A 121896-nucleotide genomic window follows, 5' to 3' on the forward strand; every position below is an offset into this window, starting at 1 on the left:
TGGTCTCTCTGTTTTTGCTTCTGTTCAACTCTATGGGAGTTTGACCACTAACTTCAGTGAGAGCATGGCCTCCCTCCTTTGTTCTGGCTACCTTGTGGCATGACGGGACCACACAGGGCTTAAAGACACAGACCCACCCCCCACACTCCAGCCAACTTAGGGTGATTTCTTCTGCTCCACGTGGCCAGATGGGTCGTTCTTGGGTGTTCAGCTGATGTACAGAGTGTTCTCTCTGGTCCCACAACATGTTGTGGAAAGTGTTCTCCCACTTCCTGTTATGAGCGCTGCCGGTCACCATGGTAACGAGGTTCAGCATCTTCTTGGAAGAACAGACACTGTGGGAACACGAAGGGGTTCCCAGGCAAGACGAAAGCCCAGGAGAAATCAGTTCTATTCCCCATGCAGCTGCTGCATCCTGGTCTCCCCCTCGGTCTGCCAAAACTCGGAGGTAGGCCGAGGAACTAGTAGGACCATAGTCTGAAACAAGACACCACCAACCTCAGGAGCCTTGACTGGGGGATCGCTCGTTCCATCTGTTGGTCCAGCTGCACTATTTAAACTAGAAGGCGGCACAGGAAGTTTGTCTGAACAACCTGTGGAACTCCTTGCCAGAGGACGTTGTGTAGTCCAAGACTTTAACAGGGTTCAAAAAGAGCTAGAGAAATTCATGGAGGACAGGTCCATCAATGGCTATTAGCCAAAATGGGCAGGAATGGTGTCCCTAGTCTCTTTGCCAGAAGCTGGGAATGGATCAGCTGATGATTCCCTATTCTGTTCACTCCTTCAGGGGTACTTGGCATTGGCTACTGTTGGGCTAGATGGACCTTTGAGCTGACCCAGTATGGCCATTCTTATAGGGATTTCCCACTGACTGTATTAGACTCTACTCATGTCGACCTCCTACACACACTCCTGCTCTATGCCTCTCCTCCAGTTCCTGGCCTTACATCTCACCTCCAGTCATAGCTCGGACTCCAGCCTCCACTTGGATTCCTGCTTCTGACTCCAGTTCGACCCTTGGCTGGGTAACTGGCTGCTGTCTTTGCTGCTGATCCTTTGTTTCAAACCCCCAACCTTCATTCTCTGGCTCTAACCACTAGCTATGACTCCTGCTTTGACCACTAGGCCATGCTGCCTAGACCCTGGCCTATCACATGCCTTGCCTATTTCGTTTGTAAGCTCCCTGGGGCAGGAACGATTTTTCCACGGGCTCATTTATCACCTCACAAAATGGGGTCCCAATCTTAACTGGTGCTCGGAGGTGCCATTACATTACCAACAATAATAAATAGTGCGGACGATAAATAGCACAAAGGCACCATTGCTCTTGTTCGATATGTTTGGAGAGAATTTATTTCTTAACTATTCTGTAGCACCACCTGGATAGTAGCACAGACCTCCAGCAGGAGCATAACGAGAGCAACACATTGATCATCTACCCTAACTGTGGCTCACTCTGCTATGGATGTTTTATAATTAAGGAACCTCAGCCTTCGACACGTCAGTATTTCACTCAGAAAGAGAACGGCCTTCGCAGGCCTGGACTCTTCCCCATGGGGCCACTGGCTTATTCTTTCATGAAATTCACTCACTGGCAGCCAATTATTAGTGCCCCGTGAACTGTTCCTGTTCTGGGGGTTGAGGCCTGCAGAGATTGATTTCCTGTCCACACGCCTGCTCCTTGGGCTGGCAGATTTACAGGTTGTGGATGGGCAGTTAGAATCCTTCCTCGATGAGTCTGAAATGTATCTGTGCCGTGTAAGAAGGTGGAATAAGGCCACCACTCCAGGGCTTGCTGTCCCGTTAAGAACAGGTCTTCTGTCCAGAAAGGGCTGGAGGAAGACACCCAATAATTCCCAGGGCTCATGAGCGTTCTGGGTCTTGCAGCTGGGAATTTCTTGTTTCCCTGGTCTCTTTCCCAGCATACGCTGCTGGGGGGCCAAAGCGTTCCCTTAGCCTTGCAAACTACAGCTCCCAGAATTCCTCAGTCCAAGGGTGAAACCATGAAGGGCCAGCAAGAGGAGTGCAAGGTGTGGGATTCTGGTCACCCACTCATACACATCCCTAAGAGAAGCCATAGGGCAGCCCGACACGGCCAGCCCATTTTCACGAACGCCGTGTCCTTTGGCAGGTGCTGTTGGCACTGGCACGGCTTTGCACCAAGCAGGACAACCCAAGGGGCAGCTTGTGATATCGCTCTTCCCAGGCACACGTGCCTAATAATTAGAGCCCTGTGGAATCAGAGCCCAGGGCTGTGTCTCTCCCGTCGTCAATGCGCAGCAGTTGCAGAACACCGGATGCTCTTTGACTCCCTACATTAAGGAGTTATTTCGAAATAACCCCCCCTTATTTTGAATTAATAAGCGGCGCATCCACACTACCAAGCCCGTTATTTCGAAATAATGGGCTGGTTAGTTCGAAATCTGTACTCCTGCTGTCCTCGGGCAATAACGCTAATTTCAAAATAGTGGTCGTGTGGACGCTCCGCTGTTGCCATTTCGAAATAACGACTCCCCAGAGTCATTCAAAGTAATTACTCCCCAGGGCTCCCTGGGGTTCTAAGATGAGGTAGCGTGTCCACATTAAAGCAGCCTGCCTCAGACTAATTTGAGGCTTCCCCGTAATGAGGCCAGGCTATTTCAATGTTGTTATTTTGGGAGTTATTAAATCGACTTTTGTTATTTCAAAATAACGTCCTAGTGTAGACAGCTATTTTGATGTTACTTCGGGAGTTATTAAATCGACTTTTATTATTTGAAAATAATGTCCTAGTGTAGACAGCTATTTTGATGTTACTTCGGGAGTTATTAAATCGACTTTTATTATTTGAAAATAATGTCCTAGTGTAGACAGCTATTTTGATGTTGTTATTTCGGGAGTTATTAAATCGACTTTTATTATTTGAAAATAATGTCCTAGTGTAGACAGCTATTTTGATGTTGTTATTTCGGGAGTTATTCAATCGACTTTTGTTATTTTGAAATAACATCCTAGTATAGACAGCTGTTTTGATGTTACTTTTGGAGTTATTAAATTGACTTTTGTTATTTCAGAATCATGTCCTAGTGTAGACATGCTCTAAGGGAGAAGCAAACCCTCTGACAATAGATTCCTCTTTGCTCACCTGGGTAGTTGTGCTTTTTGCATCTTGCCTTCAGGACTGAACAAATCCTTCCGTTTGGATTCTATTTGGGGAAACTGAGACAAAAAAGACTTTCCCCTAGTCATCAGGGTGAGAACCCAGGTTACTGGAGTCTAGCCCAATGCTCTACCCCTCAGGTCACAGCAGTGTGAAGGGGCCTTGATAGAAATGAGAATCAACCCCTCTAACTCCACTAATAGCTACACACTATAAAGAGCTGTTCAGAGAGAAAAGGACTTTAAAAGGGGGAAGATGGATTTCCTTGTGCACTCCCGCCTATGCAAACTCTGTTTTGGGGTGTTTTGTGTTGAATCCTGTATTATCAGGGCACCTTCCCCATCAATCAGGATTACTATAGCGAGATCCTTAGGCCACGTCCTCACTGGGAAGCTATCCCAGCATAAAAATCACACGTGCTAGTCCACATAACCCTGCAAGCCAAACCTGCCAAGTAGAGGCTGTTATGGCAAGAGAAGAGTGCTTCTGGCTGAGCTAATGTGTTTGGGGAGGGGGTATTATTATGCCAGCGGAAGATCTGTCGGCCTATTCCGCTTCTTACACGACCAGGGAGCTATGCAAGCACCGGCTCGGTGGTGCAGATGTGGTCTTAATGGAAATCCTAGAGCAGTGTTTCTTAAACTGTGTTCCGCGGCACACTAGTGTGCTGTGAAGCAGTTGGAGGTGGGCTGTGGAGAACAACAGAATTCAAAATGGCCACCTTTAAAGGGGCAGGTTATTTTTTTTTTTTTTGCTCAATAACTTTCCTCCCGACCCCTTTTTTTTTCTCTCAACAAAAAATCCTTGGTGTTCCTCATAAAAAAAATATTGTTTGGTGTTCCTCCATCTTAAAAAGTTTAAGAAACACTGTCTTCGTCTTCATTTCTTTTCTCCCCCATGCTCAGTTCAGCAACAGACCCTGGAGATTAAGGCTTTCTGCCCCAGACACAGCGAAGATAAGTCCCTAACTGGTCCTCATCACACGCCCTGTTCTTACAAAAATACGGGGCTGGACGGAGGAGGTGAAAGCGAACTGTACTGTTAGCAGTCATGCAATGCGAACGTGCCAGGAATATCAGGATTTGAACCATATGCAAAGGCTTCCTGCCATCGAGAACACATTCCACCGCCATCCCTTCATTGCTGGCAAGAGCCCAGGCTCTATCTCAGGGGAAGAAAACAACAATTCTGGACCCGTTCCATCAACTTTAACTCATCGATTTACTCCCATTTCATCCGAATCAGAATTCCGCTCCTTGCCGACACCTCCCCAGCACCTGATGTGTGAAAGGTGACTGGGATTTCACGCACAAGATTTAGATTGTTTTTTAAAAATGGGGGGTTTGGGTTTTTTTCAAACCCTAGGGTTGCCAGATGGTTTCAACAAAAATACCAGACACACTTGACATTACATCACAATCTACATTACATCTTATTTAGAAAATACCGGACATTTCTATTTTCTCATTTCTATTTTCTCAATTTGTTTCCTGAACAGAAAGCTCAAATACTGGACAGTCCAGATCAAAACTGAACACCTGGCAACCCTAAACCCTAAGGGTGCGTCTACATGGCACCGTTATTTCGAGAGCATAAGAACATAAGAACGGCCGTACTGGGTCAGACCAAAGGTCCTTCTAGCCCAGTATCCTGTCTGCCGACAGTGGCCAGCACCAGGTGCCCCAGAGAGGGTGGACCGAAGACAATGATCAAGCGATTTGTCTCCTGCCATCCCTCTCCAGCCTCTGACAAACAGAGGCCAAGGACACCATTTTATCCCCTGGCTAATAGCCTTTTATGGACCTAACCTCCATGAAATTATCTAGCTTCTCTTTAAACTCTATTATAGTCCTAACCTTCACAGCCTCCTTTGGCAAGGAGTTCCACAGGTTGACTACACGCTTTGAAATAACAATGCGAGTGTCGACACAGCCATTCCGTTATTTCAAAATCATTTCGAAATAACAGACAGCTTATTCCAACATTTGTAAACCTCATTCTACAAGGAAGAACGCCTCTTCCAAAAGAGCTATTTCAAAATAAAGCCTATGTAAATGGTCCACTGCTGCTTTTTCGAAATGGCCCCTCCTCAGGACCATTCTAAGTTATTCCTCCTGGGACTCTAAATCGAGTGTGTCTACATTAGGGAAGCCAGCCTCAGACTAATTTCGAGGCTTCCCAGTAGTGTGGATGTGCTATTTCAAAATAAGCTGTTTTGGAACCACTCTTCCAGAATAGCTTATTTCGAAATAAGCATGCAGTGTAGACGCACCCCAACAGTGCGCCCAGCTCCAGTGACATGCAGAACTCCCCCCACCAAACACACACACACACACACACACTCACGCTCCTGCTCGCTTCAAGGGAGGCATCTCCCAACACACACCACAGGTAGAACCTGTCATGTGGAGAGAGATTAAAAAGACGGGGACTTTTCAGCCTAGAAAAGAGGCAACTCAGGGGGAACATGACAGAGGTCTATAAAATCATGACTGGTGTGGAGAAAGTGAATAAAGAAAAGTTATTTACATGTTCCCATCACACAAGAACTAGGGGCCACTAAATGAAATTAACACGTAGCCAGTTCAAAACAAACCAAAGAAAGCATTTCTTCACACAGTGCATAGTCAACCTGTGGAACTCCTTGCCAGAGGATGTTGTGAAGGCCAGGATGTTAACAGGGTTGAAAAAAGAACTAGATAAATTCATGGCGGATAGGTCCATCAGTGGCTATTAGCCAGGCTGGGTAGGAATGGTGTCCCTAGCCTCTGTTTGCCAGAAACTGGGAATGGGTGACAGGGGACAGATCACTTGATGATTCCCTGATCTGTTCCCTCCCTCTGGGACAACTCCTTGGCAGAAGACAGGATACTGGCATAGATTAATTTTTGGCTTGACCCAGTATTAGAACCTATATACTCCTTAATTTGGCTAAGTGTTATACTAGGAAGACACACCCTCCCTACCTTCAGATGATGTCAGATCCTGAGGAAGCTGCTGGTGGTTGCCTGGCAGGGCTGGCCTTGACATGAGGCAAAATGAGGCAGCCGCCTCTGACGCCAAACTGGGGAGGGGGGCACTAGGACCCAGAGTGTAGAAAATTGTGTCTGCTTCTGGTGCATATGTAGGTAGCAGAGCAGTCCCAAGAGAGGCGTAGAACAGGAAGGAGGCAGCATTGAAACTTTCCAAACTTTTGGTCCAAGTAAGGGGGCATCATTTGAGCTCCCTGCCTCAGGTGCCAAAATGTTGTCGGCCGACCCTGTTGCCTGGTTCCTAGAAAAGTAACATACGATCCTACCATAGCACCTAAACAATTGGGTTTTCAATCACAGAGGCCCCAAATGCAGGACTATGTAGCACTGTAAAGACTAACAAGATGGTTTATTAGGTGATGAGCTTTCGTGGGCCAGACTCACTTCCTCGGATCAAATAGTGGAAGAAAATAGTCACAACCATATATACCAAAGGATACAATTAAAAAAAATGAACACATATGAAAAGGACAAATCACATTTCAGAACAGAAGGAGGATGCGGGGGGGGGTGGGAGGAAGGAAGGTAAATGTCTGTGAGCTAATGGTATTAGAGGTGATAATTGGGGAAGCTATCTTTGTAATGGGTAAGGTAGTTGGTGTCTTTGTTCAACCCCCTGCGGAGAGTGTCGAATTTTAGCATGAATGACAGTTCAGAGGATTCCCTTTCAAGTGCAGATGTAAAAGGTCTTTGTAGCAGAATGCAGGTAGTTAAGTCGTTGAGACAGTGTCCTTTCTGGTTGAAATGGAAAGAAACTGTTTTTTCTTTGTGATCCTGTCTAATGTCTGTTTTGTGGGCATTGATCCTTTGGCGAAGTGTCTGAGATGTTTGTCCAATGTACGTAGCAGACGGACACTTTCGGCACATGATAGCGTAGATTTTATTTCTGGATGCGCAGGAATATGTGTTCTTGATCTTATAACTCACTTGGTTAGGTCCAATAATGGTATAGGCCCCAAAGGAGCTGCAGGACCACATGCAGTTCAATTCCTCAAGGGATGTAGATCAGGCCTTGGTGCAACCCCTGAAGCAAGCCGCCTACCTCAGCAGCAGGGTGGGAGCTGGCATCAGCTGAAGTTTTGCCCGAGCACAATCCTTCAAAAAATATTATTAGCTGCTGATGCAGGTCTGAAAAGAAACTCAGCAGTCACTTCATTAACTCCATCCTTCTTCGCGGCTTGCCACTTATTTTCCTTAAAATATAGAGGGTAATAAAATATTAAACCCTGATTGAGAGAGCGACTACAAGCAAGATGGACCGTGTTGCTGAGTCTTAATTCTTTAGCTTCCAGACCTGGGATGTGAGGAAACATTTTTTTTCACACCTCCTCTAGCACAGGAGTTTAATTTTCTTCTTTTCCATTTGCAGCCAAAATTTATGTAGCAATTTAGGCTCTGCGGAGACACCAATTTGGGAAGGGAAAAAGTGGCGGTGAAGATGGAGAGCGGAGTCATAAAAGAACACTGCTTAAGGCCTATGAACGGCACATTCGTAAAGTGAATTTAGTGCCGAGGAAAACATGGCGGGTTTGAGAAGCGCTGCAGAATGAAGTCCTCTGTTTAGCCACAGAACCGGTACCAGAGGTGCAAACTTCCTATTACTGCCTCATTCACTTGCCCATGTCACGATACAACAGCGCCTTTGTCTCTCCTCAACAAGGGTATCCATTCTCAAGTCTTCCAGGACCTTAACAATTGCGTTTCTTGGGTGTAGACCAACATCTCTCCTCCTCCTGACCAGGACATTTCCAGGTCAGACTGTTCTCTGCCTCTACTGTTATTCTCAGCAAATGACAGTCTGCCTAAACAGGCCTGCTTCCTTTCTCTTCAGGAGGAACAACCATGTTATAACCGGACAACACTTCAGGTAAACAAAGGGTAGAGACATTCTCTAAAGGGGTGGACATAACCTCGGTCTTCTCCCCCTAACCTACCAGAATCACAATGAGTCAGAAAAAGTACCCAATAGTTAACTACTTCAAGGGCACGTCTACACCAGGGCTGCCAAAATTTATTTTGTAATAGTACCAAACTTTTCACGAAAAGGTACCAAAACACGTACCAAATTTTAAACATCAAGATATAAACCCTATAAAACATCTTAAACGGGAAAAAATACATTTAACTTATATTACATCTTACTAAAACATCGAAATGGAGGAAATACATCAACTTACCTTATATTTTGTTGAAAGAGAACTTTTTCGTCAACTGCTTCATTACTATACGATCTTTTTTGTTGCATTCTATCACAAAGCTCTTTTGGTGGATTCCACGTCTAGCAGTTAATGTCTTGAAGTAAAGATTTAGATCTTATTAACGCATTTAAGGTGGACATTTTCAGAGATGCGCAATTTTTAACTTTAATGTTGTTGAGTAAGGAGAAAACTCTTTCAGCAGCTGCTGAAGAGTGAGACAATGAAAGAAGATTGATCATAAATTTTGACAGAGAGAAGCGATATTCGTCACCGCATTTTTCTTGAGATATGTTAAACCAAAAATTTTCAGGCATTTTTTCAGCATTAGGAGGTTGATCTTGCATTGTCAGCTACCTCCATTCTTTATTTATTTGTTCATAATGTTCTTCATCGACTAGGTTAGAAAATTTCATAACTAGTGGGATAATTGATTTAGGCCTTTCCTCAATAACATTAGCTGGGTCCAACGCCTCAAGCAACTCTAATTTTGAAAACAATTCACAAGATAAAAAGCGCTGAAACATCTGCTTTGTAAGGCAAACATAGAAATTTAAAATTTTTATTCGAAATTCTTGCAATTCTTTCCGGGAAATTTTTGTTGAATTATCCAGGTAAATGCTTTCTACAGTGGCACCACAATAAATATCATCTATCCTGAGATATGTTGAAGGATCATTAATATTGATTTTACTTATATCATTAGGTTTCAAAATTTCTCGCTTGATGAAATTACTGAGAATCCCTTTAACACTAGTATTAATAGAATTCCTTAACTTATGAATTCTAAATGTTTCTGCTTGATACTCCAAATTGAGCTTATTGATGTCAGGCAAAACGTAAGCTAAGAATGCATAATACATTTTTGTAATGGGATTTTGTAATCCCTCTAGAATTCTTGAAGCCATAGGAATGCCCTCTTCTAATGCAGCAGATGTAAAGAACAATAAAAATGCAGGCCATTGTTCTAAAATTCTTTTCACCACTGTCTCAAGGGAAAGCCATCTTGTGCAACTAATGTGGAGAATTTTTTGAGGATTGGTATTTGTAAATGTTTGAAATTCTTTATATTCATTTAGGCGCTTAGGACTATTGCTCAAATATGAAAAAATATTTCTGGCAAACTCCTCTAAATAATGTGGCAGTGCAATGCAGGCTTTAGAAGCACACAAGTGCCATGAATGGCAAACACAAGGTTGTATGAAGATATGAGGATTTTTCTGTTTTAAGAGATGCTGGACTCCTCCTTTGCTTCCCATCATAACACTAGCATTATCGCTGGCAAATCCTATTAGGTTTTTAAAGGAGATTTCATTACTGTTAAAAAACGCCTCCATGCAATTATAAATTCAAAGAGCAGTTGTGTGCGATATTCGTCACCGCTTTTTTCTTGAGATATGTTAAACCAAAAATTTTCAGGCATTTTTTCAGCATTAGGAGGTTGATCTTGCATTGTCAGCTCCCTCCATTCTTTATTTATTAGTCTTTAATTTCTAAAAAGTGTTAGAAATTTGTCCACTGTTTTTTGAACTTCAGTATCATAGGCTGTGTCTAGACTACATGGCTCCATCGACGGGGCCATGTAGATTTGTTTTTTTGGCAAAGGCAAATGAAGCCACGATTTAAATGATCGCGGCTTCATTTAAATTTACATGGCTGCCGCGCTGAGCCGACAAACAGCTGATCAGCTGTTTTTCGGCTCAGCGCGCTAGTCTGGATGCTCCCCCGCCGACATCAAAGCCCTTTGTCGGCAGCACCGTTATTCCTCGTGGGATGAGGTTTACCGGGGCTGCCGACAAAGGGCTTTGATGTCGGCAGGGGAGAGTCCAGACTAGCGCGCTGAGCGGACAAACAGCTGATCAGCTGTTTGTCGGCTCAGCGCGGCAGCCATGTAAATGTAAATGAAGCCGCAATTATTTAAATCGCGGCTTCATTTACCTTTGCCAAAAAAACAAATCTACATGGCTCCGTCGACGGAGCCATGTAGTTTAGACGTACCCCTAGTGAAATAGTTTTTCCTAATATCCAACCTGGACCTCTCGCACCACAACTAGGGACCATTGCTCCTTGTTCTGCCATCTGTCACTACTAAGAACAGCCTCTCTCCATCCTCTTTGGAACCTCCCTTCAGGAAGTTGAAGGCTGCTCTCAAATCCCTCCTCACTCTTCGCTTCTGCAGACTAAACAGACCCAAATCCCTCAGCCTCTCCTCATAGGTCATGTGCTCCAGCCCCCTCATCATTTTGGTCGCCCTCCGCTGGACCCTCTCCAATGCGTCCGCATCCTTTCTGTAGTGGGGGGCCCTGAACTGGACACAATACTCCAGATGTGGCCTCACCAGAGCTGAATAAAGGGGAATAATGACATCTCTGGACCATTGGTCTGACCCTGCATGGCCATTCTTGTTGCTTATCTCTAGACTTTCTCCAATTTGTCCTCATCTTTGGGGAAGTGCAGTGCCCAGAGGTGGATGCAACTTTTCATCAGGGTCCCCCTCCCCCAGGGCTGAGTAGAATTGGCTCCCCTCTTAGGTCTTGCATCCAACACTCCTGGGAATACAACCGGCTTTTTGGCAGCTGCCCCACATCGTCGGCTCCTATTCAATCTAGGACCCGCAGTAACCCCCAGCTCCTTTCCTGCGTGGCTCCCAGCTTGGGCAACACAGGGGGGCACCTGGTACATTCTCTCCCTCGTTCTGCTCTGTTTGGACAAAGAGCAAAGCCGCCCTGGGCTGTGTCCTATCCCAGCGGGGCACATCGTTTTCGGGAGGCAAAACCCACGATTCCCAGCTCGAGTGCTTCCGGTGAGGCACCTTCCTCCACATTTAGACACCTGAAATGGCCTCAGTTTAGAAGGACAGGACAGCAGAAGGTCACGTGCCAGGGAGCAGTCACAGGTCCCAAGACTTCAACCAGCAACATGGCCCCTCCTTGTCCCTCTGCCCCTGCCTGACCCTATGGTGGTGGGGAGAGGGCCGATAAAGAAAAGTTATTTATTAGTTCCCTAAATAGAAGAACTAGAGGACACCAAATGAAATTAATGGGTAGCAGGTTTAAAACTAATAAAAGAAAGTTCTTCTTCACACAGCGTGTAGTCAACCTGTGGAACTCCTTGCCAGAGGAGGCTATGAAGGCTAGGACTATAACAGAGTTTAAAGAGAAGCTAGATAATTTCATGGAGGTTAGGTCCATAAAAGGCTATTAGCCAGGGGATAAAATGGTGTCCTTGGCCTCTGTTTGTCAGAGGCTGGAGAGGGATGGCAGGAGACAAATCACTTGATCATTGTCTTCGGTCCACCCCCTCTGGGGCACCTGGTGCTGGCCACTGTCGGCAGACAGGATACTGGGCTAGATGGACCTTTGGTCTGACCCAGTACGGCCGTTCTTATGTTCTTATGGGCTGTGTTCAGCGGTGGATTCCACAACAAAAGCCAGGGGAGTCGCCTTCAGTCTGGACCAGCGAGCAGCTGTCTAAGAGCTCAGAGTTCTATAATAGAGAGTTCTAGCATCGAGGTCTATAAAATCATGAGTGGTGTGGAGAGGGTGAATAAAGAAAAGTTATTTATTAGTTCCCATAATAGAAGAACTAGAGGACACCAAATGAAATTAATGGGTAGCAGGTTTAAAACTAATAAAAGGAAGTTCTTCTTCACACAGCGTGTAGTCAACCTGTGGAACTCCTTGCCAGAGGAGGCTGTGAAGGCTAGAACTCTAACAGAGTTTAAAGAGAAGCTAGATAATTTCATAGAGGTTAGGTCCATAAAAGGCTATTAGCCAGGGGATAGGAATGGTGTCTCTGGCCTCTGTTTGTCAGAGGCTGGAGAGGGATGGCAGGAGACAAATCGCTTGATCATTGTCTTCGGTCCACCCCCTCTGTGGCACCTGGTGCTGGCCACTGTTGGCAGACAGGCTACTGGGCTGGATGGACCTTTGGTCTGACCCAGTACGGCCGTTCTTATGTTCTTAGAGGAGTAAGGGACAACCGAGGTGGGACTGGCGCTCCTTCATCTGCATGGGCCGCAAGATTGTTGTAACCAAGACGGTCTCCCGGGACAGGGCAGTTTTGCTCATGCGCTGGCATCCCTAGAATGTGCAGGGGGTGCCGATGGAACCGTAGCAGCACTGGGATTGGGTGCCGAGGGAGCGCCCGGCTCCCACACGGTTGTGAGCAGTCCGCACCCACCTCACCACACGTGCCCTGGCTTTTCGTGCGTGTCACTTTAGTAATCCTGGCAGGATTGTGAAGAGTTCTCTGAAAACATCCACTCCGTGGGCAGCGGCCGTCACAAAAGCAAACAGAAGGCGAGGAGTCATTAAAAAAGGAATAAAGAATAAGACAGAAAATACCTCGCTGCCTCTGTATAAATCCAGAGTACGCCCACATCTTAAATACTGCGTACTGATGTGGGTGTCTCATCGCAAAAAAGATATCTTGGCATTGGGAAAGGATCAGAAAAGGGCAACCAACATTATTAGGGTTGGGAACGGGTCCCATATGAAGGGAGATTAAAAAGACTTGGACTTTTCAGCTTAGAAAAGAGGAGACAAAGGGGGGATAGGATAGTCTATAAAATCATGAGTGGTGTGGAAAAAGTGAATAAGGAAAAGTTATTTACTTGTTCCCACAATATAGGAACTAGGGGTCACCAAACAAAATGAATAGGAAGCAGGTTGAAAACAAACAAAAGGACGTTTTTCTTCACTCGGTGCACAGTCAACCTGTGGAACTCCTTGCCAGAGGATGCGGTGAAGGCTAGGACTATAACAATGTTCTAAAAAGAGCTAGATAGATTCATGGAGGTTAGGTCCATCGGTGGCTATTAGCCAGGATGGGTAGGAATGGTGTCCCCAGCCTATGTTTTTCCGTGGTTTTTCAGGGGAGGGATCACGTGTGGATTACCTGTTGTGATCCTCCCTCTGGGGCATCTGGTGCTGGCCACTGTTGTCAGACAGGACATTGGGCTAGATGGACCTTTGGTCTGACCCTGTATTGCCATTCTAATGAGCAGAATCTGGCCACACTGCACATGGGCAGAAGTCAACAAAATGTCCCCTGGGCCTCACACAGAACCCTGATGGGCCGCAGGTCACTCACGCTGGTCTGGCCACTTGAAACTGCTATTTGCTTCCAACGTTAGATCTTCGAGGTCTCAAGGGGCACATTCAGCATGGATCCTACATCAGCAGCCCCGGAGTCTGTGGCTAACGACCTCTTTATTATTATTTGCATTACCATAGCGCCAGGCATCTCCTGCCAAGATCAGGTGCTGGGCATGCAGCAAGTGATGGTCCCTGCCCCAAACAGCTTCCCTTCTTTGCACAAGTGGTCTTACCCCCATTTTACAGATGGAGAACTGAGACACGGAGGCAGGGACGCTGGAGCAATTTTTGCACTGGGGGTGCTGCGAGCCATTGAACCAAACTGTAAAACCCTGGATATAATGGAAACCACTTCAAGCCATGGGGTACAGCAGTCCCTCCCCCCCCCCCCCCCACACACACCTCACAGACTGCTAGTTCCAGCCTCTAGTCAATGAGAGGTTAAGTAACTTGCCCAGGGTCACATAAAAGGCCTATGTCGAAACTGGGAGTCCTGAGTTCTATTTCCAAGTCCCAGGGCCAGTGGTTCCCTAGAGGACCTGTCCGGTGACTGCCAGCAGGAAACAAAATTCAGGCTCTCACCAGTGCGCCAGAGAGGCAGCTCGCAAGGAGACGCAAGCCACGTTGCAGGGCGGGTCAATCACCCTGCTCGACACGGAGGACCCTTCAGCAAAGCCATCGGACAAGGCCTGAATTTACAGCCTAGTCGTGCACAGAACCCCTCGTAAAACACAGTGTCAAATTAAACTCCTCGACGCGGCAGGTCATCTGCAGAAAGCGCACGCCGCTTCCAGAGCACTTGCTGCGTGGGCTGGTTTGGCTCGGAAGAGATGCTGGGTTTTTGCCCCTGACGGTACCAGCTGGAGCTATTAAATGTGGCGCAGACAGGCGACTGGCAGGGAGGCGCTCCCACCCAGATGGGAATGAAATGCAACCGAGCGTGGCCCTCTTTCTTTGAGCCCATAAACGTTGTTTGCACGGTGCTGGGCCTCATTATGGCCAGATGCTCCGGAGTTGGCTCTCGCAGGATGTTTACAAACATTTCATCTTTTGGCCCGGACCTGCCAGACGCCTCCCTCCACACTCATCCCATCCAAGTCCTCCCAGGCATCTTTCACAGCTGCTCAGATCCTGGCACCGAGCTCTGCCGTCCGCCACTTTCAAAGAGGCTATGCGTGGAGAGACAGACACCAGAGGCGTAGCTTATAAGGCCAAAAGTTCCCAAAAGGCCAAAAACCAGTGGTAGGCGCCCCCTTAGGGGTACTCAAGGAAAGTCTGGGGTGTACATCAACATGACTGAAAGTTGGAGAAAATGGAATTTTTGTTCTAAGTTTTACAGCGCTTGATTATTTTTGTACTTCTTGCACCCAAAAATTTCATCGCCCGCCCAGCTACGGTTAAGTTGTTTAAACACGTGTTGCAATGGTAGAAAAAAAATGGTGTGTCTGAAAACTGTAGGTACTAGGGGTACTTATAATTTTTTTAAAGGGGTACTTATAAGAAAAGGTTGAGAAACATTGGTCTACTCCAATCACCCACCTGGCTCAATTCCGGTGGCAGCCAGACGATAGCTTTTGGGGCAGGCTTTCGAAGGCACAAGCTCCAGGTAGGTGCTTAACGCCAGGCGACAGTCAACGGGCGCTGGGGGCTGCCTTCTCCTTTGGGGCTTGAAGATCTCCCCTGCAGACCCCATCTACACTAGTTATATCCTGACCCAGTGTGGCTGGGCAAAGGTGTCTTTCCATTCCTTTGTGCCAAATTCCTATCCTGGTTGCCTTGGGATGGACAAGTCCTGGGGAGGCATCTCCAGCCAGCTAGAGGGCAGGGACAGAATCAAATTCTTATTAAAGACTCACATAAGGAGTCTCTTTTTCACGCACACACCCAGCAACGCACACAAACAACACACAAACCCACACACAACACGACAAACACAAAACACACACAACACAACAGAACACACAAAACACACACAACAAGCACAATACACACACAAAACACAAACATACACAAAACACAACAGAACACACACAAAACACAACAGAACACACAGAAAACACACACAAACACAACAAACACAATACACACACAACACAACAGAACACACAAAACACACACAACAAGCACAATACACACACAAAACACAAACATACACAAAACACAACAGAACACACACAAAACACACACAACAAGCACAATACACACACAAAACACAAACATACACAAAACACAACAGAACACACACAAAACACACACAAACACAACAAACACAACAAACACAAAACACACACAAGCACAACACAAACATACATGCACAAAATACAACAGAACATGCACAGCACAACAAACATACACAACACACACATGCACACCCTGGTTGACCCTTGCAGTATTACTGCAGCGAGCACAGCAATGCAGTCCCCAGGCCTCGCTGGCATAAAAACTCTGAACTAACCCGTCCAAAGTCCCCTGCCAAGTCTGGCGTTGGGGGGGGCGCGGAGGGCGCGGGGGAGATTTAAAGACACAGTGTCCTTTTTTTTTTTTCTCAACAAGTTTGGTCCCTGCCATGTTCAGGATTTTTTGTGAAAGTATCTGGCAACCCTATTCACAGCCCATCTGTGGGGTCAGTGGACCATTCAGGGATTCCTCTCAGCAGGGGCTGTAGCGGATGTGGCACCGGCCAAAGCCATGCTCACTCACCTCCCTGGCCTGCTACCCAGCTCCATGCTACCATTGCTATGATATCATTGGTATTACAGAAACCTGGTGGGATGGGACGCATGATTGGAATATTGGTATGGAAGGGTACGGCTTGCTCAGGAAGGACAGACAGGGAAAAAGGGAGGAGGGGTTGCCTTGTATATTAAAAATGTACACACTTGGACTGAAGTGGAGATGAACGTAGGAGATAGCTGTGTAGAGAGTCTCTGGGTTAAGCTAAAAGGGGTAAAAAACGAAGGTGATATCATGCTAGGAGTCTACTACAGGCCACCTAGCCAGGTGGAAGAGGTGGATGAGGCCTTTTTTAAACAATTAACAAAACTATCCAAAGCCCAAGATTTGGTGGTGATGGGAGACTTCAACTATCCAGACATATATTGGGAAACTAACACAGCGGGGCACAGGCTATCCAATAAGTTTCTGGACTGCATTGGAGACAACTTTCTGTTTCAGAAGGTTGAAAAAGCTACCAGAGGAGAAGCTGTTCTGGATTTGGTTTTAACAAATAGGGAGGAACTAGTTGAGAACTTGAAAGTGGAAGACAGTATAGGGGACAGTGATCACGAAATAATAGAGTTCATGATCTTAAGGAAAGGTAGAAGGGAGACCAGCACAATTGAGGTAATGGATTTCAGGAAGGCAGATTTTGATAAGCTCAGAGAACTTGTAGGTAAGGTCCCATGGGAAGCAAGACTGAAGGGAAAAACAACTGAGGAGAGTTGGAAGTATTTCAAAGGGACGTTGTTAAGGGCCCAAAAGCAAACAATTCCGCTGTGTAGGAAAGATAGAAAATATGGCAAAAGACCAGCTTGGCTTAACAAGGAGATCTTGCATGATCTCAAAATAAAAAAGGAGTCGTATAAAAAATGGAAACTAGGACAACTAACAAAGGATGAATATAGGCAAGCAACACGGGAATGCAGGGGCAAGATTAGAAAGGCAAAGGCACAAAATGAGATCAAACTAGCTACAGGCATAAAGGGAAACAAGAAGACCTTTTATAAATACATTAAAAGCAAGAGGAAGACCAAGGACAGGGTAGGCCCACTGCTTAGTGAGGAGGGAGAAGCAGTAACAGGGAACTTGGAAATGGCGGAGATGCTCAATGACTTCTTTGTTTCGGTCTTCACCGAGAAGTCTGGAGGTGTGCCTAACGCAGTGAATACAAGCAGAGAGAGGGTAAGTTTAGAAGATAGGATACACAAAGAACAAGTTAAAAATCACTTAGGAAAGTTAGATGTCAGCAAGTCACCAGGTCCTGATGAAATGCAACCCAGGATACTCAAGGAGCTGATAGAGGAGGTATCTGAGCCTTTAGCTATGATCTTTGAAAAATCATGGCAGACAGGGGAGATTCCAGAAGACTGGAAAAGGGCAAATATTGTGCCCATCTATAAAAAGGGGAATAAGAACAACCCAGGAAATTATAGACCGGTCAGTTTAACGTCTGTCCCAGGGAAGATAATGGAGCAGGTAATTAAGGAAATCGTATGCAAACACTTGGAAAGTAATAAAGTGATAGGGAATAGCCAGCATGGGTTTGTGAAGAACAAGTCATGCCAAACTAATCTGATAGCTTTCTTTGATAAGATAACGAGCCTTGTGGATAAGGGAGAAACGGTGGATGTCATATACCTAGACTTTAGTAAGGCATTTGATACGGTCTCGCATGATATTCTTATTGATAAACTAGGCAAATATAACTTAGATAGGGCCACGATAAGGTGGGTGCATAATTGGCTGGATAACCGTAGTCAGAGAGTGGTTGTTAACGGTTCTAAATCCTGCTGGAAAGGGATAACAAGTGGAGTTCCTCAAGGGTCTGTTTTGGGACCCGTACTATTCAATATCTTCATCAATGATGTAGATATTGGGATAGAGAGTACTCTTATTAAGTTTGCAGATGATACCAAACTGGGTGGGGTTGCGACTTCTTTGGAGGATAGGGACATAATTCAAAATGACCTTAGCAAGTTAGAGAAATGGTCAGAGGTAAACAGGATGAGGTTTAATAAAGAGAAATGCAAAGTGCTCCACTTAGGAAGGAACAATCAGTTCCATACATACAAGATGGGAAGCGACTGTCTAGGAAGGAGCATGGCGGAAAGGGATCTAGGGGTCATAGTGGACCACAAGTTGAATATGAGTCAACAGTGTGATGCTGTTGCAAAAAAAGCATATATGATTCTAGGTTGTATCAACAGGTGTGTTGTAAGCAAAACTCGTGAAGTCATTCTGCCGCTCTACTCTGCACTAGTTAGGCCTCAGCTGGAGTACTGTGTCCAGTTCTGGGCGCCACATTTCAAGAAAGATGTGGAGAAATTGGAAAGGGTACAGAGAAGAGCGACAAGAATGATTAAAGGTTTAGAGAACATGACCTATGAAGCCAGGCTTCATGAACTGGGCTTGTTTAGTTTGGAAAAAAGAAGATTAAGGGGGGACATGATAGCGGTTTTCAAATATCTAAAAGGGTGTCACAAGGAGGAAGGCGAAAATTTGTTCCTCTTGGTTTCTGAGGACAGGACAAGGAGTAATGGGCTTAAAGTGCAGCAAGGGAGGTTTAGATTGGACATTAGGAAAAAATTCCTAACTGTCAGGGTGGTCAAATATTGGAATAAATTGCCAAGGGAGGTGGTGGAATCTCCCTCTCTGGAGATATTTAAGAACAGGTTAGATAGACATCTGTCAGGGATGGTGTAGATGGAGCTTGGTCCTGCCTTGAGGGCGGGGGGCTGGACTCGATGACCTCTCGAGGTCCCTTCCAGTCCTATTATTCTATGATTCTATGATTCTACCCCTAGACCTGTCTGCCGACTCCAGGCCTGTCCTGGCCGGGTTCCTTGGAGGCTGGGCCGTAGTAAGGCTTCGTCTGCACCCAGAACAGTGGAGCGCTGTAACGTGGCAGTGTGGCAGCAGCACCGGGAGAGAGATCTCCCAGTGCTCCGTGTAAACTACCCCTGTGAGCAGGGTGCCAGGTGTCCGGTGTTCACCCAGACAGTCCGGTATTTTCAGCTCCTGTCTGGTAAAAAAATTAAGAGAATACCAGACACCTAAAATGTCAGGTATTTTTTGAATTTTTCCCCAGCCAGGAGGCAAAAATGCCAGGCACCTGGCAACCCTATAAACACTCAGCGCCTGGCCTCCCCACACCCCCAGCCCCCATGCTTACCTGGCTCCCCAAGGCTGCTGGCCAAAAGACCAAGGGGAAGCAATGCTTTCCCCTGGGTCTTAGTGTTCAACCACTCCCTTGTTTCTATCCCTGCACTCACTCTTAAAGGGGAAATGCCATTTTAATGTTTTAATGCTGTTTTATTTTAATTTTTTTGGAGTCCTTTCTTTTTTTTTGCTCAGCGACTTTGGTCTCTCCCCCCCCCCCCTTTTTTTCCCCTTCAACAGAAATTTTTCCAGGTTTTTTTGGGGGGGGCAGAGGGGTGTTCGGTATTTTTGTTTCGACCATCTGGCAACCCTACCTGTGAGGGAAGTCACTAACGGTGCTGGAGCCCAGTTCACACGGGCACTGTGAACTTGCTCTGCTCGAGGGGAGGGGAGTGAGTGTTTTTTCACACCCCTGTGCCAGAAGGTTGCAGCCCAGTAAGGTGTCAGGGTAGACTTAGGCTCAAGTACTTCCCCCCTGTTCTGTCCCAGGGCTGTGGCTGAATCTTAGCCAACCAGCCCTGCTCACCGGGCCTCTCTCTCGTGTCCAGCCTGGGCCTACCTGTGGTCATCTGACTGCTTTCTTTCCCACTCTCCCAGCCCTGGGATCGGGCTGTGGTGGTCATAGGCTGAGCCCCATTTTAAGGTTCTGTTCTCCTCGCCGAGTTCGGAAGGAGCGGGACGCTTCTATTCCTCTCACACTTCCCAGCAATCAGCCACACCGCCGAGGGAAGGTGGCACCGGGAGCCGGGCACACAATGTTTTGTTCTTTATGGCTCAGCCTGACATGGGTGGCCTGCCAGCCTTTACCAGCATGAATCAGTCGAATTGTGGCTTTCCTGGCGGTTGGACCACGGGGAGTCCGTGGCGGGGCTGAAATACGCTCAGAGCGGCTTTTCTTCCACGGGGGAACAGAAGCGGCAGGCGAAGCCAAGAGCGTGTGTTATTTTAGCCCTGCAGAAATGCATCCCTAGAGCATTGAACAGAAAAATAAAAGCCACACAAATCAAACCCAAATGCAAGCGAGTAACCCTGAGCGTGGCTGATCTCAGCACGAAGGGAAGCCAAAGAAGCTGCAAAGGAGGCTACGGCCTGTACCTCCCAGCCGTTACACAGAGACGCACTCGGTTGCAAATTGGTCTTGCGGTTTGGCTCTGTCGAATGCACAGGGCCAGCTGTCAAAAAGCATGCTGGGAAATCAGGATCTGCACTAGAAAAGGTGGCTTCCTCCTCCCTCATCATGAAGGACCGTGACCAGTCTTCCCCCTAATTTTTTTCCATCCATGTGCAGAATAAATTTTGTTACATGCACCAAGGCAAGTGCAGATGTGCACCACCATTAGAACCACACGTTGCCTGCTCTGGGCGGCTGTGGCTGCTCTGATTCTCTCCTGGGCAGCTGCCCAAATGGCTCAGCTGACAAGAAACTCTAGCCACGATCCAAGAGCCTCAAAGGAACGTATGTGCCCGACTCCCTTTGGAACCAGTGAGAGTTTGGTGCCTAAATACCTGAGCTGTGCACTTTTCTCCCTACCACGTGTGTTTCTACATAAAAGTATCGCGGCGCGATCCTTAATCAATGACAGCATAAAAGTATGTAAATGGCATTGTTCATAAAGTGGATCTGCCAGGCACCCAGGAGTTCTGCCTACCTCTGTTTTGCCACATTGCATCAGAGGGATGCAAAATTCTTTTGATTTTTTTAATTATTATTATTACTGCCTTTATTATTTCCACAGCACCTCGGAGCCATGTTGTGCCAGGTGCTGTACATGTAGGCTTCTTTGGCAAAGCCAAATTTTGAGGAGGGATTGGAAGGAGGCCCACGCGGTGACGTTGTGGGTGTGGAAGGGGAGCTCCACATAAGAACATAAGAACATAAGAACGGCCGTACTGGGTCAGACCAAAGGTCCATCTAGCCCAGTATCCTGTCTGCCAACAGTGGCCGGCACCAGGTGCCCCAGAGAGGGTGGACCGAAGACAATGATCAAGCGATTTGTCTCCTGCCATCCCTCTCCAGCCTCTGACAAACAGAGGCCAAGAACACCATTTTATCCCCTGGCTAATAGCCTTTTATGGACCTAACCTCCATGAAATTATTTAGCTTCTCTTTAAACTCTATTATAGTCCTAGCCTTCACAGCCTCCTCTGGCAAGGAGTTCCACAGGTTGACTACACGCTGTGTGAAGAAGAACTTTCTTTTATTAGTTTTAAACCTGCTATCCATTAATTTCATTTGGTGTCCTCTAGTTCTTCTATTATGGGAACTAATACATAACTTTTCTTTATCAGCTGGTGCTAACCAGCTGAACTCAAGCTCCCGCTGTGGCCAAATGGGCTAATGTGATCCTGGGATACATAAACAGATGTGTCACTGAGCCCCCCCTCCCGAGGCGATATGCAAATTGGGCTTATGAATATGCATAAGTCGAAGACACTTTCGGCACTCCAGACACTGTGACAGGCCTGGAGATGGAGCGAGAGAAAATCATACTGGAAATAAGGTGTCAAAGTAATTAACCCTTGGAACAACGTTCCATGGGTTGCGGGGGAGTTTCTATCACTGACTATTTTTCAATCACATTTGGCTGTTTTTCTAAAAGATCGGCCCTGGGAATTACTGTGAAGATAGTCTCTAGTCTGTGTTATGCTAGAGACTGATATAAACTGGGTGAACATTCTTGTCCTGCTATTAAACGGCCCTTTACCGTTTCAGCTTATGTCACTATGAAACTAAGCCAGAAAAGACCATGCTTATCCCAGAATGAGAGAATCCACATGGGGAGTTATACCGGTATCACTAAGGTGGTTTTACTGTACTGGTATAGTTATACAGATAACCTTCCCCTACAGCCAAGCCCTTAAAGCAGGACTGAGCAAAATATGGCCCGCAGGCCGAATCCAGCTCACCAAGCCACCGAATCTGACCCGTGGATGCTCTCCATTTGCCGCACTCCATCCGCACACTGCTCAGAAACACAGCTGTGGAGCGGTTTTGTTTTAAAAATTGTGAGTTTGGAAGAGGGGGGGAAGCTTTAAGAGCTGTTCCTGCCCCCAGCACAATCCCATTGGCTAGTTTCTGGCCAGTAACTGGCCAATGGGAACTGCCTGTTTCAATAACAGGCAGCCATGAAACACAAGGGGTTCCAGAGCGCATGGCTGCAGCCTGTGTCAGGGCGGGGCAGGCAGAGAGGCTGATTCAGGAATGGCTGCTGGCTGGTAAGTCTCCTGGAAGAGCCTGTCTCTGGCACCCCAGTCCCTCACTTCCCAACCCTCTGCCCCCCACTCCTGCCCCCTATTCCACACACCCAAATCCTCTGCCCCCCTCTTGTACCTATGTCCCCTCCCAGATCTGGCACCCCAATCCCTTGCCCCAGATCACAGTCCCCTCCTGCCCTAGCTTACAACCCAATCCCCTGTACCCCTTCTGTACCCCCATTCCCTGCCCTAGGTCACAATCCAACCCCCTGGCCCTTCCAAAGTTCTGTTATTATTGATAACAAGCTGGGCTATTCTTCATGTCTATGTATGTCCCACCCCTTGTAGCATCTTCCTACATGCTTCTCTCAGTGACATCATGTGGCCATGAGTTCCACAGTCTAACCACGTGCTTCTTCTGCCACTTAGTCTCCCTGCCCTTGGGGAGGGAGACCAGAGGTTCCTGAGTCTCTATCTCTTGCCCTTTATTTTATAGACTCTTATCACATCCCCTCTTAGGCATTTCTCTTCCGAAGTAGCAATCCCCGATCTCTTCCGATGAGACCTTTTTGCCCCGAACTGACAAGCTCTAGAGTCTAGACCATGCCCCCCCCCCCCCCCAAAAAAAAGCTAAAAAAGCTATTTTTGGCTTTCGGTTCCTTCCTTTTTTCTTTTTTTTTTAACTCAACAAGTTTTGCTGCTATTGGGGGGGCTGAGGGTTTCTCAAAAATAAAAAAGGGGGCATAGTCTAATAAAAATGTAGACCCTACATTTGCCATCCCCGAGTGACTCAGCATCTGCTCCAGCAATAAAGATTACTCAGGGCAGATTAAACCCACAGTGACAACTGGGCAAACCAATCAGAGAGAATGAATTTGCAGCCGAGACAGGCCCTGACTCCATAACTCAAGTAACACGTCTGCTGATCCTCACACAGAAGAGAATCTATCTCCCTTGCTCAGAGCTCTGTAAGGTGGATCGGAGTATGACTTTGTTTAAAAAAAAACAAAAACAAAAACACTTTATTTTTGTCCCTACAGTAATGTATGTGTGACTGTAAATACATGCGAGGAACAGATGTGCAGAATACGAAGCTTTTTAGATACTTTTAAGAGCCAATGGGAATTGCAGTGTATTAATCTAACCTTTTGTAAATCAAGGGCTATATTTTTCTCTCATCTACACAACAGCAAACACTTTGCCCTCCATGGTCAAAGATAACCAGCGAGTATGTGGTGGGTTTAGCCTTCTGCACGCATGTGCTTGTTGAATTTGCATTTTCAAAGGTGGTTTTTTATTATATTTGTATGAGTGTCTTTAAAAGCCTGTGGCTATCAGCTCACGAAGTGGCAGGTTTTCGCTGGACAGAAAAGGAGGGTGCTTCCGCTGTAATCATCGAGTGAAAAAATTGGTTTATCGGAGCATAGAAATGTTCATCATGATCTGACAGCCAGGGGAAAGATTCCAAATTCCCCCTAGCTGCTGCTTTTCAGAACTCAGTCTTCCACGCACAGGACTGGCGACATCTCTGGGATGGTCTACGTCAGCGCAGGAGAGGTATACAATGAATACATGTAAGAGCCCAGATCCTTTTCTTAGTGTCTGAAGATGGTAGTTTACAGACGGGTGCCCATACTAGGGCTGCATCTACACCGCGCCCTTAGCGCGAAATAAGATACGCGCTATGCAAATTTGTGAGATCCTTTTGAAGCTCTTCACAGTCTTTGGTCTTAGCTATCTTGAGCCATTTAAGTATCATCTGCAAATTTGCCACCTCGCTGTTTACCCCTTTCTCTAGCTTATGAATATGTTGTATAGGACTGGTCCCAGCAGGCCGGCTTTAGGACGATTCCCCCGAATCGGGCCCCGCGCCTAAGAGGGCCCCGCTCCCGGGCACGTGGCGCATGAGCAGCCCCACCCCTGCGAATCGGGCCCCGCACTTCCTAAAGCCGGCCCTGTCCCAGTATCCCTGGGTGACGCCACATTTGACCTCTTTACATTCTGAAAACTGACTGTTTATTCCTACCCTCTGATTCCTGTTTTTCAGCTACTTAGGCTATGTCTACACTCGTGACTTCTTGCGCAAGTAATATGCAAATGAGGCTAAGCGTGGAATATCGCCGAGCCTCATTTGCATACCTAATGAGCCACCATTTTTTTCAGAAGAGGCTCTTGCGCTAGAAGGAGCTGTCTACACTGCCCTTTCTTGCGCAAGAAAAACCCTCTTGCTCAACGCCGTTCTTCCTGAAAAGTAATAGGTGTAACGGCATTGCGCAAGAGGGTTTTTCTTGCGCAAGAAGGGGCAGTGTAGACAGCTTCTTCTAGCACAAGAGCCTCTTCTGCAACAATGGTGGCTCATTAGGTATGCAGACGAGGCTCGGCGATATTCCACACTTAGCCTCATTTGCATATTACTCGCGCAAGAAGCCATGAGTGTAGACGTAGCCTTAGGATGCATCTGGATACCTCCAGTCTCCCGAAATAGCCATTCCGCGTCTTGACAGTGCATCCATTATTTTGAAATATCTTTCGAAATAATGGGCACGCTATTCCGATGTCCCTGCAAACCTCATTCCATACGGATTAAGGGATGTTTCGGAATAGCGCTTTATTTTGAAATTAACTCAAAATAAGGTCTGCAATTTGCGTACCGTATATTCCGGCGTACAAGATGACCTCTGATGTTAAAAAACATCCCCCAAAAATCGGGGGTCGTCTTGTACGCCGGGTATACATCCCAGGCGTGCCTGGGATGCCCCGCCGCCGGAGCCCCAGCAGACCAGGGACACCGGGAGCAAAGGAGGCGGAGGGGTGCTGGGGTATAAGATGAAACCCTATCTTTTAATTAAAAAGATAGGGGGTCGTCTTATACGCCCAGTCGCCCTATACGCCGGAAAATACGGTAGCTCAAATTGCAGAGCTTATTCCGAGCTAAAGGTGCAGTGAAGACATACCCTAATTACTGATCCACCAGAAGACTTTTCCTCTTATTCCACAACGTCTTAGAGTGCATCTACACTGCACCGTTATGTCGAGATAACGAGCGTTATTTCGATATAACAATACGAGCGTCGACACTGCCATTCTGGCTTATTCCGACTTCTGTAAACCTCATTCTACGAGGAATAACACTTCTTCTGAAATAGCTATTTTGAAATAAGAAGTGTGTACATGCTCCATTGCTGCTATTTCAAAATGGTCCCTCCCCACGGCCATTCTAAATTATTCCTCCCCAGTGCTTCCTGGGGCTCTAAATCGAGATAGCACGTCTACGTTAGGAAAGCCGGCCTTGGACTCATTTTGAGGCTTCCCTGCAGTATAGACGTGCTATTTCGGAATAACTATTCTGGAATCGCTTATTTCGAAATAAGTGTGCAGTGTAGACTAGAGTTACCATATCTGAAGTTTCAAAAAAGAGGATTCTTCTGAGAGGGAGTGTATCTGTATCGGTATCTACCAACTCACATTGTACAAAAGCTCGTGATACAATCTACATCAGTGTCTCTTAAACTGTGTTCCACGGCACACTGGTGTGCCACGATGGAAGCAGTAGGAGGTGTGTCGTGGAGAACAACAGAATTCAAAATGGGGCAGGCGACTTTTTTTTTCTCAATAACTTTCCCCCAACCCTTTTTTCCTCAATTACTTTTTTCTCGATAACTCCCCCCGACCCGTTTTCCCAGACTTTTTTTTTTTTTTTCTCAACCAAAAATCCTTGGTGTTCCACATAAAAAAAAATTATTGCTCGGTCTTTAAAAGTTCAAGAAACACTGATCTACATGTTCTGTTAGTCTTTAAGGTGCTGCTAGACTATTCGTTGTTTTTGAAGTTTTCCCTGTTACAGACTAACTCGGCTCCCCCTCTGAAGCTATAAGACAGCATGTTAGTGACACCTAGTGGTTACGTCTGGATTTTTTAAAAATTAGAGCTTTTGTACACACCAGAGTTGTTCTGCTTTACCTCCTCTGGGGCACTTTGAGCCAGACATGCCTCCTACCACCGGCGGTGAGGTCTAAGGGCCCGCGTTGCCCGGCAACAGGAATATCCCTGGCCAAGGGTGCAGGCTCTAGCAAAGTCCAGGGCTGGGGCTCTCTCCCGACCTGGCCTGCCACCCTTGTGCTTTTCCCCCACCTGGTGCATCCCCAGCCCTGCCTGCTGCCCCAGGCGACTTAAAGGCCTAGGAGCCCCCGACACCACCACCAGCAGCGCCGTGGGAATAGAGCCACGTCTTGCCACTTGCTGGCACGTGCGTCCCTGGGCTATCACCACCCGCCCGGCCAGGCTGAAGAGCGCAGCGACGAGGCCGCAACACACCTTTTAGCCCTGGCGAGCGGCGTGAGGACATAGCCAGGGTCGCAGGCAGGTTTGTACAGCCCTCCCGTGCCAGTGTCTTCCCGGCTACTTTCAGCCCTGCCAGCTAGAGAAAGGCCAGCAAAGGCCCTGCACGCCCGCGCTGCACTCTGGACGTCCTCGCGTGGCAAGCGCTTTGGGGCAGGCGCTGTCCCTCGTGACGTGCATGCACTAGCTCGGCAGCAAAGCTTCGCTTCATGCAGCTGAGACGCCGCAAAGGCCCCCCAGGAGCAGGGCCACCACCCCCTGCCGGCTCCATCCCCATGAAGGAAGCTTCCCTGCCCGCCCGGCTCCCGAGGACGGTTAACCGAGACTCGATTCACTGGTTCACCTCCGACATCCCTCGTATGCCCCCAGCCCCCAAACCTGCCAGGCCCCTTTCCTGCCCAACACTTCTAGGCCCAGCTGCACTATGCCCCACCGAGCGTTCCTCTCCGTGCTAATGCCAGGGGACAAACGCACCAGGCACAGGCAGCTTTCGACTGGTTTTATTCTATTACGGGGGGGGGAATGGTTCTCTCGTGTGCCAGGCAGCCGGCATCCGACAGCAGGCATCCTCTTTGCCACGTAGCCGGCATCAGGCGGTCACTTGAGCCGTGACACCTTCCACTTCCACCTGGGGCAGCTGTGAGTAGCAGGGGCTCTGCCCCCCGTCACCGGCCGGAGCTTGCCAGACCACACCGGAGTGGCTAGAAGATGCTCTGCTTGGCCAGCATGCGGTCTCATGCTCTCCGGCTTTTGGGTATGGCTGCTCCGAGGATGGTAAAAGAACCCACGTTCCACCTGCCCTTCTTCTTCTCCGCCCCGGAGCGCCGCGCTCTGCCTCCCTGAAACAGAGAAGCAGGAGCCATGGAGAGGTGGAGAAAAGGGGGGAATCTGGATCAGCGCATGCAGGGGTCTGACTTGGCCTTTGCACCGGGCTTTTTTTATTGCTGTAAAATAAAACGCGCTGAGGAGTGCCTGGCTGTGGGCTGAGTGTGGTATAAAACCTAGCGGCTCTCCCACCTAAACAGAGGCAGATCAAGGACTCCTGGGCCGCAGCAAGGGAGCAGGTCCCAGAATTGCTGGCTGTAGGCGCTGGAAGGACACCCCCAGCTGAACAGAACCCAGAGCAGCCCAGTTGGAATTGGTCCTGCCTAGGGCAGGGGGCTGGACTTGACGGCTTTCTGAGGTCTCCTCCAGCTCTAGGATTCTATGAGCTTGGAACGCAGGCGCCCTGGCTGCTAGGCCATAGCGCAGCCCGCTTGCCCATTCTCACCCCTCCTCTTTCACATTTCAAATGTGCAGGTCGTGGATCCAGGCCAACGCTGGAGCCTGTTCGAAGCCTGGGGCACTGCTTTCCTCAGGCACCACGGGCAAGTCACGTCGTTCCTGCTTGCCTCAGTTTCTCTACCGGTAAAAGAGCGGCATGGACCTATTTCACAGGCTTCGTTAATAGCCGTGAATCTCAGCATATGATAAATGACTTTACATTAGCAACGAGGAGCCCAAGGCTACGTCTACACTGGCATGATTTTCCAGAAATGCTATTAATGGAAAAGTTTTCCGTTAAAAGCATTTTCGGAAAAGCGTGTCTAGATTGGCAGGACGCTTTTCTGCAAAAACACTTTTTGTGGAAAAGCATCCGTGGCCAATCTAGACGTGCTTTTCCATAAAAAAGCCCCGATCACCATTTTCGCCATCGGGGCTTTTTTGCGGAAAACAAATCTCTGCTGTCTACACTGGCCCTTTTGCGCAAAAGTTTTTCGGAAAAAGACTTTTGCCCAAACGGGAGCAGCATAGTATTTATGCAAAAAGCACTGATTTCTTACATGAGATCGTCAGTGCTTTTGCGGAAATTCAAGCGGCCAGTGTAGACAGCTGGCAAGTTTTTCCGGAAAAGCAGTTGCTTTTCCGGAAAAAGTGGCCAGTCTAGACAGAGTCTAGACTGCAGGCTTCTTTGGGAAGAAGCTTTTCCGGAAGAGAGCGTCCACACTGCCAAAGCGCATCGAAAAGGCGATCTTCTTCAAAAGAGAGCATCCACACTGAATGGACGCTTTCTCGCATTTCAGCTGGGATTGCTATGGATGAAATGGCCACCGGGGCACCTGTGCTTTTTCTGTTTTCCTCTGCTTCTGAAAGAACTCCCTCTTCCCCATCCACACATGCCTTTTTGCGAAAGAGCTCTTCAGGAAAAGGCTTCTTCCTCTTAAAAAGAGGATTACGAATGTTGGAAAAATCCCTCCGTTGTTTTGATTTTCTTTCGAACGAACGCGATTGCAGTGTGGACGTAATTGAAGTTTTTTCAGAAAAACGGCCGTTTTTCCAAAAAAACCCTCTCTAGTGTAGACATACCCGGGGGCTGTGTCTACACTGGCGCCCTTTTCCGGAAAAGGGATGCTAATGAGACACTTCGGAATTGCAAATGCCGCGGGGGATTTAAATTTTCCCTGCGGCATTTGCATGAACATGGCTGCTGCTTTTTTCTGGCTCGGGGCTTTGCCAGAGAAAAGCGCCAGTCTAGACAGGGATCTTGCGGAAAATAACCCCCCGGGGCATTTGCAATTCCCAAGTGTCTCATTAGCATCCCTTTTCTGGAAAAGGGCGCCAATGTAGACACAGCCTTGGAGACCAACAGATATATTTGGGGTAAACTTTCGTGGGTAAACTTTTGTCAGGGGTGGGTGTTGAGCCATGAAAGCTTACCCCCACATAAATCGGTTAGTCTCTACCTTGCCAGGACCCCTGGTTGCTTTTGCAGATCCGGACTAACAGGATCTTTACATTGAAATATACCTTAGAAGCTGCTTGACCCTTAATGGCTTAATTAGCAACCCACTCAGCATGAAATGTTTGCACAGGAGATAAGACCGGAGCCAAGGGACTGCCTATTGATGGCTGAGATGTCTCCTGGTTTGCATCACCAGCTTTATCTGCCTCCTTCTTGCCTCCTGGTGGCTGGGCTGAACCAGAAGAGCCCTAGCAAAGACGAAACCGAGGTGAGGCCTGTGTTCGTATAGGGCTTTCCGTGGGTCTGGAGCGGCTGCACCAACAGCTCTATGCAATCCCCTGCCCCGACATTCTAGGGCGCCGGGTAGCCAGGGATCTCAAAGCTCTTTACAAACACACTCATCGGACTGGAAGGAACCTCAAGAGGTCAGCTAGTCAAAGCATTATTCAGCCCAACCCACAAGAATTCAGCTTCAACCCCCCCCCTGCGGTAGACAATTGATACAGGCGGCCCCTCCCTGGTCCGGCCCCATGGGTTCCTGAGTGGTCCCAAACCAGAGAGATTGCTGGATCAGGGGGGCCATTAGCCCCACTGTGAGCTCTGCCCCTGTCCAGCAGGGCTCACAGCCACTGCCTCCTCCGCACCTCCACAGCACCTTCCCACCGGCTGGGGCTCCCGGCTGCAGCTTCCCGGCCACCGCCCCCTATTCCCCATCTAGGGTTGCCAGGCGTCCTGTATTCACCTGGACAGTCTGGTATTTTTGGCTCCTGTCTGGTTAAAAAATTCAGAGACTCCTGGACACCTGAAATGTCCAGTATCCTCTGAATTTTTCCCCAGCCAGGAGGTGAAAATGCCGGGCACCTAGCAACCCTACAAACACTCAGTGCCTGGCCTCCCTCCCCTCAAGCCCCCCCTGGCTCCCAACACCCCCAGCCCCCCGACTCTACCCCCCATGCTTACCTGGTTCCCCAAGGCTGGATTTGGGGGCAGGGTAGAATTTTTTGAGTCCTTTTTTTTTTTGCTCAGCAAAACTTTGGTTTCCCCCCCTTCAACAGAATTTTTTCCCGTTTTTTGGGGGGGAACGGGGGGGATTCTGTATTTTTGTTTCAACCATCTGGCAACCCTACCCCCATCCTGACCAGGGCTCCCCTGCAGCTGATCGGGGCAGGAGCTTCCACTGCCCCCTTTGCAGCTGGTCTGGGGGCTTCCCGGCTGCTACCAGCCTCCTGGCACAGGCCTCGCTGCAGTCCAGCCGCCAGCTCTCCTGCAGCTGGGCTCCCAGCAGGCCCCGTTCCCAGCTGCCGGGACTCTCTGGCCAGCCACATCCATGGTCCTCGCTGGACCAGAGTCCCAGGTTTTGGAGGGGCCACCTGCATTGCCCCCTCCACCCGGCCGTAAACTGAGGCCCAGAGCGGTGACGCGGACCACGGTACCGCAGCCAGGCCGAGGTGGGAACAGAACCCACGCAGCCAGACTCCTTCTCCCCTTGTCTTTAGCACCGGGCAGTGCCTAGCAAGAGGAGCGCGCTGGGCTCGGTGCAGCGCGGGTGCAGGCCTGGCGCTGCCCCCAGGGGAGAAGCAGCCTGTGGGGGCCACCTCTGGGGCAGGCGGGCCAGCCGGGCGGCAGCAGCCCCCGTGCTCCAGAGCTCGGTCTGGGAAGAAGGGAGCACGTCTGACAACAGATCCCGACTTCCGCCCAGCGAGAGCCCCCCCGCCTCTGTGCGAGGAGCCCGGTGCTCGTTCCCTGTGGGCGCAGGCGCAGAGGGCCACGCTGCTGTCACCCACACCCCTGCTGGGGGGGGGCCTGCCCCATGGAGCGGCACCCACACCACTTAGAGAAAGAATGAGTTTGCTCTGCAGCCTTAGCTGAGAGCCAGCTGCCTTTGAGATTCTCCTGCACTAAGCCAGTGCTTTTCCAACCACGGCTCGCAGCCCAGCACTGGAGTGGGGGGGATGGCAGGCCCTGGGGCTCGTGGCTGCAGGGGGAGCAGGTGAGCAGCAGGGGGGCTAAGGCAGCTCCCTGCCTGTCCTGGCATCACAGACTGTGCTGCGCCCCAGAAGCAGCTGGCAGCAGGCCTGGCTCCGGGGGAAGAGGAGGGAGCAGCGCACAGGGCTCCGCGTACTGTCCTGCCCCAAACACTAGCTCTGTCTTCCCACCGTCTGGGAACCTGCCGTCGGCTGCTTCCGGGGCACAGCCTGGTCTGTGGGGCCAGGAGAGGCAGGAAGCTGCCTTAGCCCCCCGCTACACCACTACCTGGGAGGCTCAAGGTATGTCCGCCCTGCCCCCCCTAAAGCCGGAGCCCCCTCCTGCACCCCAAAGCTCCCCTCCTCAGCCCCCAGCCTGCACTCCAGTCAAATGCTGTTGGGTTGCGGCACCCACGATTTTCTTCAACTGGGTCAGGAGGAAACGAGTTTGAGAACCGCTGCCCTGCGCTCCGGAGGTCCCAGGTTCGATTGTGCCCATCGGCGTTCCGCTGTGCAACCCAGGCCTCCTCCCCGAGGTGGGGGGGAAAGGTTCACGAGCGTTTCACAATAGCCCTTCGCAGACAGGAGCCATGTAGCCGCCTGACCGCCCCGAGGCAAGCCCCAGTCGTTCTCCCTGTTGTATAGAGGGGGAAACTGAGGCACCGAGCGGCACAGTGACTGACCCACGGTCACAGAGCAAGACAGTGCAGAGCCAGGAACTCAGCCCCCCCCCCATCCCCAGCAAGGACAGGAGCAGGGAATGAACCCAGGCACCTTTCTCCAAGCTCACTTGTTCGTCAGCGAGGATCTGAGCCTGGGTGGCCCCGTCCTGCACCTCCAAAGGAAGGAGAGACCCGATGCAAACAGCGAGCCCTCCTGCAGAACATACCCTCGGCTGGGGCTGGAATTCATTCTCCTGGAGCATCGCCTTGGCCCGTGGTCCGGCTGCGCCCAGATCCAGCAACTCCTGCGGGCCAGGCCCGGCCCAGGTGGCTGCCACCAGCACCGCAAAAGCCAACAGAACCAGCAGGCTTCTCTGCATGTTGTAGGTCTCCCCGTGGGGAAGGCACAGGCTCTCGGCTTGCGATCTCAGCTGGTCTGGGAGACAACAGGCGGCTCTTCTGCTGGCTGTAACCGGGTGGGGGGTTGTTTGCACAGAGGGGTCTAGCTGAAAGGATTTCTTCACACGCAATCTCTCACGAACGCCTCCCCGCCAGGCTCCGTCTGACCCATCCGCCTGCACGAGGTGCATTGGGCAATGTGAAACACAAAGCAAGACCAAGACCTTCACCCCTGAGGTCTGGCAGATTATCTTCCGGGGGTGGGTAATGCTTAGCAGGCACAGGAGGCTGGAGAGAGGACACAGATTTGCAGAGGCACCTGGCGGGTGGCGTTGTGATGAGGGGCATGTGAAATCATCCGTCGTGCTGACGCACCCACTGCCCCTCTAGCACCCGTTGGGCTAAAACAACCCGGCGGAATCAGAGCTCCTGGCGTCGCGGGTTCTCTTGCCTTGGCGCGGCGGGACAGGGTGGGACACACACGAGGAAGCGAAGGCGGCAACCGCCGGCCAGAGGAGAAGGCCTCGCAGGCCTCCCCCGTGCAGCGCACAGACTGGACTCTGCTTAGCACGCTCAGTACCGAGTCTCCGGGGCTTCTGGCCCCAATTACGCCAGAGTCTGTACAGAGAAGCGGGAGGGAAGGAGGAAGCCTTTTGCTGGCTTCAGAACCAGGCCCTGATGTGCAGGTGTCCCAGGACATGGTGTCAGAGGCTGGAGAGGGATGGCAGGAGACAAATCGCTTGATCGTTGTCTTCGGTCCACCCTCTCTGGGGCACCTGGTGCTGGCCACTGTCGGCAGACAGGATACTGGGCTGGATGGACCTTTGGTCTGACCCAGTACGGCCGTTCTTATGACTTGAACAAAGGTCAAAAAGGAGCGAGATCAATGCCTGGAAGATAGGGCGCTCGGTGGTGTCCCTGCCTCTGTTTGTCGACAGGGGAGGGATCACGGGATGATTCCCTGTCCGGTTCACTCCCTGTGGAGCACCCGGTATTAGCCACCATCGGCAGACAGGACTCGAGGCTAGACGGAGATTTGGTCTGGCCCAAAACGGCCGTTCTTCGGGTCTCTACCAGTCCCCTTCTCCCAAGCGTGCAGGCCCCCAACTGATTTTTCTGTGGGTCAGCAGCCCCCCACCCACAAAAGGTTCCCCACCCCCGAGTTAAACCCCGAGCGTGTGGGCGAGCCCCACCAGCCGGACCCCTGGGAGAGAAGGCTCCGTGGCCCCTCAGAGCCCTCTCCATCTCGCACGGCTGCCGACCTTCCTTTTTCTGACTGGGTGCTGCACACCCCACCTGCGCCAGGCCTGAGGCCCTGCCTCTTCCCCCGAAGCCCCCCCTCGCTCCGCCTGCCCCCCTCCCCTCAGCACCCCCTGCTGTCCCACAGCTGCTTGGGGGGTTTTGCTGAAGGGCTGCGCCCACGTCTCCAGCCCACGGCAGGCAGTCCCGCCGTCCCTGCGCCTCCATCGCTCCAGCCTTGCCGCCGGTCCCGCTGCACCCCGGGGAAGGCTCCACTTCACCCCTCCCAGGGTGAGACACCTTCCCCTCATGTCCAGCCTAAGCGGATGGCCAGTTCGCAGCCGTTGGCTCTTGCGCCCACGCCTCAGGGGGGCCGTTTGGGGGTGACCCTGCCCCCAAAATAGAGTCAAGGGGGGGCACATGGGTATGAGCTCATATACCGCTGCCCCCGCCCTGCGGCAGCCGCCTTGCGGGTCCCGGGGTTGGTCGTGCTCCCTTTGTGTGTTGTGGGCCAGGGGCGGGCAGGGGCAGGCTAGGGCAGGGGGAGGAGGCAGGGGGCAAGGAAGGGGTGGGCTGGGGAGGAGATGGAGCCGCAGGGAAGGGGCATGGGATGGGGATAGGGTCAGCAAGAGCCCAGGGTGGGGTGTCCCTGGGCAGCAGCTGGGCCTCCTGTTACATGGATCGATCGAACCCCCAGCCTGGGAAGCCTCCCCTCCCCTCGCCACCCCAATGAGCCCCAACCACCTGGGACCCCGCCCAAGGAACCCCACTGCCCCTGCACCCCCCCCCGAGCATCCCCCCACCTTCCCTTGGTCCCCCCTGCAGAGTCCTGCACCTGGGGCCCCGCCACCGATCTCCTGTGCCTCCAGGTCCCCCTCTGAGCCAGACTGCCCCATGGAGCCCTCTTCCTCGCCCCCCACCCTGCACTTGCCTCCGGCTGCAGGCTGCCCTGGAGGGGGGAGGAGGGGCAGGGAAGAGCCACAGGGACACAGTTTAAAATGGGCCCCTACAGCACTCAGCTGCCTGGCCCCTGGGGCTGAGGACTTCACCCCCCCCCCCTTTGAACCGCACCCCTGGCTACGGTGCAGCAGGCTCAGACATCTCCTGGCAGCCCTGCCCAATGCAGCCGCCCCCTCCGCCTTCAGCCTGCTGCCCGCTGGGGACGGGGCCGCCTGCTCTCGCCAGGGCCTGGCCCCAATGTGTGTGGGGGCCCCACTGGGGTCAGAGGACGGGCGTGGGGGGGCGGTTCCAAGAGCGAGGGGCTGAGGGGGAAGGAGGCGCAGTGGGGCAGGAGGGGCCCCGTGCAGCCCAGCGCCAGGCAGTGTTTAGAGTGGGGGGGGCCCTGGAGATGGGGGGACGGAGTGAGAGCAGAGCCCCCCCGGCTTCTAGGGAGTGACCAGAGCTCCTGCCTGGGGGCACGGCCGCCGCCTGGAGCGTCCCAGACCCCATGGGAGCGTCTCCTCCCAGGGTTTAGACCCCTCTGCCTGGGAGCCAGCGAGAGCCGGGGGCGCCGCTCAGGGCCTGCGAGAGCAGAAATCGCAGATGAACAGGGCCAGCGGCAGGGAAGCTGAGGCCGGGGATGGATGGGGCCCCCGGCTTGCCTGGATCTGGCCCCCGCGGTTCAGGGGTCTCCCCCAACATTGAGGAGCCTGCGCTGGTGCTCCACATACCCCCCACTGCCCCGGGAGCTCACAAAATCTACTAGGGGGAGGCCCCCCAGGCTGTGATGTGGGGAACGGGAGGAGGGTCTTTCCGCGGCTCAGTCGGGCCCACCTCCGTGAGGGGAGGGCTGTTTTGCTTCTCACGCGTGTGAGATTTTTCTGGGGGTCAGCGGCCCCCGGACCTAAAAGCGGGTCCGTCCCCCCTGCGCCAGGCACAGCGCTGCTGTCGAGATACACCCCGGCCAGGTGCCCGGCTCAGAGCTCACTGCTTTTATTGGTGCAAACACACGGGACGGTCCAGCGGCATCGCCCGGCGGAGGGAAGGTGCCGTCCTCACATCGCCCGGCTCAGTCCTGTGCTCTGCCGGCGCCGCTCCGGTGAGGCCGGGGGCACCTGCTCCTGCAGCCCGCAGCAGGCTCGCTCCTGCCGAAAGCCCAGCAGCGCCCGGGGACCAGCCAGGGCCAAGGGAGGGGCGGTGGGGTCCCTGCCCCGGCAGAGACGTGGGTTCAGCCTCGGCGGGGGAAAGGCAGGGCGACGCCGACGACCGAGGTCCAGCCTGCCCACCACGGCTTGTGCTTCCGTCTGCGCTTGGGCCGCAGGGTCCGTCTCACTCGCGCTCCCTGAAACACAGGCACAGAGCTGGGGCCGGAGCAGCGGGACGGCACCAGCCCTCTCCCTGGCTGCCCGCTCCAGGCGGAGACCCCGGGGAGGGTCCCCACCCAGCCAGGCTCCTGCCCCTCCCCACGAGAGGGGTCGGCCCTGTCTGGGTGGCAGTGGGGGGCAACGTGGGGCTGGCCCCTTGCTGCAGGAAGAGGCGCGGGGCCAGTTCCTCGCTACGGCAACGGCTCACTGGCTGAGCAGGTGGGGAGGCGCCGCAGGGACTGAGAGTGGGGTGACACCTGCCGCACGCCCAGCAGGGGGCGCTCTGCAGCCGGGACGTTTCTCGCTCCCCTAGGCAGGGGCTGGGCAGGTTCCCCCTCCTTGCTCTCCCCTTGCCTCCTGCCCCTCCCGCTCAGCCCCGACTCCCAGCCCCTTTGCCCAGAGCTAGTGAGCAACTGGTGGCTAATTCACCAGCTTCCCCCGCCCCGGCTACAGCTGCCCCCTCAAGGGGGGGGAGAAGGCTGCGGGCAGGGGCTGCCCCCCATACAGCAGGTCTGGGCAGGGTCATTCCCGGGGAGGCCGGGGGGCCCCGGCGGTGTCATTCCCCAGAGAGGAACAGGGGAGGGAGGGTCCCTAGCCTGGATCCTGCCAGAGCACCCGTGTATCTGATCCCACCCCGCCTGGATCCCCATGACGGGGCACCAGGACAGAGCCCCCCTGCTGAGCCGGGCTCAGGGGCAGGACTCACCATCGGCTGCAGTCGGGCACCATCCGCCTGGGCCGATGCCACTGCACCAGGATCCTTCACGTCCAGCGGCTGCTGCAGGACGGGCCCAGCCAGGGCAGCCCCGGCCAGCGCCAGAACCAGCAGCAGCGCCAGCCCCCGACGCCTCATCGTCCTCCCAGGCCGCCTCTCCTCGGGGGACTCTCCCACCTGCGCCCCTGGCAGAGGGATCTCGGCCGCCAGTGGGGCTGGGGATTGTGCGAGCGGGATTTTGACCAGCCCTTCTCTGCTCAGTCTCCTCCCTCGCCCAGGAAACAGGAAGGGCCGTGGTGCAAGATGCTGAAATCTCCTCGGTTTCCTCATCACGCAGAACCCTGCCCGGAGCAATAGTTACCGGCACTGAGCCAGACCCCAGCCAGGAACCGTCCTCTGGGGCGTTTGTGCATCGCACAGGAGGGACACAAAGGGGCCACAGTCAGACCCTCGTGGCACTTGGGGCCCTGCCTTTCCAACTGGCCTGTGTCCAGAGATGTACAACAATTGTTTAAGAATGCAGAGCCTGCAGCACAGCCAGGTGACCAGGAGCGGGGCTGGCAGCCAGGAGCCAGTGCACATCGGGAGCCGGCTTATATGCTGGCTCCCAGCAGGCACCGGCTTCCAGCCCTGCTCTTGGGGAGCCGGCTTCACTGAGGGCTCTGCAGTACTCCAGAGCCCACAGCATGGGGTGACAGCCAGCTCCCCAGGAGCACAGCCGGCAGCGCCTGTAGCCCCACTCCTGGGGAGCCAGCATGTAACCATCACCGAAACCAATAAGCTTAGGCTTACTGGCTAACCATTTCAACAGTTGAGCTTTTACACCCTAGGAAAAAAAAATGGGGACAACCTTTAAGATGCAGCTTGAGACTGGGACACGGGCCTTTTATACCCACACCACCCGCCCAAGCATGGCTAAACTCAAGTGACTAGAAGTTACCAGCAGGTGGATGGATGACTGTGAGACCGTCTAAGGCTGTGGTTCTCAACTGGTGGTCCATGGTGACTTTTTCGGGGGTCCACGGGAACATCGTCCAAAGTCACACGGCGTGAGCAGGCACTGCCATGAGGCTGTTTTACGCCGTGTTCACAAGCACGCGGTGCGTCATCCTAGGACACAACCATGTTGTGTTGCTGCTAACTTCCGTCTGAGGCTCTGAGCGTCAGCATAGCTGCCGCCAGCGTGCTGAGCAGTTGCTGTGTCGTTCGTCCTGTGCTACATGTGCTGGAGGTGGTCCACGAACATTTTTTGATTGGCCTGGTGGTCCATGGACTAAAACGAGTTGAGAACCACTGATCTAAGGGAACCAAGTTGAGGAAGGAAGGGCACAGTCCAGTTTCCCTAAGAACAAACGGCCTTATCCCAATGACACTCTGGTTAATTCTGTTGGCCAGGTGTCACCGGGTAGCGCTATCACACAGTCTGTGCAAGCAAGTTTTCAGCCTTAGGAAGACAGCTGTGTGTGGGTTTAATGCCATGCTAGGCTTTGGTATTAAAGGAGCAGCAGGAGAGTTTGCTCTCTGGATGCTGATTAGCGTCAACTCTGAGGCTATGTCTACACTCGTGGCTTCTTGCACAAGTAATATGCAAATGAGGCTAAGCGTGGAATATCGCTGAGCCTCATTTGCATACCTAATGAGCCACCATTTTTTTCAGAAGAGGCTCTTGCGCAAGGAACGTCTACACTGCCCCTTCTTGCGCAAGAAAAACCCTCTTGCACAATGCCGTTCTTCCTGAAAAGTAATAGGTGTAACAGCATTGCGCAAGAGGGTTTTTCTTGCGCAAGAAGGGGTAGTGTAGACAGCTCCTTCTTGCGCAAGAGCCTCTTCTGAAAAAAATGGTGGCTCATTAGGTATGCAAATGAGGCTCGGTGATATTCCACGCTTAGCCTCATTTGCATATTACTTGCGCAAGAAGCCGCGAGTGTAGACATAGCCTCAGAGTAGAGTTGCTCCCCAAGCACCAGGCTGAAATTCTGGGAGAAGGGATTGCTCTACAGGCTCTTTGGCCAGTTCCTTTCTCATTCCATGACTGGTGCATGTGTGTCACACTTAGAATATATCCAAATTGTTACTGTTTTTTTCAGTGGGAAGCCAACCTGCAAGGCCCCAGACAGGTGCTACCGCTCCACCCTGATGTCAGCAGGGGCAAAAGTCCTTTGAGATCCCTGTATTAAAGGCCCCAAGAAATGCCTCAGTGTTTTACAAATTCAACCCTCAAAACAACAGCAAGGCGGGTGACATCTCCCAGTATGGAACCGGCCCCTGTGCTGAGCATCAGGGGGCTGGTTCCAGCCAGGATGCAAAGAGGAAGTTACTCACATTGTGCAGTAACGATGGTCGTTCGAGATGTGTCTCCCTATAGGTGTGCTACTGTAGTGACTCCCATGCAATATTCTCCACTGGAGGCTGGGACTTCGGAGTGGAGTCTGTCACTACATGGAGACCTATCAAGTTGAAGTTGGCATTGGGGGCCAAATCTTTGGTGATCGTATATCATTATTTGACGTCATTATTCCCCTTTATTCGGCTTTGGTGAGGCCACATCTGGAGTATTGTGTCCAGTTCTGGGCCCCCCACTACAGAAAGGATGTGGACACATTGGAGAGGGTCCAGCGGAGGGTGATGAAAATGATTCGGGGGTGGAGCACATGACCTATGAGGAGAGGCTGAGGGAGTTGGGTCTGTTTAGTCTGCAGAAGCAAAGAGCGAGGGGGGATTTGAGAGCAGCCTTCAACTTCCTGAAGGGAGGTTCCAAAGAGGATGGACAGAGGCTGTTTTCAGTAGTGACAGATGGCAGAACAAGGAGCAATGGTCTCAAGTTGTGGTGGGAGAGGTCCAGGTTGGATATTAGGAAAAACTATTTCCCTAGGTGGGTGGTGAAGCACTGGAATGGGTTCCCTAGGGAAGTAGTGGAGTCTCCATCCCTAGAGGTGTTTAAGTCTCGGCTTGACAAAGCCCTGGCCGGGTTGATTTAGTTGGGATTGGTCCTGCCTAGGGCAGGGGGCTGGATTTGATGACCTTCTGAGGTCTCTTCCAGCTCTATGGTTCTATGATAATATTCTGAGTGCGCACGGGTAGAGGCCCAAGTCGCTGCTCTACAAATTACTGAATCTCAGAGGGGTCACCGTGTTAGTCCTTAACTTTAAAAACAAGCGGTCCTGTGGCACTTTAGAGACTAACCAAAATGTATGGAATCATGCGGGTTCACAGGCAAAACCCACTTCCTCAGATGAATTGGAGTGGAAATAACAGAAACCAAGAGAGAGAGAGAGAGAGAGAACAGCAGAAATGCCTGTCAATTGTAGGACCCATGTTAATGAGGCTAATTAAGTGGGCTGGATGTGTCCCATACATAGCTTCTGATGTGGAAATGCAGATATTAAAGGTGGTAGAAATTGGCTTTGTAATGTGCCAACCAGTTAATGTCTTTCTTCAAGCCCAGGATAATGGTGTCAAATCTGTGGATGAATTCCAGTAATGCAGAATCTTGCTAATTAGTTAGTGAAATTCCTTTGTAGTAGAATGGCTACTTTTAAATCCACGATTGAGTGAACAAGCATGTTAGTATCAGAGGGGTAGCCGTGTTAGTCTGAATCTGCAAATGCGGCGAGGAGTCCTGTGGCACCTTATAGACTAACTGAAGTGTAGGAGTATAAGCTTTCGTGGGCAAAGACCCACTTCGTCAGATGCATGTAGTGGAAATTTCCAGAGGCAGGAATAAATATGCAGGCCAGGATCAGGCTAGAGATGGATTAAATCAGGGAGGATGAAGCCCACTTCTAGCAGCTGATCTGGAGGTATTAAAGGCGTCAAGAAGCTACTAGAAGTGGGCCTCATCCTCCCTGATTGGATCCACCTCGTCATCTCTAGCCTGATTCTGGCCTGCATATTTATACCTGCCTCTGGAAATTTCCACTACATGCATCTGACGAAGTGGGTCTTTGCCCACGAAAGCTTATGCTCCAACACTTCAGTTAGTCTATAAGGTGCCACAGGACTCCTCGCCCCTCAAGCATGTTAGGAATATCTGTAAGGAATGTGACCAAAGTGGAAATTGACCTCATGAAGTTCATATGCACTCTGGACAGCAGCGCATTGTGCCCTTGATAATGATTAATGCAACCAGAAACCCATCAGGATAGTCTTCGAAGCAGTATCACAGAGCTTTGGGATCTTTCTGCGAATAAGAGGAAGAGTTTAGGGGGATCTCCTAACATCCTTAGTCCTCTCCAAGTAGCAAGCTAATGTTCTTCTAACACGTAGCATATGCAGAACCATTCTCCTGTTGTCACAAAGTGTGTTCGGGAGAAAACAGGCAGCTAGATCTGTTGATTCATATGGAAAATGCAGAGGCAGTAGGGAGAAACTTGAGCTATGACCCTACAGATACTTAAAAAGGGGACTTGAGCATTACTCGTACATGTATCTTCAAGGATGCATGTACGAGAAAACAAGTTGCCATGGACTCAAAGGGAGGCCTAGTCAAAGTCCTGACATCCCAGACAGTAGCGGCTGGTGTCACAGGTGGGAAGATTCCCAGCACCCTTAAGGAATCTATGCATCAGCAGATGAGCAAACCGAGTATTTGTTTACCTCAGTATTTCTCAAACTATGGGTCACGACGCCCACATGGGTTGTGAGCAACTTAGAAGGGGGGTCGCAGCTGGATTTGGTTTTTCACTTGCAACCCCTCTCCCCCGGGCTGCGAAGAGCGGCAGGGCGGTGGAAGGCAGCCGCTGGCAAGCCACGCAGCGTGGTCGGAGCCACGGGACTCCAGGAGTGGGGCTCAGCTGCAGCAGGAGGCGGGAGAGTGAGGCCGGTGCAGGAGCGGATGCATGAGGGGCCGGCCGGGACACGGTTGCCGGGCGATCGAATGCTGGGAGAGGGCGGGGTCCCTCAGGCAGCGGGCTGGGGGATTGGGTCGGGGCAGAGGACCCGGAGGTAAATAAGGGCACGTGGGGTTCAGAGGAGACATGGGAGAGGAGTGGAGGACGGAGGAGAGGAGAGAGAGAAGGAACCAAAGGGACGCGGAGTGGAAAAGAGGCACAGAGGAGAAAGAGAAGGGGGAAGGAGCCTGCAGGGGGGAAGGGCATTGAGGACCGCAAACGCCTTGAAGGAACCCCAGGAGGGCAAGGAGTCTGGTGAGAAGGGGGGAGGAAGAGACCCAGGGCAGTGGGGGGAGGGGTGACACAAATTCATTTAACATGGACTCGTGAAGTCATTCTGCCGCTCTACTCTGCACTAGTTAGGCCTCAGCTGGAGTACTGTGTCCAGTTCTGGGCGCCACATTTCAAGAAAGATGTGGAGAAATTGGAAAGGGTACAGAGAAGAGCGACAAGAATGATTAAAGGTTTAGAGAACATGGCCTATGAAGCCAGGCTTCATGAACTGGGCTTGTTTAGTTTGGAAAAAAGAAGATTAAGGGGGGACATGATAGCGGTTTTCAAATATCTAAAAGGGTGTCACAAGGAGGAAGAAGAAAATTTGTTCCTCTTGGTTTCTGAGGACAGGACAAGGAGTAATGGGCTTAAACTGCAGCAAGGGAGGTTTAGATTGGACATTAGGAAAAAATTCCTAACTGTCAGGGTGGTCAAATATTGGAATAAATTGCCAAGGGAGGTGGTGGAATCTCCCTCTCTGGAGATATTTAAGAACAGGTTAGATAGACATCTGTCAGGGATGGAGTAGACGGAGCTTGGTCCTGCCTTGAGGGCGGGGGGCTGGACTCGATGACCTCTCGAGGTCCCTTCCAGTCCTATGATTCTATGATTCTATGAGTAAATGTTCCAGAAATGCTCTCAATTTCCCATCCATCATACAATCATATTTGGCCGGAATAGTTTGTTCATCTGCAGTTCTAAACAGTTACATCAGCAAGAACGAGTCCATCTTGCTAAACCTTATTGCATGGGGCTGAGTGGGCATTAGGTTGTTTGCTTCATGCATTAACCAACCATGGAGTTGGGTTGCAGGTGTTGAAACAGGAAGTCTGACGCTTTGGTATCATACCGGTGGGGGGGAAAAATCTGTGCAGATGGAAACCAGTAGAATCTGACGAGGGATGTAAACCCCTAGTCGACTAGTTCCCGGACTAGTCGCTTCCCCCCACCTAGGTTATGGGAATGTTGCTACCACCGCTGTGATTCAACCAGGAGCTGGCTAGCCTGGCCCAGATCAAAGTGCAAATGGGACCCCACGAATAGGACCAAGGAACAGACCCTGATGTTCTCAAAGTTCTGATTCTATGGGGTTGAGGGGGCCACTGAAAAGAATTCATGAATCAGAAAGAACCAAATGCCCAAGCTCTTTCAGAGCTGCGAATATTGACAGGGGTTTTAGAAAGCCACAATAAGCATCTGATGTTGAACAAGGCGTGTTCACCGCTGCTGCTGTTTCCCTACGTGCTCCTGAGCTCATGCCGCCCAAGCACCATTGCCTCCCCACTCCTCGAATGCCCCCCTGAAATGGATGCAGCTGGCCCACAGACTAAACCAGATGTGAAATTAACTACCTCTTCAGGACCCGTTCTCATGGACTTTCCCTGAAGTGATGTGTCCCCAGAAGGGGACATTTTGCACCACAAAAATCACAGAACACTAGGACTGGAAGGGACCTCGAGAGGTCATCAAGTCCAGTCCCCTGCTCTCACGGCAGGACCAAGCGCTGGCTAGATCATCCCTGACTGATGTCTGTCTAACCTGCTCTTAAATATCTCCAGTGATGGTTCCACACGCCCCTAGGCAATGTATTCCAGTGTTTCACCACCCTGACAGGTAGGAAGTTTTTGTAAATGTCCAACTTAAACCTCCTTTGCTGCAGTTTAAGCCCATTGCTTCTTGTCCTATCCTCAGAGGCCAAGGAAAACTATTTCCCCCACTCCTCCCTGTGACACTGAAAACCACTCTCATGTCCCCTCTCAGTCTTCTCCTTTCCAAACTAAACCACCCCATTTGTTTCCAATCTTCCCTCATAGCTCATGTTCTCTAGACCTTTAATCATTTTCGTTGCTCTTCTCTGGACCTTCTCCAATTTCTCCACATCTTTCTTGAAATGTGGTACCCAGAACTGAACACAAGACTCCTACTGAGGCCTAATCAGAGCAGAGTGGAAGAAAGACTTCTCCTGTCTTGCTCACAGCACACCTGTTAATGCATCCCAGAATCATGTTTGCTTTTTTTGCAAGTGTCACAGTGTTGACTCATATTTAGCTTGTGGTCCACTCTGACCCCTAGATCCCTTCCTGCAGTGCTCCTTTCTAGGCAGTCGCTTCCCATTCTGTGTGTGTGAAACCAATTGCTGGATCATTTGAGTAGGGACAGGAATACTTGTTGCCCACTGATACAGCACAAAACCCACTGATACAGTACATGCTCCGCACCCTCCCACATGAGGAGGAGATCAGACAGCAACAGGGAACAACACGACTCTGGCATGAATCTCTGCTAGAACGCAGGCAAGGCCACTTTTAGTGATGCTAGACCAGTGGTTCTCAAAGGGTGGTTTATGGGCCACTAGTGGTTCGTGATCATTTTGCAGGTGGGCTGGGTTCGCTCCCTCCCTCGGCGCACGGAGGCTGCACTCGTGCCCCACCCCTGCGAGGTTGGAACACCAATACTAGCTTCCCATGGTAGGAGAGATGGGGGGAACCTCATGAGCTGGATCCGGCTTGCAGGGGAAGGAATTGGCTCTGTGCGCTCTCGTTTCCCTTTCCCCCAGCTGAGGCAATTGCAGTACAGGAAACCGCTCGCCCAAAAGCTTGCCCCGCTGCTCCCACTGGCCAGAATCATGGCCAATGGGAGCAGCAGGGGGAGATGTCTGGGAGAAGTGGAAGGCACGGAGACAGGCAAGTGCCCCATCACCTTCATGCCCTGCCCCTGTGCCTTCAACCCCCTCAAGGAGACACCCTCCCACCCACACCCCCACCTGGCTTCTGCACCCTCCCTCCCAGACTTCCCACCCCTGAACCCTACCTTCCAGCCAGACCCCACACCCCCATTCCCTCCTGCACCCATGTTGTCATCATGGGTGCTTGGCTGGTGATCTCCCGAAAGCTCTGTGTTCAGCGGGGTGGTCCGTGGAACAAAAAGCTTAAGAACCGCTGCCCTAGAGAAAACTCTCGAGCTGCAACGCCATTCCGGGATTCTCGCTGGCCTCCAGCAAAGTCTCCACACCACGACAGGTGCCGCCCCTCATCTGTTTAAGGGTCAAAAGCTCACCAGCCCCTCCCATGTGCACCCGCTCTTGCATATTAGTTACGCCCTGTGCTCCGTTGTACCAAGACACAAGAGGGGTCAGCAAAGGAGTTGGGCCTCTACGCTCCTCCCCACTCTGCAGGGAAACACGCTGGCCCAGGCGTGGTACCACTCTGAAGCCACAAGATGCCCCATCCTGGCCAGTGTGGGGAGTGGCTGCAATTCCCAGGGAAGGCTTTGCTTCAGGCTCCGTGGGGTTCTGCGTGTTGCTCAAAGCCACGTGCTCCTTTAACCTGCTCCGGTGCTTTATCCAAAGGCTTTTTATTTGATCAAAAAGCTTCACCGAACGCCCCCCCACCCGCAATCCCAACCCACATACTGCTGGGCATGCTCTGCAGGGGACGAGAAGGCAGGACACAGCATGCGCCTGGAACAGACGTCCCCCGTGGGAAATGCTCCCAAAGGGCAAGCCACATGCATGTGGTTCTAGAAGGGTCTATGGGGCTGCCCCACATCTGCCCTCGTGGGAGTTGCTGTGCTGTGGCGGAAATGTTCAGGGCTCCGAGAGAGATTCCCTTCTCCCGAAGTCGGAGGGAGGGACGGATTCTGCGAGCAGAGGGACAAGACGGTAGCGAGTCTCTGTGCCAGGGCAGCCCGCCAGACCTCCTTAGTCAGAATCACTTCCTTCCTGCTTTGCCGATCCAACAGCTGATGCCAGCTCTTCCTCTTGGCCTCTCAGCCGCTCCCCTGCGCGGGAAGAGAAAAGCCATCACTGTGTAACTGGAGTTCAGAACGGCACGGGAAGAGGGCGTGATCTGAACCAGGCTACCCAAACAGCCAGCACGTCCACCTGCTCCACTGACCCTGGATTGGCTCCACCGTTATTTCTAGAGTGGCTGTCACCCAAATGGCTAGGCCAATCTGGCTTCTACTGTACAACATGTCGCGGCAGGACCCGGTACCATCCCTGAGAGATTTACCCCAGATCCCTAAATGGCCCCCTCAAAGGCTGAACTCACAACCCTGGGTTGAGCAGGCCAATGCTCAAACCACCGAGCTATCCCTCTCCTCCAGGGTTTAGCTCTACCCTGTAAGGTCTTGGCTGGAAGGAAGAGCTCTACTTAGACCAGGCTCTGGGGATCAGTGGCTGGCTGCCAGAAGGGGGCAGCATCACTCATCAGAGCAGCCAGACCGGGTCAGACCAAAGGTCCATCTTGCCCGGTGTCCCGTCTGCCGACTGTGGCCAATGCCAGATGCCCCAGGGGGGGTGAACACAACAGGGAATCATCACGTGATCCCTCCCGTCGCCCATTCCCAGCCCCAGACGAACAGAGGCCAGGGACACCGTTCCCACCCATCCTGGCTATTAGCCATTGATGGACTTAACCTCCATGAACAGATCTTGTTCCTTTTTGAGCCCTGTTGTAGTCTTGGCCTTCACTCCAGAAGGCGCCCCTAGAGAGGGGGCAGCTGGGACAGCTGATTCCTGACACTCTGCCAAGGCTTTCCCGTGTACAAAGTGCTACCGAGCGCCCCCGAGCTCGCACTGGGATCCCTGAGCTGTCCGATGGCGGGAGAAGTCCAGCTCCATCATGGAACAGGACACCGTTACAGCCTCTGCCCGGGGTGTCTGTGTGGCAGCCCGAAGCACGTCGCTGCTCATCAACACGGCCATGACTTTCAAAGATAAATATGCAGCCTAACTACATTGTCTGCTTCTCAAAGGGCTGAGCTCCCCACAGATCCTTCCGGCACAGCTGCTGGGAGCCCCGAGGCAGGAGCATAGCTATCAGGTTAGAGCCTAACTTTTGTCTCCTGCCTTTGGAAAATCTTGGCCTCACTCCTTCCAAGTCGGTAATATTCTCCTGCCGGGCAGGCCAACGGTGGCCGGGCACTTACTTATCAATTCAGCAATTGCCCTTTGCGTTCTCTTCTCCAGCTTTTCCAGCTTCTTGGCCACGTCTCGCTTTAAATCCCTGGGGGAGAGGATGGTAATTAGCGGGAAAGCCCAACACACCAGCACACAGACCCGCACGGGCAGCCAAGGAGCTCAGATGAAAGGGGCCAGGGGTCTATTCAGAGCCAGCCTGGGGCCTCAGAGGAAGTCCAGCCACAGACGCACGGCCTCTGCCTTGTAAGCTCCTTGGGGCAGAGACTGGCACCGTCATCCTCACCATCCTCAGAGCCAGGGCAAGAGACCTTGCAGGCCAGTCTTATGGGGATATCCCTGCCACTTGCATTCCCTAGACACAGGGCTATCCCTAGACAGGGTGCAGGGTGTGGGACAGCTTCTCCTCCCCCCCCAGGCTCTGCCCCACCCCACCTCTTTCTGGCCCTGCTCTGCATCCATTACAACCCTTCCTTAAAGCCCCCAGCTCCTCCTCTCCCAAACGATGGTGGGGTGAAGAGGGGCCAGTCATGCTGATGCCAGCCCCTGCATCAACCAGGTCCCCATGTCCCACTGACATACGGGGCTCGGGGGAACCACCACAAACCGTCCCTTGAACCCACACACCACCCCCGGAGTGGGGGCGGAGCAGCATTCCCTTCAAACTGGAATTGGATGGGGAGGGTACAGGAAGTGCCAGCTTCATGGGGGAGGGTGCGTGTCACTTCCTTGGGGGAGGAAGGGGAATGAAGAAACCCTCCGCCTCTGCCCCTCCCCACCCAGCAATCCTTGCCCTCCCTGTACTTTGAGAACAGCAGCACCCTCAGTGACACCAAGGGCTCCATGATACTCCTTCTGATCTGCCTCCTGACACGTGAACCCCACAACTCCCACTAGTCCCTCCCCCACACCCGCACCCAGGGACCCGTGTGGCACGGCGATAGTCAAACTCACAGAGAAGCCAACTCCCCAAGCAAGCACAAAACACCCAACCCACCGGGAGCCTGGGGCAGTAAAGGTCTACTGCTCCACCTGCAGGCCTGTGCGATTTGTGATGTATCTATCGAGGTTCAGAACAGGAGGCGGAGGAGCACTTCCGTGCCCCTCATTTCCATCAGAAACGTCTCTCTCCTTAGCTTCGGAGGCCCGGCAGTAACACGTTCTTTTGCTTATTATCCTGCGCACGCCGTTCCCTGCTGGGGGTGTGTAGCACGGATGCCCACACCTGCCCACGTCCTGAACTGAAGATGCTGTGGGACCATTGCTCATCATGCGTTTGTACAGTGCCTAGCACACTAGGGCCTCGACCCCAGTACAAGCATCACCAGAGCCCTTTGTCACTGGGCAAATGATAAGCAAGCCAAAGTGTGCCCCGTCCTAGAAATTCTCAAAATGTGGAGTTTAGCACCACCGCCCACGTAGCCAATCCCGAGAGCCAAAGCCTGTTCATACTCTTCTACAGGACGTTTATGGAGATTTGCTGCAGTCTAGCGTTCGTGGTGCTGTGGGGATTTTAGTTCTCCCCCTTGGAGATTGTTCTACACTCAGCTCTCACTGCTGGGAAGTTTCCCTCCACATTCAACATGCGTTTCCCAACTTCTTGTCCTATCCCAGCTAGTGTAACCGTACCAGGGTTAAAGTTATGGAAATTGCTAGAGAGTGACCCGGCTACCATGGAAACACACGAAAGCGGTGTGTTATCCTAAGATCACACTTACCAATCTGGTTTCCTGGGGGCGAGGTTTGCCAAATCCTAGAGGAAAGGAACAAAGGGATTCTCATTAAAAGGAGCTAAAGTACTACAAATGGGAAACAGGGCATTTACCAGCGAGCACAATTCTATTTCAAACCGGGTATTGCAAAGCAGACACGTACCACTTCTTCAATGATAGGCTCTGGTTTCGCTGCTTGTAGTTGGTCTTTTACTTTATCTTCCACTAGAGGGAGCAACAGAACAAATGTTAGCGAAAAAACGAGCGGTCCTGTGGCGCCGTAGAGACTAACCAAAATATACAGAATCGTGCGCTTTCGTGGGCAAAATCCACTTCCTCAGCTGAACTAGAGCGGAAATAACAGAAACCAAGAGAGAGCTATAACAGTAGAAGTAGTACCTGTCAATTGCAGGCTCGTGTTAATGAGGCTAATTAAGTGGGCTGATTGTGTCCCATGCATAGCTTTTGATGTGGAAATGCAGCTAATAAAGGCGGTAGAAATTGGCTTTGTAATGTACCAACCCTGTTAATGTCTTTATTCAAGCCCAGGGTAATGGTGTCAAATCTACAGATGAATTCCAGTTCTGTACTCTCTCTCTAATTGGCTTGTGAAATTCCTTTGTAGAAGAATGGCTACTTTTAAATCCATGTTTGAGTGACCAGGCAGGTTAAAATGCTCCCCTCCGGGTTTCCGTGTGATACCATTTCTGATGTCTGATTTGCATCCATTTACCCCTTTGTTGTCGAGACTGTCCAGTTTGGCCATTCTCCAAGGCCAAGGGGCATTGCCGGCACACATCACATTACAGGACGTGCAGTGGTATGAGTCCCTGATGTTGTGGCGTATGTGGTCAGTCTTGTGATGGCGCCACTTGTGTGGATGTGTGGACCGAGTGGCTCTTACAAGAAAGCCAGCGTGAGGACAGAGCTGACGGGTGCTTCACTTTGAAGGGGTACTGGCAACTGGTCCTTCTGGAGCGTGTACAAATGCTAACCCTAACAGACATGCTTTAGCAACTACTTCAGTACAGAACCATTCCCATGCTCAAACATGGCACTCCAGGGCTATGTCTACACTCGCGGCTCCTTGCGCGAGTATGGCGGTTCTTGCGCAAGAATCCGCAGAGCATCCACACTGCCCGCCTGCTCTTGCGCAAGGAAATTTACAGTACAGGCAGTCCCCGGATTACATGGATCCGACTTACATTGGATCCCTACTTACAAACGGGGTGAGGCAACCCCGCACTAGCTGCTTCCCCCCAGCAGACCAGGGAGACGCGACGCTAGCACCCCGCCCCCTCCCCCAGCAGACCAGGGAGACATGGAGCGGCTTTTCTCAGCAGACACCTCAGCTTGAGAATAAAGGACTGAGGGAAGTGAGGTGTGGGAGAATAAAACTGAGCTCTGGAGAAATGTTTGGCTAGAGTTTCCCCTACAATATGTACCAGTTCCGACTTACATACAGATTCAACTTAAGAACAAACCTACAGTCTCTATCTTGTACGTAACCCGGGTACTGCCTGTAGTGCGTGGTAAGAGAGGGCTTCTTGCGCAAGAGCTACGCTCTTTTTTAACTGGTGTAAGCTCTCTTGCACAGGAGCTCTTGCACAAAAGAGGGCAGTGTGGACACTTGGCAGGGATTTCTTGTGCAAGAAAGCCCTATGGCTAAAATGGCCATCAGAGCTTTCTTGCACGAGAGAGTGTCCACACGGCCATGGATGCTCTTGCGCAAAAGCACAGCTCGCACACGGCAGTGTGGACGTTTTCTTGTGCAAGATGTTCTTGTGCAAGAAGCTGCCAGTGTAGACATAGCCCAGAAGTGGAACGGACATCCATTGTCTGAACGGAGAGAAATGCAAGAAGGGAGCAGCGGCAGAACTGAAGTCAGCTGGACTCTACATGTTAACCTCTGCTGCTGTACCACTGGAAAGGAACTTGGATTTGCTTATAGTACATGACTTAAGTTGGCAATGTTAATTCAAAGCAAGCAACGATGCAGAGGACTGAGTTTTCCTGAAGGAGCAGTATTTCCTACAACAGTGGTTCTTGATCATTTCGATATCCGGCACGGGCTTGCTGCCTTCCAAACCTCCATCAGGAAGATCTCAGGGACAGGCACCAGTCCACAGACTGGTCCCAAAGAAACACTGTCTGAGAGCTAGGACAAAGTCCCACAAGCAGAAGCACTGAAAGGATGATTGGTAAACATGGTTCCCTGTGATTGCTGTATTCATGGGAGACTTCCCACTCTGCAGTTCTGTGGCAAATTACTTTTAATGTTCTAATCTCTCCTTACATTAGCCACCCCAGAATTCAGACTTCCACACAGCATATGCTAGCTCCTTCCTTCCTGTGATGGTCACTCTGACTGGAAGATCTCTGCATTCAGAGAAGTACCTGAACGCTATTAAAATCCCTACATGAAAACTAATGTAAAGCCCCAAATGGAACAAGAGACAGTGGCGGAGTTCCCTCTTACTGTCTGCCCAGACATTGCAACGAGGGGAGGCTGAGCAAAGCAGTACTGACCAGCGGACCCGATTCTGCGCTTGAGTGCACTATTTCTATCACACACAGCCCCCTCCCCCGGGTGTTAGAAATGCCCTACTGCAGATAACCGCTGCAGAGTGGGAAACACATTACCCTTTTGGTTTAATTCGGGTCTGTTTTGTGCTTCCCTGGGGGAGGAAATGGCTTTGAATGATGGAAATAAAAACTCAGAGACAAGGAAAAGATGCACTGTGGTTAGGAGAACGGAGCTGAGTGGTGGAACCACGAGCAGGACACAGCCTGGTCCACTCCCATGGAAACTCAGTCCAGGCTAGGATAATACGGTTAGTCCCAAATTCTGCTTAGAGTGTGGTTCAGTTGTAGATACAGAAGGGAGGTTGCTCTCTCTCTCGCAAGATCAAAGGGGCAAGATCTGCATTTTGTTACCTGGCCTCTACATCAAACTATTTTACTTCCTATGAGGCTGTGAGTAAATACACCCCGGTTTGATACATGAGGCTTCCTGATTTCTCTCTCCTCTTCCCCCCACCCCCCGTCGCTGATTTTAAACAAGCCTACACCCAACACTGCCAGGATTCAGCTACAGAGCAACTCCTCTCCCAAGGCAGAGAGTAGCACACAACACAGCCAGAGGCCAGGCTCCTCATGGCAGCAGCGTTGGGCTAGGATAAGCCACTGGCGTTCTCTTTAAAGGAGATGATAGAGCTACAAAGAAAACCAGTTCTTGGACATCACTGGACGTTATCATAGAATCATAAGACTGTAAAGGACCACAAGAAGTCATCAAGTCCAGTCCCTGCCCTTATGGCAGGACCAAGCACCATGTAGATTAGTGTTTCTCAACCTTTTTTTTTTTTTTTAAATCAAGGACCCCTTTTTCAAAAAAAAAAAAAAAAATAATTATAAGTACCCCCAGTACCTACAGTTTTCAGACACAATTTTTTTTCTACCATTGCAACACATGTGTTTAAACAACTTAATCAGGCAAGCGATGAAATTTTTGGGTGTATTTTTGGTATTATAAAAATAATCAAGCGCTGTAAAACTTAAAACAAAAATTCCATTTTCTCCAAATTTCAGTTGTGTTGACGTATCCCCCCAAACTTCTCTCTGGTTGAGAAACACTGATTTAGATCGCCCCCTAATAGATGTCTGTCTAACCTGCTCTTAAATATCTCCAGGGATGGAGATTCCACAACCTCTCTAGGCAATTTATCCCAGTGTTTAACCACCCTGACAGGTAGGAATTTTTCCCTAATGTCCAACCTAAACCTCCCTTGCTGCAAGTTAAACCCATTGCTTCTTGTGCTATCAGCAGAGGCCAAGGAGAACAATTTTTCTCTCTCAGCCTTAAAGCACCCTTTTAGTTTCTTGAAAGCTGCTATCGTGTCTCCTCTCAGTCTTCTCTTTTCCACAATAAACAAGCCTGATTCCTTCATCCTTCCCTCATAGTTCATGTTTTCTAGACCTTTTATCACTTAGGTTGCTCGTCTCTGGACTTTCTCCACATCTTTCCTGAAATGTGGTGCCCAGAACTGGACACAATATTCTAGTTGATGCCTATACGTCAGCACCGAGTTCAGCAGAATAATTACTTCTTGTGTACTGCTGATGACACTTCTGCAAAAACATCACAGAACGTTCTCTTTTTTTTGCAAGAGCATTACACCATTCACTCGTATTTCGCTTGTGGTCCACAGTCACTCCCAGTTCTCCTTCCTAGGCAGCCGTTTCCCATTCTGTGTGTGCACAACAGATTGATTCTTCCTAAGTGGAGTACTTTGCATTTCTCCTTATTGAATTTCATCCTGTTTACCTCAGACTATTTCTCCAGTTTGTCCAGAATATTTTGAATGGTGACCCTCTCCTCCAAAGAACTTGCCACCTCTCCCAGCTTGCCATCATCCACTAACTTTATGAGGTACTCATCATGCCACTATCTAGATCAGTGTTTGCCAATTTTATTTGACCATGGAACCTCGTGGGGTTGACCGTAGGGTTGCCTTGTGATTTGTCGGGAAAAAAAAGCCCCCCCCCCCCCCCCCAAAACCCTCTGTCTCTTTAAGAGGAGGGTGGGGGAATTCCACGGAGCACCAATTGGTCTAAATCATTGACCAATCACTCGAGGCAGCTGTGTCCGCTTCCCATCATTGCAACGGAGGGAAAACGCCATTCACGCTTCACAGGAGGGCAAACCACGAGATTCTACACACAGATGAGATCCACGGAGCCCCCGCAACTTTCTAATCAAAGCCACCGTTCCTGTACTACAGGGTATTTTTTCTGCAAACTTTCAAAACTAATTTCTGCCACTCCTGATCCTTAGCACACATTTAAAGATTTTTGCTTTACATTATTTAAGTATAAGTGAATTTTCCAGCCGCAGAATGGTGCCTGATAAAAAGCCCTGAATTTGTGGGTAACATGTTCTAACGTGGCTGCTTAAAGTTAATAAAAAGTAAAAGTGGCTTGGTTTTCAGAGGTGCTAAGTGCCTACGGTTTCCACTGACGTCCAAGAGATGAACACAGGGGCCTGAATATGGCTTTCCAGGCCAAACTAGAGGCCCCCCAAGTGTGGGTCAACATGTATGGGGACAAGAGGAATCCAGTGGATCTGTTGTACTTCGATTTCCAGAAAGTCTTTGACAAGGTCTTTCACCGGAGGCTCAGAAGCAAAGTACCCTGGGGATAAGGGGGAAGATCCTCTCGTGGTGTGGCAGGTGGTTAAAAGATAGAAAACAAAGGATAGGTCTAACTAGTTTCTAGAATGGTGGGAGGGGTTTGTTCTGGGACATCTCCTAGTCAACCTGTGATCTGGAAAACGAGGTAGACAGTAAGATGCAGAGGGCAGACTGATTGCCAGGTGGGGGGGAGCTCCGCAGTCCCGGAAGGGGCAGGGCTAGCCTCCCCCCACCAGCCCTTCAGCACCGCCCAGGTTCCGGAGCACGCCGCATGGGGCTCCCGCTGTTATTTAAAGGACCCCTGGCTCCAGCAACTATAGCAGCATCTGGTGGCAGCCGGGAACCCCAGGCCCTTTGGGATCACTGGATCTGGGGCAGCGCTCCCGCCCTCCGTTCCCGTCAGCAGGCCTGGTGAGGTGGCCACATTTGAAGATGACACAAAACTACGGGTTGGACCTCTCTGGTCCGGCACCCAGGAGATCTGAGCTGTCCCAAAGCAGGGAGTTTGCCAGACCAAGAGAGGTCCATGCCCCGCTCCTTGGCTCCCACCCCTCTGCCACCACAGTTCCCTGGGGTTCCCCTACCAAGCTGCCCAGCCGCCACCAGCCTGGCCTGCTGCCGCTGGGGGTTCCCCGGGGCTTTCCAGTTGCTGCCTGGCCCAGCTGCCTCCAGGGGGTTCCCAAGCCAGGGCCACCCGGCCCCGCATAGCCACTCTGCCATTGGGGATTCCCCAGCCCTGCCTGGCCTCGCTGACGCAGACAGGCGGTTCCTTGGCTGGGGCACCCACCCATTCGAAAGTGATCCATCCCCTACTGCCCCTTCCCAGCTTCTGACAAACACAGGCTAGGGACACCATCCCTGCCCATCCTGGCTAATAGCCGCTGATGGACCTACCCTCCGTGAATGTATCTAGCTCTTTTTTGAACCCTGTTAAAACCCTGGCCTTCACAACATCCTCTGGCAAGGAGTTCCACAGGTTGACTGCGCTGCATGAAGAAAAATTTCCTTTGGTTTGTTTTGAACCCACGACCTATTCATTTCATTTGTTGACCCCTAGTCCTAGTGTTATGGGAGCAAGTAAAAAACTTTTCCCTTAGTCACTTTCTCCACACCAGTCGTGATTTAATAGACCATGGTTAAGATGTTCCTGTTACAGCCCTAGCTGAAGCCATCTCTCCAAACAGGGCAACATGGAGGCAACGGGGCCTGCTGCTGACCCTGTACTAGAGGCAGAGGACTTCACTCTCCAGGATGTTCAGTCTAGCTACTTTCATGCTGTCTTCCTCCTTGTTCTTTTTTGTTTTTAAAGGGGGTGGGAATGATTTTGACCTTCCCTGCTTCTCAAAAGCTCTCTCTCTAGCACGGAGGTGGGGAACCTCAGGCCCAGGGGCCCAGTTTGCCTGGATCCGGCCCCCCAGGCTTAGGGCTCCCCTCCAGCATTGGGGGCGCTCCAGCCTCCCCTCCACCCTAGTGCGGGGTTGGATCACACAAACTCTACTAGCCTGAGCCTCCCTAGGCTCTGAGGAGCGGGGGGAACATGGGGAGTCTCTTTCCCCTCCTCAGTCAGAGACCATATCAGGGTTTTGTTGTTGCCGTGGTTTTGCTTTTCAAAGCCACTGGGACATTTCAGTTTAGAAAAGAGGAGACTGAGGGGGGATAGGATAGAGGTCTATACAATCATGACTGGTGTGGAGAGGGCGCATAAAGAAAAGTTATTCATTAGTTCCCATAATATAAGGACTAGAGGACACCAAATGAAACTACTGGGTAGCAGGTTTCAAACTAATAAGCAAAAGTTCTTCTTCACACAGCGTGTAGTCAACCTGTGGAACTCCCTGCCAGAGGAGGCTGTGAAAGCTAGAACTATAACAGAGTTTAAAGAGAAGTTAGATAAATTCATGGAGGTTAGGTCCATAAAAGGTTATTAGCCAGGAGGTAGGAATGGTTTCCCTGGCCTCTGTTTGTCAGAGGCTGGGGACGGATGGCAGGAGACAAATTGCTTGACCATTGTCTTTGGTCCACCCCCTCCGAGGCATCTGATGCTGGCCACCGTCGGCAGACAGGCTACTGGGCTAGATGGACCTTTGGTCTGACCCAGTACGGCCGTTCTTATGTATTTGTGTTCGGCCCCCGACTGATTTTTCTGGGAGTCAGCAGCACCCGACCCACAAAAGCTTCCCCTCCCCTGCTCTAGCACCTACCTGAGGCTGGCTTGGCCTGAGGCACCTTCCTTTTCTTGAGCTCTTCATCCTCAGGAACATAGTTTCGCAACTTGAGCTCCCTAGAAAGCAAGGGGAGAAGGCGAGACGAGTGTAAGCACGTGCCCGTTCCTCTCGCCAGGCCGCCAGCGCCGTACCGGACATGCGCAGGAACGGGACAGAGAGGCAGCCGCCCCAGTTCCCACCTCCTCCCCTCAATACATTAGGGGGAGATTCTGAACTAAGCAGGCACAACCCAGGCTGCTTGCTCCTCCACGTGAAGCATTTGCTTATTGAATAGTTGACTACTGACTTGACAAGTTGCTCCTCCCCCACCTTGCTGCCTTTATCAGAGAGAGGCGGGGGGGGACGACAGGAGCTGGTTCTCCCCCAGCATTATCTCTGCGGGGAGCCAAGAGGCGTAGCAGGGGACCAGGCTTGAGCCGGGCATCAGCTGATTCCCGGCTCGCGCCCAGTCCCCCTGCTGCGGCTTGTGCTTTTTAAACATATCAGGAGCCGCCAGGCTCTTACTACATTTAAAAGGCAGAGCCGCAGCGGGGTTAGCTCCCGGGGCCAGGAGCTCCCCCCGCTATAGCTCCGCGTTCCCCCTCTTATCGACGAAGCAACTAGTCGATGGAAATTCCATCGCCTCATTGATCAGCTGCTTAAACGCCATTCAACGTCCCTAATGCAGGGTCCCATTCACTCGAGTGCTGATGGGACTGAAGCCAACGAAGGGCCCCCCAGAGCGGAAACTCTGGCATCCGGTCAAGGTGCAGACGGGAAGGGTGTTTTTCAAGTCGAGAGAAGTGAAAGGTGAATTAGAGCCGAACAGCCCTTGTCGGCCTCATAGCCAAGGGGTTCAGACCCAGCGGCTTACGGAAGGCAAACGGCAAAGCAAGGAGAACGCAGTGTGGGTTTCTGGGCAGAGCTCATCCACTCAACAAGCTGCAGGGGAGGAGAGAGACCACCTTCAGCATAGGCCAAGCATTCCTGAACCCCTTCCCAGTTCTTTCCAGGCCAGGGCGTGATGAATTCCAGAGATGCTGATGAACCCCTCTCCTGTTGGGGCCTTTTTTTGTTCTTTGTATAAGCCTCCCCTCCCCCCAAGTTTAAGTCTCTTATAAGCCTGACTCTGCACATACGTAACTTGACTTGTAACTTTATTACTTCAGCGGGCTCACTGTACATCACCTCACACAGCAGGGATCCAGGACTAGGGCTCCCTGGTGCCAGAGTCAGGCAAATAATAATCAAAAAGAAGCATCTGCAAATGCTTTTGCGAGATCGAGGCCTTGGATGGCAAGATCTCAGAGCAGGGAGCTTGTCTCCTGTGCCTGTAAACAATGCTAAGTAACAGCTGGTGCAATCTAATAGTATTGTAGCCCATAAGGCAAATTAAAGAAGATTAAACCAATCTAACACTTTAGATTGGTTTATGCGCTCAAGATGCTCCAAAGCTTTCAATTGGTTAAGCTGTTAATGCATCTGTAAGGCTCTCAGTTTAATGCAAAATACATTACAAATGAGAGGGGGAGGGCAGAGACGGACACGAGGGGTGAAGACAAAGCCAAGGGGGAACCAATCACATTGTTCTAAAACCCATTTCTTAAATGATGCACCGGAGGGTCATTCAAACCTAGACATTCGCACTTCCCCTGCGATGCCAAAAGGGCTGCAGGCGCTTCTGCTTGTAATGGACCTTGAAATTAACTCCCGTTTTGGTTTTGCACTTGCATCAACTGTCAGAACTGCCCTGAAACAGCGTTGGACTGCTGCTGTGCAGCACATCGGACGACAAAACATTTTCATCGAGATCCTACGTAAACACTGAAAACTGGGGTTTTCCCTTTAAAAAAAATCCGTGACAGAATACAGGTTGGAGCTCTGGACTCGGCCCAAATGAGGGATTTTGCTGGACCATGTCTGGCCCCCCTGCTGCCGGCCTCCCCACCAAGCTTCCTGGCTCCCCTGGGTGGCCCAGTTCAGCTACTACCCCCACCTGCCCAGCTGGGCTGCACACTGGGCTCCTGCCCCCCTCCCCTTCCCGGGGCAGTTCAGCTGCATTGTGCCAGGCTCTCACCCTTCTGCAGCACGGGGGGTTCCCACCTCTGCAGCGAGCCCGGACCCCGGATTGTCCATGGCCCTCCTGGACCACGGATGTTACCGGACCAAAGAACTTAAGAACGGCCAGACTGGGTCAGACCAAAGGTCCATCCAGCCCAGTACCCTGTCTGCCGACAGTGGCCAATGCCAGGTGCCCCAGAGGGAGTGAATCGAACAGGTAATCATCAAGCGATCTCTCTCCTGCCATCCATCTCCACCCTCTGACGAACAGAGGCTAGGGACACCATTCATTACCCATCCTGGCTAATAGCCATTGATGGACTTAACCTCCATGAATTTATCTAGTTCTCTTTTAAACCCTGTTCTAGTCCTAACCTTCACAACCTCCTCAGGCAAGGAGTTCCACAGATTGACTATGCGCTGTGTGAAGAACTTCCTTTTATTTGGAAGAGAGTCCCAGTTTATAGAGAGACAACCTGTAATTTGACGTTTCCATTTTTAACGGCCCCTGGACAAAGGGTAAGTGGTGTGTGAAGTATGACACCGCTGTCCGTCTGAATCCGAAGTCATCCCGGTCACAAAAACGAGGGGCAGCATTTCACTTGATACTGTACCAATTCCTCCACCCCGCCAGCAGTCAACAGCACTGGGCTGTCAGTCCTGACACTGGTTTTCCTGTGTGTTTAGTAGAAACAAATCAAGTCCCACTAAATTAGTGGCACTGCCCAGATTCAAAGCATTAGCTCTTTGCAATCTCACTTCTACTTTTGTTCATATTTTGGTAGCACCGGGAGCCCTCTATCGAGATCAAGGCCTGGCAGCATTGGGGACAGTACATATCGTGAAAGCCAGTCTCTGCCCCCAAAGAGTTTACAGTCCATGTAAAGACAGCAGGAAGAAGGCAAGAGAAAGGGGTGCAGTGTTACCCACCCCGCTACAGGAAAGATGGCCCAGGATTTAGGGTGCGAGCCTGAGACGTAGGAGACTGCAGCTCAATCCCTTGCTCTGTCACAGACATCATGGGTGTTGCTAGGTTTTCGTGCCTCTGTTTCCCCTGTACTTGCAAGGAGATTGGGGGGCTAAATTAAAGCTTGTGGTGCTCAGATATTATGACCATGGGGCCACAGAAACAGCTAATATAACAGAAGCGGAAGAGTGGGAACCCAGTCCCAGAGTGACTTAGGGTACATCTAGACTACACCTCTCTGTCGACAGAGAGATGTAGATTAGACATGTCGAAATTGCTAATGAAGCAGGGATTTAAATATCCTGCGCCTCATTAGGATTAATATGGCTGCCACTTTTTTCGACATGGAGCTTTTTCGAAAAAACTCCAGTAGTCTAGATGGGAATCTGTTGAAAAATAAACCCTTTTTCAACAGATCCTGTATTCCTCAAAAAATGAGGATCTGTCGAAAAAGGGTTTACTTTTCGACAGATCCCTGTCTAGACTGCTGCTTTTTTCTTCCGAAAAAACTCCATGTCGAAAAAAGCGGCGGCCATGTTTATGCTAATGAAGCGTGGGATATTTAAATTCCTGCTTCATTAGCAATTTCGACGTGTCTAATCTACATCTCTCTGTCGACAGAAAGGTGTAGTCTAGACACAGCTGTGGTGACTTGCCCGAGAACTTTGTGTCAGAGCTTGGGACAGATCCCAGGTGGTGTCCCTCCCCACCCAAACATAACACCAAGGAACAGGCCACGTTTCCCACCAGTGGGCAGAAGCGGTTGGATCGAGGCTGATTAAAAGAAACAGATTCCGGTGGAGCTTAGCTTGGGACTGAAATACAAGCGGAGGTCAAACATTTCTCCTTGTGTCCAGGACAGGTCGGAGGTTATGGAATTCGCCTTTCAGCATGACTGCTGTGCTCCTTGCACAGCCTGCTCTTGGCGCTGGAGAGAAATCTTTCACTCAGCTGAGGGGGGATCGGAAGCAACTGATTGTCTGCGGACAGGAACTGCCCCTCCGGGAATGCTTTCTGAGCCAAAGGGTGTTGTCCCAGGGCCGTGAGTGGACTTGCCAAGATTTCTAGGGTTAAAAGGAAAGCCGTGTGGCTGACCGCTCTGGGACAGAAGGCTCAGACCACTCAGTACCGAATGAAATCAGCGAGTCGCCAAGCGTGCCAAGTCTCACAAGAGCCAGCCGTTCATTCTGCAGAGTTCCCACCACAGTACAGCAACACTGGTCGCCTCCCAGAGGCCTTTCCAGCCTTCTGCTGCCCCCGCGACAGCAGGTTTCTATTTCTCCAAACAGCACCGGGAGCTTGGATCCTGTTCGGATACTCGAGGAGGGACCCTCTCACCCACGTCCTCTCCCTTGCGGCTGAGCAGGATGCAGACGCAGTGGTAGCCATTCCACAGAGCCGTGTGGAGCGGCAGAGCCGACTCCTGTGGCAATTCAAAGAGGCCTGGGGCTCCACAGGAGCTACAAGCCCCTTTGAAACACTGGGCTCTGGAGCACCTGTCCTGCCCCCACCAGCAGGGCTAAGCATGGACTCGGTGCTGCATCAGCTAAGGCCAGCGCTAGGGTGAAGTAACTCCCTGGCAGAAGTGCGGGGAGGAGGCGAGGGGGCAGCCAGCTGGGATGTGCTTCCACAAACAGCAGAGGGCTCCCTGGGGGTTCCATGCCCGTCGCTGGGCGGGGGGCACACAGGAAGAGGTTTGGGGGGGGTGCAGAGATTCGAACAATGCCTAGGTTCAGATGGAGTGTGTCTAGGCGGGGAAACCGAGGCAGAGGTGAAACCAAGGTCACAGAGGTGGCGTCAGACATCGGAACAGGAACCAACAGCACCTCGCTTCTAATCTTATTCGCAGCCCACGGAGCCCCATCACCCTCTACGGAAAAGTGGGAGGAAGAATTTAATCAAGGGAGGTTAATTTACTACCACTGAATGCTACCAAGAGAGCCAACTGCTAGCTGGCACGCTCCTTTCATTCCTTCGGATCCCAAATGACTGATCCACCATTGGGTTTTACAGAACCGGGCCCCACACAAACCTGACAGGGGTCTCTATGTTTTTATTAACAGTCCCCACAAAGCAGAGTTTGGTTGCCAGCCTGGAGAAAAGAGAAGGTAACAAACAGCCTGTCAGGCAGTGCTGCTAGATACTTGGCCGGCAGGCCGGATCTGGCCTGCTGAAGGGGTTTATCGGACTCACACAGTGCAGTCGGACTCTGCGGGATGGAAGCTTTCCTTTCAATGTTTCTAGGGGCTGGAGGTCATGTCAAGGAGGTTTTCCTGTTAATGACTGTAACCTAGCACAGACTTCCGGAGCGCAGCCGCTCCGAAACAATAGCGCCGAGCAAACAAGCCAAGCGGGTGTTACCGTGAAGCTTAACTGTGAAACTTGACAAGCCAGATAACCATTATGTGCCTCCTTGCGTATGTGGGTGCTCTGGCTTGGACAAACAGCCAGAGGGCAGAGAGCAGCAGCCATCCCACAAGCACACAGCATATTAGTCCCAGTGCGTCATGTCCAAAGGCTCTGATTCTGCAAGCTTCTCCGGGCAAACGCAGGGGTCAGCACAAGGAGCAACTTACAAAAGCTGCACAAAGGCCACGTTCTACGATCTTTGTGCAATCCTCCTATTCACCCCTACATTTCAAGGGGCCTACATGACCCTGATTTCATACCCCTCATGCACACAGTCCACTTAAGGCTGTTAAAACCCTAACTTGGCCCTCTCCAACACAGGAGTTTGATACCTGAGGTAAGAGGGGAAATCCTGGAGGAAACAGGTATTTTGGCCGGCTAGTGGTTCACAATTATGCCCAGAAACATCTCAGCTTGGCCTATAGTTACCCCATGACTTGTATGCACAGAGTGAGGGCCAAGATGGTCACCCAGTAGGGTTTTACTGCTAGGGAAGTTTACACTGGCCACTTCGGGGATGACACCGTTAGCATCCCTGGGCCGTGGGGTTGATCTGCAGACAAGCAGAGCCACTCGGGCCGCTGGCACGTTGTTCCTGCAGCCTTTGGCACTGTAAGGCTTTGTCACCCTTAAAGCCACTCTCCATTTGGGGATACGCAGCATGTGGACCAGGCAGGGATGAGGCTGTAGCACAATGGAGAGTCAGGTTCAAATCCAATTCCCCAACAGGCAGGGATGCAGTGTAGTCTCTGTCTGTCATAAGAACATAAGAATGGCCATACTGGGTCAGAACAAGGCCAATCCAGCCCAGTACCCTGTCTACTGACAGCGGCCAATGCCAGGTGTCCCAGAGGGAGTGAACAGAACAGGCAATGATCAAGCGACCTCTCTCCTGCCATCCATCTGCATCCTCTGACAAACAGAGGCTAGGGACACCATTCCTTACCCAGCCTGGCTAATAGCCAGGGCTCAACAAATAATGTAATCTACTTGCCCATGGCAAGTAGATTATAAACCAGCACAGCGCGATCTGTGCATGCGCAGCTCGCAGAACCATGCGGCTGGCAAGCGGGGCTTGCTGCCGCTTGGCAAACCCTGCTAATAGCCATTGAGGGACTTAACCTCCATGAATTTATCTAGTTCTCTTTTGAACCCTGTTAAAAGTTCTAGCCTTCACAACCTCCTCAGGCAAGGAGTTCCACAGGTTGCCTGTGTGTAGTGTGAAGAAGAACTTCCTTTTATTTGTTTTAAACCTGCTACCCATTAGTTTCATTTGGTGGCCCCTAGTTCTTATATTATGGGAACAAGTAAATAACTTTTCCCTATTCACTTTCTCCACCCATTCATGATTTCATGGACCTCTATCATATCCCCCTTAGTCTCCTCTTTTCCAAGCTGAAAAGTCCCAGTCTCTTTAATCTCTCCTCACTGGGACCTGTTCCAAACCCCTGATCATTTTAGTTGCCCTTTTCTGAACCTTTTCTAATGTCAGTATATCTTTTTTGAGGAGCAGGAGACCACATCTGTATGCAGTATTCCAGATGTGGGCATACCATGGATTTATATAAGGGCAATAAGATATTCTCCATCTTATTCTCTATAAATCAGTCTGTCTCTCCCTCTCTCTATACATATATATATATATATATTTGAGCAGTGGTCTCCAACCTTTTTACAAGATCACTTTTTAAATGTCAGAACAAGCCAAGATCTATCGCCCCATCCTTCCCCCAAATCCCCACCCCATCCTTGAAGACTGGGATAGTCACTGGAGGTAGGTAGTGGGGCTTCTTGGGGGCTTGGGGGCCCTGAACGCCCCTCCCCATCGACCAGTCGATCACGATCGACGGGTTGGTGACCACGGTATTAGAGCATGTCTAATTTCTGTTCTCCTCCTCTCCATCACTTGCTGTCCCCACCAACACCCTGTCCCCACGGGCACCCTGTCCCCTGACACAGAACCCCGTCCCCTATCCCCTGTTCCCACCCCAGCACCCTGCCCCCACTGGCACTCTGTCCCCTGCCCCAGCACCCTCCATTGACCATTGACATGTGACAAAAGTCATTCAGTCAGTCACAAAAAAACAACAAAAAACCCTGTCAACGCAACATTACGGCTGCCGCCATAAGGAATCCAAGTCCAAGAATAAGAACGTGCAGACTGCCTGCACCACCTTACCTTTCCCCGTTTCCCCATATGTCGGACACTGCGATGCCTTTAATAAACGTGATCACGCATGTGATGGATAGGAAGAGTGCTGGCCTCCTAAAGGGTTAAACTCAGGTAGCTAAGGGCATTGCTGGCAGGGAGCCAAACGAACCAATGGGAGACAACGCTGAAATGTAAATATATGCCTTCAGCCGGTTTTCTCTTGGGCTGGAGAGAGCAGATGCAGGGGCCAGAATTACCATGCCTAGAAGATACATCGGGCATGGGAATTAACTGGACCTGGAAGTACAAATCCGCCTGTAGTCTGAGTGGAGGGGAAAGTCACAATCAGGGCACTTTTCTTTTCTTTTGGGTTGTTCGGTTTAAATGTTTCTGTGTGACTCTATGCCTTCCCTCCTCCACTCATCTTTGAAGTTACTGCCCAAAGGACTATGGTTGTTTGGGGTTTGATTTGTTCTTTCCTAGTCGCTCTGGAACACCTAGTGTGACGTAGTGGGGGGTACCTTGCTGGTTGCTGTGTTGGGCAGTGGGTTGTGAGTGACCTCTGCTGACTGTAGCACTGGGCTGGGGGTGAGTCATTATGCAAAAAGGGTCTCTCAACCTGTCCGACCAGCTACCCCCCAGGGAGAGAAACAAAGGAAGGTGGAATGCCGCCTCTGGCTGGGAGGGAAGGGCTGGAAGAGAGTTGGTTAGTTTCTGTCTGGGATCATGGAGGAGACAGCCTAGGGAGAGGGGCTGGGATTGTAGGGCCCAGCCACCCCCCCATCTCAAGGGGGGGCACTGAGGCCTCCTAGCCCCAGTTCCTGTAACCAGATGACATCTGTGCTGTGCTGTGTCCTGGAGAAGCAATAAACTCCCTCTATTCTACTGGCTGGTGGAGTCTGTCCGTGTCATTACGGGGGTGCAGGAGACGGGAAAACCCCAACGCGCCGTCACACCTAGCAACCACGTATGTTTTATCAAGTATCTATTTGGTTAATAAAAAACACTTTTGGAAGGTGATGATTTGATGCTTCTGTCTTGGAAAGTACAGGAGATCGATCGACTCTCTCTCTCTCTCTCTCTCTCTCTCTCTCAGATCAGCTACCAGAGACTGCTGTTTACTTTCTCTTTGTTTTTTCAAACTCCCTTGGGGTAAAGGAGCTTGGGGTTACCCCTCTGGAGGGAGTCCACGTGCTTCTCCCTGGGTTCAAGGAGAAAGGGTTTGTTTTTCCTGTTGTTTCACTTGGTGGTGGCAGCTACTCCTCTAAAGTCAGTGAATCGGTGACTCTGGGCAGTTTTGAGTTTGTCAGTTGTGCCTATTAAAGCAAGGTAGTTAAGGTCTTTGCGGGTACCCACCTTCTGCACTTGGAGTGCCAGAGTGGGGAACTGCCCTGACAGCACATTTCTCAGAGACAGCATGAGACAACAGCCCCGGAGTGGAGGCGTATCGGCCAGGACTGGCCCCCGTCCTCCATCACTCACCCCAGAGAAGGTGCAATGGGGCGACACTGTGGTAAGGCTGAACTTGTGGCATCTAGGGTCCCGTGGAGCCCACAAGTGGAGGACTGTCCATGTTTTTCAGTTTACGGCACACTCGGGCACCCCCCACGTGCAAGCTGGTACCTGGATCGGCTGCATGGCCCAACGTGCAGCTAGCATTTACAACCCCCACCGAGTTCGAAGAGTCCTTCCCACAAGATGGTGTGATGTAGTGGGGGTGTGGTCTACTTTTATAATCCTGTGTTCGCTCTTTGCTGTATGGTGGGGTGTGTAATTCCTAGTGACTCACTGCAGATGTGTGTTGGGCCCAGACACAGGAGATCACAACTCTTGGCCAGGAAGGGAGACAGGATAGGCGGGGCTGCACCAGACTGGGGGGGCAGGGCTGGTGAGAAGTGTCAGTCTGGGCTAGGAGGAGTGAGGAGGCTGGGAGCAGGAAAGGGGGTGAGGGGCCCAGAAGCCTCTTCCCCCCCCAAGAGGAATAATGCTGCCTGCTCTCGGGGTCTGGGAGAACACGTAACCTATGCTACCCTGTGACCTTGGGAACCAATAAAACCGTCGGTTCTACCTGCTGACTGAATCATCTGGCTGTGGATGGGGGTGTAGGCTCAGGGACCGCCCCCCAACGCACCGCGACAGAGGTGAAGAACTATCTTGCTGCAAAACAGGATACTTAAGGCGCTTTAAACTTTCTTCCGCGCATTTGCTTTTCATACTAAGGGTGTGTCTAGACTACAGGGTTTTGTCGACAAAAGTGGACTTTTGTCGACAAAACTATACCTGCGTCCACACTGCCTTTGAGTTATGTTGACATAACGTCGACAAAACTCAGCAGATTTGTCGACGTATGTAAACCTCATTCTACGAGGAATAACGCCTTTTGTTGACAGAGTTCTGTCGATAGAAGGCATTATTGCATCTACACTGTCCTTTGCATCCACACTGTTATGTCGACAAAGCGGCTTGCTTTGTCGACAGAACTAGCTGTAGTCTAGACGCTCTTTGTCGACAGAAGCTTTGTCGACAGTATCTGTCGACAAAACTTCTGTCGACAAAACCCTGTAGTCTAGACGTACCCTAAGAGAGTGGAGTGTGTCACGACGTGAACGTTGTGTCCCCCCCCCATATTAATAAATGGGCCGTCCAAGTCTTTTGCACACGGTCTCCTCGTGTCTGCCTGAAGTACAATTCACGGTGCCAGGAACTCTCGGGAGAGCAACTTCTCCAGACGCAGCGACCACGGCTCCAGTTGCTATTACAGAGCAGCCACTTGAACGCGCATGAACTAGAATGCTTAAAAAGGCAAGACATTCCGGTCTTGGGGATGAGAAGCTTAGTACCAAGGAACAACCGTCCAGAACTTGCAAGAGCATTCTCCTAGGTGAGGAGCAATTCTTCATAGGCATGTGGTGCTGAAGCGCATTTTACTGGAGGGACGGCCAGCGGAAAGCTTGCAGTAGGAGGTAGCAATTGTATGGACTTTCCAAACCTTACAAGGGCTCCAATCTTGCAGAATTCAGAAGTCCTCCCCAACAGGCTCGTCTCCCTGCCAGGTCACCCATCCTCCTCCAAATCGGAAGGATCCCAAGCGTTAGACAGTTCTACATACTATCCACACAGTCACTCCCTCAAGTCTTCCTGCGCTAGATGCCAGCGGAAGATGCCGAATGAGATGGTACACTGTCTGTCCCAAGCCCCAGCCAAAGCTCAGTGGTTCATGATGCTCACGATTCCAACTGGCTCCTATTTGGAAGCACAGGGGCTATGTTAGTGGATTCTGTTCTTGGGAAACAACTGCCATGCTTAAACAAGTCCTCCATGCCCTCTTAAGTATCTCAGCTGTTCCAGGCCATTTCCCTCAGAGAAATACCACCTGGTTTTGATTATTCACTGCACTTTCACTCCTCAAGCTACTCCACAGCTTCATCACCTTCAAATTCTATTAGAAAGACTCCAGTGGGCTTTTGAAAAAATGCCCTTGAAATGGAAACGCCTCATTGTCCTCTAACGAGAAAGCGATAGAAATATTCCTCTGCCACTTCCATGTCCACCAATCTCTGTCTCAGAGGGGTAGCTGCATTAGTCGGTCACTTAAAAAACCAGTAGTCCTGTGGCACCTTACAGACGAACAAAATATATATAGAACCGTGAGCTTTTGTGAGCAAAAGCCACTTCATTGGAGGAGTTGGAGTGGAAATAACAGAAATCAAGAGAGAGAACAGCAGAAGCAGTACCTGTCAAGTGTAGGACCCTGTTAATGAGGCTAATTAAGTGGGCTGGATGCATCCCATTCGTAGTCCACTAAGGGTTCGGCTACACGGTGGGGGAGTTTCGGAAAAGGTATGCAAATAGCGCTGGCGTTTGCATACCTTCCGGGGGAAAAAATGGAAGACGACGCTTTTCTGCCATTTTGTCCTGTGTAAACGGGGCCAAATGTCGAGGGAAAAGCCCCCTCTTTCGAAAGCCCCTGTAAACCTCATTTTACAAGGAAGAAGGAGGCTTTTGAAAGAGGGTGTTTTCTGACATTGGGCCCCGTGTAGATGGGGCCAAATGATAGAAAAGCTTCTTCTGGGAAAAAAACGGAAAAAAGTATGCAAATGCGAGCGCTATTGCATATCTCTTCCAGAAAAAAACAAACCCACAGTGTAGCCGTACCCTAAGTTGCTGAATAATCTTGGGCAAATCAATTTCCCTCTCTCTGGTTCAGCTTACCCACATATCAAATCGGAATGTTATGTTCCTATCTCTTGGGACTCTGTTAAAATTATTTGTACAGATTTGTAGGTCCTCATAGGGAAGTTGCTAAGATTTTCCACTCTACCTGCCGTTGAACTTTCGTATTCAGCCTGATTTAATAACTCATTTCCCACATCATTTTCAAGATTATGCTTTCATATCTACCACCATCTACTTCCTGCAGCATTTCTGGGTCGAGCAGCCATCCATCTCTCCTTGACCCTCGTTCTCAGTGAATTGACTTGGAATGAAGGGTTCTTAACATTTTCAAGCTACTTTATTTATTCATCCTTCATATCTTCATGCAGGGAATTTGCTGTATTTGCTCTGTGGTTGACATAGCAACCGAGAATTGTTTTCTAAGAGGGTATCACACCGCTGTTAAAAATAAAATAAAAAAATCTCTCAGCTGGTATTTCAGCTGAGATCACCTCTCTGTCTAGTCACCGAAAGAAGAGCTATACCACAGTACTCCATCCTGGGGCAGGCGGCAGATGCACCTCTGAAGGCCTTACCAACCCAAAAGTCCAGAAACTATGTCTGCTTAAAATGATCCAGTTCTTTTCCAACATGCCTGGATGTCTTGCCCCAGGAGGGGAAGCAAAGGAAAGAGAAACACAGAGAAGGAGGAGTAGCTCTCTACTGCCTTCTTCGCAAAGGTTAGCTTCAGAATTGTCATGTTGCCACTAGGGATGTAATAGGATAAGGCTATGTCTACACTGGCGGGTTGTTGCACCAGAAGTATGCAAATGAGGCTAGGCGTGGAATATTGCCGAGCCTCATTTGCATACCTAATGAGTTGCCATTTTTGCAGAAGAGGCTCTTGCGCCAGAGGGAGCTGTCTACACTGCCCCTTCTTGCGCAAGAAAAACCCTCTTGCGCAATGCCGCTACGCTGATTATTTTCAGGAAGAATGGCACTGCATAAGAGGGTTTTTCTTGCGCAAGGGGCAGTGTAGACAGCTCCTTCTAGCGCAAGAGCCTCTTCTGCAAAATGGCGGCTCATTAGGTATGCAAATGAGGCTCGTCGATATTCCATGCTTAGCCTCATTTGCATACTTCTGGCACAACAACCTGCCAGTGCAGACATAGCCTAACTGTTTACACAGTTAACGATTATTACCGCGCACAATTACATGCAGGCTCCCTGGGAGTGGGGCCGGCAGGCAGAAGCCAGTGCATGCTGCTGCCTCTGCATCAGAGGCAGCAGCGCAGGACAGCAGCCAATTCACCAGGAGTGGCGTGACATGCAGAAGCCGGCCGGTATCAGAGGCAGCAGCGCAGGGTGGCCGCCAGCTCCCTGGTAGCAGGGCTGGCAGATCCAACTTGAACCAGGAGCCAGCTTAAAAGCTGGCGCCTGGTGCACACCGGCTCCTAGGGAGCTGGCTGACACCCCATAGAATCATAGAATCATAGAATAATAGAATAATAGGACTGGAAGGGACCTCAAGAGGTCATCGAGTCCAGCCCCCCGCCCTCAAGGCAGGACCAAGCTCCACCTACACCATCCCTGACAGATGTCTATCTAACCTGTTCTTAAATATCTCCAGAGAGGGAGATTCCACCACCTCCCTTGGCAATTTATTCCAATATTTGACCACCCTGACAGTTAGGAATTTTTTCCTAATGTCCAATCTAAACCTCCCCTGCTGCACTTTAAGCCCATTACTCCTTGTCCTGTCCTCAGAAACCAAGAGGAACAAATCTTCTCCTTCCTCCTTGTGACACCCTTTTAGATATTTGAAAACCGCTATCATGTCCCCCCTTAATCTTCTTTTTTCCAAACTAAACAAGCCCAGTTCATGAAGCCTGGCTTCATAGGTCATGTTCTCTAGACCTTTAATCATTCTTGTCGCTCTTCTCTGTACCCTTTCCAATTTCTCCACATCTTTCTTGAAATGTGGCGCCCAGAACTGGACACAGTACTCCAGCTGAGGCCTAACTAGTGCAGAGTAGAGCGGCAGAATGACTTCACGAGTTTTGCTTACAACACACCTGTTGATACAACCTAGAATCATATTTGCTTTTGCATCACACTGTTGACTCATATTCAACTTGTGGTCCACTATAACCCCTAGATCCCTTTCCGCCATGCTCCTTCCTAGACAGTCGCTTCCCATCTTGTATGTATGGAACTGATTGTTCCTTCCTAAGTGGAGCACTTTGCATTTCTCTTTATTAAACCTCATCCTGTTTACCTCTGACCATTTCTCTAACTTGCTAAGGTCATTTTGAATTATGTCCCTATCCTCCAAAGAAGTCGCAACCCCACCCAGTTTGGTATCATCTGCAAACTTAATAAGCGTACTCTCTATCCCAATATCTACATCATTGATGAAGATATTAAACAGTACGGGTCCCAAAACAGACCCTTGAGGAACTCCACTTGTTATCCCTTTCCAGCAGGATTTAGAACCGTTAACAACAACTCTCTGACTACGGTTATCCAGCCAATTATGCACCCACCTTATCGTGGCCCTATCTAAGTTATATTTGCCTAGTTTATCAATAAGAATATCATGCGAGACCGTATCAAATGCCTTACTAAAGTCTAGGTATATGACATCCACCGCTTCTCCCTTATCCACAAGGCTCGTTATCTTATCAAAGAAAGCTATCAGACTGCTCAGCTGCTGTTAGGGCCCTGGGCTGGGATGTGGTGGTGTAAGGAGGGCCCATGGCCCCTCTGCCACTCCTTGATTGGGTGGCCGTCTCCCCTCCTGCGGTTTGCAGCCACAGGCAAAGTGCCTGAATCCCTCCTGAACAAGGAGACAGACTGCACCGGGGCTTACTGGTTGTGCATGGGAGGATCTTGCCCTGCCCTAGGGCTGGGCCTCTAGCTGTTTAATTACTGACTGTTTAAATGTGCTAGCCTCCCCTGCAATTGGGGCCTGGCTCCCTAACTGTTTAATGACTGCAGCCCTTGCTCTGTGTTAGGGCCGGGCTCCTAACTGCTCAGGTGACCGCAGCCTGTTGTGGGTTGGAGTGGCCACCTACAGACCCTGAGGGGGACACCCCTCATTCCCCGCGGTGCACCCCAACGGGCTCCAGGGTGGCATAATCATCCAACCAGCTACAAATAAGCTAAGCACCAAATGCAAAGCAGATGCAGAACTACCCAAAAAATCACAGGACGGGACCCGCCCGGCAGTGTAAGCTTAAGGAGCTGCCCTGATAGACATGATCCAAAACCAGATCCTAGATAAAGCACACCTCCGCACTGGCCATATTGCCCAGTTATGAACTGCCACCATTCTCCCCTGAAAGGACCACATATTTTCCATCCCTTCCGATGGCTTCCTTGCTTGGCTGTCTCAGCCACACGCTACCAGATATTCTGCAGGGAGGGAGGGAAATGTTGAGCAAAGCGACTGCCCGAGGAGGGCTTGAGTAGCACCCGAGCTGTGCAAGATGGGCAGCTCAGGAACTGTGCCGCTGGGGAACTCCACAGCCCAGAGTCAGGAATTTGCAGCCTTGGCTGCCCTGGTTTCACGCCCGGGCCTTTCAGGTGCATCGGCCCCGTGGCCGGCAGACGCCGTGGTAGATAGTGGCGAGAGGGCTCTAAGGCAGACTGTCTTGGCACAACGAGGGCAGGTTTGGAATTGCACGGGGAGCTAATGTGATGTGCGCTCCGGCACTGTTCAGCAGGAGAACCACGGGGTGTTGTACGGGCTAATACACCCATGAGGCCTTCCCCACAAAAGCCAGGCAGAGCCTGTTGCTATAGTATCCTGGACACAGGTCTGCACTGCTATGACCCGGTGCTCAAGCTGAAGTAAGGGGACACACCATCCCAGCTAGTCTGGGAAGTGCAGCAGCACTACTGCTTACTGCTACTGGAGCAAAAAGGAGTAGCGCTGACTCCGGCAGGACATGAAGGGGGATGGGTGTCCTTAGTGGGAACGATCAAAGCTCCTGAACATAAGAACATAAGAACGGCCGTACTGGGTCAGACCAAAGGTCCATCTAACCCAGTATCCTGTCTGCCGACAATGGCCAGCACCAGGTGCCCCAGAGAGGGTGGACCGAAGACAATGATCAAGCGATTTGTCTCCTGCCATCCCTCTCCAGCCTCTGACAAACAGAGGCCAAGGACACCATTTTATCCCCTGGCTAATAGTCTTTTATGGACCTAACCTCCATGAAATTATCCAGCTTCTCTTTAAACTCTATTATAGTCCTAGCCTTCACAGCCTCCTCTGGCAAGGAGTTCCACAGGTTGACTACACGCTGTGTGAAGAACTTTCTTTTTTTAGTTTTAAACCTGCTACCCATTCATTTCATTTGGTGTCCTCTAGTTCTTCTATTATGGGAACTAATAAATAACTTTTCTTTATTCACCCTCACACCACTCATGATTTTATAGACCTCTATCATATCCCCCCAGTCTCCTCTTTTCTAAACTGAAAAGTCCCAGTCGCTTTAACCTCTCCTCATACGGGACCCGTTCCAAACCCCTCATCATTTTAGTTGCCCTTTTCTGAACCCTTTCCAAGGCCAAAATATCTTTTTTGAGGTGAGGAGACCACATCTGTACACAGTATTCCAGATGTGGGCGTACCATAGTTTTATACAGGGGCAGTAAGATATTCTGGGTCTTATTTTCTATCCCTTTCCTAATAATTCCTGCCAGGTCCTAGAAATGCTTCTCCTTTCTACCAGCGTCACTTCGGTTTTACCCAGATTGACCAGAGCCAGCTACTTTTCATCCCCCTGTCTAGCCCCACAGGTGTTAGGGCAACTGCATCAATGAGATTTAGACTCGCTTCCAGGAAGAGAAGGGGGCGTGGCGGCAACCACGGAAGAGGCACATGCTCAGAGCCTGGCAACAAAATGATGAAGAAAGTGGATCCAGGACCCTACACCAGGATATCAAGAGGCCCGACTCTCATGTCCAAGACAATGGGCCGCTACCAACGTGTCCCCCCACGCACATCACTATGGGTCAGATGTTTAGTACAGTGGCCTCTGTAGAAAAGGTGCTCCCAAGAGACAAGAAACTGGTCCCACCTTGCAAAGCAACCGTCTCTGCACAGATGATGTTCTGGGCACTGCCGTCACTGTTTCACCTTCTCAATCTCTTGTCAGGCGGGTTTGCCATCTTATTTTGTGCCTACAGGATCTGAAGACGGGTTGTTTCAACCTGATCCGTGACACATCCTGCCATAAACCAGGGGAGAGGGCATGTCACAGCCCCCGCTTCCAGCAGCTCCTCCCAGGAAACAATTCGCTCAAGCGGCTCTGTGGGGTGTTGTAATTCTTCGGGATGACTAAATGCTGAAATGCCAGCAGCGGATTAATTGCAGCCTTGTGAAGTGTAATTGCTAGCATGGCTGGTTAAGTCACAGGTCACTCCTTTCTCCCGCCCTCACCCCTGCCATGCAGTTTTTGACATTCCCTGCAAACCGAAAGCCCAGGCTGCAGTCCTACAATGTAGAGCATTTCCTTCATGGGGTGGAGGCTTAAATCATCGGTGCGGGGTGGTTTTATGGGAATCCGAGGCATCAGATCAATAGCCGCAGGAACAGACCTAACACATAAGTAACCTACTTTGTCCAAATCGCAGAAACGAACAGATAGGCAAGACCAAAGTCCGCCCACACCCATCCTTTGCAACGCTAGGATATCGATCATGCGAGTGACAGCACATAACTGAGCCAAACAGCTGCTTCCTGATCAATAGCCTGGGGAAAGTGGTAAATAAACATACACACAAGCTCCTTGCAGCTATGGCCACAGTGAAAATTCCTCCCAGAAGCCAGGTTCGGTGGGAGCAAGACGCGCCGGGGTTAACACCTTTGTAGAGAGGCCTACTCAGCACTCACTTGTGTGTCGGCAGCACAAACGCTCGAGGAAAGGGGACGAAGAGAAGGTTTCTTAAGCGAGAGGTGGTCAGCAAAATGGGAAAACACCCAATGGATATGGCCAGGGACAACTAGCTACCATCAGAACAGTGCGTCTTGAATGCTTTCCTGGCTACAGACACTAATATTTCTGAAGCTTAGGGTTGCTACAAACTCAATTCACCTTAGGGCCAGTGCCAGTCCTAAAATCCTCCTAGTGGACCAGCAGGCACCCCTCCCTGGCAGGACTCCGGGGAGGATGGGGAGGGAAGAGGGTCTCCATGTGATCCCACTCCCATGCATCTGCTGGCCCATGTGCTCCTCCTTTTGTATCCCCCAGCCCTGCCTGCCACCTCCAGGCGATTTAACCCCCTTGCTGCCATTACACTGTGGGAGACCCCGCAGTGGCCACCCCTACTGCCCTATGGATGGGATAGTCCCCCAAACTCAGGCTAGTCTGTGGGGCCCTGAGTGGGCTGGGGCTGGCTGCAGGGATCATCCACGTCCCTCCCCCACACACTCACCGCAGCAGTGGGAGCCATGGGGAAGGAAAGCTACGCAGCAGCCTGTTCCATCCTGCTGCCATCTCCCAAGCCAGCCCGCGTTGGGTCTAGGGCGCTCTGATTCCTGCCGCTGCAGTGAAGTGCCGTGACTGGGCAGCTCAGGGAGAGAGCAGCGGCAGAGCAGGGTCCGTGGCTTCTGCCACCGCTAGGTGGATCCAACCCACACCAACTGCCCCTCTCCCTGGTAATCCTTGAGGCCACATCTCTTGAGGACTTGAAGGAAGGAGTGTGATGTGTGTATCAGGAGGAGGGGGGGAGATGGAACAAGGGGAAGGGGGTGGAGGAGCAGCTGGACTTAGGTGAAGGGTACGGGCCGTCCCCCCAGGACTCAGGTGCCATCAAGGCATGTGCGGGCCGGTTTGTGAAACTGGCCGCAGATGGCCCTGTGGCCAAGAGTCTGAGACCCCTGCTTTAAAGCACAGCTGTTTAAACAGATGTTCGATAACAGAGAAAGAACTGCGCCAATTCGCAGGCTGGCTCAGAAGTTGCAGCCACTGGCATAACTTCTTGGAAAGCAGCCCCCCAACTAACAAAGAAAACCCAGCAAAAATTCACCAAGGTTTCAAGTGCTACTATGTGCAGCTTTTTTAGATTAGATTAGATTAGATTAGATATAAAAAAGTCTTGCATACTGTTTAAACCCTGGTGACAAATCCAGGAGGGTCTGCGTCGTGGGAGTCGTAGACTGACAGAAGTATGTCTTTCCCTTAGGTATTTATCTGACCCCCAGGCCCTCTGAGCACATCAGTATCTTCAGTGTCTTTATCCGCACAGTACCCATCAGGTAGAGCGTGGCTGCCACCTCCAAGTTTATAGACAGGGAACTGAGACCCAAAAACTAAGTGACTTGCTCAAGGTCACAAGGAAGGAAGTCTGTGGCAAAGTGGGGACTTGAACTCGGATCACCCAAATCCTAGGCTCCTTGTGGCCCAAGAACTGTCTGCTCATTTCCAATGACTCTCTAAGGTTTGGAGCATATTCAGGCAGACAGGGAGAATTTCTGTGCACCAGTTATCTGATGGGATAGAAAAATTCTCTTTAAGGCAACTTATCTCACGATCCCCTGGATCTTAACCTGAGTTATTCAACAAAAAGTGATTATCACATTAGGTGTGGTACTTAAGAACAATCATGCTGGTCAGATCAATGGTCCATGCGGCCCAGCGTTCCAGCTTCAAACAGTGACCAATGCCACAAGCTTTAAAGGAGGAAGGAGAAAATTTGTTCCTCTTGGTTTCTGAGGACAGGACAAGGAGTAATGGGCTTAAAGTGCAGCAGGGGAGGTTTAGATTGGACATTAGGAAAAAATTCCTAACTGTCAGGGTGGTCAAATATTGGAATAAATTGCCAAGGGAGGTGGTGAAATCTCCCTCTCTGGAGATATTTAAGAACAGGTGTGTCAAAGCAAAGTGTCAGTGTCCTGTAGGTGTAAGTCGCTCCCTTTTAAAAAGAATAATCTGTCTCGTAAGCGAGGGGGCTGCTAAGCAAAACTCCTGAGTAAATGAAAGATGTTTAAGTGCAATGTGAATATCTCTAACAGCTGAACAGTTAAAGGGGAATGTGCAATTCAAACATCCCCTACAGAGGAGAGGCTAGTCTGATTTGCCTTGCAAAGTTACCCTGACAACACAGAGAGTAGCTGGACAGATGCACTCAGGGGTCTTGCAAGCTGCTGGGAAGTAATTGCTACTGAAAGCAAACTTTACTCTTTTTACAAGGAACCCAGAAGCATGCAGCTCCCACAGGCCTCTCTAGACGGCCTAAGCCTGCATCTGTGGGCAGAGTTAGCCCCACGGATACAAACCTGAATTCTGACAGGGAGCAGCTGGCGCCATGCTTAAAGCTTTCTGCTCTCATACAGCTGCTGTGATGTTTCAAGGAGACGGCACACAAGTGGAAAACCCTTTGGCCTTTCTGGCAGCTGCCAGAGGCCAGGAGATGATGAGTTTCCAACAGTCCCGGAGAAGGGGGTGATTGGCCGACTCCAGAGCGTACAGGCTGAAGACATGGTATGAAACAATGTGACTTCTGGCACGGTTCAAGCCAGAAGGAACCATGAGGCTGAAAGTCAAGAGAGGGGTTTTCACATCACCATCAGGCCTCTCCAAAGAGAACGCGGCCAGCGCCATTGTTATAAACCACGGTGTGGAGTAGGGATGTTAAATATTGGTCAATTGAATAGTCGAGTAACCACATGAATTCTTGTTGGTTACTCGACTATTCGATAGTCACCGGAGCTCCGAGGAGCCCCCTGCCATCCTGCACTGCTGCCTCTGTATCCTGGGCAGCAGCATGGGGCGCCAGGTGGGAGCTGGTCCGCAAGGGGAGCCAGTTTAAAAACCAGCTCCCCTTGCGGACCGGCTGCCTGTCATCCTGCACTGCTGCCTCTGATAGACAGCGCAGCGTGGGGTGGCAGCAGCCCCTGCCCAGGGGTGTCTGAGCTTCCAGGCCCAGCATGGACCAGGACTGAGCCGGGCTGCCTGCTTGCCTAGTTCCTAATACACTTTAAATGCAGAGCAGCAGCGGGGGTAGGTCCTGGACCCAGCATGAGCCAGGACTGAGCTGGGCTGCCTTCTTGCCTAGTTCCTAATACACTTTAAATGCAGAGCAGCAGCGGGGGTAGGTCCTGGACCTGGCATGAGCCAGGACTGAGCTGTGCTGCTGGCCAGCCTGCTAAAAATGTACTGGAGGGGGGAAGGAGGATGTGTGCAGTCTATAGACTTAACCTATAAGCTTTTGCTTATCAGTTAATCGACTCCACCATTACATCTCTAGAGTGGATATGAGAATACATCACTGATGGCACATCAGTGCCACTCATGGTAGGGCAGAGGTGCCACCGGTCTGGCACATCTCGTCCCACAGCGCTACCCTGCACTGCCTCGTGGCTGACTCAGTATATCAAGTGGCAGAGGGCTGGAATGTAATAGCAGCTCATTCCTTATTTATCACGTTGTATACTTGGCATTTCGGCTCACTTCTCTTCCGCGGGGCCTCCCTACCCTTTCAGGCCCAAGAACAGGCAGCGGGAGACACAAGTTGGCCTCTTTACGCTTCATCCCGAGAGCCGCCCTCAGCCCCAGCGCAGAATGCCACATGGGCAGTCCCTGCGCACAGCAGAATTGAAATAGACCAGGGACACAACAGTTTCATTCTGCTCCGATCAGCACCACTGAGCGAGCGCTCGTGCAGAAGCAGCCACTCAAATGCAGCTCTCCGGCAGGGGGATTTCTACGCTGCCAGATGGCGAGGGAGACCGTAAAATTCCTGTGATCGTACACGGAATTCAATGCCCCCAAGTCCTCTGGGAGTATTTAGGACCTGCAAATATTTATTGGCGGCCAAATCAGCTAAAGGGTTGGTTCTGCCAGCAAGAAAAACCCGCCTTTGTCTTTACACCTTGCAGATACAAGGGAAGCCCAGCATCTGGCCACAATTAACCGAAGCCCCGTTAGGTCTTTGAGCCATCGTTCAGAGATGCCCAAAGTAACTCCCTGCTTAAGGAGCATCAGGAGGAGACAAAGCTCTAACAACCACAGCTGCTGGATTTCAATTTGGAAGAAGGCTAAACTCCGTGTAGATTGCGATAATCCAGTGCCTGGAGTGGCCTTCCTCTTGTTTGTCGGTGCTGAAGGGAATGTCCACACACCAGTGATCGCCAACCTTTTTAAGCACGAGGTCACTATTTGAATTGAAGTGCAATCCAAGATCTACCTCCAACCCAAATACTCTTGCCCCGCCTCCTTCTCCGAGGCCCCGCCCCCTTCTCCAAGGCCCCGCCCATGCTCACTACGTCCTCTCTCTCCCCCCTCCCCCCACTTTCATCAGGCAGGGGCAGCGGGCTCTGGTCTTAGTTTAAGGGATTTGGAGTGTGAGAGGGGCTCTGAGCTGAGCCTGGGGCAGGCCGTTGGGGTGCTGGAGGGGGTTCTAGGTGCAGGTTCTGGGAGGTTGTTTGGATACAGGATGGCTCGGGGCTAGGGCAGGGGCTCAGGATGCAGGAGGGGGTTCATGCCTGGTGTAGGGGTTCGGGATGTGGGCACCAGCTGGGCACTGCTGACCTCAGGTGGCTCCTGGGTGGGGGTGCAGTGGGGCTAAGGCAGACACCTCTACCCTGGCCCTGCACCATTCCCAAAAGCAGCCAGCAAACTCCATCCCAAGCCCTGCTGTGCCCCCTCTCTGCTCTGTGGAGATAGGACACAGAGGAGGAGAAGGGGGCACCCTGACATCAGCACCCTCCTCTCCTCCACTGCCCTGCACAGAAAGCAGGAAGCTCCTGAGGGGACAGCTCCAAGGCAGGAGATGCACAGCAGTGGGGGAAGTGCTGGGCTTCATAATGGCCAAACCAGTTAGAATCCCCATCAGAGGCTCCAAGATCTACCCGTCGATCCCGATCGACTGGTTGGTGAGCACTGGACTATCCAGAAACGAGACACCCATGGCTGGCCCAGGTTAGCTGACTCGGACCCATAAGGCTCGGTCTGCGGCATTATTTCACTGCTGGACAGATGTCTGGGCTCAGGTTGGTACTAAGACTCTAAGTCCCTAAAAAGCGGGAAAGTCCCAGAGCTCCAGCTCCATGAAATAAGCAGGAAACACTGGCCAGCAGCAACAGGTTTGCCTTTGCATTGTACACATTCCCAAACAGAAGGGCCGTGTGCCTTTCCTAAAGTGTCTGAAATGGACCATTTCTTAACTGATCATTTCCCTTTTTGCCCACTTAACAGCCTGTGGTTTTTTCACTGTATTCCCTCTAGGGTGGGTCATCTTCACTGAGCTATCCAGGCACTGGAAGCCAAGAGAAGATCCCAATTAGCAAACCCTGGAAAGTAGCACGAAAGCAGCACATGGTCAGTCACATCAGTCTGAAGATCAAACCAATTACTTGTGCTTGACGGCGTCCTCTTCGTCATCTTCTCTCAACTGCTTATTCTCAGGTTCCCCGTTGTCCGCATTCTGCAAATCGAAAAAGTTTGTCAGGTGTCTACTTTCCAGAGTTATACAGAGTAAACGAAGAACGAAGGGGCACCGGGAAACCGGGATTCTGTACAGTTTAAACGCGACTGGCTTTTAGGCAAAAATCGCTGCACTTTTCACGGTTTCTCGCTTGTGCCGATGACAAGGAAAATTACATCTTCTCCTTAAAGGCATCTGACACATCCGGAACTAATATTCTCCTCATTTCTGGATGTCCAAGCCAATTCAGTGAGGGAAGCATGGAAAAAACTAAGCTAAGAGGCCGGGTCTGCAGAATAATTACACCTTGTTTCAAAGGACGGAGGGCTGTGGATAGCAGGGCATTGTAGGGCAGAGCACAGCGCAGTAGATTGGCGACAGCTGTGTACAGCTTCCCTGCGTCACTAAGTTGGGGAAAGAATCCGAGCTTGGACCCTGAGCTTCCCTGGCTAGGAGGGAAGGCAGAATTCTAGTTTGGCCAATAACTGACGTGATAACGACTGGATGGGGTTAATATGGAGAGTCCTAGGACACCCATACCCCTGCGAGTGCAGAACTGTTCCCAAGCTTACAGTCGGTTTGAGTTTACACTGCTTTCTGAAACACAGCTCCTGTTTGCTAGCAATGGGTCAGCTACACCAGCAACAGTGGGAGTGCACGGCTTTTAGCCAAGGTCCCCGGGCAGCTAATGACTTCTTCATCATTTCAAATAACCACATAGGAAGTTTGAACAGGTCTGAAAATCATTGCTACAGAAATCACCAAACAAGGCACTCAGGATTACAACACCGGGCTTATCTTTTCTCCGAGAAACAAACCCAGTAATAGAATAATCTAAGCCTCTATCGAGTAGGGTGTTACCATATTACGGCAAGCCACTTCCCACTCTCCACGCTGGGTCATATCTGGTGATTGTACTGAGCTGAACTCCTGACACTACTGATGTATCGAATCAGGCATGTCCAGCAATCTTTAATATTCAACAGGTTGGCGAGATGGGCTAGGATTGATTTGCAGTGGGGATGTGAAGGACTAGTCGCTTCCCTTCCCCCTTGCTGCCTCTATCAGAAAGCCGCTGGGGTGTCACCAGGCTACACGTGGCGTTTCAGAGGCAGCGTCACGTGGAGTCCAGAATCAGATGGGGATTTTCCCACTGACCCCAGGTGGCGCTGCTGCTTTGAAACGCCATGTGGTGCCTGAGGCCAGGGTCCCTGCGGCGTTTCAAAGTGGCAGCACCACAAGGAGCCCAGGCCAGCGGGAGAGTCCCCAGCTGACCGCAGGCGAGTCCCCAGCTGACCGCAGGCTCCACGCAGCGCTTTTGCCTTCGAAGCGTACAAACAGCCCTAGGGCAGTTGCTACACTTCAAAAGTGGAGGCGCCCTATCGACTCATCGAATATGTAAAATGCATCGACTATTTGATAAGCCAATTACTCACAATTTAACTTCCCTAATTTGCAGGTGAATGTACTTGGAATAATGAATAAATGGTAACCAACATCTAAATATTTATCGGCCCTCTGTTTTGTTGAGCATGTATCTGATGCATTATTCTTTCCGTATCGACACCCCATATTTTTGGAGCCTTTCCGCTAATGTGGGGCTGTTTTCCCCCTCCAATGAGACGCTGTCAGCAACCCAGCATCCATTAGCAAATATTAAATTAATCCTTTGAACCTGGACAATTCTGCCAGGATTATCATCAAAGGATCATTTGGTAATAAATAGCCAACCATATATAATATTTCATTATGAAGCATATTCCAAACTTCTCTAATAACCGGACAGGTATCCATACCTCTTTAACCATAATAACTGGACAGGTGTCCCATACCTCTTTAACCATAACACCACCAACTTTTATCCCCCATTCACTCACTCACTCTTTTTTAAACCTGACTATGGGAGACATCACTGACATAGATATGAAGGAATTTTGTTTTATTTTGCTACAAACAGGCTGCTGACTTTTTCCCCCAGATGAAAGTCAATTCCAATGGGGTAATTTGTCTGCTCAAATCCTTTTTTCTTTATGCATATGTGGATAATTCTTTGCTAGGAAAGTCATCAATGAAGACTGACATATATTAGTAGGTGAACCACTGCTCGCAACCAGGGGTTGTGTTTCAGAAAGTCAGTTACTGTAAAACATAACCCGGTTGTATGAACATAAGAACAGCCAGACTGGGTCAGACTAAAGGTCCATTTAGCCCAGTGTCCTGTCTGCCAACAGGGGCCAATGCCAGATGCCCCAGAGGGAGGGATCACATCCTCGCATGATCCCTCCCATCACCCATCTCCAGACAAACAGAGGCTAGGGACACCATTCCTACCCATCCTGGCTAATAGCCATTGATGGACCTAACCTTTATGAATCTATCTAGCTCTTTGTTGAACCCTGTTAAAATCCTAGCTTCACCACATCCTCTGGCAAGGAGTTCCACAGGTTGACTGTGCGCTGAGTAAAGAAAATATGCCTGGGAATAATCCTGCACTCACAGGGAAATGGATGTCATAAGACTCTCCATGTCAACCAAATCCAGGCATCATCACTTCAGTTGTTGGCCAAACTAGAATTCTGCCTTCTCTCCTAGCCAGGGGAGCTCAGGGTCCATGCTCGGATCCCTTCCCCAGCCTTGCGGTATGGTGAAGCTGTGCAAAACTGCTGCCAATCAACACTGTGGCATTTAATTTCAGAAAGGGGAACTACACCAAAATGAGGAGACTAGTTAAACAGAAATTAAAAGCTATAGTCCCAAAAGTGAATCCCCCGCAAGCTGCATGGAAACTCTTCAAACACACCATATAGTAGAGGCTCAACTTAAATGTATACTCCAAATTAATAAAAAAAACAAAAACACAGTAAGAGAACCAGGGAACCAACTCCAGGACACAGCTCCAAGATCAGAGCTGCCAGACCTCAACCCTGCACCAATGACACCGTGCTGAAACTGGAGCCCCCCAGATGGACCTGCTCCTGACTAGCCAGCAAGAGAAGTTGATCTGTTTCATTGGGAGAGGCGAGCACTATATGCCTGGTGTGTGCACTCTGGTTTTGGTAATTAATCAATAGAGATTAAGTAGTATATTACTATGTAAGGCTCCTTCAGTGGTAAAAGATCATGCGAACCCACAGGAACTTACGCCCTGAACCTGGCCCGCCAAGTCACCGGATCCAGCCCGCGGAGGCAGTGGGGAGCCCCATGCAGAAACACGGCTGCAGAGCTCTGTTTCCGTTTTGAAACTGGGGGGGGGGGACTTTTTAGGAGCCATCCCACCCCCAGCACATTCCCATTGGCCGGTTTCTGGCAGAAACCAGCTAATGGGAGCTGCGTGTTGGAGTAACAGGCAGCCAAGAAGAACCACACCCCCTCTCCTGGGCTCAGTTATTCATGAAGCACATGGCCAGGCAGGCAGGCTGGCTGGGAAACATTTCAAGCTCTGCGGGCGGGCAGGCTAGTTTAGCAGCTGGTAAGTCAGTCTCTTGGCCACAGCCTGCTTCTGGCACCCCAGCCCTTTCCTGCCCCAACTCTCTGCCCCCCCCCCCCCCAACATACCCAAACCCTCTGTCCCCCTCTTACACCCACTCCCGCTCCCAGATCTGGCAACCCAATCTCCTGCATCAGATCACAATCCCCTCCTACCCTAAGTCAGATCCCAAGCACTAGGGCACGACCGCCTGCTTCATCCCAACTCCCTCCCAGACTCCAGTCTCCCTCCTGCACCTCAGACCGTTACCCTAAGCTCCCTTCTGCACCCAACCTCCATCCCAGTCCCTGCATCTCCTCCATTAATATCATGGAAGAGTACGACCCTCGACCACTTTCCAAAATCTTGGAGCGGCCCTCCGTCAAAAATTATTGCCCACCCCTGCCCTAAATCCTAGGCATTGGGTAAGGATGGGTATTTAAATTAGCAGGGTTATATCATGTGCCCTAGGAATTGGGTAAAAGTGTGTGTCCCTGAAGTTTGGGAGTGACAGAAAAATCTTTGCAAGTAACAAAACAAAAAAGTGCCACCGTGGCTTGGCTTAGCCAAGTAAAAGAAGCAGCGAAATAAAAGGGCGTCGTTTAAAAAGTGGACATGAAACCCTAGAGAGGAAAATAGAAAGGAGCATAAACTCTGTCAAATGAAGTGTAAAAATAAGATTAGGAAGGCCAAAAAGGAACCTGAAGAACAGCTAGCCAAAAATTAAAAAATAGCAAAAACGTGTTTAAGTACATCAGAAACAGGAAGCCTGTTAAACAACCAGTGGGGCCAGTGGATGATCGAGATGCTAAAGGAGCACTCAGAGATGATACGGTCATTGCGAAGAAACTAAATTAATTGTTTGCTTCGGTCTTCTTGGCTGAGGATTTTGGGGAGATTCCCACACCTGAGCCATTCTTTAGCGGATGTGCAGTTAAATGAGCCTCAGATGTAGTGGTTGATGTGGTTGGGTCCAGCGATGAAATCACTTGTGTAGGTGTGTAGACAGAGCTGGCACCAGGGCTGATGGCAGGGGTGGGTTCCTGGATGATTATGATGGAGGTGTGCTGCGTGGTTACTGGCAATAATTTGTTTGAGGTCTGTGGGTGAGGATTGGCCTTTCCCCCTGGATCTGAGAGGTCCTTTTCCAAGACAGATTGTGAATTGTTGATAACGTGTTGGAGGGGCTTAAGATCCACTAATGTGATCTATGCCCTCAAATGCCAGCAATGCCGCTCTGCCATGTATATTGGCCAAACTGGACAGTCTCTACGGGAAAGAATTAACGGACACAAATCAGATATCTGAAAAGGCAACACACAGAAACCTGTTGGAGAACATTTTAACTTGCCCAGATACTCATTAATGGATCTCAAGGTCATGGTCTTGTTTCAGGACAATTCCACAAGCCAAATATACAGGGAAGGGTTGGAACTTGACTTCATTTACAGGTTTGGGACCCATCACATAAGTATGAATAAGGACATCACCTGGCTAGCACACTACTTTCCACATCCTAATGACTTAAAAAACTAACCAATGGGTACTTAAGAAGAGTTTGCACTTTCTCTAGCCGCGTCACGTAACATGAACACTCCAATTCGCTATTTTCTCCCCTTCCTTCTCCCCTCTATTCCCTGTTTATTTTGGATCTGGACTTTTAATACTCCAGTTATCTGAGGAAGTGGGTTGTGCCCACAAAAGCTCACGGACTGCAGGTGATGACAAGCAGAATACTGTTGTTTTCTTGTCTTGGCCGGTCTTGAAGTAGTTCATGTCTGGGTACTCTTCTGGCTCTGTCCATCTGTTTTTTCACTTCTCCAGGTGGATATTTCAGTTTTAAGAATGCTCTCTATAGATCCTGTAGGTGTTTGTGTCTGTCGTCATGTTTAACTGCATACAGAACCCTCTTAGCACATCACGGTTCCTCACACGACATCTCTCCTCCCATACAGAAAAATCACGTCACACATGCAGGACAAGCTGGGACCTACCTACACAACAGCTTAGGTCATGATTTACGAGTTGAGGTTGAGAGCACTCTGTGCATTTACTCTGCATGAGAGATGAGGGGGGAGGATATGATAGCAGGCTTCAAAAATCTGTCGGGGGTTCGTAAGAGGACGGAGCCAAGCTATTTTCTTTGGTGGCAGATGACGGAGCAAGGACCAATCATCTCAAAGTGCAGTTAGGGAGGTCTCGGTTGGGTATCAGGGAAAACTAGATCAATAGGAGGATGGTGAAGCACTGGAATGGGTTCCCTAGGAGGTGGCGGAATCTCCATTTTTCAAAGTTTTTAAGGCCAGGCTCAACAAAGCCCTGGCTGGGGTGATTGAGTTGGGGCTGGTCCTTCTTTTGAGTGGGTGGGCTGGACTATATGCCTCCCGAGGTCTCTTCCAAGCCTTATCTTCCATGGTTCTATGAGAAAGTGAAACACCAGAAGAGTCTTTCAGGAACGGCAAGAGTCTTTCACACTTCTGAAAGTGGGAGCCGCTGTCTTTTTAAACGTTGACAACATTTGGTTTTGCTTATGTACCAATAGGAGCTGCTTAACCAGTATTTCTAGGTAGCAATGCTGGAGTCTGCTGCAGACCACGGGAATGTGGAAGAAAGTTTTCCTGTGAGCTTTTCCAGCAGGGATCGGATGCACTGCAAGACAGAACCCGGATGGAGGATGGAGAGTTTACAGTGATGATACTTTGCCTAGCTGAGCTTGTCGGGTGGGTGGCAATAGCCGCACACTGTGCTCTAGTTTCGTTACCCGTAAAGAGCCCACGGCCAGGCTGCAGCGAGCTGGAGGGAGGAGACCAATGCGGCTGTTCACTCCCAGCAGGGCTGAGCTAGAATCACCAGCCCACACAATCCTGACCCGTTGGCGATACTGAGAAAGGAACCCTCCGCTGGATCATTTCAGCCCAGCTTATGATACTGTTTTGCTTTGGCAGCCACGTCTCTGTCCTTTCCGGCACAGTGCGCGTTCCGCCAGCCATCTGGGCTTGCTAACTGCACATGTGCGCTTTCTAACACAGCTATCCTAGAAATAATACCGTACCATTCATTATAGCTCGATTCTCTGCTCCTTCCCCACTCTGCCTTCCCATCCACTTCTTCCTTGGCAAGCTGCCTTCCGCCAACATCTTCTCCACTTCTGCTGCATGGCCATGGACAACACCTTTCGTTTCTCAAGCTCCAGGAGAGGAAACATTTCCCTTTGCCACCCTGCACTGCCCAGGGACTGGCTTCTGAGTCTAGCAACAGCTCCACACTTCATACGCGTCAGGGGTTTTCCCTCTTTGGAGCTGGTCAGTTTCCACAGGTCTGCAGATCTGTAAATCAATTCCAGGCTCTACCCAGACAGCTCCCAGCTTTGTTTTCTTGTATTTAAATTGAAAGCAGCAGGGGGAGCTGAAAACAACGTTGACTTGCCCTGCTCTCGGTTCTAGCACATCCGTGTTCTGAGACTCCAGACCTGCTGATTATTAGCAATAGTAAGTCACGTCACTGAAGGTAGCTGTATAGCGAAGGCCTACAAAACAGCATGCCAGCTGCCTGTAAATTGAAGTCTTTCCCATCTCTCACCCTGCTGGGACCAGACAGCCCTCAGATGAACTGTCACAGAAACACATGATCTGCTCATGTAGAATCTGGGAGTTACTTAGGTCTCAACCATCGCAAACCTCATCCATTGCTTTTGGCTTGAAGCCACCAATATGACTGGGGGGGGGGGGGGGGAGAAGGCAGGAAGTTAAAGCAAAGAGGTTTCAAATAAAAATTTTGTTTTACAGAATTGCTATAGAGGACTTAGACGATTTCCTGTTGCGGATACAACCCCACCCCCACCATACCCCAAAGGCTGACACGGAATTATTCAGAGGACTAGACAAATTGGAGGACTGGGCTAAAAGAAATCTGGTGAGATTCAACACGGACAAGCTCAGAGTCCTGCACTTAGGCTAGAAGAATCCCAAGCATGGCTACAGGCTGGGGACCGATGGCTAAGCAACAGTTGTACAGAAAAGGACCAGGGGATGAGTGGATGAGAAGCTGGACATGAGTCAACAGGGTGCCCTTGTAGCCAAGAAAGCTAAATGGCACATTGAGGTGTATTAAGAGGAGCATTGCCAGCAGATCTAAAGAAGTGATTATTCCGCTCTACTCAGCACTGGTAAGGCCACATCTAAAGTTCTGCCCCCCCCCCCCCCCCCCACACACACACACACACCAGAAAGGATGTGGACACACTGGAAAGAGTCCAGCAGAAGGCAATAAAAGTTATGAGGGGGCTGAGGCACATGACTTATGAGGAGAGGCTGAGAGAACTGGGTTTATTTAGTCTGCAGAAGAGAAGAGTGAGGGGGGATTTGAGAGCAGCCTTCAACTTCCTGAAGGGAGGTTCCAAAGAGGATGGAGAGAGGCTATTCTCAGCAGTGACAGATAGCAGAACGAGGAGCAATGGTCTCAAGTTGCGGGGGAGGAAGGGGATCTAGGTTGGATATTAAGAAAACCTATTTCACCAGGAGGATGGTGACACACTGGACTATGTTACCTGAGGAGGTGGTGGGAACTCCATCCTCAGAGGTTTTTAAGGCCAGACTTGACTCAGCCCCAGCTGAGATGACTTAGTTGGGGGTTGGTCCTGGTTCCAGCTCGCGGCAGGACTAGGCAATCTCCTGAGGTCTCTTGCAACCCTAATCTTCTGTGATTCTACAACTGGCATCCGATGCTATGCAATGCCAGTGGCAGAGTCACAATGAACTGGCAATAGCCCAAGTTATTAACAGAATATGTGCAGACACGTAAGACTGCAGAATGTGGACCCTTCCAAACCCTTTGCTGCAAGCGAGGTACAGTCAGTGTCCATGTGGTACCTTCTTAGTCTCTCACAAAGTGCCAGAGAGCAATAAAGACACATTTGGCCGCAATGAGCTAAGCAAATACCAGATGGCGACACTGCAGAAAACTACGCATCGTGGGTATAGCCAAATGTCAGCAAGAAACCTCCTTCTGCTTTTCTTTCAGCCCGTAGGCCATCGCTGTCCCACCACTCCCCCTGTACGCCCAAAGAGCTGCCTTTCCAGATCACAAGGTCGATTCCCTCCATCTGATACCAAGGATGTTCCATTTAGTTTAATGAACTAATTGACTAGACGATTAGTCGATAAGCGGGGGAGCCGCAGCAGGGCTAGCTCCCGATCCCAGGAGCTAACCACACTGCAGCTCTGTCTTTTAAATGTATTAAGAGCCAGTAGAGCTGAACTGAAGCACAGTGGGAGGGAGGGGGAATGAACCAATGCAAGCCAGGTCAACTGATTCCCAGCTCATGCCTGGTCCCCCCGCTACACACCAGCCTTAAACGTAAAAAGGCTGGAGCTCAGCAGGGGGACCCTGTGTGAGCTGGGAATCAGCTGGCAGGCTCTTAATACATTTAAAAAGCAGAACCACAGTGTCTGGGATTCGGCGCAAGCCGGGAATCAGCTGATTCCCGGCTTGCACCAGGTCCCTGCTAACATCTCTGCCCCCCCGCCAAGATGGTGCTGGGAGGAACCGGCTTTTAAGCCAGCTCTCCCCCCCTCCCCCAGCACCGGTGCCTGCTCCCCCCCCTTGCTGCCGAGGGGGAAGTGACTAGTCAAGGGACTAGTCGACTCTCCAATAAGCTTTTGCTTATCGTATAGTCAACTAGTCACTTCCATCCCCATCTGACACCCTTCATCGCAGTATCAGTGCCATAAATGCCCACAGCATTTTGGGGGAAACCACCAGGTTCTGTGCTACAGCAGCATCCTGAATGCAAGCATGGACGGTAGGGAAGAGTCAGCCCTGTTGGGCAGCCGCAGGGAATGTTGCTACCGAAAGTATTTCAGCTTCCTTGTTTTCCCCTTTGTACAGTGCAGTGGGCCATCTGAGATCATGCACCATACAACACAGGTCCCTATTCGCAGCTGAATCCAGTCCTGTCGGACACATCAGTGATCTGTGGGTTTATCACCTCCAGGCTGCATTATGGAAATATCCTAAAATTGGGAGGCAGTGAAGGCTACACACCAGCTCCATTTAGTTCAGTACACAGCCATGCACCTTCCAAGTAGGGCAGAGTAACAGAGCACATCACTACCGGGCTCCACGTGTTTCTCTGGGTCACTGCTCAGTACCAAGGCATTTCAGTGTCCTGGTCCCAATCTACAAGGGCTTCAGAGGAGCAGGCCATGAAGCTCTACTCCAGGTCCCGATCCCACACTCCAGGCCCCAGCAGCCAGTCCCATACCCAGCACTCCACACCATGCCCTGGCTGCCAGCCACGTGATCACCAATCTTGGCCCCTTCCCAAGGCTCTGTTCCTAACCTAGCCCCAAGCTGTGGTCCCAGCCTTGATCCCCTTAGGCCTGTTTGAGTCCCTCCCTCCCAAAGTTGCAGCCTTCTCCCAGCCTCAGCTCCGTGAATGGGGGGGGGGTGCGCGCATAGGAGTAAGAGGGGTGGCAAGGTAAGAAGTTTGGGGACCCTATATTAGATCACGTAGTGTGACACTCTTGTCAGTCACAGAACACAGAATGTCATCCGGATACCCCTGAATTGAGCCCAATAGCTTCTGTAGGACTAAAGCAGACCTTTCCGAAAGACATCTAGTCTTGATATAAAGGTGTCAAGGAAATGAAGAATCCACCACTTCTCTTGGTAGTTTGTTCCAATGGTTAATCACCCACCCTGGTAAAAATTTGGGCTTAATTTTTTAATCTAAATGTGTCTGGTATAAATTTCCAGCCATTACTTCTTGATATACCTTTCTCTGTTAGTGTAAAGAACATGTAAGGGTCTGGTATTTTCTCCCCCCCCCCCCCCCGGTCAAGTTGTGGTGGGAGAGGTCCAGGTTGGATATTAGGAAAAACTATTTCACTAGGAGGGTGGTGAAGCACTGGAATGGGTTACCTAGGGAAGTAGTGGAGTCTCCATCCCTAGAGGTGTTTAAATCTCGGCTTGACAAAGCCCTGGCCGGGTGGATTTAGTTGGAATTGGTCCTGCCTAGAGCAGGGCCTGGACTTGATGACCTCCTGAGGTCTCTTCCAGCTCTATGGTTCTATGATTCTAAGTCACCTCTCCGTCTTCTTTTTGATAAACTAAGATGACACAGCTCTATGTCCCTTGCTGCAAAGCTTTTTCTCCACGTTTGAATCATTTGTGTGGTGCTCTTTTCGGCACTTATCCAGTTTTTCAACCTTCATTTTAAAAGGTGGCCCCCCAGAATCAGAGGCAGTACTGCATTACTGATCCCACCAGTGCCAGACAGAGAGAAAAACTTACCTCTCTCCTCTTTCTCACCCCTCCCTATTTATACATCCAAAGATCAAATGGGCCCTTTTTACCAAGGCAAGGTCATGCTGACTTTAACTACTAGGACTCCTAAATCCTTTGAGTCCCTGCTTTCCAGGATATAGTCCAATGTTTTGTACATACAGCCTGCATCCCTTGCTCCTGGATGTGTAACTTTGCATTTGGCTGTATTAAAATATATTTTGTTTGAATGGCCCATTGTACCAAGCAAGCCAGATTACTCTGTAGGACTGAACTCATTGACCACCCCACCGATCTTGTGCTATCCACAATTTTCTAAATACCAGCAGTGATTTTATATTTACTACCAAATCACTGATAATATTCAACAGTGACAGAGCCAGGACTGATTGTTGCAGAGCCCGAGTAGAAATATGCCCGTTTGATAAATCCCCACAACTACTTTGAGATCTGTCAGTCAGCCAGTTTTCAGGCTCATTTAACTTCTTTGATATTGCATTGGGCTAATTTGCTAGTGAGACTGTTGTACAGTACTATGTCAAATGCTCCACAAAAGTCTCGGCTGGTTCTATCTACGCCGCTAATGTTATCAACTAAGCAATTATATCAGGTTTGTTTGACAAGACCTGTTTTCTGTAAAGCCATGATGACTGGCACCAATTATGTTCCCATCCTTTGATTCTTTATTGACTAGATCAGCTTTTCTGACATTTTGATCAACACCAGACTAATCACAGACTACAATTACCCAAGACATCCTGCTTATCGTTCTAGAATAATGAAAAGATTATTCATTATTAATAATAGCACACTCAGTGTTCTGGAATTTCCCCAGTATTCCGAGATTTTAATAAATCTAAGTTCAGCAGGTCACTGATCTGTTCAATCAACTCACTGAAGACACTTGCATGCAAGTCATCTGGGCCTTCAGATTTTAAAATGTTTATCATTGATAAGTGTTGTCTAACATCCTCCTTAGCTACTAATGGCCTGGAAAGTAATTCCTTCTCATGTAATACTAGAACTAGGGATGTAAGTGACCAATCGACTATCTGATAAGCAAAAGCTTATCAGACAGTCGACACACTGGTCGACTAGTCATTGCCCACCCACCCCCCGCCTTGCTACACCTATCAGGAGGAGGCAAAGCTGGTTCCCCCCAGCTCCAGATCTGTGGGAGGGGGTAGAGGGCGCAGTGGTGGTGTTCCAACTTTGAAATGTACAAGAGTCCCCGCTGGGGCTCTTGTACATTTCAAAGTGGAAGCGCCCATGGAGCCTGGGGCCAGCGGGGGACTCAGGGAGTTCCCCGGGCTCCACACTAGTGTTTCAATCTTTGAAATGTGCAAGAGCCCAGCACTTCCACCTTTGAAATGTAGCAACAGCCGGGCGGGCTCTTGCTACGTTACAAAGCAGAAGCGCCCTTATCGATTATTTGATTATCAAGTAATCGAACAGTCAATGCAAATTCCATCGACTATTAGATTAGTTGATCAATCTAATTTTAACATCCCTAACTAGAACCACCCCCTTTTTTCTTTCCAAATAGAATTATTGAGCACGTCTTCCTTTTCCGTGTCATCATTAACCATTCCCCCATTTTTAGGATTTTTATGTTCGTAATAAAAACCTCATTTTTATCTTTGGCTCTGCTAATCATAGAGTTTTGATGATATCTTTAGCTTCCCTTATTAATTTTTCTACTTATAATTTATGCTGACTGTTGTCAGACTCCTTTTTTTCCATTTTTTCCTTTTTTTTTTTGTTTCCCTTTTTTCCTTATTGCAGCTTTTACTTCCCTTCTAAACCCAGCTGGGCCTTCACCCAAAGTTGTCCTCTTTCTTAACTGCGAAATTGTGATTCTTTGAACCTGTAATAAACTGTGAATTTTCATTCACATTTTTCCATCTAAATATTTCCTCCCAACCAATTCCACTCAGAATTTTCTTTAGCTTTGATAAATCAGCACTTTTGAAGCACCACTATGCATTACTGGTTGGGACCACCCTCTGTTTGCCCATCCTATTGCAATCCAGTCATAATCACTGTTCCCTAGACAAACAACTACTTCTTTTCCAACAGCATCTTCAAAACGGGGCAGATGGCACCTTCTCCATCTCCAAACCAATATGAACTTTCTTTCCTTGGCGTCTCAGTGGAATGGTGGAGAACACAAATCCCCCAGGTAGAATTTTGCTTACATAGTTCTGTTAGTGACCAGACACCAATTTAAACGGTGCATTATCTATTTAAATACACCGACATAAGAGTATACAGGGGCGCAGAGCCATTTGTCCAGCAGCAATCAATGTAGATTTCACTATTTTGGCTTAAGGCTAAGAGCAACTTGCTGGAATATACATTCAAGAAGCTGTTTCAATGAGGAACTTAAGATAAAATTTTGGTTCTTAACTTAATAAGCAAAAAGGAAGATCATAAGCAAAAAGGAACATGGTAATTCACAAGCAGTGAGTTATTCATGGGGATGCAAAGAATTTTTTGTTTTTAACAAACAAAGGAAATCAAATGCTCTAAAACTTCATTAAAACACATGCCTAATTTTAAGTCTCAAAAAACTAAGAGATACAAAGTAAACAAGAGCAACAAGCCCGCTCTTCAATTCAACATTTCCTGCGCCCCTAGACCAGACCCTTTGAGCTAGGAACGGTTCAGCAAGTGCAGTGCAAATATTAAACGACCAAGAAAAGTGGCAGGTTTTCCATTTCTTGTCAAGACCGGGTGCCCTATCAGAAGATGCTTTAGTCAATCAAAAGTTATTATGCTCAATAGAGGAGTAACCAGGTGAAATTCTCTGGCCTGTGTTACACGAGAGGGCAAACTACGTGATCTAATGGTCCCTTCTTGTATTAGAATATATGAATCCATAATAAAGGGCTATGAGGATGTGTCATCATTTGAATTCCACAAATTCTCCATGCATTCCAGTTGCATTCACTGTGTTAGCTGGTGCTGTCTTGAAGAGAGGAAGGAGGAAGGATTGCTTGGAACAGTGTGGCAAAACTGCCTCTGTGATATGAGAAGAGGGGAATGTGTACCGCTCGAGCAACTATGCCTCGTTTCTGGTCTGAATTTTGTAGGCCATCTCACTGGAGGCGTATGAGGGGGTTTCTTCTTGCCATAGGAATAGTCACAATCTGGGGGCACAGATGACAGATGTCTGGGGCATAGCGAAGGTAATGTCTCAGAAGATCTCTCGCTGAGGTTGAAGATTTGACAACAATTAACAGGACTAGGGTGGGGTTTATATGGAGTAGGCCAGAGTCTGGGTGTAGGCAGCTCCTGTGTGCTACAGCTGACCCACGTTTTGCTTTAACAAAGAGAAGGTGTTACAATGAGACTATGTCCTACAGGGCTTCCAGGCTCTTGTTCCCAGAGTGCTTTGCAGCTGTTTATGAGGGTAGAACGGTACTCTATGTATTACCAGCATGATGGGGCTTGCATTGAAGGAGGTGACATGCACTCTTAACTTTGTATTTCCTGGTTTTCATGGCTGGGCTTACCTCAGTGTTAACAAACATTTTGGAGCATTTAATTCTCTTAGTACCATGAACAGAAAACTCAAGAGGATTGTTAAATGCCATCTACTTGATATCATCAGGCACCTGAGTTTCCATTAGCGACCATAATTTTTACATAATTACCAAAGGATCAAGGAGTTTTACTTCCCTAACTGGGCAGTTAATATGAATAAAAGCAAGTAGCAAAAAAGCTTCATTGTATTATTTACAAAAGAGAGCCAGGAGAGCATAGAAATTCATAAATATATATTCAGGGCTTACAGACCCATACATTTTGTGACAACTACTATTTACAAACAATTTGCTTATGTCCACCCTACTTATTCGAGTATGAAAACATGACTATTTTTAAGAACCTCTGTGTTCCTGATGCTTATATTCCTTATTTAAGACATAAACCCTGTTCAGTCACAGTTGGTTGCTATGGAAATGATTAAATCACAGACAGAACATTGTGACTTCACATAAGGAACAATCAGAAGGATCGGAATAAGCTCTGAAAACTAAATATCCTGTTTTCACACCAATGCTTCCAAAAATCCTAAGCAAATAACCACAAGCACCAATTCTTACACTTCCTATCTAATCACCATGAACATATTAGCAGAGAAAGAACAACACTTTTTCCAGTCACAATAACCTTACATTCCTGGATTGATGGTTTTGCTATTTTAAATATACCTGTATTATCTGAATGTCAGTACCGAAGTATACTGTTTCAGAAACTACTATTGAATATCAGTGGCTATTATTTTGCAACTGACAATACAGTTGCTATCACAAATTAAATTAGCATCATAGAAGCTACACAGAAACCAAAAGTATACACAGAGCTTAATGGCTTTATTTAATAGCTATAGCTAAAGAAGCCATGGTCCACTCACAGGATATTTCAAAGAGCTTTAACTCTGTGGAAAAAAAACTGATAGGGCAGAACAAGTCCCTTTTGAGCTAGAGGGAGAGAAACAAAAAAGGGAAGATTTAAAACTAGGGATCTTTTATTTCAATACATTAATGAACTTTACACGAATGCTCCAGAAACATTATCCTTTACCTTCCAAGAAAGGGTGGCATAATCTAGGACAAACCAAAGTTGTAAAGGGGTAGCAGGCAAAAAAGGTATCATAATGGTTCCAATTTAACTACACAGAGGCTATAATCTCTCTGTAATCGATTAAGATTTTGGTATAATGGATTAGTTGAGAACCAATCCACAATTTTAATTCCAAACTGGCGTTATCATCTTAAGCAAAGTCCTTAACGATCCCCTTACAGTTTTTTATTTTATGTAGTTTAAATTCTTTTAAAATATGTTTTTCCAACTGCCAAGCTCCCAGATCCAGTTAGTACGGAACCTCTAAAGTTCCCGAACGTGTTGGATGCAACTCTGCCTCAGTTCTCTTTTCCAGCAAGTGATTTGTATAGCTCTCACTTTATTGATCAATACTGATGTATTATTCTCTGGCATTAGAATGTGGCACTTCTTTCAAGTGTGTTGAGAGAGGACTTTCATTAACAGAATCTCTTCGGCAGGTGTTTGTAGTATGCTCTTTCCTTATTCCTGCAAAAAGTGTTCTCAGGAGGGTGTTCAACATCTTCAGAGGGGAATCACGGTCCTGTAGCGAAACACCTTTTTTCAGGTTGACACACACTGCTCCTGAGAAATATGATGCGCCCTTCACAGCAGGAGCAAGAAGGGAACCTCAACTTTGTTGTTAGGAGAATGCTCTCACATGAACATGAACCCAGTTTCCAACTTGCAATAGTATCACAAATAAGTTTGTAATATTTGAGAGGTAAATTGGTATTTGTCTTGTATCTGAGTCTGGAAATTTTCCCCAAGGAAATCCCCTCTGTCATGGCTAATGCCTTAACGAAACAAACACCCATAAAGGACTACCTGATACTCTTGACATCCGCAAGTAGCCGAAAACTATCCTTCATTCATAAACCCTGGATGAAAGGAGAATCTGGCACGTAGAAACAATCATCTCACAATGATTTATATGCAATTGAGAAGATGCATCAGCTCTCTAAAAATGCAAACAGCATGGGCTCCTGAAATACATTCACGCTAGCATAGCAATACAGGTACTAAGTGGTATGTTCTCTATAGACTGCAGCCACTAACTAGAAACATGTTCCCGTATTTAAGCAGGCCTGACCTTCTATCCGATGGGGAGAGGAGGGGGGAAGGGGCACACAGACACCGTGGGAGGGAAAAACGAAAGTCGCTTGTCATACAGAAAGTGAAGACTTCTCCTGGGAGTTTGACAAACTGATAACTTGCAAGATGCACCCCTTCCACTATACGGTATCCAAATTACAGTACACCGTGCGCTGTGACAATCTCTGAATCTTTCAGCAGAATTTATAAAACCATGAAATAATCCTCAGTGCTGCATTTTAAAGAATTTGGAAACAATTTGCTTGCTGTAGCCGCAGATCACTTTCTACCAACCAGACAGCTGCACATTTCCTTTCTCTCACCCAGAATAGAAACTCTCCCTTGCGTTTTACTCAGTAAACAAGCCATAAGAAACAGTTATACCCCAGCCAAGAACCCCTTGGCAAATTTGACTAAACTAAATTTTAACTTTTTAAATGAACTTGAATACTAAAAACGGTTCTTTCCTAGAGCCGGAGGAAAAGATTAGACAGCCTGTACCACTTTTATAATCATTTCACCTAGACTATTGCCTTTACTATCTTAGGACAAAAACAAAAATAAATGCCACACATGGCCAGTTTCAATTCCCCATCAGAAAAAAAAACCAGGGAGGTTTGTTTTTACATGCAAGGACCTGTTGAGAGGTAAAATATTTAGCTAGAAGCAAGCAGAAACTTCTCTCCCAAGACGAACTTTACTCTTCCCACCCCTGTATTTACCAAACAGGTTAGTCTCAAGCTATAAGAAGGAGAGTTTCACAGCTTTGCACATGCTAATTAAGCAGTGCTACTTGGGTGCAAGACAGATCTAATTCTGCGTTTCTGGAGCTGATGATTAACCTATTTTCTGGAGTTTCTTTTTCCCTTCATAAATTAAACAAAAAAGTCTCCTGAAAGACAGCACCAGTCAGCCATGCAAGAACATGAGCTGACTTCCCCGGCTACTCAGCCCTGAGTTTTTCTTTGCCTTAAACTCACATTTCTCCATTTTCTTCTTCCAGGCAGAAAATTCCTGGAGAAACCTGTTGGCTCACAAAGAGAGCTAAGATCATCTCATCTTGTCATTATCTATAAATGACAGTAAGCACTGAAGGAACTAAACTGAAATTGAAAAGCCTATAATGAGAACCACCTAATAGTTATCAAGCTAAATGAACTAGGGATATTAAATATCAGTAAATTGAATACTCAATTAACCTCATGAATTCTTATTGGTTACAAAACGATTCCATAGTCCCTGGGGGTGGGGCTGGCAGCCAGTGCGCTCCGGCCCCACTTCCAAGGAGCCCCCTACCACCCCATGCTGCTGCCTCTGTATCAGAGGTGCCAGGTGGGATCAGCTGCCTGTTGCCCCACGCTGCTGCCTCTGATACAGTCCCTGGGCTCTCAGACCCAGCATGAGCCGGAACTGAGCTGGGATGCCTGCCTGCCTGGCTCCTAATACACATTAAATGCAGAGCTGGTAGGTCCTGGGCCTGGCGCAAGCCAGAACTGAGCCGGGCTGCTGGCCAGCCTGCTAAAAAATGTACTGGCAAGTAATCTGGGCGGGGGAAGGGAGAATGCGCGTAGTCTAAAGCATTAACCGATAAGCTTTTGCTTATTGATTAATCAGTAAATCGACTACACGATTACACCCCTAAAACCAATCTCAAATCACTTTACCAACTGAATGTTTAGACTTTGTCTGCACTAGTACAGTAAAACTCCATTGGTCCGGCATCCAATGCTCCAGCACTCCTGATGGTCCGGCACCACCAGGCACCCGGAAGTGCTCCGGGCAGCCGGACCATTGGAGCTGCTCTGCGCCCGGGTTCCCCGATTCCGCCGCTGCTGAAACTGACCAGCAGCTGACTTGGGGACGTCTGGGGCAGAGCAGCTGGGGTGCTGCCGGGTTGATCCTGCAGCACCGAGGGGCGGCGCTACGGGACCAACCCAGCAGCACCCCAGCTGCTCTGCCCCAAGCATCCCCATTCAGCCACTGCTGAAACTGACCAGCAGCTGATTCCAGGAAGCCAGAGGCAGAGCAGCTCTGCCCCAGGCTTCCTGGAGTCAGCCGCTGATCAGTATCAGCAGCGTCTGACTTGGGGACGCCTGGGACAGAGCAGCTGGGGTGCTGCCAGGTTGGTCCCGTAGCGCTGCCCCTCGTTGCTGCGGGACCAACCCGGCAGTACCCCAGCTGCTCTGTCCCAGGTGCCCTCAAGAGCAGCTGGGATGCTGCCGGATTGCTCTGCCACAGGCATCCCCGATTCAGCCGCTGCTGAAACTGACCAGCAGCGGCTGAATCGGGGATGCCTGGGGCAAAGCTGGACTATTGGAAAGGGGGGGCTATGAGGGGTCTGGGGTGGCATCCCCCCCACCCCACCCCAGACCCTTCATAGCCCCCCCTTCCGATAGTCCGGCATATCTGATAATCCGGCACCCCCTGGGTCCTACAGGTGCCGGATTATTGGAAGTTTACTGTACTTCTGTTGGCAAAACTTATGTCAGGGGCATGACGAAAACCAAACCCTTGACCAACATAAGTTCCAACAACAAAAATGCGGGTGTGCATAGCCCTACATTGACAGTGCTACCTTATCGATTGTAGAAATCTAGGTTTGGGTGAAGGCTCTACAGCTTTGACCTCAATTTCTTCAGACTAGGGGGGATTTTCACCGGTTGTAAGTCTTGAGGAGGGAAGATCTGAACGTAGTTTTGTTTTGAATGAAGATGAAGTAGTGCAGGTCCCATGTGAAAAGAAATAATTTAAATAATAAGACAGGGCTACCCCAGAAAATGCGTATCTTTAGCAAAACTTCTGGACCAACTAGACAAATGGCAGCGTTATAATAGGAAGGAACGGGGAAAGGATTTATAGCTGTGTTTTTACAAATGCTGAAGCAGATGGGAAAGGAATCTAAAAGTGAATTTTAGCAGAAAGAACTAGTAAATAGCATGAGTGTATTCTCAAAAGGAAGTGGCAGTAGATTTGATTGATTTCTTCACCAGGCATCCATTACAACTGTTACACAGATTTAAAGGAAGTTTTTTAAAGTCCATTATTTTACAGAATCTGACATATTAATGAAGAATCCAGTTTCCATCCAGAGTAAAACTATCACTGGTTAATTTAAATTCTGGAATGTTTATGTTTTGCAGACGACAATTATGCCATCCGCTTACTGCTGTCTTCTGGAGAGAATAGAACATCTGGTTAAAGATTCAATTACTTTTGTGGGGTTCTTGTCGGTAGCTCTGAATTATGTGGGAGATTTTATCCAGGTTTAGGTCCCCTTTGGTATTTATGTTCTTAGAACCTCACTTCACCTTCAGTGTTCCCTCCAAGTTTTTTCATCCATGCACAGAATAAATTTTGTTAGGTGCACCAAGGCATGTGCAGATGTGCACCACCAATATGAACACACGCTGCTGGCTGTGAGCACTCTGCCAGTCAGCTGGGTGGCACCTGAATCTCTCTTGGGCAGCCACCCAAGCGCTCAGCTTACAGGGAACACTGTTCACCTTAGCCCTTTACGCTCTTCAAGTAGTGCTCTTCTATTCATCTGGTTCCATTTCACAGACCTTTACCTTCATGGTTATGAAGCCACCAGTGCTGGAGTGTAATCTAGTGTAGGGTTCTCAACCAGAGATACATGTACCCCCAGGGGTACACAGAGGTTTTCCAGGCAGCACAGCAAATCCTGTAGATAATCTGCCTCGTTTTACGACAGAATTCATAAAAAGCACTAGCGAAGTCAGTCCAACCTAACATGTCACACAATGTCTTGTTGATACCCTGCTCTAGCAACTAAACACTGAAATGTAAGCGCAATAATTATATTCCAATTGATTGATCATGTTATGGTAAAAATGAGAATGCAAACCATATTTCAAGTATCAGAGGGGTAGCCGTGTTAGTCTGAATCTGCAAAAGCGGCGAGGAGTCCTGTGGCACCTTATAGACTAGCTGAAGTGTTGGAGCATAAGCTTTTGTGGGCAAAGACCCACTTCGTCAGATGCATGTCATTTTTCAGTAGTAGTGTGCTGAGACACTTTTGTATTTTTAGATCTGATTTTGTAAGCAAGTTGTTTTTAAATGAGATGAAGGCTGGGGGTACACAACCCAAAGACTTCTGAAAAGGATACAGCAGTTTGAAAAGGCTGAGAGCCACTGGTCTACTGGTTACTCCAGGGGGCTTGGAGTTAGGCCTTTGAGGTTCTACCCCCAATTCTGCCACGGGTAGAGCATGGCCTTGGAGAGATCGAACAACTTCCCCGTGGCTCAGTTTGCCAGTCTATAACTGGGAATGCCACTTACATCACCAGGATGTCCTGAAATGCAGTATTTGCAAAGGACTTTGAAAGCTTTAGGTCAAAGGCGCTGCAGACATGCAAAATATGATTTACTTAGAACAGTCCTTTTTCAGTTAGCTCTTGCGCCAGGTTGTGTTGTGTTTGAACTCTTGGAATATGGACATTTGCTTAACTGTCAAATAAATGCTTTGGCAGACATGCTCAGTCTTGAAAAGGATTAACAACGATAAACACTACGCCTGCAAAAAGCGTTATCTAAATTGACTAGCGAGATGGAACGTTCCTTCATGGATTAGATGACGAACCATTTTTCCTTGCAAACTGTCATGTTGTACATTGCGGGTGAAATCATTTAGTCTGCAGGTTCCACATCCAAACACTTGAGCTTTGCAGCAAGAGCATATTATTTTCTTGATAAGCCCTAACTAGAAATAGCTTTGGCTAGCCCTTAAGAGTACATTTTTGTCTCCATGTAATGTAACTTTACTATGCAGTGTTGTTACCACAGCAACTGTTTTCTCGGCCTCTTTGTTCTCTGCTCTCAAGAACACAAGCTCCCGCTACAATCCTTCGAAAATAAAACGAAGGAGAAAAAACCCATTTGAAGAAGGCAGGCTGCCAGTCGCCGTGCTATGCATCTCTCTTCAATGTAGAGAGATCCCAGGTCAGGCTGAGTGAGGGTTTGCAGCTCCGGCAGATTTGCTGTCTGTTTAGAACTGCAGTGAGTGAGGTATACTTCAATAAAGGTAGCTAGAGAAACCTGTCACAGAACATGGACAGGTCCTACTTCCCTTTGCTGTTTAGTATTTTGTAGACAAAAACAAGATAGCACCAATCTGCTAGCTAGTACCATGTTTCTCCCATGTGTGTTCTTTGCATTCTTACATTACTAGCACTCAGTGCTGAGAATTCGGCTCCGCCAGCTGTAACACCATGACCAGCGCCAAGGGAAGAATAGACAAAGAACATACGTATTCCTGCGATTCGATCCCCACCTTTATAATCAAACCTCTGTCTGCAACACCAGCAACAACAGCTTTTAGCCTGGAACTGGGAGACTTCTCTACCCAACAAGCCAGCTCCTTCTACCTCTAACAAGTTCAGAGCATGGGGTTTGTTTGCTGCACACACTATGCACTCTAGTATTCAGCCAGCTTGGTGACGAACAGTTTAACGTGGCTCCAGGAGGGTTGGATGGGAGCGGTGTTGGTGCTGTAAATAAAAAAAAGCTGTATTAAGCTGTATTTGGAATCTCCCTGCATGAGAAGTGTCCCTTTAGAATGCACTACCCTGTTGTGTCAGTGACATAGCATTGACACAGCATCTTCCACACCAACATACGCTCAGTGACTACGAAGAAAGCCGTCTCGTCTCCATTTTACTGGTGGGGGAAACGAGCTGGGCAGTTTGCTGCAAGCCAGAGCTGGAATTTGAACCCGGCAACTCCCGGCTCACAGGCATGGTTCTCTAGCTCACGTCTCTCAGGACTTAAAATGTTGAAGCAAAATGCAGGACAATGTAGCACTTTAAAGACTAACAAGATGGTTTATTAGATGATGAGCTTTCGTGGGCCAGACCTACTTCCAATGTGTCTCTCTAGGCATACTATTGTATATACACTCACAGCACTCACTTGGAAACTGAATCACATGCTGCAGATGGAAGGGATCTATTAAGTCAGTGGTCACCAACCAGTCGATCGGGACCTACTGGTAGATCTTGGAGCCTCTGACAGGGGATCCTGACTGGTATGGCCAAGAGGTTATCCAGCCCCCCCACACACACACAAAGACTGCTACGCATCTCCTGCCCTCGGATTTGGAGCTGTCCCCACAGGAGCCTCTGCTTTCTGTGCAGGGCAGAGGAGGGCAAGGAGGGTGCTGATGTCAGCATGCCCCCTCTCCCACCCTGTATCCTATCTCCACAGAGCAGAGAGAGGGCACAGCAGGAGCTGGGATGGAGTTTGCTGGCTGCTTTTGGGAGTGGTGCAAGGCCAGGGCAAACCTGCCTTAGCCCCACTGCCCCACCACCCAGGAGCCACCTGAGGTAAGCAGTGTCCAGCTGGAGCCCACATCCCGAAACCCTACCCCAGGCATGAACCCCCTCCAGCAACCTAACGGCCTACCCCAGGCTCAGCTCAGAGCCCCTCTCACACTCCAAATCCCTTAATCCAACACCAGAGCCTGCGCCCCAACCCACTGCCCCTGCCTGGTGAAAATGAGGGAGGGTGGGGGAGCGAGGGAGGATGGAGTAAGCGTGGGCGGGGCCTTGGAGAAAGGGTGGGAGGGAGGCGGGGCAAGAGTATTTAGGTTTGGGGTAAATCTTGAATTGCACTTCAATTCAAAAAGTGACCTTGTGCTTCAAAAGGTTGGACACTCCTGTAATAAGTTATCGAGCCCTGTGCCCTGCCAGGCCAGAATTGTTCCCACTTCCACTATTATCATGATACATTTAAAACCAGATGGGACAAATGAAGAGGATTCCACAGCCAGGGGAGAGGTATCAAAGCAACAACCTCTTATAAATATTTAAAATACTGCATTGTACAGAAGGGGTTTTTTCCTGATATTAACTCCCCCCCATTCTGTTTTCTCCTAGTTGTCGGTACCCCTGTCACATGACTTCCTTAAACTCAGCTCTGGTCTCTGTCACTGAGCACATCCTCCAAGCCTGTGGAAGAGGACCCTGAAATGGACATATCTGGAAAGGAATCCTTAGCCTGTGCTTTTGAGGGCTGGTGACAAACAGCCTTATTTCCTTATCTTTTCTTAGAGGCTGACAGCTGTTTCACCTCTGACACTGCAAGCATGACATTCCTAGTCAGCCTCAAGTCACCCAGAGTTTAGTCAGACAAGATGTATTTAACAAGAGAAAAATCTTACTAGAAAAAGGAAGGTCTAGGAGTTAAAGCACTGAATTAGGACTCAGGAGGTCCACGTTTTATTAGCTCTGCCATAGACACTTCTTGTGTGACTTACCTATAAGTCTCCCGGCTCAATTCCTCATGCATACAAGAGGGATAATGCCTCACCCAGGAGTTGCAAGAAAAAAAATCCATGAGTGGCCATGACACAGAAAGGAATGAAAGCAATGCATCTTAACTGCTGCAAAAGCCAGCCTAGACAGGTACCACACCACCTGTGTTACAGCAGCAGATAAACTTATACTTTTAGAGAATGAAACCTGCTATTCCAGATTGTCCCTTCCACTGTAACCCAGTACAAAGTGCCACATCTCAAGACCCAGCCTCTGGTGTCAGGAACCTCATGTCATTCTCATGGGATTTACATAAGAACAGCCAGACTGGTTCAGATCAAAGATCCATCTAGCCCAATATCCTGTCTTCCAACAGCGGCCAATGCCAGCTTTCTGGAAATCGAAATACACTCTATATCCACTGGATTTCTCTGTGGCCACGCCATTATAGGGATGTAAGGGTACGTCTATACTTGCTCCCTAGTTTGAGCTAAGGATGCAAATTTAGCCAACCGAAATTGCTAATGAAGCGGGGATTTAAATATCCTGTGCTTCATTAGCATAATCTCACTTGCGCGTTATTCCTGATTCGAACCAGGAAGTGCACTCCGGGACGCGTCAGTTTGAATCAAACCCTTTGGTTCGAATCAAACCCCTTGGTTCAAACTAACGTTACTCCTCAAAAAATGAACAGTAACGTTAGTTCGAACCAAGGGGTTTGATTCGAACTAACGCGTCCTGGAGCGCACCTCCTGGTTCGAATCAGCTGTTGAGCGAAATAACGTGTGGGCGAGATTATGCTAATGAAGCGCGGGATATTTAAATCCCCGCTTCATTAGCGATTTTGGTCGGCTACATTTGCATCCCTAGTTCAAACTAGGGAGCAAGTGTAGACGTACCCTAAGTGACTAGTCAAGTGACTACTCAACTACTCGCTCCCCCTCCTCCCCCCAGGCCTGTGTATCAGAGGCAGTAAGGGGGAGGGAGCAGGCACTGATGCTGGGGGGAGCCATCTTAAAAGCCAGTTTCCCCCAGCACCATCTCCACGATGCGAGGGGGTAGGAGAGGCAGAGCCGCAGCAGTCCCAGAGCTGGCACTGTTCAGTCCCAGGAGCTAACCCCCGGTGGGCTCTTACTACATTTAAAGGGCAGGGCCACAGCGGGCCCGGAGCTGGCATGAGCTGTGAGTCTTCAGTCCCGGCTCTCAATGCCCCTGGAAGCTAACCCCACTGCAGCTCTGTGCTTTAACCGTAGTAAGAAGCCAGCAGCTCTTACTACAATTCAAATGCAGAGCCACAGCAGTTGTAGCTAGTGCTGCCCCTTATCGACTAACTGAGCAATCCATGGAAATTCCATCGACTACTCGGCGAGCTACTAAACCGTTAGTTAACAACCCTACTTCATTATACCCCTTAGTTAAATCGCTTTGCTCCCCCTTAACCTACCTCACATCACTTTATCCAACGAGCGTCATTTTTCTATGGAACACATCTATGAATTAAGATTCCTAAATCCATTCCGATAGTACTCACCACTTCGGCTAATTAGTATTGGTTCCCAGTTTTTGGTAGCTCTTTCACACTGACAATCTTTTGAAAGCTCTCTCTCTCTCGCGCGCGCTCTCTCACACTTACACGCACACACACACACACACACTCCTTCCATGCAGTGTTCCCTGTAAGCTAAGCGCTTGGGCAGGTGCCAACAGCATGTGTTTCTACTGGTGGTGCACACCCACATATGCCCCAATGCACATAACAAAATGTATTCTACATATGGATGCAAAAAAAAGGGGGAAACACTGCCAGACACTGAATACCTGTGTTTCATTTTATTTTTCTTCACCTTTGAACAGTTCACGCTGTGTGCGAGACATTTTCAAAAGCAGAATGATGTAGGTTGGCTGTAGTTAGGGCACTAAAATCTTACAGAAAACAGATTTCAAGCCCCAGTAAAAAGAGAGAGTGGGTTGTCAAACGGAACACAACCCGATCGGCAGGCAAACGGATTTTCAAGTTTCAAATAAAGTGTGAGAAAAAGCGACTTGAGTAAATGTGTGGGAGGGGAGGGGCTCAGATCGCGTTTTCGCCAGATTCTTCTCCAACACACAGCAAACTATTCAATTTAAGTGAGTCAACTTCAGGCGACGGAGAGCAAGAGATCAAGACCAGATTGATGCCTCCTCCAGATTCATTGCTCACTTCCTTCACAAACAACTGATGCTTGCCCAAATTCCAGTGGGAAAAAGATGCCCTGATTTTCCCACGGTGGACCATTTAAACAAACGGAACAAAAATTGCTGATGGGCGGAGGCAGGTGACATACACGGTTTAATTGGAAGCAAAGGGAGTGGAGGATGTGGACCCAAGGAGAGCTATCACACTCCTCCCCTCGCCCCCATGTTTAGTATCATGACTTGTCTGTCTTTGAACTACCCTCTGGAGCTTGTCTCCATTCAAGACAAGCATATGACCAGCTATGGATGAAAAGATGCTTCGTGTCAGTCATCTATTTCCATGGAGCCCACTCAAAAGATCCGGCAGAAAGACGAGTCAGACTGCACAGCTGGGACCGCTAAGCAGCAGATTAAAGGAGCCAAGGTTTTAGCGCACCAGTTTGTGTTGAAAAGGAGCCGTTTCATGGGTACAGATGGGAAAAAAGGAAAAATTATGTAAAAGCCCTCTGCTCATTGCCATGACAATGTAAAAATAAGTCAAGTTAATGAGAATCATGAAAACCAGAACTCATAAATGTAATGCCAGTTTCTCATGTGAAAATCAATCCGTATTTCTAAGATAAATATGGGATTTCACCAGGGTTTTATTATATTATTACAATGTTTTTATACAGGGAAATAGAAGGAGCCCAAGTGAGTTTGCAGCAGGTTTCCAAGATTTACCTCCAAATACTAGTGTGTTGATTTGCATTTTTGCATAAAGCAGCAAAGCAAATTAGCATCTTAAGGAAAATGGAAAAAGCAACAACGCAGGAGAAGTGCCAGTCATGCTTAGTTTGCACTTAGCATCTGTTTGTACCCGGCCTAGATCTAGTCAAGTTCACCTCAACTAACAACAACGCTGCTTTAAAAATTAAAAAGCCAAGGTTGTGGAAACACCAGGCGCAAGAAATGGGAATGAAATGTGGTCACGTGCTGCCATGCATAAGGAAATTAGACAGCCATCTTGGAGAAGCGTGGAATTGCAGTCGAAACACAGAACTAGGCACCAGGGACTTCTCAGTTCTCCACTCACTTGTCACATGATCACTAGCAAGTGACTTAAGCTCTCAGCTTCAGTTTTGCCCATCAATAGGAGAAGAGGGTGCGAACTTGCCTCTCTTTGGTTTTCCAAGAGACACATTTGTACACCGCATTAGTCGCCCAAAGGAAGTGATAAAGCCCCACCTCTTCCTCGACCTAGTTTGACTATGTCTTCCCATGTGGAAAACACACCATACAAGCTACACAAAGAAACAGGTAAATACAGATCAAAACAAAAAAACCCACTAACATCTGACATTTTACCTACAATTATTAAAGTAACACCCAAGAATAGTATAAATTGACAGGCCACTGCAAAATATTCCCTGTTTATTTACTTTGTGCACTGAGGAGCATCTCATCTAGTCATTTTCACTCGTTCCCCTGTATAGTCATTTTCCCATTTGTGTGGGTCTTTCACACAGCGATGGCAGTGTGTGACTCAGTTTAGAAAATGGAAAAAAATATGCAAAACCACAAGGACCGGCAGGGGAAACTGAAGCGGTGTAGGACCTAAGACTGGTTTTAACTTTGTTTTAAACAGATCCGCTTATAAATTAACAGTATCCTTTAAAAACAGACGTACTACTTCCGTGCTTAGCATTTGCACTGCACTGCACATGCTGTGTTTCTGTACATTTGTATGGCGACTCTGACCTCTCCACTAATAAAGTGTTTGGCCTCTATTCCAACCCTGCTGTCAGCTTCCTTCTAAGAGATTTGGAAAACAGAAAGCAGATGAAAATGCTCAGTAATTCACCACACAGTGAGGCATCATGGTTTTCTATGCTCAATTTTAATGTTCACATTTTGTTGTTAAATAAACATCCTCCCTCTCTCAAGTAGTCTGAATTAACAATATGGTATAGTTTCTTCCTCTAGCAAGAGAAAGGCACAGACTTTACCAAACCAGCGGCAACTAATGAACATTTCTTCCCTCATTTCAACACTTAAAGGTTGCACACAACTTTATGGCAACATTAGAGCTGAAGAATCAAATTCCAGGTAACAAAGCAGCATTTAAGACAACAGCACTGTTCGAAAACAGACTGCTAAAAATATTACTGATGGTGTGAAAAGGACTCAGCTCACAAGAATTCTTTTATGTAGATAATTCACAGAGGAACTGCTTCGCTATGGTATTAGCCGTGAGGAAGGAGCTAAAGAATACTTTGCTATGTTTTTTTTAATTAAAACCAAAATGCCTCCCGACAGTGAAACTAACTATTTGGGTCACGCATTGTGACATTTGTGGTATCCAACAGCAACTGAGGAAAACTAGGTTTTCCCCCACTTTACATGCTTGGTTTTTAAAACAGTGCATGATAGATAGATTCCAAAGACTCTGCATGGAATACACTGAGGCCTCAGCAATTTTAATCAATGCACGCTCCAAGTTATATGGTGTTTTTTTCCAAGCCTGCTGACAAGGGGGCAAAGAGAGAAATTGCCCCAGGGCGCAGTGATCGAAAGGGGCCCGGAGCTTCCAGCCACCACCGCTTCTCCTGAAGCAGCTGGAGCTGGCCACTTTGAATTCTGGGTTAGCTCTAAGAGCTGGAGGTGTGTCACGGTATGGGCAGTGCTAAGGGCTGACTGTCCACAGGTCCACACCCTTCCACCTGAAGCCCCGCCCCTTCAGGGGCTACACAGCTATCTCCCCCCCGCCCCCCCGGTGCCCTAGGGCCCACAGCATCTGTCCGCCCTGCTGGTGTTTTCATTTATTTACCTATGTACCAGAGACCATGCCCGTAACATATCTCTTCGCAGAATCCATATCACACGACTTTTCCTGGTTTTGAAACGCTATGTTTCACAAAGAAAAACTATTCCAGTGATGGACGGGAGGTCAAAATCCTAAAACAGTCAAATTCAGAGGAACCAATAAGGTGGTCTCCTCAAGAGCAAAACTCTTGGACACTATCCTTCACCACTATGGAATTCCCCTCCTTTACAAAGAGGGCAGCATTGCCTAACTCAAATATTTACGAGAGAACAGATGAGTAACCTTCAGATATCCTCCCCAAACACATGGTCCAACTCATCCACTTCATCCTCACCCATTACATTTGTACATTCAACCACACACACCTTGTCCAAACCCTGGGAACCAAACCATGGCTCCCCAGTATGCCAACCTCTTCATGGGCCACCTTGAGGAATGCATCCCAAACCAATGATATAATTGACACCCACCAATGATAGTTTCTTGCTGTAGACAAACAACTAAAACTCCCTTATAAGTTTCCACCACAACTTCAAGAACCACCACTTATCGGTGAAGCTCCCCAAAACACTCCCACATTAGCACTAAGTTCCTGGGCAGCGTGATCAGCCTTAACAACAGAACCTTACAACCAACCAGGGTTCGACAAATAATGCAATCTACTCACCTGTGGCGAGTAGAATGCAACACGGAAGAGCGGCTGGCGAGCGGGGCTCGCCGCGGTTCGGCAAGCCCTGCAAACAACTATACACAAGAAACCTCCAGATCACCACACCTATCCGGACAGAGATCATAACCACACCAAGAGAATTGTTACCCCAACCCTGCACTCCTTATGTAGTCAAAGCTCCCCAGAAACATAAACCAGGAGTTGCAATACTGGGATCTAAGAGTCAACTGAGGCCTATAGAGCAGGCTGGTTTTCAGTTTTCCATGTGCTCCAGGGGGTAGCAGAGTTAGTCTGTTACAGAAAAAATAACAAATGGTCTGGTAGACTAACAAAACATGTAGATGGTGTCATGAGCTTTCGTGGGCACAGCCCACTTCTTCAGATGACCGGAGTTACAAGTTTTCCATGTGGGATGATGCAATTACTCTCCATTTTCTTTTAATTTACTGTAAACAAATGATGTTGAGGCTTATGCTTTATGGTCCCAATCTTGCAAACACTTAGAGGCACGTAGTCCACGGATGAGATCGCTAAAAGCGCACGACGATAAGCTTGTGTTTAAGTGTTGGAAGGATCAAAGCCTAAGCAAGCTAGGAGTCACTAAAAGTCAGGTCATCATTTTAATCATAAATTGAAAGCTTTAAATAAATTGAAGAGACCACATTCTTAAATTGTGCTCCAGGATATTTGTTATTATTTATTTCGTGATGCTGCACTAATTGATGACCACTAAAAACAACCAGGCCTGGTTTCCATCGCAACATCAAGAACCACCACTTGCCTGACACCAAACCAATTAAGTAGCCCCACAGCCCCAAACCCAGAGCCTGCCCCCCCACTTGAAGAGCCTACAGGATGTGGGGAGTGGCGGGGGAGGTGGAGGAGGGGGCAGTACCCAGAGCCTGGCCTCTCCCCAGACAGCTTACAAGTCATGGGGAGACTGCTGGAGGGGGGCAGCCCTCAGAGCCTCGCCCCCCCAAAAGCCTACAGGCCACAGGGGAGCCTCTGGAGACCAAGGGCAGCCACCGGAGCCACACTCCCCCAGACAGCCTGAAGGCCACAGCAGGCCACTGGACAAAGGCAACTGGAGGGGGGCAGTCCCCAGAGCCTAGACTCCCCCCCCCCAGTCTACAGGCACGGGGTGGCCCTGAAGGCCGGGGGCAGCCCACAGAGCCTGGCCAGCTTCCCAGAGCACCTCTCCAAAACAGGCTGCAGGATGGAGGAGGGTACTGGAGGCCAGGGGTAGCCCCTGAAGCACCACCCCGCCTTGACCTGCTGCAGGGCAGGGGGTCAGTTGGAGGCCAGGGCCAGCCCACAGATCCCAACCCCCACCTGACAAGCACACAGACCCGGATCCTCTCCTACTCCTGAGAGGAGCCGCCCTCTGGGCAGCGCACCCATGGGTCCTCAGGAGGGGTTGCTATCCGGGGAGCATTACCACAGTCCCCTGGGAGGAACCGCCACTGGAGCTGCACCATCCTCACCACCACAGGCAGCTCCTCCCCCTCCACTTCCCAATCCCCTATCCTGAGCCCCTTGCTCTGAATCGTGCACCCCCCACCAGCATGAACTTCTGCACACACACCTCCAACCTCCTTCCCCCCACCCTGAGGCCCCTACCCCCTGCCTTGAGCCCTCCACACTTCCCAAACCTCCACCCTACGCCACCCATCCTCTGCCTCTCTGTACCCCAAACCCTCACTCCAGCCTTCATTTTCCTTCATTTTTTAAAAAAAACACAATCATTGAAATATGGCATGTAAATTTGTCATTTATTTGGGAAAAAAAAAAAAGACTTCAGTTAAAGACCTGAGCTACGCTGGGTACATCTGCTAGCAACACAATAAGCTTTCAGCGAACTGAGAAAATTATGATGCAATTAAACTACAAATGCAGCTGCTGCTTCTAGTACTTAGCATGTGGCTTTACACTTGTGTACATAATGCATGAAATGTCAGGTTCTTCCACCCTACCGCTGTGCAGAATGACGAAGTGCTAAACTTCTCCCCAACTGCTCTGTCTCACGTGCACACTTTGGAAGAGGCCTGCATCTATCACAGGACATACACTTGGTTATTTATGAGAAAACTACCCTTGCTTTTTCCATCCCAGGCTCCCAAGAACTGGAACAACTTCTCCTTCCCTGTTTCAAAATTAAAATTCTTGACATTGAAAAGAACACTCGACGTCATTAGATGAATGTCACCAAGGCTGGCATCAGAGAAACCGTGCTGCTTTCCTTTTAACTGGAGGTGGTACCAAAAACACCAGCTACGTGCCAATTACAGAGCCAACCTCTTTCCAAGCTATGTAACTGTCCAAAGCCTGCAGAAAAATGGGTAAGGCCATGTTAAACATTACAACACTGCCAAGCACACTTCCTCTTCTAGAAAGAAACAGGAAGAGGGAAGTTGGTTCTTCAGAAAGCACTGCTCCCCGGTTGGCCTTTCAGACGGATTTCTGATGGGTACCACGTAAAAGGCAATTGGAACTTTTGCCAGTTTTGCACCGTCTCCATTTACTCACAAGTCCATACATTTGGAGGAAAATGAGGTGGAGTATTCTAACAGTACAATCAGGTCCCGGCCTATGAAAGGGATGTAAACGCCTGTTCAACTGATTAAAGGCAGAGAGCAGAGGAACTGGTCCAGCCCAGCTGGACTAGAATGCTCTTCCCCGCCCAGCTGGAGCAGCCCCTGCCTGCATCACTCCCAGGCCGCCATGGCCAGAGGCTGCTCCAGGCGTGCTCACTGCAGACAGAGACTGCTCCGGTTGGGCTAGAGCACCCCTGCCTGCAGCAGGCAGGGAGCTGCTCCAGTCCCCACCGGTTAACTAGAACCAGTAAGGGTGATGCTTACCAGTTAACTGGTTAACCAGTTCACCTTTAACATCCCTAGTCCATGACCGAGGCTTCCATTGCATGCTAGTCACTTAGCTGGAAGCAATCTTCCAGCCGAGCTGAGGAAAAAACCCTTTTCTGCAAGCCCAAGCCGGGAAGTAGCGACATCTGAGTAAATAAAAGTACCAGGCTTCCTGCCCACAGAACTGGGGAGGAGGGTTGCAGCATTTGAGGAACAGCAATCCTCAGCTGCCAGTTAGAGAAGAGGGTTGCGTGGCAGAGGACCAAAAAACTTTGTGGTGAAGGGAGGGGAGGCTGAGCAGAGCAGACCTTGAGCTGCCAGTCAGGGAGGTGACGAATGACCTTGCTGGTGCCATGACATGCAACGCCTGGGGGGCAGAGCCGAGCACTCTCCAAAGAACCTCTGCCGGGCCTCAGCTGGAACATGTTTGTTAGTGCACTGAGCAGGGGTTTGTGGGGAATGGAGAACCAAGAGATGTGGTTTAGGCCGAGGTGGGGAACTTAAAGCCCTGGAGCTGAATGCGGCCCTGGGCGTGCCTGGATCCAACCCCGGAGGCTCAGGGCTCCCTCAGCATTAGAGAGCCGGCATCGGCGCCCCAGCTCCCCATCGCAGGCCTGGAGTGCACAAAATGTATTAGCCAGTGCCCCCTCAGGTTCTGGTGCACGAGGGGAACATGGGGGGCATCTTTCTCCTCCTCAGTTGGAGGCCACGTTCATGAGGGTTTGGTTTGGGGTTTTTTTGCTTTGCTTCTCACTTGTGTGTGGCTTGCAAGAGATTTTTCTGTGGATCAGTGGTCCCCACCCCAAAAAAGATTCCCCAGCCCTGGTTTAGGCTTTTGAGCTACAGTCGGGTAGTTCCAAGATCAGCAGCTGTTTGATTTTCCAGCCAAATTGAAGTACATATTAAAGCTTTGGCCAGGCAGAATTTTAAGAGGGAGAATAAAGCTTCCAAGCTAAAGGTCACAGGCAGAAAGTGGCTATTGTGATTATGTCAGAAAGATAAAACATTATGTGCTTTGCAGAAAGCACGAGCAGCTGTGTCATCCGGACACACTGCTTGTAGCAGAACTGGCTGCCTAAACATGCACAATCACTCTGGTGTTCATGCAAAAGGCATGGAAGCAGCCAGGAAATGTATCACTTTGTCCCCAAGAAGCTCCCATTACTGATTGCTCCAAAAAATGCTCCATGAGAAGATCTTAAAGTTGGCTACCTTGTTGGACCCTTGCTATCAAGCTGTTAAACATGACTTCAGTTGGAGATTTTGAAACACGCTTCCAACCTGCAAGCTAAAGACTGCCTTAATTTGGGAGCAAGCTGTACAGGCAGTCCCCAGGTTACGTACAAGATAGGGACTGTAGGTTTGTTCTTAAGTTGAATTTGTACGTAAGTCGGAATGGTACATATTGTAGGGGAAACTCTAGCCAAACATTTCTCCAGAGCTCAGTTTTATTCTCCCACATCTCACTTCCCTCAGTCCTTTATTCTCAAGCTGAGGTGTCTGCTGAGAAAAGCCGCTCTGCATCTCCCTAGTCTGCTGGGGGGAAGCAGCTAGTGCGGGGTTGCCTCACCCTGTTTGTAAGTAGGGATCCGATGTAAGTCGGATCCATGTAACCCGGGGACTGCCTGTATTTAACATCCATGGAGGGAAATGCTGTACCAAGACAAAATACAGGGTCTTCATTCTTGGAAAAGATTTTCAGAAATACATTTAGAAAGCTAAACTTTATTACTGTGCTTGCTGATGGATCCACTGACAGGTCTGTATCCAAGCCAAGCGTCTGCCTAGATGAGTTGTGTGTAGGATGGAAACCTTGTACTATCTTTGTAAGATAGTACACTAGGAATCTGGGACAGAATACAGTGCCACGCAGGGAAGAAAATACATTTTAGCAGGTACGGATTGAGTCCGAGGAACTTAAACCAAAATTCAAGTTGCACAGTAATGATTGCGGGCTTTTCAAATGTTGTACAGGCCGAGTTTACGTCAGGTGATTATCCTGTGCACTGCACCAATCTCAACAAAGGCTAGTTCTTTCTTTAAGAGCGAGTTTGTTCTGGAATATTTTCCAATTCTACAATTTCAAGTGCCAAATAACAAGCTCTGGCTGATGACATTGATTCTCCTATGAGCTACTATGCACAGTCAACTTTTGGTCAAGCCCCAATACTGACAACAATGGTAAGTCATCATTTGATTCACTCTTATTACGAACAAACCGAAGAAACTAAGTCAAGCCCTGATATAACCCAACTCAGAGGAATCTTTAAGGCCACCAACACAGAAAACGTAAAAATACATCTCTTCATTTTTCAAGGAACGTATGTATCTCTTGTTGAGGTGCAGCACCACAATTAAGTGGGATCCAACAGGAAGCCAAAAATGTAATCTGGTCACGCATTGCATTTGTTTACTTAATTTTAAAATCTATCCAAATGAAGAAACGAAGGAAGCCACACGTCGCAGTAGGGATGTAATAGTGTAGTCAATTAACCGAATAACCAATAAGCAAAAGCTTACAGGTTATTGATATAGACTACAGGCATTTCCCTCCCTCCCTCTTGCCAACAGCCCGGCTCAGTCCTGGCTCACGCCAGGTCCGGAAACTACCCCTGCTGTGACACTGCATTTGAAGTGTATTAGGAGCCGGCAGGCAGGCAAGCCGGCTCAGTTCCAGCTCACGCCGGGTCCGGGAACTCAGACCCCCAACACCAGACAGGGGCTGCAGTCACCTTGCACTCTTGTCTCTTTATCAGAGACAGTAGCACAGGGTGACAGGCAGCCAGTCCACAAGGGGAGCTGGTTTTTAAACTGGCTTCCCTCGTGGACCAGCTCCGGCCTGGCACTCTGTGCTGCTGCCTCTGATACAGAGGCAGCAGTGCAGTGTGGCACAGAGCTCCTTGGGAGTGGGGTCGGAGCACACTGGCTGCCAGCCCCGCCCCCAGGGACTACAGAATAGTCGGCTAACCAATAAGAATTCATGAGGTTACTCGACTATTCAAGTAACCAATATTTAACATCTCAACTTCACAGTCCCCCAGCATGAAGCAGCTGTTTCTACCCCAAAAGAAGTTAGCAGCACACTTAGTTTGTATGTTCCTGAGCAGCACAACAACGGAAGCTTTCGCTCTGCAGTTTGCCTGAGACATATATTTGCATCTTGAAGTCTAAGTCAGCAACTGAATGAAAATGTGCACCAAGTTCACACCTGGTGTAAAGCCTATGCTGTCAACAGCCCTGTAGATGTGTAGTGCATTACAGGTTTTCCAAGAAAAGCCCAAATTCTGAACTGCATAAATTTCTTCTGGACTTCCAAAGACCCTAGATCCTGAAGGAACTCAATACCCCTGAGGAAACAAAGTGAAAGTCTCAAATTTAGCCTCTTTCTCTCTAGGCGAACACTACAGTTGTAGCTAACAATGCCTAGAGACATGACAAGACTCCAAAAGTGTAATCAATGTCTCCTGATAACTAAGGGTCAACACAGCCCTGCTATTAAAAGTCAGTGTGTGTGAATGCTGTTTGTTGGCACTTTTGTTGACAAAATACTTCCATCTCCAACAAGGGGGTTAGGGCAGTGGTGTTCAAACTATGGGTCGCGGACCAGTTCTGGGTCATAGAATGTCAGGCACTGGGTTTCCTTGCTGCAGGGGGATTCAGGGGGAAGCTAAGGCAAACCACCGCCTGTCCTGGCACTGCAGACTGCTCTGCATCTCAGAAGTGGCTGGCAACAGGTCTGGCTTCTAGGTTGAGGGGGAGTGGGGAGGGAGAGAGCACAGGGCTCCGTGCACTGCCCCTGCCCTGAGTACTAGCGCCACACTCCCAGGCTGCATCTACACTAGCAAGATTTTGCGCAAATACTTTTAACGGGAAAGTTTTTCTGTTAAAAGTATTTGTGCAAGAGAGCATCTATACTGGAATGTGCCTTTGCGCAAAAGATTTGCTTTTGCACAAAAGCATCCGTGCCAGTATAGACGCTCTCTTGCGCAAGAAAGCTCCAATGACCATTTTAGCCATCGGGCTTTCTTGCGCAAGAAATTGATGTTACCTGTCTACACTGGCCTCTTGCGCAACTTATCCCTGAGCGGGAGCGTCAGAGTATTTGCGCAAGAAGCACTGATTTCATACAGTAGAACATCAGTGCTCTTGTGCAAATACTCGCGGCCAGTGTAGACAGGCAGCAAGATTTTGCACAAAATCTTGCCAATGTAGACACAGCCCCATTGTCTGGGAAGCTGCTTCTGGGGCACAGCATGGTCTGTGGTGATAGGAGAGGCAGGAAACTGCCTTAGCACCCCTGACTAGGAGCTAGGGATGTAGTCAATAGTGTAGTCAATTAACCAATTAAGCAAAAGCTTATTGGTTAATGCTGTAGACTATGTGCCTTCTTCCCCTTCCCTCCAGTAAATTTTTTAGCAGGCTGGCAAGCAGCCTGGCTAAGTCCTGGCTTGTGCTGGGGGCCGGGACCTACCCCTGCTGCCGCTCTGCATTTAAAATGTATTACGAGCCAGGTGGGTAGGCAGCCCTGCTCAGTTCTGGCTTGCACCAAGTCTGGGAGCTCACACCCCTCCCAGACAGGAGCTGCTGCCACCCTGTGGGGCGACAAGCAGCCGGTACAGAGGCAACAGCGTGGAGTGGCAGGGGGCTCCTCTGGAGTGGGACCTGAGCACATTGGCTGCTGGTCATATTTAACATTCCTACTAGGAGCCACTCAAGGTAAGCCCAAGCCCTGAACCCCTCCCCCCCCCAAACCAAAGCCCCCTCCTTTACCCCAAAGCTCTTATCCTCAGCTCCACACTGGAGCTCACACTCTTTTTCTCTCTCCACAGAATTTGTATCCATCTTTCCTCCTCCTTCACAGGACTCTTTCCCCACTCACCCTATCCAACCCGTTCTTTCTTTATTGTCCTCATACTAAATGTGTCCATGCACCTGATGTAGAACTTGTAGTCTGTCATTTATCATTGCAAATTTACCATCACAAAACACTAAGTTAGGAAACTAAGTTGACAGGCAATAAACACAGAACTGAGAACTGTGAAACTCCCAAGTCATAATCATGGGTCTGATGCTGACATATGCATGGTCTGAGCCAATCAGACACAGAGTCTCAGTTTCCTCATTAGTATCATGGAGGTAACAGCCTCCAGATAGATTACAGGCAGTCCCCGGGTTACGTACAAGATAGGGACTGTAGGTTTGTTCTTAAGTTGAATCTGTATGTAAGTCGGAACTGGCGTCCAGATTCAGCCGCTGCTGAAACTGACCGCCAGTTCTGACTTACATACAGAATCAACTTAAGAACCCCAGGCGTCCCCAAGTCAGCTGCTGCTGAAACTGATCAGCAGCTAATTCCAGGAAGCCGGGGGCAGAGCAACTCTGCCTCGGGCTTCCTGTAGTCAGCCACTGGTCAGTTTCAGCAGCGGCTGACTTGGGGACGCCTGGGGCAGAGCAGCTGGGGTGCTGCTGGGTTGCTCCAGTAGTGCCGCTCCTCGGTACTACTGGACCAACTCAGCAGCACCCCATCTGCTCTGCCCCAGGCGTCCTGATTCAGCCGCTGCTGAAACTGACCAGCAGCGGCTGAATCAGGACGCCTGGGGCAGAGCAGCTGGGGTGCTGCCGGGTTGGTCCAGTAGTGCCCAGAGCGGCGCTGCAGGACCAATCGGCAGCGCCCCAGCTGCTCTGCCCCAGGGTCCAAAACAAAAGCCTGGTCTGCTGGGGGGGGGGGCACACTAGCTGCGCCCCCCCTCCCCCAGCAGACCAGGGACATGGGGAGCAGAGCCGCAGCGGCAGCGGGGTGCCACGCCTCTGAGGCTTTGCTCTGGCAAAGTCTCAGAGGCGCGGGACCCCGCCGTGGCTGCCCCTTCAGTCCCGGTGCCTGTGGTCTGCTGGGGACGGTCCCCAGCAGACCACAGGCACCCGGACTGAAGGGGCAGCAGCGGCGGTTCCCCACGCTTCTGAGGCTTTGCCAGAGCAAAGCCTCAGAAGCGCGGGAACACACCCGGTGCCCCTGGTCTGCTGGAGACGGTCTCCAGCAGACATGGGGCACCGGAGCAGCTTACGAAGGGGGCTTTCTCTCCCCGGAGCTCGCAGGTAGCAATCCGCCACCTCGACCTCCGGGGCGAGAAAGCCTCGTTCGTAAGTGCGGATCCAACGTAAGTCGGATCCGCGTAAGTCGGGGACTGCCTGTACTTTGAGGATTAATTAAGATTTTTAACCTCCAATAAGTCAGAAACTGCTATGAAATACAAAATATTTGAATATGACAGTATTAATCCCCAGTTTATAGTTAACTCTGATCCCCATTTGTGCACCTCATTTTGCAGCTTATTATTATTTTAACATTGCGCAAAACTATACGTGCTAGATGCCATCCAATATGGACAGAAGACATGACCGTACAGAGCTTACAAACTAAAGTAACAAGGCAAACAATTTGGATGACAAGACCACAACCAAGCACAAGAGAAGAGTAGAGAGAGAAGAACAAAGGTAACATCAACAAGGTTATGCGATTACTCAGCACAATGAAGCAAAAATAACAATGAAAAATCAAGTAGGAGAGCAGGGCCCTGATTCTGCAATTGGATCCACACAGGGATGCCCTGAAACCATAGTAGAGCTTTTATGAAGCCAATGGGAACCCTACACAGAGGGAGATGACTCCCACAGAAATCCAGTTACAGACCAGGGCACAATCAGCAGGTTCCTGGTAGGTTGAGTGCCATGCTCAAGTCCTGCTGGGGCCCTTCCTGCCACTTCCCAGACACCCCCAAACTTCTCCCAACTCCCATCCACACTACCCAAGACCCTGCTCCCCTATGCCCACCCCAATCCCCACCAGGCCATCTGTGCCCCCCCCCGTTCCTGTGCCCCATACGCATGCTGACAGCACCTGCCTCCCTCAGCGCCTCTCTCCCGTGTGGCCTCAACCCCCCCCTCCCAACCCCAGACACTCCCACAACTCCAACCCCCAGGGGACACTCACCCCACCCCAGAAACTCCTCCACATTCCCCCAACGCCGGCAGCTCCCACCCCAGAGTCACCAGCAGTGCTCCCCACACCCCCTTACACCCGGGGCTCCCTCCTCAGCCTGGCTCCTCCCCCTGCCTCCTCCCAGGATCCCTCCCCCTCAGGGCCCCCAGCTCCTCCCCTCCCCCACAAAGAGCCCAGCCCCTCCCCCTCAGGGCCCCCAGCTCCTCCCCTCCCCCACAAAGAGCCCAGCCCCTCCCCCTCAGGGCCCCCAGCTCCTCCCCTCCCCCACAAAGAGCCCAGCCCCTCCCCCTCAGGGCCCCCAGCTCCTCCCCTCCCCCACAAAGAGCCCAGCCCCTCCCCCTCAGGGCCCCCAGCTCCTCCCCTCCCCCACAAAGAGCCCAGCCCCTCCCCCTCAGGGCCCCCAGCTCCTCCCCTCCCCCACAAAGAGCCCAGCCCCTCCCCCTCAGGGCCCCCAGCTCCTCCCCTCCCCCACAAAGAGCCCAGCCCCTCCCCCCGGCGCGGCGGGCTCACCTTGTGCGGCGCGGTCCGGCAGCGCAGGGCCTTGAGCCGCTCCCTGCGCCGCAGCGCCGCCTCCTGCAGCCGCCCCACGCCGGGACCCGGGCCCGCGCCGCTCACGGGGGCCGCCATCTTCCCCACGGCCCGGCAGCCACCGCGCGGGGGGACAGGCCCGGCCAATCGAGCGGCCCCGCGGGGCAGGAGGAGCCACGAGCGCATCGATGGAGCCGGGAGGAGGGAGCAGAGGGGGGTGGGGCAGGAGAGTGGGGGAGGGGGAGGGGCGGGGCAGGAGGGTGGGGGAGGGGAGCAGAGGGGGCTGGGGCAGGAGGGTGGGGGAGGGGAGCAGAGGGGGGGGGGAAAGGGAACAGGGGGGGAGGGGGTGGGGGAGGGGAGCAGAGGAGGCTGGGGCAGGAGGGTGGGGGAGGGGAGCAGAGGGGGCTGGGGCAGGAGGGTGGGGGAGGGGAGCAGAGGGGGTGGGGAAGGGGAGCAGAGGGTGGGGGAGGGGAGCAGAGGAGGCTGGGGCAGGAGGGTGGGGGAGGGGAGCAGAGGGGGCTGGGGCAGGAGGGTGGGGGAGGGGAGCAGAGGGGGCTGGGGCTGGGGCAGGAGGGTGGGGGAGGGGAGCAGAGGGGGCTGGGGCTGGGGCAGGAGGGTGGGGGAGGGGAGCAGAGGGGGCTGGGGGAGGGGAGCAGAGGGGGCTGGGGCAGGAGGGTGGGGGAGGGGAGCAGAGGGGGCTGGCGGAGGGGAACAGAAGGGGCTGGGGCAGGAGGGTGGGGGAGGGGAGCAGAGGGGCTAGGGTTACCAGATAGTTTCAACAAAAATACTGCACACACTTGACATGACATCGCAATCTACATCACATCCGATTTAGAAAATACCCGACATTTCTATTTTCTCAATTTGTTTCCCGAACAGAAAGCTCAAATACTGGACTGTCCAGTTCAAAACCGGACACCTGGCAACTGTAAGAGGGGCTGGGGTGAGAGCAGGGTGGGGGAGGGGCTGCGGCAGGAGGGTGAGCAGGGTGGGGGAGGGGATCAGAGGGGCTGGGGCAGGAGGGGTGAGCAGGGGGGGGAGCAGAGGGGCTGGGGCAGGAGGGATGAGCAGGGTGGGGGAGGGGAGCAGAGGGAGTGGGGCAGGAGGGGCGAGCAGGGGGGAGGGGAGCAGAGGTGCTGGGCCAGGAGGGGCGAGCAGGGGGGAGGGGATCAGAGGGGCTGGGGCAGGAGGGGCGAGCAGGGGGGAGGGGAGCAGAGGGGCTGGGGCAGGAGGGGTGAGCAGGGGGGAGGGGAGCAGAGGGGCTGGGGCAGAAGGAGAGAGCAGGGTGGATGGGCCGGGAGGCATGAGTAGGTTGAGGGTGGAGGCTGGAGGAGGGGGTAAAAGGACTGAGAAGGAGGAAGGACCGAGTGGAGAGTGGGAAATGGAAGGGAGGGTAAGAGGAGGTGGCAGGGGAGAGTCGGAGACAGGACAGCACTGTTGCCTTCAGGAGCAGGCCTCCCTGTGATAGTCTGGGCTTGCCAGGCTCCTATCCTGTCTCTCCGTCTCCGTGTGCTGCCTGGGATTCCTGTCACCAAGTAACTCCCCCTGCACCCTAGGTCTCCATCCACAGGAGAAGGATAGTCTGACCCTAGGAATCTGTAACCCTGTACAACAGTTTAGTACAGGCAAAGAAAAGTGTCCCACATTAAACTGATCCAACAGATGCAGGGCAGGAATATAATTGGCTCAGGTGGATTTTCTAATGTATAGTGCAAAGAGAAGATAATGCTTACACAACTCCTCTTTCAGCCCTGTCTTCAGAGATAGTAACTAGAGAGAGGTGTGATTATGAGTCTAGATGGATCCTAACCCGCCAGAGGTCAGCTGAGTCTCCATGACCCTGCTGAGAGTGACAGCCATGGGCAAAAACAACCAGAGGAGAATTCCCCTTATGAAAGGGGCCTTCCTGTTGGGTTTGTACCAAAGGAGTCAATTTCTGCACCGGCTGCAGCTCTCCCAGTATTTCAGCAACGTGGCAGACCAGAGGTCTGTTTCGCTGACCACTAGTATTGATGAGGCCAACAGCAGGAAGAATGGGTCCGTCAGCCCACTTAGTATTGAATATTCTAGTGGTCTCTGGGATGTGGATATTTGAGACCACCACATTTATTCCACCAAAGAACCCATCAGTAAAAAAGTAACATTTTAGAAGCCAGTAAGTTACACTCACTTAATTTAGCCTTTAATTAATAACTTGCCAGGGCATCTGCCAACCAAAGGTAAGCTGCTTTACTTTTTTGTTACTTGGGAGGGAACCATTAACAGCTCCATCCACTGAGCAAAGATCAGATAGGATGACTGGGACCACAAATAACAGATCTGATGACTCACAATCTTCAAACCCAGAGAAGAGCCCTGGTTCAACTCAACCATTTATACACCCACTGCCTCTGCAATGAATATGACTTTGTGCAGCAAGCTACCTTGCCTGCTAATGACAGCGCATATTTGCAAGTTCTGCGTTTCTCGGGTGGCAGCTGTTCTTACTTCTTGTCCGCCGGACTGAACAGAAGCATAGTTGGCTAGGTTCCCAGACAGACACTTATGTCTGACTAAGAGAAATTCTCATCGGCTTTCAGCCCTGATCGACTGCCTATTAAAATTAACAGGAAGGAAAGTATAATCCCCATTTTACAGATGGAGAAACTGAGACATGGAATGGTTAAGTGACGTGCCCAAAGGTATACAGAGAGTCACTGTAACAGACAAGTGAGAGCTCCAGGGTTCCTGACTCACAGACCCGTAATCAGGCCACTAGAAAACACCTCTCTCAAGTTAGGTGTTAGTATTTCTTTATGTACAACATGAATGCGCCTCTAGGCTTGTCCGAATTACGTTATTGTCACTAGCTGTTTTCAAGAGAAAATCAGCCCAACAACAGC

The 121896-nt window shown here is 50.0% G+C and overlaps 1 protein-coding gene and 1 long non-coding RNA gene across 2 annotated transcripts; both read right to left on the reverse strand.

Moving 5' to 3' along the window:
* Positions 1-27359: 27359 nt before the first annotated feature.
* LOC149525468 (uncharacterized) lies at positions 27360-33777 on the reverse strand. The gene is made up of 2 exons (XR_016348988.1): positions 32451-33777; positions 27360-27714 (listed from the first exon to the last, which is right to left on the reverse strand). It is a non-coding gene; the product is annotated as an uncharacterized LOC149525468 (long non-coding RNA).
* Positions 33778-45379: 11602 nt separating this feature from the next.
* On the reverse strand, positions 45380-119160 carry CCDC12 (coiled-coil domain containing 12). Its single transcript, XM_075922978.2, has 7 exons — positions 118997-119160; positions 79183-79253; positions 56068-56147; positions 48838-48899; positions 48681-48715; positions 46974-47050; positions 45380-45821 (listed from the first exon to the last, which is right to left on the reverse strand). The coding sequence occupies exons 1-7, from the start codon at positions 119111-119113 to the stop codon at positions 45742-45744; spliced, it is 522 nt and encodes a 173-aa protein (XP_075779093.2). The 5' UTR covers positions 119114-119160; the 3' UTR covers positions 45380-45741.
* Between the last annotated feature and the right edge of the window lie 2736 nt (positions 119161-121896).

This window comes from Pelodiscus sinensis, chromosome 2 (assembly GCF_052426305.1).
Source record: "Pelodiscus sinensis isolate ZL-2025 chromosome 2, ASM5242630v1, whole genome shotgun sequence".
NCBI classification, from domain to species: Eukaryota; Metazoa; Chordata; order Testudines; family Trionychidae; genus Pelodiscus; species Pelodiscus sinensis.

Bases quoted from the DNA above. Each gene is read 5' to 3' on its own strand.
- CCDC12 (XM_075922978.2), bottom strand. From the start codon at position 119,113: ATGGCGGCCCCCGTGAGCGGCGCGGGCCCGGGTCCCGGCGTGGGGCGG. The intron at 79,254-118,996 runs GTGAGCCCGCCG...TTCGATTTGCAG, and splicing joins GCCGGACCGCGCCGCACAAG to AATGCGGACAACGGGGAACC. The intron at 45,822-46,973 runs GTAAGTGCCCGG...CTTCCCGCGCAG, and splicing joins GGCAATTGCTGAATTGATAA to GGGAGCGGCTGAGAGGCCAA.